The sequence below is a fragment of the Coregonus lavaretus genome, assembly GCF_964263955.1.
Source record: "Coregonus lavaretus genome assembly, chromosome: 39".
NCBI classification, from domain to species: Eukaryota; Metazoa; Chordata; class Actinopteri; order Salmoniformes; family Salmonidae; genus Coregonus; species Coregonus lavaretus.
The window spans coordinates 11758822-11903000 of NC_140026.1; the positions used below are offsets into that span (position 1 = coordinate 11758822).

At 44.4% G+C, this 144179-nt stretch overlaps 4 protein-coding genes and 1 pseudogene across 8 annotated transcripts; 2 read left to right on the forward strand and 3 right to left on the reverse strand.

Moving 5' to 3' along the window:
- Positions 1 to 3346: 3346 nt before the first annotated feature.
- Positions 3347 to 40532, reverse strand: gba2 (glucosidase, beta (bile acid) 2). 2 transcript variants are annotated; one of them, XR_014610923.1, is made up of 19 exons: positions 40055 to 40532; positions 39168 to 39464; positions 32462 to 32553; positions 32196 to 32311; positions 31568 to 31786; positions 30953 to 31192; positions 30708 to 30810; positions 30036 to 30189; positions 21623 to 21748; positions 19917 to 20101; positions 12429 to 12533; positions 12194 to 12301; positions 10890 to 11041; positions 9650 to 9756; positions 9120 to 9262; positions 8482 to 8597; positions 6198 to 6389; positions 4488 to 5879; positions 3347 to 3479 (listed from the first exon to the last, which is right to left on the reverse strand). XR_014610923.1 is itself a non-coding variant. In XM_084155982.1 (18 exons), exons 2-18 carry the CDS (start codon positions 39365 to 39367, stop codon positions 5382 to 5384), a joined length of 2856 nt encoding a protein of 951 aa, XP_084012108.1. In that variant the 5' UTR covers positions 39368 to 39464; positions 39985 to 40532; the 3' UTR covers positions 4427 to 5381. The 2 variants fall into 2 exon arrangements, 1 of the variants encoding a protein (XP_084012108.1); XM_084155982.1 differs by lacking the exon at positions 3347 to 3479 and having other exon boundaries at positions 4427 to 5879; positions 39985 to 40532.
- Positions 40533 to 40808: 276 nt separating this feature from the next.
- On the forward strand, positions 40809 to 50510 carry rgp1 (GP1 homolog, RAB6A GEF complex partner 1). 3 transcript variants are annotated; one of them, XM_084155864.1, is made up of 10 exons: positions 40809 to 40920; positions 41140 to 41207; positions 41476 to 41591; positions 41760 to 41893; positions 42204 to 42287; positions 42613 to 42762; positions 48124 to 48267; positions 48637 to 48764; positions 48841 to 49018; positions 49934 to 50510. In XM_084155864.1, exons 3-10 carry the CDS (start codon positions 41476 to 41478, stop codon positions 50155 to 50157), a joined length of 1158 nt encoding a protein of 385 aa, XP_084011990.1. In that variant the 5' UTR covers positions 40809 to 40920; positions 41140 to 41207; the 3' UTR covers positions 50158 to 50510. The 3 variants fall into 3 exon arrangements, with proteins under 3 accessions (XP_084011990.1, XP_084011991.1, XP_084011989.1); XM_084155865.1 differs by lacking the exon at positions 40809 to 40920 and adding an exon at positions 41020 to 41056; XM_084155863.1 differs by lacking the exon at positions 40809 to 40920 and having other exon boundaries at positions 41059 to 41207.
- A 391-nt stretch (positions 50511 to 50901) lies between these two features.
- On the reverse strand, positions 50902 to 51980 carry LOC311112784 (prostate-associated microseminoprotein-like; the record flags this gene model as incomplete). The annotated part of the gene is made up of 3 exons (XM_084155924.1): positions 50902 to 51076; positions 51441 to 51549; positions 51866 to 51980. 3 exons carry the CDS (start codon positions 51978 to 51980, stop codon positions 50902 to 50904), a joined length of 399 nt encoding a protein of 132 aa, XP_084012050.1.
- Positions 51981 to 55858: 3878 nt separating this feature from the next.
- On the forward strand, positions 55859 to 67834 carry LOC311112711 (phosphatidylinositol 3-kinase catalytic subunit type 3-like; annotated as a pseudogene). The gene is made up of 20 exons (XR_014615933.1): positions 55859 to 56195; positions 57531 to 57718; positions 58017 to 58160; positions 58361 to 58490; positions 58570 to 58596; positions 61135 to 61221; positions 61424 to 61522; positions 61664 to 61735; positions 61816 to 61908; positions 62002 to 62258; positions 63967 to 64072; positions 64304 to 64420; positions 64537 to 64668; positions 64946 to 65074; positions 65463 to 65472; positions 66341 to 66415; positions 66602 to 66770; positions 66874 to 66961; positions 67127 to 67252; positions 67491 to 67834. The product of XR_014615933.1 is annotated as a phosphatidylinositol 3-kinase catalytic subunit type 3-like (transcript).
- An 11009-nt stretch (positions 67835 to 78843) lies between these two features.
- On the reverse strand, positions 78844 to 101505 carry LOC311113152 (dual specificity testis-specific protein kinase 2-like). Its single transcript, XM_084156322.1, has 9 exons — positions 100904 to 101505; positions 87620 to 87741; positions 87388 to 87436; positions 86913 to 87059; positions 86379 to 86461; positions 84304 to 84478; positions 83923 to 84009; positions 83613 to 83709; positions 78844 to 80901 (listed from the first exon to the last, which is right to left on the reverse strand). The coding sequence occupies exons 1-9, from the start codon at positions 101087 to 101089 to the stop codon at positions 79790 to 79792; spliced, it is 2058 nt and encodes a 685-aa protein (XP_084012448.1). The 5' UTR covers positions 101090 to 101505; the 3' UTR covers positions 78844 to 79789.
- Between the last annotated feature and the right edge of the window lie 42674 nt (positions 101506 to 144179).

The window sequence follows — 144179 nt, forward strand, 5'->3', positions numbered from 1 at the left end:
AGTCTCTGTGGCGCAATTGGTTAGCGCGTTAGACTGTTAATCTAAAGGTTGGTGGTTCAAGCCCACCCAGGGACGAGTATTTTTCCGTTTGTTGAGCTCTGGTGTAACAAGACCCTTCTGGACTGTAAATTAGCTTCTTTGTTACTTTGACCTGTCGTGTATTCTGTTGTTAGACGTGATTGGTGAGTTGTTGAACATAAAAGACAAGGAGTATGATATTTTACATCCTAGTAAAATGGGTGTCAGTGGCCTGTGATCATCAGTTGCTGAATAGCTTCACCATATATCTATACTTCATATAGAATGAGATCACAGACAGCCTGAGGTCAAAGGTCAGCTTCATATCAAGTCTGTCTCCTACCAACTCCATTTGAACATACAGCATGAGGACAGTCGCATTTAAACCACTGGTAAAATGGGTGGCGGTGGCCTGATTGTGTATATAAAGCAAAGGTCTGTGGTTTTATTACTCTAGATCTTGACCGTTCTGTTAGGAAAATATACATCTGTCTCAAAGGACCTTATCATTGTATATAGATAAGCATCCGGCTCAAAGGACCATATCATCAATATATATTAATCTGGCTCGGCGGACTATATCATTTAGTTATATATATATATATACACACTGCTCAAAAAAATAAAGGGAACACTAAAATAACACATCCTAGATCTGAATGAATGAAATAATCTTATTAAATACTTTTTTCTTTATATACCGTAGTTGAATGTGCTGACAACAAAATCACACAAAAATAACTCCCCCCTCCTTCAACTAGTGTGATCTACAGAGCAGTGAAACCCATCTGGGCCTCGTAAGGAGTGTAATCTTTAGCATTATTTGTGTATATATCATTCAGCGGTGTGTGTGTGTGTGTGTGTGTGTGTGTGTGGCTTTTCCACCTTCCATTCTGCCCTACTTTGGCCTCATGGCCTAGGCCGCGTGGGAGTTGCTCTTCCCCTTTCCAGACACATCCTCCTTGGTGTGTCTGTAACAAATCACTCCATTTCGCTGTGGCGGTGGTTGTTGTTATGCACTGTGTGGCCATTGCCATTGTGCACAAATCCATTTTTCATTTTCTCATGGTCTTCGTCCTCCTCGTCTGACTCAGTCTCTTCCCTGTCGCTCCTCTCATCCTCAACGATATCCTGATGGGAGAGAGAGTACATTTACATTTAGGTCATTTAGCAGACGCTCTTATCTATGTTCAAAGTGGGCGCAGGACTTGTTTGTAGGTAAATGTTGGTATTGTGTTTGTGTGTGTGTGTTTGTTAGGGATGGGCATTTTAAAATATTATACTTTTCCGACAGGAATTTTTTCTGATATCTGCATAGTCGACATTCAAAAAACGTATAAAAAAAACTAACTTGACCAATCAGAATGTCACAAATGCCAAAGGCAGAGGTAGGCTACCACAATGGACAGGCTGTAATTCTCCGGTAGTTTTTGGCTAACAGCAAAGGTGAAAGAGAAGTCTGATTTTCGCCATGATTGATGGATTCGGTTTCAAAATACTTTTCTCGTGAGTGTTCTGCATTACTCTGTGTCAGGTCTTCTGGAACCTCTGTTATGTGCGCGATTGTAATTGCTATTTGAAGTGGAGAAAATAGGTTGTCAGGTCTGACTGGTGGGCTAAATGCGCTAGCTCAATGTACTGTCATAAAAACTTCATTTAATAGTTTGTTATTTTATTAAATGAAGAATTTCAATTGTCATGGTATATCCCTGTATGTAATAATGTCTCAATGATAACTTAATTTAGAAAAAAACGTTTTAATTGTTAAAATAGGCCCACCCCCCAATAAAATTAACAAAAATGAACACGCACACAAGTAATGGAATACTAAGGTCCGTTCGGATATTTAAATATTGAAATAACCGTGTTCTATGTTTGTAAGCGTGTTCTATACGTGTACTAAAATGGACGAACATTGAACGTGGGTTGCGTTTGTGTTAAGTGATATTTGAACGTGGGTTGCTGTTGGGGGAGCTGATGTGTATATGCTGAATTCCTGTACACATTCAGTCCTCGTTAGTATAGTGGTCAGTATCCCCGCCTGTCACGCGGGAGACCGGGGTTCAATTCCCCGACGGGGAGGTGAACATTTTAATGTTATTTTTTTTTACTTCCGTCTTTGAGATAAGCTATGTATTATACGCTGTTCAGATGTTGACGTTACCCCTCTCTGTTTTGCCATACAATTTGACTGGAAGCTGAATATTTTTATCTCTGGATAAGGTAGTAGAATGTTTGCAACCAGGTAATTGTGGAGTGATTTCCACAAAATGAACGTGGTCCTGATTCCACCGATGTCCTTCGTTAACAGCTCAGTCTCTGTGGCGCAATTGGTTAGCGCGTTAGACTGTTAATCTAAAGGTTGGTGGTTCAAGCCCACCCAGGGACGAGTATTTTTCCGTTTGTTGAGCTCTGGTGTAACAAGACCCTTCTGGACTGTAAATTAGCTTCTTTGTTACTTTGACCTGTCGTGTATTCTGTTGTTAGACGTGATTGGTGAGTTGTTGAACATAAAAGACAAGGAGTATGATATTTTACATCCTAGTAAAATGGGTGTCAGTGGCCTGTGATCATCAGTTGCTGAATAGCTTCACCATATATCTATACTTCATATAGAATGAGATCACAGACAGCCTGAGGTCAAAGGTCAGCTTCATATCAAGTCTGTCTCCTACCAACTCCATTTGAACATACAGCATGAGGACAGTCGCATTTAAACCACTGGTAAAATGGGTGGCGGTGGCCTGATTGTGTATATAAAGCAAAGGTCTGTGGTTTTATTACTCTAGATCTTGACCGTTCTGTTAGGAAAATATACATCTGTCTCAAAGGACCTTATCATTGTATATAGATAAGCATCCGGCTCAAAGGACCATATCATCAATATATATTAATCTGGCTCGGCGGACTATATCATTTAGTTATATATATATATATACACACTGCTCAAAAAAATAAAGGGAACACTAAAATAACACATCCTAGATCTGAATGAATGAAATAATCTTATTAAATACTTTTTTCTTTATATACCGTAGTTGAATGTGCTGACAACAAAATCACACAAAAATAACTCCCCCCTCCTTCAACTAGTGTGATCTACAGAGCAGTGAAACCCATCTGGTTCTCGTAAGGAGTGTAATCTTTAGCATTATTTGTGTATATATCATTCAGCGGTGTGTGTGTGTGTGTGTGTGTGTGTGTGGCTTTTCCACCTTCCATTCTGCCCTACTTTGGCCTCATGGCCTAGGCCGCGTGGGAGTTGCTCTTCCCCTTTCCAGACACATCCTCCTTGGTGTGTCTGTAACAAATCACTCCATTTCGCTGTGGCGGTGGTTGTTGTTATGCACTGTGTGGCCATTGCCATTGTGCACAAATCCATTTTTCATTTTCTCATGGTCTTCGTCCTCCTCGTCTGACTCAGTCTCTTCCCTGTCGCTCCTCTCATCCTCAACGATATCCTGATGGGAGAGAGAGTACATTTACATTTAGGTCATTTAGCAGACGCTCTTATCTATGTTCAAAGTGGGCGCAGGACTTGTTTGTAGGTAAATGTTGGTATTGTGTTTGTGTGTGTGTGTTTGTTAGGGATGGGCATTTTAAAATATTATACTTTTCCGACAGGAATTTTTTCTGATATCTGCATAGTCGACATTCAAAAAACGTATAAAAAAAACTAACTTGACCAATCAGAATGTCACAAATGCCAAAGGCAGAGGTAGGCTACCACAATGGACAGGCTGTAATTCTCCGGTAGTTTTTGGCTAACAGCAAAGGTGAAAGAGAAGTCTGATTTTCGCCATGATTGATGGATTCGGTTTCAAAATACTTTTCTCGTGAGTGTTCTGCATTACTCTGTGTCAGGTCTTCTGGAACCTCTGTTATGTGCGCGATTGTAATTGCTATTTGAAGTGGAGAAAATAGGTTGTCAGGTCTGACTGGTGGGCTAAATGCGCTAGCTCAATGTACTGTCATAAAAACTTCATTTAATAGTTTGTTATTTTATTAAATGAAGAATTTCAATTGTCATGGTATATCCCTGTATGTAATAATGTCTCAATGATAACTTAATTTAGAAAAAAACGTTTTAATTGTTAAAATAGGCCCACCCCCCAATAAAATTAACAAAAATGAACACGCACACAAGTAATGGAATACTAAGGTCCGTTCGGATATTTGAATATTCAAATAATTGTAATCGTCTCTAGTGTGTGTATGTGTACTTGTATGGACAACCAGTGGGACAGGATGCTGTTGTGTTATTAACTGATGCGCATAGGTAGAATTCTAGCTCACACTTAGTCCTAGTTAGTATAGTGGGCAGTATCCCCCCCCCCATCACTTCCAAATACTCAGTAAAAAGAAGAAACAAATATTCAGACTTTTTTTTCCTTTTTTCTACACTTCATGGTACAGCACTTTATACAGCATTCAAACGTATAGAGAAATAAATAATAATCTTCAAATACCGTTTTGTATTCAAGTCTTTATTCTAAGTCCTTCTAGACTCAGTCAGTCTACCCTTGGTTAAACCTGCATGTAGAAGTCTGAAATAATAAACATATTCTCATTCAAATTAAGACTGTAATTTCATTATAGCTGCTACAGTGATATACAGATAGTCATTGTCACACTTTGCATATGAGATTGTGTTGTTCTGTATATGCAAGCTTGACTATTTATGATTGTGTGTGCAGGATGTGTGTGTGTGTGTGTGTGTCTACAGAGGCAACCAGTGGAACATGATGTTGTTGCGTTGTAAACTCCATGTAGAATGAGATCACAGACAGCCAGAGGTCAAGGGTCAGTCATTAGATTCTGGAACTTGGAATCTTTAGAGAATCAAAATGTTGTAGTTCTTCAGTTCGACTTCCTCCGTTTTCTGGGACAACACCTTTTTTCAGTTTCGCCTCATCCACACCAGTCTGGTCCAGGGGTGTGTTCAGCAGGGCACAACATTGTGGCACTTTCAGATATAAATATGTTAGGTAGAACTAACACATCTCTCTGACGTAGAAGAATGAATCATATTGGGTCTATTCATAACAGTTCTATATGCATCTTTCAACAACATTTAGGCTTCTGAACGTGGCCTTGGTCCTGACTCCCCTCCTCTCATAGGGAAGATCTCAATTGCATACTCCTCACGTCCGCTCTCCTCGTCTCATTCTCAAAACCCATTGGAGGAGAAGGTCAGAGGTGAGGGACGTCTGGCTTTCTCATCCAATGGGTTTTGGGAACGAGACGAGGCGAGAGAGGACGTGAGGAGTATGCAATTGAGATCTTCCCCTGGTATCCCCTCTGTCCTTGTCCGAGCAACTCAGTCTCTGTGGTGCAATCGGCTACTTTCGATAACGTTTAGCCTACTGAATGTGAACCTGGTCCTGACTCTCCTTCTGTCCTGGTTCTCCCTCCGTCTTAGTAGGTATTGTGGTGGTCTGGGGGCCCTGGTCAGTAGGTATGGTAGTGGTGGTGGTCTGAGGGGCCTGGTCAGCAGGTGTGGTGGTGGTAGTGGTGGTGGTCTGGGGGGCCTGGTCAGTAGGTATGGTAGTGGTCTGGGGGGCCTGGTCAGCAGGTGTGGTGGTGGTGGTCTGGGGGGCCTGGTCAGCAGGTGTGGTGGTGGTCTTGGGGGCCTGTATGGTGCTAATGTTGGTGGTGGTGGTCTGGGGAGCCTGGTCACGTGGTGGTGAGGTGTCCAGGGCCAGCTGCATGGCCCAGATGCTGAGAGGCCTCATGTAGGCCAGGGAGCGGTAGATGCCCTTCTCACAGTAGGCCTCCGGGGTCTGAAAGGCCATGCCCAGACGCTCCCACACCGTCCGGTAGCAGCCCTCCGCTGTACGTAGACCCTCCTCCAACATACCCTGACATAGACACAGACAGGTTTTGCATGATGATTGGTAAATTGATAAATCGATTGGATTGACATAGTACATAGAGGTGGGTTTAGAGGTACGATATTTTGGTTTGAAATGTGGAAGATGGGAGAGGATTGTAGGTCATATCTGAAATTTTACATTTTGTATCATTTGTTGAATTTACTGAAATGATCTACTGAGCAAAAAAAAAGTTTGTAGTACTTAAAAAAAGGTTTGCTCAAAAGGTCAGATGAACAATCTCAGACTACAGACAAGGAAAGGAGGCTTCTTCCCCCCCATACTGACTTTCTCTCTCACTCTCACCTCATGGATCATAGTAGCGGCCAGTCCGTACACCACGCCGATCCACACCTCGTCTGACTGGACACTGGAGTGGTCAGGCACTCCCTCCGGCCTCATACCGTTGACCGCACCCATCTGACCCCCAGCGAAACTCATCACGTTCAGGTCAAACACAGACTTCAGTGCACTGCAAATCTTCTCCTTAGGAAAGGCCTGGGGGGAGGGGTAGTGCTTTGTTTTGGTTTGTTTGTTTGTTTGTATAGTTTGATTTAATCAGTGTGATCAGAATGCTATGTTGAGTCTGGAAGTCATTAACAGTAATAATATTACAAATTGTTTTAAGTGCTTTTTAAAGACACTGTCACTTTACATAGACTGCAAGATAAAAAAAATAAGTCATTAATAGTAATAATGTAAAGTTATTTTAAGTGCTTTTCAAGACACTTTACTTAGTCAAATCAAATGTTATTTGTCACATGCGCCGAATACAACGGGTGTAGACCTTACCGTGAAATGCTTACTTACAAGCCCTTAACTCTTTCTTGAACCGCATTGTTGGTTAAGAAAATATATACTAAATAAACTAAAGTAACAATTTTAATAAAAAGTAACAATAAAATAACAGAAATGAGGCTATATACAGGGGGTACCGAGTCAATGTGCAGGGGTACAGGTTAGTCGAGGTAATTTGTACATGTAGGTGGGGGTAAAGTGACTATGCATAGATAATAAACAGCGAGTAGCAGCAGTGTAAAAACAAAGGGAGGAGGGAGGTCAATGTAAATAGTCCGGGTGGCCATTTTATTAATTGTTCAGCAGTCTTATTGCTTGGGGGTAGAAACTGTTAAGGAGCCTTTTGGTTCTAGACTTGGCGCTCCGGTACTGCTTGCCGTGCAGTAGCAGAGAGAACAGTCTATGACTTGGGTGACTGGAGTGATGTACTCTCTGTAGCACCTTATGGTCAGATGCCGAGCAGTTGCCATACCAGGCGGTGATGCAACCGGTCAGAATGCTCTCAATGGTGCAGCTGTATAACTTTTTGAGGATCTGGGGACCCATGCCAAATCTTTTCAGTCTCCTGAGGGGAAAAAGGGGTTGTCGTGCCCTCTTCACGACTGTCTTGATGTGTTTGGACCATGATAGTTTGTTGGTGATGTGGACACCAAGGAACTTGAAACTCTCGACCCGCCCCACTACAGCCCCGTCGATGTGAATGGGGGCCTGTTCGAGCCGCCTTTTCCTGTAGTCCACGATCAGCTCCTTTGTCTTGCTCACATTGAGGGAGAGGTTGTTGTCCTGGCACCACACTGCCAGGTCTCTGACCTCCTCCCTATAGGCTGTCTCATCGTTGTCGGTGATGAGGCCTACCACTTTTGTGTCGTCAGCAAACTTAATGATGGTGTTTGGCCACGCAGTCGTGGGTGAACAGGGAGTACAGGAGGGGACTAAGCATGCACCCCTGAGGGCAGATGTGTTGTTGCCGACCCTTACCACCTGGGGTTGGCCTGTCAGGAAGTCCAGGATCCAGAGGGAGGTGTTTAGTCCCAGGGTCCTTAGCTTAGTGATGAGCTTTGTGGGCACTATGGTGTTGAGCGCTGAGATGTAGTCAATAAACAGCATTCTCACATAGGTGTTCCTCTTGTCCCGGTGGTAAAGGGCAGTGTGGAGTGCGATTGAGATTGCATCATCTGTGGATCTGTTGGGGCGGTATGCAAATTGGAGTGGGTCTAGGGTTTCCAGGATGAGGGTGTTGATGTGAGCCATGACCAGCCTTTCAAAGCACTTCATGGCTACCGACGTGAGTGCTACGGGGCTGTAATCATTTAGGCAGGTTACCTTCGCTTCGTTGGGCACAGGGACTATGGTGGTCTGCTTGAAACATCTAGGTATTACAGACTCGGTCAGGGAGAGGTTGAAAATGTCAGTGAAGACACTTGCCAGTTGGTCCACGCATGCTTTGAGTACTTGTCCTGGTAATCCGTCTGGCCCCGCGGCTTTGTGAACGTTGACCTGTTTAAAAGGGTCTTGCTTACATCGGCTACCGAGAGAGTGATCACACAGTCGTCCGGAACAGGAATAAGCGATAATATAAGCAATAAAGTCACATTACAATCAGTAAGAAAATTCTGATAGAAATCCTAGTACAATCATTACTAGACCAGTGGAGGTTAAAACATCAGTCTGATCAGGAGCTAAATGTTCCTCTGTTTTCCCAGTGTGTGGCACTGTTTAGTCAATACTTTTCTATTAGGGTTTTAATAGTCAACAATAGTATTACTCTTTATGTCTTGGCTTTGTGTCTGACCTGAAACTGGCCATCTCCCAATCCAGATGCCCGTAGGAACCACTGGCCGGCACACTGGTCTGACATCACACTGTTGGAGAGATCCCGTCCACTACTGTCGTAGTTGTAGTACTGGCCTGAAGATACAGAGATATATATTCAGCTTTTAGTCTTAATTGTACAGCAAAATTAAAGTCAAGCTCTGAATGGCGTTTTACTATGAGGCTTATCTCAAAGACAGAAATAAAAAATAAAATAAAAGTTTTTCCTCCCCGTCGGGGAATTGAACCCCGGTCTCCCGCGTGACAGGCGGGGATACTGACCACTATACTAACGAGGACTGAAGCCCAAGAAGAATACTAATCATTACATACTTCACACAGGCCCCAGCATCACATAAATGTATGCTTGTCTATGATTCATGTACAATATAATTAATTACTAATTTGTACTCCAGAAGTGTAGTTGCTAGTTGTTTACTATAGAATTGTGCCTTAAATTCAAACTTTATGCTCTATAAACACATAAAATCACAATAATATATTTCTTAGCAGTGTGACATTGTTGAAGAATGTGTAACACCCCAAAAAAAAAATTCGGCATTACTCCCTATTCATTACTGAACGTGCACCCTCTACTGGCAGAAATAAGGAACTGACCATTCCACAGCAGTTTGTCGAAGGCAGCGCTCCCCCGGTCTAGTATGTCTCTGAAGCGCTGGAAGGCAGTCTCATTGTTCACCAGCCTGGCCATTTTACACATCACACACACAGAGGCTAGCCACAGACCCCCACAGTACGCACTGAGAGAAAGCGGGAGAGAGAGGTAGGGGGAGAGAGAGAGGGAGAGCGCAGATTATAATTCCTATAAACTAACACTGAAAAAGTAACACATAGAAATCTTTAAAATTACAACTGGAACTCAGGTTTGACCTTGCCTCATACATTACAACATGCATGCAGTATAATTCCTGGTCGAAAACAGGAAGTTGAATTATTTGATGTGACCTTAAAAACACAGTCTCACCTCCCTGGGGTGGGTGAGGGAAGCAGATAAAAATACAACTGTCAACTGACTTCCTCTTTTCCTGTTTGCCATCACAGTGGGAACTTCTACTACAATGAGTCTTGTTACAAGTTATGTCACGCTATTTACCAGTTCTCTCCCTCTCGCTCTTCTCAACTCTCACCTAGGTCCTGTTACAGTCCATCCGTCGTAGGTCTGGTCGGCGTAGCCAGAGTTCTCTATCAGACCATCGCCGTCCGTATCAAACTTCATCTCTGACTCCATCACGGCCTGAAGGGGATATAATAACATTTGAAATACATGTATTAAATAATACAATCATTATTTTAATGAATTATAATGATTAGGTACATTCGCCAAAAAGTTAACTATTTTGTCTTGTCTGTACATAAATAAATAAAATAATTCAAATTACTACACCAGAGAGCACAATTTAGCCACAGAGGATATATATTTTTATTTTTGTATTTTTTTTGCGTTCCATTTCATAATTGCATGCCATAACTGCTCTACTGCATAACTTGACTGCTTTAGATACTGTATATGAAAATAGTTATTATTGTCAAGTGTTGCTCAGCGGGAGAGAAAAAACTCAACTGTTTCCGCCGGTGTCAAACTGGGGACCTTCCAACGTGTTAGGTGAACGTGATAACCACTACACCTTCCAACGTGTTAGGTGAACGTGATAACCACTACACCTTCCAACGTGTTAGGTGAACGTGATAACCACTACACCTTCCAACGTGTTAGGTGAACGTGATAACCACTACACCTTCCAACGTGTTAGGTGAACGTGATAACCACTACACCTTCCAACGTGTTAGGTGAACGTGATAACCACTACACCTTCCAACGTGTTAGGTGAACGTGATAACCACTACACCTTCCAACGTGTTAGGTGAACGTGATAACCACTACACCTTCCAACGTGTTAGGTGAACGTGATAACCACTACACCTTCCAACGTGTTAGGTGAACGTGATAACCACTACACCTTCCAACGTGTTAGGTGAACGTGATAACCACTACACCTTCCAACGTGTTAGGTGAACGTGATAACCACTACACCTTCCAACGTGTTAGGTGAACGTGATAACCACTACACCTTCCAACGTGTTAGGTGAACGTGATAACCACTACACCTTCCAACGTGTTAGGTGAACGTGATAACCACTACACCTTCCAACGTGTTAGGTGAACGTGATAACCACTACACCTTCCAACGTGTTAGGTGAACGTGATAACCACTACACCTTCCAACGTGTTAGGTGAACGTGATAACCACTACACCTTCCAACGTGTTAGGTGAACGTGATAACCACTACACTACCTAAACTAACTGCAGATCTCCTTGACGTTATAATCGTATTATAGTAACTGATCCTATCAGCACTCCTCCCTACCTGGCAGATGGGCCACATGTCCTGGAGGTACTGTGGGTCTTGGGTCAGGTGGAAGTCTCTGTAGACCTGCAGGACAAACTTCAGGTTCAGGTCCTTCCAGTCGGCCGTGTCGTGGATCAGGTAGGCGTTGACACGCTGCCACGGCTCGTCATCTAGATTTTTTTACATTTTAGTCATTTAGCAGACGCTCTTATCCAGAGCGACTTACAGTTGTGAGTGCATACATTTTTATACTGGCCCACGTGGGAATCGAACCCACAACCCTGGCGTTGCAAGCGCCATGCTCTACCAACTGAGCTACACATTTTATTTATTTATATAGCACATTTCTTACAAAATAAATGCAGTTCAAAGTGCTTCACATATATATAAAATAAGTGAGAAAGAAAAACAATATTTTAGATAAATATAAAATTATGATTCATAAATGTCCCTAGAGAACACAGATGCGGTCATTGTTATATGACGGCTACATCTGTACAGAAGACAGACCTGTTATTTAAAGTAAGACAATGCAGATTCACTAAGACACAAATTACAAAAGCTAAAAGAGTCCAATTCTTATATAACATGAAATCTGAGCTCATAACTCACAATGCATGTCCCGAAAGTCCAAGTTACATGCACATATCTGAATTCAGTGCCAGTATTCAACCCAATGTCTAATTTAATAAATATAAACTCAACATGTAAAGTGTTGGTCCCATGTTTCATGAGCTGAAATAGAAGATCACAGAAATGTTCCATATGCACAAAAACACATATGTGTTTACATCCCTGTTAGTGAGCATTTCTCCTTTGCCAAGATAATCCATCCACCTGACAGGTGTGGCATATCAAGAAGCTGATTAAACAGCATGATCATTACACGGGTGCACCTTGTGCTGGGGACAATAAAAGGCCACTCTACAATGTGCAGTTGTCACACAACACAATGCCACAGATCAACGCTATGCGAAGGAGATTTGTCGCGCTGCATGAGGCAAATGGTGGTCACCAGATACTGACTGGTTTTCTGATCCATGCCCCTATTATTATATTTTTTACGGTATCTTTGACCAACAGATGTACATCTGTATTCCCAGTCATGTGAAATCCATAGATTAGGGCCTAATGAATTTCTTTCAATTGACGGATTTCCTTATATGAACTGTAACTCAGTAAAAATTTAGAAATGGTTGCGTTTATATTTTCCTTCAGTATATATATATGGGACAATATCATTTATATGAATCCGGCTCGAAGGACCATCATTATGAATTGTTGGTAAATGTTGGTACAGTATGTTTGTGTTTCCCCTATACCTGGGTCTCCTATGTCGTGAGGGACTACATTCTTAGTCTTCACGGGAGAATTTCTGCCACTCATCAGATGGAGTCTTTCAGTCGGGTCACACGAAACCACACTGCCAGCTGAAAAACAATACATAAATAGTGAACGCACACAAACACATATTTGCTCCAGGATGGGAGAGGGCCACCACACACATGTGCGAGCACACAGACACACACAATAACATTCAGACCCTGCTTTACTCACCAATGTCATATTGCAGGCTGAGGGCTAGTTTGGGCCATAGCATGATAAGTGCAAAGGAAGCGTAGAAGTGCACGTCGTACGTGTTATACATCCTGTACTCCTGACCTATGAGGAGAAGAAAAGAGAACATTTAAAAATTATTGAACTCCCATTCACTCACACACACACTTCAGAGAGGAGTAAAGACAAGGTTACTTTACAATGAGCCTTATCTAACAGACAAAAGTGTTTCCTCCCCGTCTGGCAATTGAACCCCGGTCTCCTGGCCCCCGCGTGACAGGCGGGGATACTGACCACAATGCTAAAGAGGACAGTGTCTTTTCGGGGGTCTACCTATTTTTAAAGATCCCCCTCCAGCCACCAGACCACCTCGTTGATTACATGATTTCCCTAACAAAAAAAGGTACATTTCAATAGGCGGTGCAGGCATCTACATTAGATGGCACAAGTGTGTGTGTGTGTGTGTGTATGTGTGTGTGTGCGTGTTGGGCTGTCCTCTGTAGTCTATCACAGTACGAGTCATAATACCCATAAAACCTAGCAGTCAAACACGGAAATGGTTCCAATAGTTGTTGTTTTTTAAGGCTGTTTCGTGTAGGCGTACCCTGGCGTGACGTTTTTATAACTGTAAATCTCTCTTGGACAAGGTGACAATTCAATATATTTGCCTGTATTTACCCCCCCCCCAAAGCAAATAAAATATGAAAAGCTAATTTGCAATAATACAGAACTACAAATGGCGGTCTCTTAAGCTTTACGTCACTCAAAAGGGCCATGATTATCTGGACGAGACTGCCGAATCGAGGCAAAGGTAAGAATCTCTGGATTAACTATCTAATGTTGGCTAAATTGAGTTTAGCTTTCTTTGGCTTTTATAAACCAAACAGTCTAGCTTGCTAGTTAACTAGCTAGCTAACTTATATGGTGAAGTCAGGGCTAGGCATTCTTGATAAAGTTTGTTTGCGTCTGTGGGTGAGGGGGTGGGTAACCTACTTCAAGTACTACTTAACTTATAGTTACCCTAATTTTCTGTATTATTTCAGTCTGTCTTTTTGAGAGGTTTCAGAGATTGACTGATTAGCATCCTCTCGACTCAACACTGTGCTTACTTTACTGCGGGAAAACATTGATATGTTTGCTTTTTCCCCTCTGGCCAGCAGATCATGTGTATAGCTAGTAGGCAAGGTGTATATAACCTTATTTAGTCCTACCTGCTATGGTGGGTTTTAAATGAATTGGTATACACACAGATTGTGTATACCAGTGACACAAGCCTACCAGATGAGCTAAATCACTTCTATGCTCGCTTCGAGGCAAGCAACACTGAGGCATGCAAGAGAGCATCAGCTGTTCTGGATGACTGTGATCACGCTCTCCGTAGCCAATGTGAGTAAGACTTTTAAGCAGGTCAACATTCACAAGGTCGCAGGGCCAGACGGATTACCAGGAAGTGTACTCCGAGCATGCGCTGACCAACTGGCAAGTGTCTTCACTGACATTTTCAACATGTCCCTGACTGAGTCTGTAATACCAACATGTTTCAAGCAGACCACCATAGTCCCTGTGCCCAAGGACACTAAGAACCTGCCTAAATGACTACCGACCTGTCGCACTCACGTCTGTAGCCATGAAGTGCTTTGAAAGACTGGTCATGGCTCACATCAACACCATTATCCCAGAAACTCTAGACCCACTCCAATTTGCATACTGCCCCAACAGATCCACAGATGATGCAATCTCTATTGCACTCCACACTGCCCTTTCCCACCTGGACAAGAGGAACACCTACGTGAGAATGCTATTCATTGACTACAGCTCAGCGTTCAACACCATAGTGCCCTCAAAGCTCATCACTAAGCTAAGGATCCAGGGACTAAACACCTCCCTCTGCAACTGGATCCTGGACTTCCTGACAGGCCGCCCCCAGGTGGAAGGGTAGGTAACAACACATCTGCCACGCTGATCCTCAACACGGGGGCCCCTCAGGGGTGCGTGCTCAGTCCCCTCCTGTACTCCCTGTTCACCCATGACTGCATGGCCAGGCACGACTCCAACACCATCATTAAGTTTGCCGGAGACACAACAGTGGTAGGCCTGATCACAGACAACGATGACAGCATATAGGGAGGAGGTCAGAGACCTGGCCATGTGGTGCCAGGATAACAACCTCTCCCTCAACGTGATCAAGACAAAAAGTTATACAGCTGCACCATCAAGAGCATCCTGACTGGTCGCATCACCGCCTGGTATGGCAACTGCTCGGTCTCCGACCGCAACGCACTACAGAGGGTAGTGCGTACGGCCCAGTACATCACTGGGGCCAAGCTTCCTGCCATCCAGGACCTCTACACCAGGCGGTGTCAGAGGAAAGCCCTAAAAATTGTCAAAGACTCCAGCCACCCTAGTCATAGACTGTTCTCTCTGCTACTGCACAGCTTGCGGTACCGGAGCGCCAAGTCTAGGTCCAAAAGGCTTCTCAACAGCTTTTACCCCCAAGACATAAGACTCCTGAACAGCTAATCATGGCTACCCAGACTATTTGCACTGCCCCCCACCCCACTCTTTTACGCTGCTGCTACTCTATTATTTATGCATAGTCACTTTAACTCTACCCACATGTACATATTACCTCAACTACCTCGACTAGCCGGTGCCCCCGCACCTTGACTCTGCACCAGTACCCCCCTGTATATAGCCTCCCTACTGTTATTTTATTTTACTGCTGCTCTTTAGTTATTTGCTTTTATTTTTTTTACTTAACACTTTTTATTTTACTTTTTTCAAAAAAAACAAAAAACTGCATTGTTGGTTAAGGGCTTGTAAGTAAGCATTTCACTGTAATGTCTACACCTGTTGTATTCAGCGCATGTGGCAAATACAATTTGATTTGATTTTGTTTTTGAGGTAGAATTACTGTCATGTTATTGATGCCAAATTCCAAACCTTATTTGCACCTTCTCCATTCCAGAACCAATGGGCGTGCCGAAGTCTTTTCACCTCTCAGCTAGGTAAGCCGTTTCAAACTGGAACACGACTCTCCAGCTTTGGTCTGTTACAGACATTGTAGGAAGTCCTGAAGAGCAGGAGTGTGTGAAGGGTTTTGTCCCAGCCCAGCTCTAACACCTGACTTAAATAATCAACATACCGAATCACGGCGATAGGCTATGATTTGTAATCAGGTATGGGCTGGGTAGGAACAAAAGCTTATACACACTCCTGCCATTCAGATCTGGAGCTGTCCACCTATTTAAGTAATTATTAATGGGGGGGGGGGTATTGATATACTGTATAACACATGCTCTACTTTCAAGTTGAAGTTGAACTTGTTGACTGATGCCATTGCAGCGGATGCTAAGGAGGGAGCAGCTGCGAACCAAAAGACTGCAGCCAAGGCAGCACTGGTCCACACCCGCCCATCGGGTGAGTAGTATTGGTTGGTACTGTATGTGTCATTAGGTTTCTCTCCATATGTAGGCTATTGTACTGGCCTGTGTGGTACAGTCTTTCATATGTGTAGTAGTGTGTTGCATCGTATTGCTTCGTTTATCATGTGTGTCAACATTGAATTCAATCTAAGCCACAGATTGATAACTTCCTCCATTTTGCAGACTCAAAGACATTCAAGCAGCACTTTGAGAGCAAGCATCCCAAGTCTCCAATGGTCCCAGTACTGGTTGATGTGAAGGCCTAAGTGACCACACACTCAAATGGACCTACAGTTGAGGTAAGATTATTCCATCATTCGCATACAGTAGACATGGTGGTGTAAACCACCATGTTGTCAACCAAATGCTGTCCTCAATGCTTAAGTTATATTGCGAATGGTCAATTTGTGGAAATGCTGTGATCACTTAGTCTTTAAATATTGACCACGATTTGAATGCTGTAACGAAATGATGTCGGGGGACACGCCGAGACCCCGGGTATGACTGGATACGGGCCGGATATTTGTGACAATTAACATTTTTTTAAAGGGGTGCAGAAGCACACCAGCACCCCATTTGATGTTTATTCCATGGCCAACCATCCCTCTAGCTACTGCCTAATCCACACTGTCTTTTATGCCCCATGGTCCCTCAACTTCGGACACTTTGGACCTCTCCATCTCGTCTATAAACCCACCCTACCTTCAGCCACTTTCCCTATGCTGCTTCCTTCACTTGTTCTTCTCCTGATTTCATAGCATCTAGACTCAGAAACACATTCATGTGTTGTGGTCTACTGTTTTTTCCTCCTGTGTAATACTGTCCTCCTCCTGCTTGCTCAGGGGTTCAGACTAAACGCTGTGGTAAATGTGCTGCTCACAATTGACAGCAGCAACATGGACCTGTTAAATTGACACGAAGGGTGTTGGTATAGCTGTGTTTAGGCATGGCTTCCTTGTTTTGAGTCTGTTAAAGTGGGTTTCTCATTCTGCTGGAGTTGACCTAGTATTTTATATAAAACCTACCTTACACACCCAGTTTTTCCATTGTTATCTCACCCACCAAAATTACAATATGCTGTTTTATATTTTGTTTAATTTCTGCTGGGCTAATTCCTAAAATGGAAAAGCAGAAGATTCTGTGCGCTTTCGTGTATAGTAACAATAGTTCATATGGTGCTATTTGATATTCCAGATTTGTGGCATTGATGAATAAATCATTTAAATCTTTACTGCAAAGTCAGATGTTATATGTATGCATTGTTTCCTATTTTGATTTATTTAAAACAATGTAATTGTTGGAGTTCTGGTGTTTTACGTGATTGATGTGTGACTAGGTGCATTCTTGTCAAATAAATATGCTTATTCATTAATGATAATGAATACATTCTGCAATGAGTTAATCTGGCTTTGAATCTGCAACAGAACAGGTCAACAAGTTAGTTCTGAATTGCTTTAATACAGCAGTGCTTTCGGACATTATGAATTGAAATACATTTCACCTTGTTCATATACAGTGGGGGAAAAAAGCATTTAGTCAGCCACCAATTGTGCAAGTTCTCCCACTTAAAAAGATGAGAGAGGCCTGTAATTTTCATCATAGGTACACGTCAACTATGACAGACAAAATGAGAATTCTTTTTCCAGAAAATCACATTGTAGGATTTTTAATGAATTTATTTGCAAATTATGGTGGAAAATAAGTATTTGGTCAATAACAAAAGTTTCTCAATACTTTGTTATATACCCTTTGTTGGCAATGACACAGGTCAAACGTTTTCTGTAAGTCTTCACAAGGTTTTCACACTGTTGCAGGTATTTTGGGCCATTCCTCCATGCAGATCTCCTCTAGAGCAGTGATGTTTTGGGGCTGTCGCTGGGCAACACGGACTTTCAACTCCCTCCAAAGATTTTCTATGGGGTTGAGATCTGGAGACTGGCTAGGCCACTCCAGGACCTTGAAATGCTTCTTACGAAGCCACTCCTTCGTTGCCCGGGCGGTGTGTTTGGGATCATTGTCATGCTGAAAGACCCAGCCACGTTTCATCTTCAATGCCCTTGCTGATGGAAGGAGGTTTTCACTCAAAATCTTACGATACATGGCCCCATTCATTCTTTCCTTTACACGGATCAGTCGTCCTGGTCCCTTTGCAGAAAAACAGCCCCAAAGCATGATGTTTCCACCCCCATGCTTCACAGTAGGTATGGTGTTCTTTGGATGCAACTCAGCATTCTTTGTCCTCCAAACACGACGAGTTGAGTTTTTACCAAAAAGTTATATTTTGGTTTCATCTGACCATATGACATTCTCCCAATCCTCTTCTGGATCATCCAAATGCACTCTAGCAAACTTCAGACGGGCCTGGACATGTACTGGCTTAAGCAGGGGGACACGTCTCGCACTGCAGGATTTGAGTCCCTGGCGGCGTAGTGTGTTACTGATGGTAGGCTTTGTTACTTTGGTCCCAGCTCTCTGCAGGTCATTCACTAGGTCCCCCCGTGTGGTTCTGGGATTTTTGCTCACCATTCTTGTGATCATTTTGACCCCACGGGGTGAGATCTTGCGTGGAGCCTCAGATCGAGGGAGATTATCAGTGGTCTTGTATGTCTTCCATTTCCTAATAATTGCTCCCACAGTTGATTTCTTCAAACCAAGCTGCTTACCTATTGTAGATTCAGTCTTCCCAGCCTGGTGCAGGTCTACAATTTTGTTTCTGGTGTCCTTTGACAGCTCTTTGGTCTTGGCCATAGTGGAGTTTGGAGTGTGACTGTTTGAGGTTGTGGACAGGTGTCTTTTATACTGATAACAAGTTCAAACAGCTGCCATTAATACAGGTAACGAGTGGAGGACAGAGGAGCCTCTTAAAGAAGAAGTTACAGGTCTGTGAGAGCCAGAAATCTTGCTTGTTTGTAGGTGACCAAATACTTATTTTCCACCATAATTTGCAAATAAATTCATAAAAAAATCCTACAATGTGATTTTCTGGATTTTTTTTCCTCATTTTGTCTGTCATAGTTGACGTGTACCTATGATGAAAATTACAGGCCTCATCTTTTTAAGTGGGAAAACTTGCACAATTGGTGGCTGACTTAATACTTTTTTCCCCCACTGTATACTGAACAAAAATATAAAATGCAACATGTAAAGTGTTGGTCCCATGTTTCATGAGCTGAAATAAAAAGATACCATAAATGTTATATACGCACAAAAAGATGATTTCTCAAAAATGTGCAAAAAAATGCTTTCACCGGTTGAAGGCGAAGAGGATCTGGTAAAATAAGGGTATGTTGCTAATATCGTCTAGGTAGGTAGCTAGCTAGCTTCTTTGCAAAATACTAGCCTAATATTCATGGCACATTATAAATATCTGACTGCTACTAGGATAGTATTCTGTACATAAATAAGACAAATATTAGTTAAATAAAATATGGAACAGTAAATTAAAATGTTCAATATATCTTTCGTTCTGGATCAAGGTAGCTAGCTGACGGCAAAAGTGTCAGCTTTAGATGACATGCAGGGATATGTAATCTTTCATGATGTCTACTTTGATGCTAATTAGCATTTTAGAATCTGAGAGTAAATAGAGCAGAATATATTGCTAAAAGTCACCTCGTCCAAGAGAGATTTACACGGTTATCAAAATGTCACGCCAGGTTAAGCCTACACGAAACACAGCCTCTATTTGAAGCGTTTCTAAATTCCACAATTGATAAAATGAATGGTGAAAAAACTATTAGAACCATTTCCGTGTTCGACAGCTAGGTTTTATGGGTATTATGACACGTCCACTGTGGGGCTCAATTATTCTCGCAAGCATGCAGGGGGATGCAGACTGTCAACTGCTTGTTCACAGTAGTGTCTAAAAAAACACTTTCGCTCAAACGCCTTAAGTGTGTGTACAATACTGTATTTATACTTTGTATATAATTTCTCAACAGGAAAAGTTAACACAAAAGCTGGAGGGGCTCTTTAAATTGTCCCAAAACCCACAACTTCACCAGCAGTAATACACACACTATGGTAGATACACACACTATTACCGTCAAGTATTACCCCTTACCCTCTAAGTAGGCGAAGCGACCATACTCCTTGATGATGGCAGGCTGGGCGGGTAGCCCCCCGTCCTCGCTCCGCAGCCCCCCACTGACATCACTGTCCTCGGGCAGCTCCGTCCACACCGTCCCCCCGTCCACCACGAAGTATAGCTCGTTGAACAGAGCCGATTTGTACCAGGACGGGAGAGAGCTACCACATACAGAAAGCTGACTATCATTGCGGATGTTGCAACTTTTCACATGTAAAAAACACACATTCATTGTTGAATTGAACATATGTCAAGAGAGCCATATGTTCGTTATTGAACATGTATTACAAGATCATGCATTTAATATTGCTCGTTTGTTCGAGGAACACACATTCATTGTTGACCATGTACAGTGCCTTCAGAAAGTATTCATACACCCTTGACTTATTCCACATTTTGTTGCGTTACAGACTGAATTCAAAATGGATTAGAAAATATAAACAAATCTCACCCAGACACACAATACCTCATAATGACAAAGTGAAAACATATTTTTAGAAAAGGTATTGCAAATGAAATACCTCATTTACAGAAGTACTCACACCCCTGAGTCAATACATGTTAGAGTCACCTTTGGCAGTGATTAAAGCTGAGTCTGTGTAAATCTCTAAAAGCTTTCCACACCTGGATTATACAATATTTGCACATTATTCTTTTTAAGATTCATCAAGCTCTGTCAAGTTGGTTGCTGATCATTGCTAGACAGCCATTTTCAATCAGATGTAAGTCCAAACTGTAACTAGGCCACTCAGGAACATTCAATGTCGTCTTGGTAGGCAACTCCAGTGTATATTTGGCCTTGTGTTTTAGATTATTGTCCTGCTGAAAGGTGAATGTCTCCCAGTGTCTGTTGAAAAGCAGACTGAACAAGGTTTTCTAGGATTTTGCCTGTGCTTAGCTCTACCTAGTCCTTGCCGATGACAAGCATACCCATAACATGACGCAGCCACCAACATGCTTGAAAATATGAAGAGTGGTACTCAGTGACGTGTTGTGTTGGATTTGCCCCAAACATAATGCTTTCTATTCAGGACATAAAGTTAATTTCTTTGCCACATTTTTAGCAGTTTTCATTTAGTGCCTTAGTGCAAACAGGATGCATGTTTTGGAATATTTTTTATTATGTACAGGCTTCCTTCTTTTCATTTAGGTTAGTAATGTGGAGTAACTACAATATTGTTGATCCATCCTCAGTTTTCTCCTATCACAGCCATTAAACTATGTAACTGTTTTAAAGTCACCATTGGCCGGCCTCAGGTTGAAATCCCTGAGCGGTTTCCTCCCTCTCCAGCAACTGAGTTTGAAAGGACGCCTGTATCTCCGTAGTGACTGGGTGCATTGATACACCAACCAAAGTGTAATTAATAACTGCACCTTGCTCAAGGGGATATTCTATGTCTGCTTTTTTTATTTTTAACCATCTACCAATAGGTGCCCTTCTTTGCGAGGCACTGGAAAACCTCTATGGTCTTTGTGGTTGAATCTGTGTTTGAAATTCACTACTAGAACATTTTCTAAAAACATCATTCCACTTTGACATGATGGGGTATTGTATATAAGCAGGTGACAAAAACATCTAAATGTAATACATTTTAAATTCAGGCTGTAACAACAAAATGTGGAAACAGTCAAGGGGTGTGAATACTTTCTGTACAGTATAAAGAGGGCAGGTTGGTAGGTACCTGTCCTGCAGTATGGGTCTCTGCCACTCCTCAATACTCCTCTCCCACAGTCTGTAGTGTGTCAGCGCGTAGTGGCTGAGAGAGGGAGCCGCGTCTGCCTTGGTACCAAAGAAACGCGTGTACCTCCTAGAACACAGACACAAAGACATTGTCAGCGTCTGAAATGGTAACCTATTCTCTCTATTTACTGCACTACGTTTGACCTGGGCCCATGGGCAGCCATCGAATATATTACATTACATTTCTTATCCAGAGCAGACTTACAATAACTGCATTCAACTAAGGAATGTGAGACAACATTCCATGATCACTCATTCAAAAATAGCTGTTACCAAGTAGCAGGCGAATACAGTAGTCTACAAGGCCCATGATAATACAGTGATGTCATATTTTCAACAAACTGTGGTTCATGTTTAAGTGCACACAGAAGTAGTCTTCGTAGCGAGTAACAGTAAGAGGTAGTGAACATAAGATATGCATGTATCCTGATGATGTTCTCTTATTCCTTAAAGACCCCAGGTTCAAGTGTACCTAGACTGATGGATGTTTTACAAACATCTGGAAGATATTCAGGGTAGGTGCTTAACGTACACAAGACCCAAGCCCTAGTACAGGGGTGTCAAACGTACGGCCCACGGGCCGGATCAGGCCCGCAAACGGGTTTAATCCGGCCCGCGAGATGATTTTGAAAAAAATAAAATATTTTAAAAAATTTACAAAAATTGTAAAGTATAAAAATGCGCTGCAATTTTTCAATAAAATAAACTGCTGTTCCAATTGCGTCCACTGGATGGCGCAATAGCAATTGTGTTAAGCAAGCAAACTGTTTATACCGGGGCAGAGCAAGTAGGTCAAGCACGTGCAGCCAATGAGCTACTTTGTTTTGCCCGCGATATTTATTATGGCTTCTACTTTTAACATTATGTGCTTTGGCACCCTCATTGCCCCAATATGTCTCTGTCAAAAAAGAGAAAAGTGGACGCAGAGTGCAGAGTGTTCCAAGAAAAATGGTCATCCTATTTAATCACGGAATTGAATGGGAAAGCTGTATGTTTGGTGTGTTCAGAGCATGTTGCAGTGCTGAAAGAATATAACCTTCGTCGCCACTATGTGAGTCTTCATGCCGACAAATATGACAACTTTCAAGGACAGCGGAGATGAGAGAAGGTGAATGAACTGTTGGCGGGTCTGAAGAAACAGCAGTCTGTGTTTACTCACAGCCGAGACATCAGTGAAGCTGCAGTGAAAGCTAGCTACCTCATTGCTAATGAAATCGCAGTGGCTTCAAAACCATTTAGTGAGGGTGAATTTGTAAAAACATGCATGATGAAGGCAGCGGAGATTGTGTGCCCTGAAAAGCGGCAGGCTTTTGCAAATATCAGCCTGACAAGAAACACAGTTGCAGACAGGATTTCCGATCTTTCAGTGGATTTGGACAGCCAGTTGAAGCAAAAAGTAAAGTCATTTATTGCGTTTTCGGTTACAATTGATGAAAGCACGGACATTACAGATGTTGCACAACTGGCCATTTTTTCATCCGCGGAGTTGATGACACATTGACCGTCACCGAGGAGTTCGTGGAGTTGGTGCCGATGACAGATACAACGACAGCAGCTGATATTTTTACCGCACTCGTCGGCGCGCTGGACAGGGTCGGAGTGGACTGGTCCCGCGCTGTCAGCCTGGCTACAGATGGTGCGCCCTCAATGATCGGGAAAAAAGCAGGCGTTGTGACAAAGTTCAGAGAGAAAGTGCAATCTGCAAATGGAGGACGTGATTTTTTGACTTTTCACTGTATTTTGCACCAGGAGGCTTTGTGTTGCAAGTCATTAAAGATGGATAACGTCATGAAGGTGGTCATCCAAACTGTTAATTTCATCCGATCCAGAAGCCTGAATCACCGTCAGTTTGACAGCCTTCTCAGAGAGAAAGAACACATCTATGGCCTGCCATACCACACTGAGGTAAGATGGTTAAGCCGAGGTGCTGTGCTGAGGCGTTTCTTTGATTTACGAGAAGAAATTGAACAGTTCATGGAAGAAAAGGGCAAACCAGTGTTAGAATTTCATTCCGCAGAATGGATGCCGGACCTTGCATCCAGAGCACCTGAATAACTTGAACAAACAGCTGCAAGGGCGCAACAAAGTTGTCACGCAGTATTATGACAGCATACGTTCTTTCAAGTTGAAGCTGTCATTGTGGGAGACGCAACTTGCCGGTGGTGATGCAGCTCACTTCCCCTGTCTGAAAAATGTGTGCGTGACCCAACATGTGGCAGACATGAAGTGGTTCAAAGATAAAATAACGGGACTGTTACGGGAGTTTGAGCAACGCTTTCAGATTTATGTTTATATGTTTTTATGTTGATGTGCTATTGTTTTTAATTGATTTTATTTTATTTGTATATTTAACCTATTCTTGACTCTGTGGTTCTTGCACTTGTTTGGGGAACAGGATTTCATTATTTTTATCTACATTTCTGCCTGAGAAATGACACCCTGATATAGTTCTGTGATCTGTGATATACTTCTGTGAATCACTGAGGCATTGTGTGTTTGTGTGTTCTTTGTCCTCAGAACTTTCAAATAACTTGAGGTGTTTTATGATTAATAGCGATGTTGTGCTTTTGGACACTGTCCTCAGGCTCCAGCTTTATGTTTATATGTTTTTATGTTGATGTGCTATTGTTTTTAATTGATTTTATTTTATTTGTATATTTAACCTATTCTTGACTCTGTGGTTCTTGCACTTGTTTGGGGAACAGGATTTCATTATTTTTATCTACATTTCTGCCTGAGAAATGACACCCTGATATAGTTCTGTGATCTGTGAAACAGTTTTGTTAATCACTGAGGCATTGTGTGTTTGTGTGTTCTTTTTCTTTAGAATTTTCAAATAAACTTGACGTGTTTTATGATTAATAGTGATGTTGTGCTTGTACTATTTTGGACACACTGTCCTCAGGCTCCAGCTTTATGTTGTATGTTGATCGTATTAAAACAAAGAAAACAATCTGAAGTTGTTGTTTTTAAGTTATATATACACCATGATTTTTCCAGTCCGGCCCACTTGGGAATAGATTTTCCTCCATGTGGCCCCTGAGCTAAAATGAGTTTGACACCCCTGCCCTAGTATATATATATTTATACCCCACAGCAAGAGCTGAAGACCAGGTAGAACAACTTCCAGTGGACCTCTTCATCCATTAAATATCTTGGAGTAAATCTACCGAAAGACACACCCAAACTTTATGACATGAATTACGTTCCTATCAACAAGAAAATATATGATGACCTGGCCAGGTGGAATTTACTTCCTTTGAATCTTAGTAGTAGAATTGAAACAATCAAAATGAATATCCTGCCGAGGTTAATGTAAACTCAGCAAAAAAAGAAACGTCCCTTTTTCAGGACCCTGTCTTGCAAAGATATTTCATAAAAATCCAAATAACTTCACAGATCTTCATTGTAAAGGGTTTAAACACTGTTTCCCATGCTTGTTCAATGAACCATAAACAATTAATGAACATGCACCTGTGGAATGGTCGTTAAGACACTAACAGCTTACAGACGGTAGGCAATTAAGGTCACAGTTACGAAAACTTAGGACACTAAAGAGGCCGTTCTACGGACTCTGAAAAACACCAAAAGAAAGATGCCCAGGGTCCCTGCTCATCTGCGTGAACGTGCCTTAGACATGCTGCAAGGAGGCATGAGGACTGCAGATGTGGCCAGGGCAATAAATTGCAATGTCCGTACTGTGAGACGCGTAAGACAGCGCTACAGGGAGACAGGACGGACAGCTGATCGTCCTCGCAGTGGCAGACCACGTGTAACAACACCTGCACAGGATCGGTACATCACACCTGCAGGACAGGTACAGGATGGCAACAACAACTGCCCGAGTTACACCAGGAATGCACAATCCCTCCATCAGTGCTCAGACTGTCCGCAATAGGCTGAGAGAGGTTGGACTGAGGGCTTGTAGGCCTGTTGTAAGGCAGGACCTCACCAGACATCACCGGCAACAATGTCGCCTATGGGCACAAACCCACCGTCGCTGGACCAGACAGGACTGGCAAAAAGTGCTCTTCACTGACGAGTCGCGGTTTTGTCTCACAATGGGTGATGGTCGGATTTGCGTTTATCGTCGAAGGAATGTGCGTTACACCAAGGCCTGTACTCTGGATCGTGAGCGATTTGGAGGTGGAGGGTCCGTCATGGTCTGGGGCGGTGTGTCACAGCATCATTGGACTGAGCTTGCTGTGCGTTACAGGGAAGACATCCTCCTCCCTCATGTGGTACCCTTCCTGCAGGCTCATCCTGACATGACCCTCCAGCATGACAATGCCACCAGCCATACTGCTCGTTCTGTGCATGATTTCCTGCAAGACAGGAAAGTCAGTGTTCTGCAATGGCAAGCGAAGAGCCCGATTCTCAATCCCATTGAGCACGTCTGGGACCTGTTGGATCGGAGGGTGAGGGCTAGGGCCATTCCCCCCAGAAATGTTCGGGAACTTGCAGGTGCCTTTGTGGAAGAGAGGGGTACCATCTCACAGCAAGAACTGGCAACTCTGGTGCAGTCCATGAGGAGGAAATGCACTGCAGTACTTAATGCAGCTGGTGGCCACACCAGATACTGACTGTTACTTTTGATTTTGACCCCCCCTTTGTTCAGGGTCACATTATTCAATTTCTGTTAGTCACATGTCTGTGGAACTTGTTCAGTTTATGTCTCAGTTGTTGAATCTTGTTATCTTCATACAAATATTTACACATGTTAAGTTTGCTGAAAATAAACGCAGTTGACAGTGAGAGGACGTTTATTATTTTGCTGAGTTTATTTGTTCCAATCACTGGCTGTAGAAATCCCACCTAAACAGTTTAGGGAATGGGATAAACGGATATCAAGGTTTATCTGGAATAGTAAGAGGCCAAGAATTAGATGTACAACATTACCAAGAAATACCTATACAGTCAGTTTTGGGTAACAGAAATATACAATAGACAAAATCAGTGGATTCATTTATCTTTTTAGATATGGTTTAGGGTAGTTAAGCAACTTAATTTTAGACAGAGGTCAAACTGCTGAGTTGGCCCGCATACGACCCCCAACTTCATCCCTGCAACTCAGGATAGCAGATTTAAACAGCGGACGCAGAGAGGCGTCACATCATTTTGGCCAATTATAAGGAAAGGGGATCTAGAGAGCTTCCATGACCTAAGTAAAAAAACATGGCTTGGATAAACAAGATACCTGCAGGTTTGACACTACTTTGTTTTTTGGGGGGTATTTTTACCCCCAATTTTGTGAGATCCAATTGCGATCTTGTCTCATCAGTGCAACTCCCCGACAAGCTCGGAAGAGGCGAAGGTCGAGTCATGAGTCCTCTTAACACCCGCTCGCTTAACCTGGAAGCCAGCAGCACCAATGTATCGGAGGAAACACCATTCAACTGACGATCGAAGTCAGCTTGCAGGCACCCGGCCCGCCACAAGGAGTCTCTAGAGCGCGATGAGCCAAGTAAAACCTTCCCCCGGCCAAACCCTCCCCTAACCCGGACGACGCTGGGCCAATTGTGCGCCGCCTTATGTGACTCCCGGTCACGGCCGGTTATGACACAACCTGGGATCGAACCCCAGGCTGTAGTGACGCCGCAACACTGTGATGCATTGCCTTAGACCGCTGCGCCAATCGGGAGGCACCTTTTTAATATAGAAAAAGTGATTGCCCCTTGGGCACCTCAGAAATTGATGCAAGTATTCACTAACACATACAACTTGGAGTATCAAAACAACTATTTAAAATCTTTACCTGGGTATTCTATCCTCAAAGAAACACTCTACAAACTATATTAAACAGAAATGGGAGGAGGAACTTAACACTGAAATAACTGATGAAACATGGTTGAACATATTTAGGACTTAATTAAGCTCTACCAACTAAAGGTCTTGGAGAGAATTCTGTTGGAAAAACGTTATGTTTCTTCATAACACCTAAACTGAAATCAAAACAGACTGGCTCCCAACACCCTTGTTGGAGAGAATGTGGGCTATCAAGGGCAGATCACTCTCATATCTTTTGGTCCTGCCCCGCAATTGAAACTTACTATAATAAATGGGTTTTAACATTCATTTCTTTGTATTTGGGCGAAATATCCCTATCCGCGTCCTCAGAGCATGCGCAGACCAGGTGGCTGGTGTGTTTACGGACATATTCAATCTCTCCCTTTCCCAGTCTGCTGTTTCCTCATGCTTCAAGATGGCCACCATTGTTCCTGTACCCAAGAAAGCAAAGGTAACTGAACTAAATGACTATCGCCCCCATAGCACTCACCTCTGTCATCATGAAGTGCTTTGAGAGACTAGTCAAGGATCATATCACCTCTACCTTACCTTACCTGTCACCCTAGACCCACTTCAATTTGCTTACCGCCCCAATAGATCCACAGACGATGCAATTGCATCACACTGCCCCATCCCATCTGGACAAGAGGAATACCTATGTAAGAATGCTTTTCATTGACTATAGCTCAGCATTCAACACCATAGTACCCTCCAAGCTCATCATTAAGCTCGAGGTCCTGGGTCTGAACCCCGCCCTGTGCAACTGGGTCCTGGACTTCCTGACGGGCCACCCCCAGGTGGTGAAGGTAGGAAACAACATCTCCACTTCTGATCCTCAACACTGGGGCCCCACAAGGGTGCGTGCTCAGCCCCTCCTGTACTCCCTATTCACCCATGACTGCGTGGCCAAGCACGCCTCCAACTCAATCATCAAGTTTGCAGACGACACAACAGTAGTAGGATTGATTACCAACAATGATGAGACCGCCTACAGGGAGGTGGTGAGGGCTCTGGGAGTGTGGTGCCAGGAAAATAACCTCTCACTCAATGTCAACAAAACAAAGGAGATGATCGTGGACTTCAGGAAACAGCAGAGGGTGCACCCCCCTATCCACATCGACGGGACCGCAGTGGAGAAGGTGGAAAGCTTCAAGTTCCTTGGCGTACACATCACTGACAAACTGAAATGGTCCACCCGCGCAGACAGTGTGGTGAAGAAGGCGCAACAGAGCCTCTTCAACCTCAGGAGGCTGAAGAAATTCGGCTTAGCACCTAAAACCCTCAAACTTTTACAGATGCACAATTGAGAGCATCCTGTCGGGCTGTATCACCGCCTGGTACGGCAACTGCACCGCCCGCAACCGCAGGGATCTCCAGAGGGTGGTGCGGTCTGCCGAACGCATTACCAGCGGCAAACTACCCGCCCTCCAAGACACATACAGCACCCGATGTCACAGGAAGGCCAAAAAGATAATCAAGGACATCAACCACCCGAGCCACTGCCTGTTCACCCCGCTATCATCCAGAAGGCGAGGTCAGTACAGGTGCATCAAAGCTGGGACCGAGAGAATGAAAAACAGCTTCTATCTCAAGGACATCAGACTGTTAAATAGCCATCACTAGCACATTAGAGGCTGCTGCTGCCTATTGAAATCACTGGCCACTTTAAGAAATGGAACACTAGTCACTTTAATAATGTTTACATATCTTGCACTACTCATCTCATATGTATATACTGCATTCTATTCTATAATATTCTACTGTATCTTAGTCCATGCCGCTCTGTCATTGCTTGTCCATATATGTATATATTCTTAAATCCCATTCCTTACTAGTTTTGTGTGTATTGGGTATTTGTTGCGAAATTGTTAGATATTACTGCACTGTCAAAGCTAGAAGCACAAGCATTTCGCTACACCCACTATAACATCTGCTAAACACGTGTATGTGACAAATAACATTTGATTTGAACTGCTGGGACTGCCCCAGCAGAGCTTCTGACATTAGGTTGGTTGGAACCTCTCCAGCACGCTGACAATAAACAATGATTCATTTAAGATTGACCTTGAGTGTCCCGGTGTAAGAATTTCCACAACACTCTCTAGGATAAAGCATATTTTAGCATCAAGTAGTGTACAGCAACCTTTCCTCACATGTTAGACCTAACTGACTGTAACTTGAAGTGTAGCATGCAGTATACGTTGTTGAAAACTGAGCTGGGACACAGAGGAAAGTAGAACAGATAGAGGAGTGGGGAAAGCAAAGGATGAGGAAATACATTCAGAGTCTATTAGTCCAATTTACAATAAGGCTTATCTCACAGACACTAGTAATAAAACAAAATGTGAATTGAACCCCGGTCTCTGTCGTAACAGCTTTTAGTCATATTGCATAGCAAAATAGAAAGGGGTAAATTCAAGATCAGGATGTCCTTTTAATTTCAAGCTTATCTCAGACACAAGTTGAAAAAAACTTAAGTTGTTCCTCCCCGTCTGGAGATACTGACCACTGTACTAAACGACGTCGGAGTGTGAACTGGAATTCTACCTATATTTTTAAAAGGTTACCTGACGTGTTCCCTCTCCCTGGAGCCAAAGGTGATGTTAGGCATGTCCCATGCCAAGCTGAACTCCAGAGCGTTGTGGCCCTGAGACGGCACTGAACAGCCCACTGCCAGGGCTGCTGCCACCTTCTCTCCCTTCTGGGTGGGAGGGCTGGAACCTGGAGGGCAAGGAGGAGGGGTGGGGAAGAGGGGAGAAGGGTGAGAGGAGAGTGAATGTCAAGGGGTTTTGGGTGGATCAAAGAAAAGGAAAATCCTTTACTATCCCACTTCACTCTTTCACCAAGTACTAATTACATGGCGTTCATAAAAGACTTGGCTATGACCTGGAAAAGGAATCCTGTGGGCGCTGTGTCATTAAAACCCTACGACCCTTACAGAGGGTTGTCCAACAATTACTAATAATATATACCTTCCTTTCCTGTACCCGAGGATGTTACATTATATGACAATCTATAAGAATATTTGAACTGCATACGTTTAGTAAAAAGTGCCTAATTTCTAGATTTTGCTGACTACAGATAGTCACTGGTTGAAATCAGACTCGAAGGACCACGCTCAGTCGGCTCCAGCTAGCCATTTTAACAACAGAGCTGGGGGGATCCAGTAAAAATATTTGTGTGGGCGGCGGGAGAAGAAATAGTGACGTTGTCAGTGATCGCCGGTTGAGAACACTGACCAGTGGGGGAGTCCAGCCGTCCATCAGTGATGAGGTCACACCACAGCGCCCCACAGGTTCCCTTTGGACTGAACGCTGTCTGGTGGCTGATCTCCCTGTCAGACTTAACACACATTCACACAGTTAACAAGGTGATAATGGTTAGGAAAGTGTCAAGAGCAATGAAAACATAAATGTTAGATCGTAAACAGAACATATTGCCAGTGAACAACTGTAAAAGCATATTGTGAATTTGTGACGTCTACCTGTTCTCGCGCTGCCATGCACAGAGTGTAGGGGTTCACTGTGGTGCAGTGATGAAGCAACACTCCAGACACTGACTCCCCCTCCTTCTCCAGGTGGAATGGTTCGTTCCAGTGGCCCCCGCTCTTGTCGTCCTTGTGGCCTGACCCGTTGACCATGGTGAGCATGATGGAGACGTCCAGCGGGTAGTCATTCTTGTTCTCTATGTCCCACACAAACACTGCCACGGGGAGACTGGAGTCCTGGGGGATGGAGGGATGACGGAGAGAGAGAGAGAGAGAGAGAGAGAGAGAGAGGGAGAGAGAGGAGAGTCAGAGACCCAGAAACATGAAACTCTTAGGTTAGGGTTAAAGGTACGTGTATGACAAGGCTGGATGACTGTCTGGCATAGGCATCATGCACCCTATTACATTTGTAGTGCACTACTTCGGGCCAGAGCCCTAGTCAAAAGTAGTGCACTACATGGGAAATAGGGTGCAATTTGGGCCATATTGGCTGAAGTAGAAACAATATGACTGAAACCCAATGCTAAGTCATGTCCTTAGGGGACATTTAGTAAAAACAATATGACTGACACCCAATGCTAAGTCATGTCACTGGGGGACATACCCAGTTACCTGGTAGTCGTGGGGGATGACGGGTGACACCTGTCTGCAGGTGAGGGTGACGTTCTGCCCAGGGAGGTGGTAGACTGTCCAGGCCCGGGGGTACAAGGCGTGGTAGAAGGCGTACTCTCCACAGTAGCCCCAGTTCCAGCCCTGCAGCGTGGGGGGGCGCTCCACTGACAACACTTGCTGGTACACCGTCTGACCGCCCCGACGCAGGCACACCGTGAACTAGGAGAGAGACAGAGGAGGGATATGGGAGGAACAAATGACTAGAATAGATCTGAATAAATAGCATAATAGATGTGCCACGAAGTGAACTTCATACACACCGTACTCCTACTAGACTAAATAGAGTTGACTTTAAATATGAACTAGGAGCGATAGAGGTGGAGTTCTCAACAGGTCCTGACGACACAGTGGATTGTTAATGAGGTCTGTTATTGACCAACAGTTAAGAACTGGAGCTAAGAGGCTTTAAGCCTATTTGAAAATACTATTAGTTGAAGGCAAACCAATTTTAGAAAACAAAGATAATTAGTTGTCCATGTGTACAGGACTTATAAACAGGACTTTTCTCAGTTAATTTGTTATTACATACCATGTTACTAGTTGCTAGGCAGTCTTTTCCCAAGCATACCTGGTTAGCGATGACAGTTTTGTAGTGGTACATCCCAGGGTTGAGTTGCCACCTGCAGAACTCCCCCCGCCAGCCTCGCGTGATGGTACCTCCTCCAATACCTCCAAGAGGAGCACCTGCAAAGAAAGGTATTTCAATACAGCAAATGTGTTTTCAAATGTTTCAATACTCATGAGTAGGCCCATTTGAGTGTGTTTTACCGATATGCATTAATATAGGTATTGATAATAGTTAATTGGAGGCTTTGTTGGTGTGTGTCCACCTACCATAGATCTGTCTCAGGGGAAGGGCTCGGAACATATCAATGAAAGGAGCCTTCTTCTCTATTTGAGTCTTCTTATACCACCACTTGAGATACCTGCACGCACGCGAGACCAAGTTAATAATAAGCTGACATTGTTTGAGAATCTACATGAAAATGGGAACATTAACATGCACAAGCAGGTAGAGTACACCTAACCAGTGAACCCAAACATAAAAAAAAAAATACCTCATAGCAAAGAATCTGTCACAATCACTGAATTACATCTTGGGTTGGAGTGGGAGGGGGGTGCATAGCAGAAAGAGGACATTCCATGAATCATTCCATCAAACACAAGTTCAAACCGTAAATCAATGAATAGTGAGCAGCTGGCTGTATTGTGTTGTTTCGAGGAACTGTTCAGGAAAAGGAAGTCCTACAGTATGTAGCCTTGTAGAATGATTAAGAATGGTTCTCTGATTCTTACCGGTTAGGCCGTGACAAAGCGAGTCACTGTGCAGAGCGAGTGGCACTTCATTAACAAATACACAGCAACAGCAGACTGAGGAAAACAGCATTTCTCATCTCGATTTCTCTCTCGCTCTTACTCCCTCTCACTGTCTATTTTTCTTGATTCATGCCCAGCTGTTTACAAGCATTCCGCACTCTAAACAAAGGCTGGGTCAAACAGAACACAACACTGTCTGTCCTGGGCTCAGAGAATGGCAGGTCTGAGAGTAGTGGTGTGTCAGATATTGTTGATGTTGGGGGGAGGCCGGAGGGAGATGTCATTTCGGAAGTGGGTTGCTCTTTTGACTCATACATGGAGCAGGCCTTTGCTCACAAGTTGCTGAAATACCAGCCCTTCGTGTCACGCCTGAACAGCCTTGGTTATCAGTGCAAACTTGTAATGCTGACATTTGGGAGTCTCGGCCATGTACATAGGCTGACAGTACATGGCCTTCAGATTGCAGGCCTGCATAGGACAAAGTCAAAGCAGCTAGCGAGGTACTGCTCTGTGTAAGCTGTCATAGTCAGGCAGCCTTGCTGTATGGAGAAGGTGCTTTCTGTGTCCATATATCCATGACCTATGAAATGTTTGAATCATTCTTGACGGTAATGTGATTTGTGGATTCAAATAAAGTATTTAAAATATGTGTGTGTTGGTGTGTGGTCACACAGAGGCACAGTGTTTCTAATTGATTAGACTATAGACATAAGGCCCATAAAAACATGGTAAAGACAACAGGGTGCGGCATGCTTTAGAACACAAACAGACTGCCACATAGGATATTCTGTATTAGATTAGCCTATTAGCGCAACACTGTCTTAGTCAGGTATCAAAGAATTTAAGTTGCCACCATAACAGCCCGTTCAGAAATACTGACAGGAGGGCTGCAACTCTACTGTAGACATTAGACAATGGCATTTGGCCTGCTGAATTTAGTCACAAAATGAAATGTTAAATGTTGGCCACAGGTAAACAAAGAGGAGGCCCTCTTCAATAGATCCTTGTGAAAAATGACAGTGAGTCCTGCTTTAACTCTATTGAGCGACAGACAGACCTCTGAATCAGGGCTGGGGTCGAATTGAAGGCAGTCAACTCAGGAAGTGATTCTAAATTGAAAAACTTTTGAAATAGCTTCCACTCCTCCGTTTATTGAGAAGTCATTGAAAATAGTTGCAGTTTTTTCAAATTTGGAATAATTACTTAAGTTTACATCCTGAATTGAAAGCCTTCAATTCGAATTGACCCAAGCTCTGCTCTGAATATAGGGAAGGTCTCTAGACTATGTCATAGTAGCCTATTCTTCTTACCCCTGAACCGTTCAACAAAAAACTGGGCAAAATGGTCAACGATTAACTGACGTCGCCATGGTGACTGACTGCGGGGGGGAGGGACAATGTAAAATAGACTGGTGGGCCACACCTTTAAGGATAATGCCCTCATTCTACTGTTATTAGCTTAGCCTATAGGCCTATCAAGGAAGAGGCAAAGTCCATGAATGTGAGGTTGAGTAGAGTTTGTGTATTGTTTCTTCGCTGTTTGCCTAGCTCCTTCTCTTTGGGCACCAGCAGACTGTTTCATGTGAAAGAACTCAACAGCATTCGAACACACACACACAAACTGTAGTGGCAAACTAACATGTCAAAGCTACCACACACACACACCAATCAATAGCCGTTTTACCCACTTCATATGTATATACTGTATTCTAGTCGAGGCTCATCCTATATAACTACTGCTGTACACACCTTTTCTATTCACACACTGTCCATACCGTTTATACACACGGACATTTCTTAATTTCTTTCTTTAGATTTGTGTGTATTGTTAGGTACTGTAAACACAAGCATTTCACTGCACCTGCAATAACATCTGCAAATATGTGTACGCGACCAATAAAATGATTGAATTTGACAAACACACAAATAACTACTAGGTCATAGTGTGTAGTGTCAGGCTGGTGGGTTGAATGATCAGCAGGCAAGACGTATGGAGGTGGTCACATTTATTTAAAGCATTATTTTATTACTTTGTTATTTAAAGCAAGGTTCATTTTCCTCTTAATCTATTTGATTCCAAACTCCAATAGCACAGCTGACATGCTGTTTTTATCTTCTGGTGGTAATCCTTACTTTCATTGTGTTGTTACCAGCTGCACTGCAGGCCTACAGTAGATCAATATCAGCTTTTGTATCAAGCAAGCCACCCACACCTGATTCGCTTACTCTCAGGAATGCAGGATTCTGGGCTGGCAGCAGTACAAGGTCTAAGCTGGCATGTCCTGAATGTAATATGGTGTGGTCCTCTGTAGCTCAGCTGGTAGAGCACGGCGCTTGTAACGCCAAGGTAGTGGGTTCGATCCCCGGGACCACCCATACACAAAAAGCAATGTATGCACGCATGACTGTAAGTCGCTTTGGATAAAAGCGTCTGCTAAATGGCATATTATATTATATTATTAACATTATGAGTCTCAAATGGTTTCAGAGGGGGAGCAACAACAACCATCAAGCAGTCCACAGATGTTAGAGAACCTGGATAGAATTAGGCCAAACACAGACTGAGGCAATCCATTGCAACAACAAAGCTAGCTTTTGTGTTTCTATGTCACGTTAGTGAGGGATTGAGGCGTGGGAGACCAGTGGAGGAGAAGCTGGGTTGTGTGTTTTTTTACCCACTACCAGTCACAGCACCTGCATATGTACATGTCTCACACACACACCTGTCCTTTTGGACAAGCAGAGAAACATCAGACTACACCTGGCACCCTGGCGGTTAGGCTGCTCTGCTGCACCACAGGGACCCATGCCAGAGAAAAGTAATAGGCTTAAAAAATGCCTCTCCTTGCCACTATGTAGAATAAAGACAGGTTGTGCCCTTAACCATAGATTTGTTTTCTATCTCCTTTAAGTATAAATACTATGAATAAACACAGTTTGGATATACAGTACCAGTCAAAGGTTTGGACACACCTACTCATTCAAGGGTGTTTCTCTCTATTTACTATTTACTACATTGTAGAATAATAGTGAAGACATCAAAACTATGAAACAACACATATGGAATCATGTAGTAACCAACAAAAAAAAAGTGTTAAACAAATCTAAATATATTGTATATTTGAGATTCTTCAAATAGCCACCCTTTGCCTTGATGACAGCTTTGCACACTCTTGGCATTCTCTCAACCAGCTTCATGAGGTAGTCTCTCAACCAGCTTCACCTGTAATGCTTTTCCAACAGTCTTGAAGGAGGTCCCACATATGCTGACCACTTGTTGGCTGCTTTTCCTTCACTCTGCGGTCCAACTCATCCCAAACCATCTCAATTGGGTTGAGGTCAAGGGATTGTGGAGGCCAGGTCATCTGATGCAGCACTCCATCACTCTCCTTCTTGGTAAAATAGCCCTTACACAGCCTGGAGGTGTGTTCGGCCATTGTCCTGTTGAAAAACAAATGATAGTCCCACTAAGCCTAAACCAGATGGGATGGCGTATCGCTGCAGAATGCTGTGGTAGCCATGCTGGTTAAGTGTGCCTTGAATTCTAAATAAATCACAGACAGTGTCACCAGCAAAGCACCCCCACACCATAACACCTCCTCCTCCATGCTTCACGGTGGGAACTACACATGCGGAGATCATCCGTTCACCCACACCGCGTCTCACAAAGACATGGCGGTTGGAACCAAAAATCTCCAATTTGGACTCCAGACCAAAGGCCAAATTTCCACTGGTCTAATGTCCATTGCTCGTGTTTCTTGGCCCAAGCAGGTCTCTTCTTCTTATTGGTGTCCTTTAGTAGTGGTTTCTTTGCAGCAATTCAACCATGAAGGCCTGATTTACACAGTCCACTCTGAACAGTTGATGTTGAGATGTGTCTGACTTGAACTCTGTGAAGCATTTATTTGGGCTGCAATTTCTGAGGCTGGTAACTCTAACAAACTTATCCTCTGCAGAGGTACACTACCGTTCAAAAGTTTGGGGTCCTTGTTTTCCATGAAAACATTCATGAAATGAGTTTGAATAGGAAATATAGCAAAATGCATAGGAAATGTAGTCATTGACAAGGTTAGAAATAATGACTTTTAATAGAAATAATAATTGTGTCCTTCAAACTTTGCTTTCGTCAAAGAATCCTCAATTTGCAGCAATTACAGCCTTGCAGACCTTTGGCATTCTAGTTGTCAATTTGTTGAGGTAATCTGAAGAGATTTCACCCCATGCTTCCTGAAGTACCTCCCTCAAGTTGGATTGGCTTGATGGGCACTTCTTACGTACCATACGGTCAAGTTGCTCCCACAACAGCTCAATCGGGTTGAGATCAGGTGACTGTGCTGGCCACTCCATTATAGACAGAATACCAGCTGACTGCTTCTTCCCTAAATAGTTATTGCATAGTTTGGAGCTGTGCTTTGGGTCATTGTCCTGTTGTAGGAGGAAATTGGCTCCAATCAAGCGCCATCCACAGGGTATGGCATGTCATTGCAAAATGGAGTGATAGCCTTCCTTCAAGATCACATTTACCCTGTACAAATCTCCCACTTTACCACCACCAAAGCACCCCCAGACCATCACACTGCCTCCACCATGCTTGACAGATGGCATCAAGCACTCCTCCTGCATCTTTTCATTTGGTCTGCGTCTCACAAATGTTCTTCTTTGTGATCCAAACACCTTAAACTTCGATTTGTCTGTCCATAACACTTTTTTTCCAATCTTCCTCTGTCCAGTGTCTGTGTTCTTTTGCCCATCTTAATCTTTTCTTTTTATTGGCCAGTCTGAGATATGGCTTTTTCTTTGCAGCTCTGCCTATAAGGTCAGCATTCCGGATTCGCCTCTTCACTGTTGACATTGAGACTGGTGTTTTGCGGATACTATTTAATGAAGCTGCCAGTTGAGGACCTGAGGCGCGACTGTTTCTCAAACTAGACACTAATGTATTTGTCCTCTTGCGCAGTTGTGCACCGGGGCCTCCCACTCCTCTTTCTATTTTGGCTAGAGCCAGTTTGCGCTGTTCTGTGAAGGGAGTAGTACACAGCGTTGTACGAGATCTTCAGTTCCTTGGCAATTTCTCGCATGGAATAGCCTTCATTTCTCAGAACAAGAATAGATTGACGAGTTTCAGAAGAAAGTTATTTGTTTCTGGCCATTTTGATTCTGTAATCGAACCCACAATTGCTGATGCTTCAGATACACAACTAGTCTCAAGAAGGCCAGTTTTATTGCTTCTTTAAATCAGCACAACAGTTTTCAGCTGTGCTAATATAATTGCAAAAGGGTTTTCTAATGATCAATTAGCCTTTTAAAAAGGATAAACTTGGATTAGCAAACACAACGTGCCATTGGAACACAGGACTGATGGTTGCTGATAATGGGCCTCAGTACGCCTATATAGATATTCCTTTTTTTTTTTTTTTTTTTTTTTTAGCTGTTCCAGCTACAATAACCATTTACAACATTAACCATGTCTACACTGTATTTCTGATCAATTTTATGTTATTTTAATGGACAATTTATTTTGCTTTTCTTTCAAAAACAAGGACATTTCTAAGTGACCCCAAACCTTTGAACGGTAGTGTAACTATGTCTTCCACTCCTGTGGCGATCCTCATGAGAGTCAGTTTCATCATAGCACTTGATGGTTTTTGCGACTGCACTTGAAGAAACTTTCAAAGTTCTTGAAATGTTCCGGATTGACTGACCTCCATGTCTTAAAGTAATGATGGACTGTCGTTTCTCTTTGCTTATTTGAGCTGTTCTTGCCATAATATGGACTTCTGTATACACATACCGACTCTACCTTGTCACAACACAACTGATTGGCTCAAACGCATTAAGAAGGAAATAAATTCCACAAATTAACTTTTAAGAAGGCACACCTGTTAATTGAAATGCATTCCAGGTGACTAACTCATGAAGCTGGTTGAGAGAATGCCAAGAGTGTGCAAAGCTGTCATCAAGGCAAAGGGTGGCTATTTTAAGAATCTCACATATAAAATATATTTTGATTTGTTTAACACTTGTTTTGTTTACTACATGATTCCATATGTGTTATTTATTATTATTTCATAGTTTGAGGTCTTCACTATTATTCTACAATGTAAAAAATAGTAAAAATAAAGAAAAACACTTGAGCTGTATCCAAACTTTTGACTGGTAGTGTAGTAACAGTGGGCTAGAAGTGGATTGGCTTGACACGATGAGGTGTTGTTAAGGGGGCTCACCTGACTCCAAGGCCAATGTGTTCAACGATGTTGGAGAGGGACACATCTTTGGCTTGGAACGGCTTCCTTTTCTCCTTGAACTCATGCGCCAAGCAGATCCGCCAGCCGTCCTTCGGTACCCCGTAGCCAAGTTCCGAAGACACATACCGACTCATGAGCTCGGCTGTTGAGCTGTTGTCACTTGACTCCATGGTCGTCATGTTCAGCCGGTAGTCGGATAGAAATTAAAGGGAGCTCTTCTTGCAAACAGGAACCTGCCTGGTGTCTATTCCTTTGAGTTGGAACAACCCGTTACACCTGTTGGAAAGGTGATAATTTTTCTGGGTTGTGCAAGAAGAATCAATTTGTCAAGTGCCCTAGAGCCATTTGAGTGACAGTAAAACAAATAGATTTCTCAACTGAAGTTATTTTCATTCACAAGTGTGAGGATTCCTAAATGACTACTTTAGATACCTGGGCAACAGGTCCATCAGGTGAGGACAGGTATGTAGTGCTCAGATAATTATCCTCAGTCTTCATCAAGTGGGAGGACAACTTGCAATAATAATAATAATAATAATAATAATAATAATAATAATAATAATAATAATAATAATAATAGCAGCGATATGAATTTACCACATAAACCTCAAGCTATGAACTGTTGCCTACTCTACAGATTGTAAAGTTATATGCCTTCAAGCGCGATAATTTATCAACTTATCAGAGATGGCACAAGGTCTCAAGCCAGCTCTCTAACTAACAGTGATGTTTGGAAATGTCAAAGATAGAAGTGGCAATCTTACAGCAAGGCAGGTAAACTTCAACTTGCTCTCACCGTTGTTGACCCACGTATCTATCCAAGGCCCTTGATAGTCCAGTGTGGTAGAACGGACAGTGGCACCTACCGAGGGTTGTGTGCGCAGGTGGTTTAGCCAGTGGTGTCTGCTGTGCTGTCGCCAGTTGATGTGTCCAAGTAAACAACAACGAGCTATTGAAATACCTGCATTATCCAGAGCATGCACAGGTAGCTAGCTACGTATGCAATGAATGAGAATGGATACCTGTCGTCTGGTTAGCTAGCTAGATGTTTTCAACGAATATTGAAGATAGCTAACGTTAGCATCTGCACAGACGTGGGTTTTGTCGTCAGACAGAAAGCTGCTGCAGATCCGTAGACACCCGGTTTTGATTGCGGAGTCAGATTCTTGGTCACGTAGGCTGTATCATTCTGTTCAAAATACAGCAACAATGTCAGATTAACGCTTTCGCACGGCTACTCTAACCGGTAGATGTCCAAATGTAATTCTAAACGGGCAGCCGACCTGAGTGACAAGTTGATATAGTGCTAGGAGGGCGCCCAATATGCAAAGTATTACAGTATGCTTCCACTTTGCACCAGTGAAGTTCACTTTGTGAGACTGGGCCAACTCACGGAGGAAAAGAGAGGTTTTTTATATGCCTGTTCCTCCAATTTGTGCAAAACGAACTATGTTTTCCCTCTATATGCAGTAAGGTTGATCATATAAGATCGCATAAAGTATGTAAGTGTCATATTATGGCTGTTATTAAGTATATTAGCACTATGTTATGTCCAATAAATGTTCCCGAACACACTACAAACCCACACTAGCTACTTACAATATAAATAGCTCCTCCCATATGCCACGAAGCTGTTTTAGATGGCCAACAAAATAACAAAATGTTATTCCTGAAAGATGCACATTTGGGACATTGCTTGTAAAATTTGAATAGAAATTGGAACTGATCATTTGTAAGTATAACACACATTCATTTATTAATTGGGTTCAATAATTGTTTCCAATACCGGAAAAATAGTACGTTGAATGCCTTTTAATTTTAACCCCGCGATACGGTATGGTCGTGCAGCTGCGAGATGGACTGTTTTGGTAATGCTATGTTCGTGTGTTGCAGAATTTGTCTCAAATAATGTACAATTACTTACAGTAGTTATTTCATATCGATTTGACAGTTTGATTCGGCTGACCTGGGGCTTGAGTCGTAACTAACTGGCTAGCCGCTGCCACAGCTGAGGCCAAGGTATGGTTTTCGAGACATTATTCCACTTCAACTGTTAGCCTAGCTTGATAGCTAGCTAACTAACCCGATTTTACTAATTTGGAGACAGCAGTCAGCAGATAACCCTAACTAGTTAAGATATTCTAAACTAGCTGCAATTTAATTTAGCACGGTCTCGCTCAAAATAACCAAACTACCGAGCTAACAACACTTTAAAAAACAACAACATAGCTAGCAGGCGTTCCAAATAACGTGTGTTATACTGTTTACATTTGTTCCTCGAGTACAGATGATCGAGGTGGTAGCCTCAATGGCCCGAGGCCCGGTGTTCCTGGCCGGGGAGGTGATGGAGTGTCTCATCACCTTCACCAACCCCATGTCCCATCTCTCCACCTCTGCCAGCAGGTCTGTTCTCTTTCTTTCTCTCACTCACACATCACCCATTCTTCAGTAGCGCTCAATTGTGATTATTTGCATCTAAGTATTAGTTAGTTATGCTGTATGGAAGGTTACATGGGGTAAAACGTCTCAAAACATGACTTAAACCTCTCCCTGTGTATGTGTGTGTGTCAGTGAGATGCTGGCGTGGGCCAGTGCCCAGATCCACTGCCAGTTCCATGCCAGTGAGAGCAGAGTGGCGCTGCCAGCCCAGGGCACCAAGCAGGATGTCCAGGCAGAGAGCGACACGGTCCTCATCCCCAGCAGAGGTGAGTGGATGGACAGAATAAAGAAAGAAAGAATGAATGCACACACACGCATGTTGAGGGAGGTGGGAGAGAAAATGTCATGGATGGACAAGTGTCAGAATGCAACTATAATATTTTCATTTTAGATATGTACTTACTGACTCTTCTACCTGTCTGTACAGGATGCACTGTACAGACAGGTAGAAGATGACTACATTTAGCTTACTTTTCACATGAAGTGCATGGAGTAGATTAGTTGTTTATTTTGGGGGGGAAAGTCTGTGATAGAAAATGACCTCTATTCTTCCCCTCTCCCCCTTGTCTTCACCAGGAGAGGGAGGGCAGTGCATGTTGGACACGCCTCCCAAGATACTATTCTGTGACCTGCGTCTGGACCCCGGAGAGAGCAGAACCTGTAAGATCACCACAACCGGACTCAGAGCATAGACATAATCCCAGTTCAGAGGGGATTCACTCAATCATTGCTCTTCTTTCTCTCTCTTTCTCCATTCCCCCCCCCCTCTCTCTCTCTCTCTTTTTTTTATTTTTTTTTATTTTTTTAATGTGCCATTTAGCAGGCGCATTTATCCAATGCGACTTACAGTCAAGCGTGCATACATTTTTTAAAAGTATGTGTGGTCCCAGGAATGGAACCCACTTTCCTGGCATTGCAAGAGTCATGCTTTACCATTTGAGCTACAGTCTCTCTTGCTCTCTCTCACTTCTTTCTCCTCCCTCAGACTCGTACAGTGAGGTGGTTCCCAATGACGGCCCTCCTAGTTTTCGAGGCCAGTCAGTGAAGTATGTTTATAAGCTGACCATCGGCTGCCAGAGGGTCAACTCCCCAATCAAACTACTGAGGGTCCCCTTCAGAGTCCTCGTCCTGCATGGTGAGCCGTCCTCCTGACCCTTTCACTCAGTTTAATCTAACAGAAGTACACCTCACATCAGAGTTGTGTTCAGAAATGTTTTTTGTTTTTTTTACATCAGCTACTACCTGAATTTGTGCAATAACAACACTTCCGTTGCAAAATGTTTTGGCACTATATGCCCTACTGAACACAACCTATAGTGCTTTCAGCAAGTGTTCATACCCTTTGACTTATTCCACATTTTGTGTTAAAGCCTGAATAAAAAATGGATAAAAAAGTATTATTATCACCCGTCTACGCACAATACCCGATAATTACAAAGTGAAAACATGTTTTTAGACATTTTCGCAAATGTATTGAAGATGAAATACAGAAACATCTAATTTACATAAATATTCACACCCCTGAGTCAATACTTTGTAGAAGCACCTTTGGTGGTGATTTCAGCTGTGACTCTTTTTGGGTAAGTCTCTAAGAGCTTTGCACACCTGGATTGTACAATATTTGCCCATTTTATTCTTAAAAAATTATTAAAGCTCTGTCAAGTTGATCATTCCTAGACAGCCATTTTCAAGTCTTGCCATAGATTTTCAAGCTGATTTAAGTCCAAACTCTAACTAGTTCACTCAGCAACATTCAATATCTTCTTGGTAAGCAACTCCATTCGGAAAGTATTCAGACCCCTTGACCTTTTACACATTTTGTTACGTTACATCCTTCTTCTAAAATGTATTCAATCAATTTCTTCCCTCATAAATTGTTATGATGAGTTTCTGGTATCAAGTACTTCAGGATGCAAGAGAATATGGGACACAGATGGAGATTTGATTCAGTTATTATTTAATGGTAACAGTACTGGATTCAATGACAGGCGGTACGGACGTAGCCTCTTGCCACATTAATGACTTCCATAGAAAATCTCTCACTTTATATAATGCTCTCTGAGCTGCTTCTTCCAACATCTGCCAACCATCATTGAGTGTCACTCATCTACCACAATAGCATCCACATACTTGGTATTGTGTGTCACCCTAGCCAGGCCATTCCATCACATACGAGATTAGCCCAAGTGGCCCCCAATCTACGCAGACCTTCTGTCCCTCACCAGTGACCTCTATTATACATGGTGTGTCCTTGTCCTCTCTCCCACATGCAGCTTAGGAGTTTACAAACATTAAGAATCTTGTATCAAAAGTCATTATAACATACATCTACACACAATACCCCATAATGAGAAAGCGAAAACTGGTCTTTAGAAATTTTTGCAAAACAGAAATACCTTATTTGCGTAAGTATTCAGACCCTTTGCTATGAAACTCAAAATTGAGCTCAGGTCCATCCTGTTTCCATTTATCATCCTTGAGATGTTTCTACAACTTGATTGGAGTCCAACTGTGGTATATTCAGTTGATTGGACATTATTTGGAAAGGCACACACTTGTCTATATAAGGTCCCACAGTTGACAGTGCATGTCAGAGCAAAAACCAAGACATGAGGTCGAAGGAATTGTTCGTAGAGCTCCGAGACAGGATTGTGTCGATGCACAGATCTGGGGAAGGGTACCAAAACATTTCAGCAGCATTAAAGGTCCCCAAGAACACAGTGGCCTCCATCATTCTTAAATGGAAGAAGTTTGGAACCATCAAGACTCTTCCTAGAGCTGGCCGCCCAGCCAAACTGAGCCTTCGGGGGAGAAGGGCCTTGGTCAGGGAGGTGAACAAGGCCCTTCTCGATGGTCACTCTGACAGAGCTCCAGAGTTCCTGTGTGGAGATGGGAGAACCTTCCAGAAGGACAACCATCTCTGCAGCACTCCACCAATCAGGCCTTTATGGTAGAGTGGCCAGACGGAAGCCACTCCTCAGTAAAAGGCACATGACAGCCCGCTTGGAGTTTGCCAAAAGGCACTTAAAGGACTCTCAGACCATGAGAAACAAGATTCAACACTTTGGCCTGAATGCCAAGCATCACGTCTGGAGGAAACCTGGCACCATCCCTACGGTGAAGCATGGTGGTGGCAGCATCATGCTGTGGGGATGTTTTTCAGCGGCAGGGACTGGGAGACTAGTCAGGATCAAAGGAAAGATGAACGGAGCAAAGTACCGAGAGATCCTTGGTGAAAACCTGCTCAGGACCTCAGACTGGGGCGAAGGTTCACCTTCCAACAGGACAACGACCCTAAGCACACAGCCAAGACAACGCAGGAGTGGCATCGGGACAAGTCTCTGAATGTCCTTGAGTGGCCCAGCCAGAGCTCAGACTTGAACCTCTCTTGAACATCTCTGGAGAGACCTGAAAATAGCTGTGCAGCAGCGCTCCCCATCCAACCTGACAGAGCTTGAGAGGATCTGCAGAGAAGAATGGGAGAAATTCCCCAAATACAGGTGTGCCAAGCTTGTAGTGTCATACCCAATAAGACTCGAGGCTGTAATCGCTGCCAAAGGTGCTTCAACAAAGTACTGAGTGAAGGGTCTGAATACTTATGTAAATGTCATTTTTCCGTTTTTTTATTTTTAAAACATTTGCAAACATTTCTAAAAACCTGTTTATTTTCTTTGTCATTATGGGGTATTGTGTGTAGATTGAGGGGAAACTAATGTAACAAAATGTGTCAAAAGTCAAGGGGTCTGAATACTTTCCAAATGCACTGTAGATGATAAAGACCTGTCCTGCTGAATGGTGAATTAGTCTCCCAGTGTCTGTTGGAAAGCAGACTGAACCAGGTTTTCCTCTAGGATTTTGGCTTTGTTTATAGCTGTATTCCGTTTCTTTTTATATAAACTTCCTAGTCCTTGCCGATGACAAACATACCCATAACATGATGCAGCCACCACCATGCTTGAAAATATGAAGAGTGGTACTCAGTGATGTATTGTTTGGTTTGCCCCAAACATAACGCTTTGTATTCAGGTCAAAAAGTTCATTTCTTTCTAACATTTTTTGCAGTATTACTTAAGTGCCTTGTTACAAACAGGATGCATGTTTTGTAATATTTTTATTCTGTACAGTCTTCCTCCTTTTCACTGTCATTTAGGTTAATATTGTGGAGTAACAACAATGTTGTTGATCCATCCTCAGTTTTCTCATATCGCAACCATTAAACTTTGTAACTGTTTTAAAATCACCATTGGCCGGGTCTCCCGAGTGGCGCAGCGGTCTAAGGCACTGCATCGCAGTGCTAGAGGCGTCACTATAGACCCGGGTTCGATCCCGGGCTGTGTTTCAGCCGGCCGTGACCGGGAGACCCATGAGGCGGCGCACAATTGGCCCAGTGTCGTCCGGGTTAGGGGAGGGTTTGGCCGGCCGGGATGTCCTTGTCCCATCGCGCTCTAGCGACTCCTTGTGGTGGGCCAGGTGCATGCACACTGACTCGTGTTGCCAGTTGTACGGTGTTTCCTCCGACACATTGGTGCAGCTGGCTTCCGGGTTAAGCGAGCAGTGTGTCAAGAAGCTGTGCGGCTTGACAGGGTCGTGTTTCGGAGGACGCATGGCTCTCGACCTTCGCCGCTCCCGAGTCCGTACAGGAGTTGCAGCGATGGGAAAAGACTATAACTACCAATTGGGGAGAAAAAGGGCACAAAAAAATTATAATCAAATTCACCATTGGCCTCATGATGAAATCCCTTAGCAGTTTCCTTACTCTCCAGCAACTATGTTAGGAAGGGCTCCTCTATCTTTGTAGTGACTGGGGATATTGTTACACCATACAAAGTGTAATTAATAACTTCACCATGCTCAAAGGCAATGTTCCCTCTAATTTTTTTCGGCACTGAGCAAATTTCAGGTCTGCTGAGCGCAAGCTTGAACGTTGTGAAAATTCGGTGCAACTTCCAGTGTGTGTGTGAACACTGAGGCTGTACCCGCTTTAAGTTACAGTTTCAGAAAGTGGTCAAGTAGGTTACTGTGGCCTACCATCAAAAACAATGGAGAAAATGCATCCCAGAACATGGAAATGGCTGTTCTATCGTTTGTGTGGCGTTCAATGTAGGCCTACATTGCATGAGACTTTTGAAAAAAACATGCCGGGCTTGACATTAACCTGTTTATCCACTTGGACTTCAGACAAGGAAGTGACTGAAAATGATTTTACATGGTAAATGCATTATTATTCCCATGCCATTATTACAGAGAATGAGACAAATGATGATACCCTCTGCCTATTGGCTACTTAGCTTATTCAAGCCTGTCTCAAAATACAACATTGGCCCTTTTAAGACAAAAAAAAGCTCTTTACCCGACTTGCTTTTCAAAGATGTCTGGAACACGTTTTGTGCTCTTGTAAGAAGCCATCACTCCCCCATTGCTGACACTACAAATTATCTATAACTGGGCTAATAACTCACTAACTAGCGAAGGATATGAACAAATGTGCACACGTGGCTACATGCAGCTCTCGCTTTGATCTCAAAACAAGCTCATCTACTCACGACCGCTCATGCTGTAAACACAGTCCAGTTCAAAGTGAATGGCACGGATGCATTTATGGCAATGGTCTATTTGCATATAGGCCTACTACATAGCTGATTGGTTATGGTGCACCAGTCTGTGTAGAGTACGGGCCTGAGTCCTGCCTGTCAATGCAATAGAATCCTACTCCGATGCGTTCTGCCTATAACAGAATCTCTTGCATAGTTAGTAAGTTTTGCATACTAAGTCTTGCATAGTTCGTTTTGTATGTTGCATTGATAGTGGCTAATATTGCATTTATTCGATCACAATTCCCACAGTAAAGGGAAACGTTGATAGTGTTAACTCAACATGGGGGAAACTCTAGAAAGTTGAGTGAAGTTCAATCTAGTGCTTCTCTACACCAACTTAGAAGGAGCATTGCTTACAGGGATATTCAGCATAGTTTTTTTTTTTTTTTTTTTTTTTTTTAAACCCATCTACCAATAGGTGCCTTCTTTGCGAGGGATTGAAAAACTTCCCTGGTCTTTGTGGTTGAATCTATGCTTGAAATTCACTACTCTATTGCGGGACCTTACAGATAATTGTATGTGTGGGGTACAGAGATGAGGTAGTCATTCAAAAATCATGTTAACCACTATTACTGAACACAGTCCATGCAACTGATTGTGACTTGTTAGTTCTGAACTTATTTAGGCATGCCATAACAAAGGCGGTAAATACTTATTGACTCAAGACATTTCAGGTTTATATATTTTTTATTCTACAAACAATTCCACTTTGACATTATGGGGTATTGTGTGTAGATCAGTGACACACAATCTAAATGTAATCCATTTAAAATTCAGGCTGTAACACAACATGTAGAACAAGTAAAGGGGTGTACTTTATGTATGAAATACCTGTTGCGGAGATGTTTTTCTCCTATAAAATGACAATGGTCAAAATGAGTGACACTATGTCCCCGCCGTAGGCATGCCGGAGCCCCCGTTTCCCCAGGACGAGGAGGTGGCCCCCTCTAACCCCTTCCTGGAGGAGGAGGAGGGGGGCCGGAGAGACGATCGCCCCCTGGAGAGAGCCCTGGACATGCTGATGATCACCTCACGCCGCTGTCCCCGTGAGTGGTTCTCCTAGGCTAATTCTGAAATGACACCCTATTCCCTTTATAGTGCACAACTTTTGACAAGTGCTATGTGGCAGCTCTTATGAGCCTTCTTCTGTAATGTTGTTTGTGTTGCACATCATCTAGATGATGTACTGAGGGTTTTTTGCAGACTCAGATCCATTGATCTCTAATCTCACTGTTTGTGTGTTTCTGATTTTTTATTATAATCCCCATGGCGACTGCTAGTCTTACTGGGGTCCGACACATAACAAAAAATAGACAAAATACTTTACTATTTACAAACATTTAAAAACATGAATGTGTGTGTTTAGCAGCAGTGTGGAATGCATATGACCATTCATTCACCAATGTCTCCGACAGATCTGTTCAACATCACCAACACGCGGGGGAAGGTGGCCAAGTTCTGCATCTTCAAGACCGTCTACAGACTAGGGGAGGACATCATCGGCACCTTCAACTTCTCAGAGGGGGATATTCCCTGTATACAGGTATGTGTGCATGTCTGTGTGTCAGGGCCTGTCAAATGTTTTACATGAATGAGGATATTAAAAGTGTGTGTGTCAGTACTCGGTCAGCCTGCAGAGTGAAGAGGAGATCCAGCAGGGGTACCAGCGGCGTCCCGGTCAGTCGATCAGTGTGATGGGTCACGGTCGTCACCTAGAGTCCTGCCTCCACACAGCCTCCACCCACTTCTCCCTCCCCGTCCCCCTCAATGTCACCCCCGGCTTCAGCACAGACATCAGTACGTAGCCAAATCAATCACATTTATTTCATTAAGCCCTTTTTACATCACAAGTGGCACAAAGTGCTATACAGATACCCAGCCTAAAATCCCAAAGAGCTAGCAATGCAGGCAGAAGCACAGTGACGCTACCACTGTATCATCAAAGGTATTATCTAAGTGAGTTTCAGAGATGGTCAGAATATGAATGTCATCTGTTACTAGCAAATTATTGATTTCATGAACCTTGTTTCTTAAGCTACGTATGTTAACGTGGGCTATTTTGAGCACTTTTCTTCTGGGATGCTTACTTGTTTTTATTGCTTTACTGGGAAGCTTAGCAGATGTAGATGTGCTCATGTTCTTTATGTTAGTGCAGGGTGAGCTGCACACAGTGGACTTCCTCCTCGGGCTCACCGGCTCGGTGCTAACAGTATAAATCTGGTTCTTAGGCACATGATTGCTGCATACAATAGCTGTAGGATCAGAGGCATTCAGGGCAGTTAGAGGGACATAAATTAGGTTACTTATATTGTGTCTACCGACACCCCTGGTGTAATGTACATTTGCTGAAGCATTTTGACAACTCTGTGTCACAATGGTAGGAATGAGCTGAGCTGGGCTTGGGTCATTGCTAAGTCATTGTCTCAACGCAGCCTTAATGCTGTGAAAGGATCCAGGAACCCAAATGATTTGGGTGGATCCCATCCTCCTTATAAAACGTGTTTTGTTTCCAAAAGGTATCGAAATTGTCAACAAAAGTTACACCCATTGAGCTGCAATAATCACATAGCCAGTTGTGAAGAGCAAGAATCCTGCTAAAGCTTTCAATGCCACGATTCAGAGAGGGCACAGGGCCAGATATGATGAGTTGTATTTAACCCTCTGTCTACTCCTAGACAGCTTCATGACATTCTCAACTCTGTCATTCTTCAGTGACCCTGCGATGGCGCCTGCACTTTGAGTTCGTCACATCCCGAGAGCCCATGGAATCGCACAACGTGATGCATAACCAATCAGAGGTCACCGTGTGGATGGGGGCAGAGCATGTTGATGTGGATACCTTCAGTTGGGACCTGCCAATCAAAGTGCTCCCCACCAATCCCGCCCTGACGTCTTACGTCTCCCAGTTTACAGGGACCAACAGCATCAACATTTAAGCGTGTGTGTGTGTGGTGTGTGTGTGTGTGAGGAAGGAAGGAGATATGAACAATGTATTCCAGATATAAAGCAGGCAACTTTTTTTGCCATTTTATTTTAATATTTTAACATTTTGCAGTGCATCCTATAATTTTTCCTTGAACCCTCACCTTCCTGTTTTTCTAGCTGAAACATGATGATGATCAATGTAGAATGCTACTATCTGTGGGGTCATTCACATTTGTTTTTATTTCATTTTATTTCAAAGAGTCCATTGCTTTGTTACATGAAAAAAGTATTTTATTGACCAGAGCTATGTGCTCTACAACTGTTCAATGTGAATCAGGAATTAAAAAGTGGGATTTGAATTTGACGTGAACCTGAAAGGAGGGTTATTTTATCCACACATAAATCAAAAGACTTCCAAGTTTCACGCAATAAGAATTTTATTTAGAGGATAACTGAATAACTGCAATACAGGACAGAAGAAATACAACAATAAGTGTTATATATATATATTACTATAAAAGCTTTACAGTAGTGCATTACAGGGTGGTAAATGAAGGATTACATTATGTGGGCTCACCTCTGCTTTCTGAGTATCATTTACTGCTTATGGTATTGTAATATTAATGCGGTTTAAATGTCAACTGATCACTGGTCTGCACTTTAAATTGGAGGACGGGCTCATTGTAATGGCAACTTTCATTCCGTTCCAGCCATTCCAATGAGGCTCTCCCTCCACTGTCCGACGGGGTCCCAGTCTACTCCACTATCTGCAGGTAGTTATCCAGTGAGCCGTGGCTGGGGTCCAGGTTGTGTCCATTCCCAGGGAGGCAGGGCAGTCGGGGGTCAGCACTCTGCACCATGGTCACTTTACAGGTCAGAGTGTCCACCCGAACCTCACACCAAGCTGGGAAGTCTACCGGGCGATGCACCCTGTGCAGAGAGAGAGAGAGAGGGGTGTAGGTTTTTCAAAGTCTATATGAATGTATGCGGTCTGAAAGAGCATGATGCTCCCTGTACGGAGAGGGGAACATAATTGACAGCTGAGCATGAGCACTGTCGTATGTGTTCTGAAAGGACATAATGAAATGATCCTGATAGAACAGTGCTATGTTGAAGCTGCATGTCCCAATTCTACATATCACAATCAGACCTAGACCCAACCCTGATTCCCTTACAACCGTTACTTGACTCTGGGCACAATTTACATGCCTGTGTTGAATGGAAATCACATTCCTATTACCACCAATGCTACCAACAACCCAGAAAGGCACATTGATTACAGGTGTGTACTCACGTCTCACAGCAGCCGACGCCCACGGGGTGCAGACAAGTGCACTGCAGACAGCCGTTCTCCATCCATGACTCCCCCAGGGAGTAGTGTCTCCCCTCGTAGACACACAGGGCTGGGACAGAGACCACCAGGGGTGTTAACCCAAATCACACACATATTATACAAATCAACCTTCATTCATCCGCAGGACATCCACATTAACTTTGTTTTCAACTTCAAATGGATTCATCCATCCAAGATATTTAGCATAAAAAACAGTCTACTCAGGCTTAAAGGTACAATGCATGATTGGAGTTTCGACAGGTCCACAAAATGTTTCTGCTTTACCAAATATTCAAATGACAAAATACAATAACTGAACAGAATCTGAATCTTAAACCTAAAGAACTTTGATGAATGAAAAACACCCTTCAGTATGATATTCTCACCTTTGGAGTTGAAGTGGCACTGCATGGGAGCAGCGAGGCAGGTGGTCCAGAGCAGAGTCCCAGCCAGGAAGGTCATCGCCCAGTTTCTCCCAACAATGGAGTCCATCATCTTCATGTTCTAGATCTGGTTCTCTTGAGTTTTCTGATTCCTCCCCTCTACCTCGCACCTCCATTTATACCCCACAATCTTTACGACCGCAGCGGACCGGGTGGAGGTGGGGTTAGTTATCCCCATCAGGAGGACTGACCAGGGCCGGGGCAGGGGTGTGAGGCACAGGGGGGGCCTGTGGGGAGTCGTTGGGGGGCAAGGGGAAAAAGGCTGTGTCTTGGCACCGCCTTGGCACTCCGGAGATCAGCTCCTCTTCGCTCCAGCGGGCATGACCTCTAAAATGATAGAAACACTGACACATCCTAAGATGACTAAGACTGGGAGGCTAAGAGAGAGGTGAGAGGAAGGAGAGAGGGAGAAGGGGAGAGAGGTGAAAGGAAGGCGAGAGAGGAAGAAGGGGAGAGAGGTGAGAGGGAGGGAGGGAGGGGGAGAGGAGGGAGAGGAGATGAGAGAGAGGGAGAAGGGGAGAGAGGTGAGAGGGAGGAAAGAGAGAGCGGTTTAGAGGAAGGAGAGAGGGAGAGGAGATGGGAGAGAGGGAGAAGGGGAGAGAGGTGAAAGGAAGGAGAGAGAGAGAGGTAAGAGGGAGCAGAGAGAAAAAGGAGAGAGGGAAGCTCGTGGAGAACCAGTAACTGAGAGAGAGGAATGAATGGCTAACATTATTTAAATGCTGGTCGATCTATTGATTGAAATTTGAACTCTTTCTGTATTCATTCACATATAGTTTCCCTATTGGGGATGAGGTACATATCTTAAATCTTCATTACGGTCTCACTTAGGATTCCACCTGAGGAACAAAGTGACAGTGGCTGTGTCTCCTTTGATATTTTACTACCAGATGTGTTACTATGTGGTTACTAAGACGTTCTGACATGCAAACACAGATGCATATTGTATATGAAGTCAGCGGCCTACTGCCTCCACTGACCCCTGTCTGCCTTATTGGGATGAGCTCATGGTGATGTCATGGCGTGCCTGCCGTGTCTCCAGTCTGTGACCTCATGCAGGCCCTGTCCAGTAGCAGCAGTCAGTCGCCCCCCAGAGGAGACAGAGACGGAGATGGAGAGAGAGGCGCTGGATTTTGGGGAGGAGGAAGCTCATAAAGGACAAGATTAGACTTTTGACTTTTATAGTGGCCGCTGCTATGGCTGCTGCAGGCAGGTGGCAGGTGTGTGTGTGTTTGTGTGTGTGGACCATAGAGATGAAAAAAGGTCTCAACTTTGTATCTGTGCAATTATAGAATATTTGATAGCATGGGCAGCGCCATTGAAGCTATCTCCATAAAATTGATGTTTGAAAAAAGTGTAAAGCTAATAGTGGTATTTTACCGCCACCTGCAGTGCTGGAGATATAGCTCAAAGCCATTTACAAACTAGGCAAACCAATTTCAAGAAGAAGACAATGCTCCCAACCCATAGGAATCCCCACCCAGTTGACTACTCTAAAATGGTGGAAGCCCTCAATGGCAATGTCCATGCAAAACCGTTTATTTCCAAGTATAGATCGCTATACATCTCTATGGTGTGGACCAACAACCTGTTGTGAGAGGTATGGATACAGCGTCCCTTCGCTGACCCACTAACAGAATAGACGTCTCAGATTTACGTAATATCTACAACGAACAAGATTGAAACATGGTTATCATTCTCATTCACTTGCTCTGAGGGCCCCAAAAAACTGTTGCCTACTGTATCAAAATGTATCTTAACAAGTATCGCTTTCAGAGTTCGATGTTTTGTGATATTCAGAATTTCGGAGTGTATCCTGATAAGGTAGAATTATAAAAATGTCTCACATATGCATTTGTAGGCTTTTGTACACCCAATATTCCATTTAGGACTAAATGTGCCATGAATTTATGGTGACAGCCTGGTCTCTGAAAGACATTCTCACTGCTCGTCCATGAAGGTAACAATGGGTGCGACACTAATTCCTTTTTTAAAAGCGAGCTATCCTACTCAACACCTCGTCAATCAAAGAGTGTGAATCAGTCATAATCCATCATCATCTTATTGTATAGGACCCATAGGTTCTAGGAGGGGAGAATATTAGTGCCAATGACATGGACGTCGGTTAAGGCAGCCCCCCGCACCTCTCTGATTCAGAGGGGTTGGGTTAAATGCGGAAGACACATTTCGGTTGAATGCATTTAGTTGTACAACTGACTAGGTATCCCCTTTCCCCTTTGCTACTTTTGAGCAGGGCCCATATTGCTCTGGTACAAAAGTAGTGCACTATAAAGGGAATGGGGTGAAATAGTGACACAGTGTACTAAGGCGACAAGGTCCCAGAGTCAGGACATGTTCGTCCTCAGACTGTGACAAGTTGAGCTGTGGAGCTGTAGAGACAGGGGCAACTCTGAGTCACACACACATACACACCCACCCACACACACGCACAAACACAGGATGAGGGCACGCCAATGCCCTGTGGTCAGTGGCACCCCTGGCTGGCGAGGGAGAACCTATCAACACCCTCCAGACTTCTGTGGGGGGTATGAGGGAACACAGGCGTAAAACACAAATTGTGAGGCCCCCGTGGTGCATCGTGAAAAACTTGTTCCCTCATCGCAGGTTTTTCCTATGATCTCTGTCTGTCTGCAGACTTGATAGAGAAAGTGGAAGGAGATGAGCTAATGTTTTGTTCTGGCTCAGGGAGCGTTACCGCGCTACCTTGAACAAACCCTCCTTTTTTAGGATTGACACTTTGCGGACACAGAAGGAGTGGTTGAGTTGGGTATGAACTCTCTCTCTCTCTCTGACTCAAACACATACACATACACACAAACACTGCACCGGGGAGGCAATGGGCCTTGCCTTCTTAAACACCTCTTTAATTATGAGTGGAGCGTGTCGCTGCAGAGCAGAGGACAGAGCTACCTCTACTCTGTGTATTAAAAGGCACCCTATTCCCTATAAAGTGCACTACTTTTGACCAGACCCCTATGGAACCTGGTCAAAAGTAGTGCACTATAAAGGGAATAGGGTGCCATTTGGGATGCGGCCCTGCTGTTGTGGAGACTGACTCATCAGCTTGGAGACTGACTCATCAGCTTGGGTTATGTAACCAGGGGTGTATTCATTAGGCAGTGTTGGGGAAGATAATGTGAAAATATAGTTTACCAAGTTACCAATTACTTCACACTGGAAGAAGTTAAGCTAAAGCTACCCTTAACTACCGAAAACACTACCAAGATTTGAATTTAGTTCAACTACCACCAAGCTACAGCAAAATGTAATTAAATTACTAGTTTAACTACATGTAGTTCACTAGTCCCCATCACTGTCATTAGGAACCAAATGGAAGCAAACAGGACTAAACAAGGAGGGACCTACCCGAATGTGTTCAATAGAAACTCTTGTTTTCATTGCAAAATGTTTTCTGTTGTGAAACATTTTGCTACGGTGTACATAATGAATACACCTCTGGTAAGGTGGTTGGAGTTCCTGGACTTCAGTAAAGCAGAGAGAACATCACACTGAGGAAGCCTGGCCAGTACAATATAATCTGGTTTCTTGATGCCCATTCCCACCAAAACAACAACCATAGTCAAGACAACCCTACAAAGATGTGCTAGTTCATAACCTATGAACTGTGGCCACTTTGAATTGAAAACACAATTTAAAGTAAAACATTTAATTTGCACATAGCTAGATAAAAAAAAGATGCTTGTTGCTAAAAAAAATATTGAAATCAAATGCCATACATTTACTTCTGTTGGCTATGCCTTTAAGATTATATCCAGTAAACCGGCCCCCAAATTCCCTTTCATCCAGGAAGTAAGTGAACCATCAGACCAGCTAAATCAACCTTAAAAAACAACGAGTGACAACACGCCATCATTGACAGAGGAATAGAGATCGATTACTTTTCCCTGACGTCAGCTTAATAGGCTTTTGCGGTGCTTACAAAAAACATCTGTCGCTATAATGTCGAGACGATTAAAGTTCACATTTCGATTGGACTGCTCGTTTATAACTGACTGTATTTCAGTATTTGTTTTTGCCAAGTGGAGAGACTATTGCTTGAATGCTAACGTCACCCATGGTCTTTTTGCACTTAGGGCTTGCAAGCGAGCCCACAGTCTGGGAAGGCTAATGTTAGTAGCTACAATGCAATTTGCCGCTGCGATTTATGAATAACAAAGTCGACGAAAGATGGACACAGACAAGTTTAACTATGTCTACAGTTGTGACACTTGGACATTAATGTTCAACTGAAAATGTAAGTGTTTTATTACTTGGGTTACTATCTGGCCACATTAAAGTAGCAAGTTAACGTATAGCGCAACGAAACTGTTTTGGATAATGCTGTCAAGTGTCAACAACAAACAATAGTAGTCATCTTAGTTACTACTAGCCTTCTAACTGCGTACGGTTGATTGATAACATGTTGACAGCAATGACATCGTGGACCTTGAGTCTCCAATGTTAACTAGCTAATGCCACTTGCCCAAAAGTCACGTCATTCCTACCTAGTTGTTTGTTTTCTATTTAACCAAGGGAGCATGGCAACATCATGACTCAACCGGTATCTCGGCACCATAACGTGCCCGGTGAGGGATCTTATTTGGGAGCACAATCCTCTTTTTGTCTCATCGGCCTTTTGTTCCTCTCGTGACGTCTATTAACCAGCTGGGCTCCGCTGTGGTGGCACGTAAATAACGTCCATAATTCTCAACAAACCGTTCGTTATGCACTGGAATAATATTGTGATGCATTTAGTCACAATTTGTCAGGGGATTGTTAACCGTTGTCTCAACACAGCCGCATGCACAAATATATAATCCCGAGTGGCAATGGAAGTAATTAAGGCAAATGTGAATATTCTTGCAGATGATAATTCATAGATATATCGTATATGGACCCCCACAGTGTTAGATCTAACATTGATCTACTACTTTTGTCTAGATTCTAGAAGCTGAGCAGGGCAAGAATTCTGCTTCTGACAGGGAACGAAGACAAGGGACAACTGTGGTGGTGGTGTCAAACTACTCCCCTCCCTCATCTGTCTCTAATCTCACATGATTCCCCCTCATGTCCTCTTGTCCCCCTTGTCCCCTTCTCTCCCTCCTGTCCCCTTCTCTCCCCCTCCCTCCTGTCCCCTTCTCTCCCCCTCCTTCCTGTCCCCTTCTCTCCCCCTCCTTCCTGTCCCCTTCTCTCCCCCTCCCTCCTGTCCCCTTCTCTCCCCCTCCCTCCTGTCCCCTTCTCTCCCCCTCCTTCCTGTCCCCTTCTCTCCCCCTCCTTCCTGTCCCCTTCTCTCCCTCCCTCCCCCCTGTCCCCTTCTCTCCCCCTCCCTCCTGTCCCCTTCTCTCCCCCTCCCTCCTGTCCCCTTCTCTCCCCCTCCCTCCTGTCCCCTTCTCTCCCCCTCCCTCCTGTCCCCTTCTCTCCCCCTCCCTCCTGTCCCCTTCTCTCCCCCTCCCTCCTGTCCCCTTCTCTCCCCCTCCCTCCTGTCCCCTTCTCTCCCCCTCCTTCCTGTCTCCTTCTCTCCCTCCCTTCCCCCTCTCTCCCCCTCTCTCCCCCTCCCTCCCCCCTCTCTCCCCCACCCTCCCCTCTATAGAGGCAGCTTGGATGGCAAGAGGGAGCAGAAGAACTACAGGCCCTGCTGCAGGATCCCATGCTCCGGTTCTCTGGCCTCTACCAGGAGAACTTCTCAGACCTCTCTGTTACCTGTCATGTGTTTGCAGAGGGCAAGCTTCAGGTGCTGCCTGTACGCACGTCCTACAATGCCTTCAGCACCCGCTGGAAGTGAGTGACACCTTTTATTAGGATATAGTGTACCAAATTGACGATCTCTTAAAGGAGATAGTTGAATGATGCTCTGAGCCACTCTTTGACCTGGTCGGGCTTTGTATTTCACATTGTACTCCAAACTCACTATAATAGATACAAAATCATATAGTCCTTGTGAACTGTTCTGTAAATTTCTTTCTTTCTTTCTTTCTTTCTTTCTTTCTTTCTTTCTTTCTTTCTTTCTTTCTTTCTTTCTTTCTTTCTTTCTTTCTTTCTTTCTTTCTTTCTTTCTTTCTTTCTTCCCCTCCCCCAGCTGGAATGAGTGGCTGAGGCTGCCGGTGAAGTACCCAGACCTGCCCCAGAGTGCCCAGGTGGCCCTGACCGTGTGGGATGTGTACGGGCCGGGCTGAGCCACCCCTGTGGGGGGAACCACCGTCACCCTCTTCGGCAAATATGGGTGAGTCCAAATCAAAATGAACGATTTGTGTTGTCTGTGTATAATTGATCTATTCTATTCTACATAAGACCCTTTGCGTATGAATAGGAAGTTACGGAAAAAACAGACTGAATACTGCTGATAGTAGTATGTGGCTAGTATTGAAACTGATAGCATCTGACGATACTATCTCCCGTCCCCTCTCAATCTCCCCTTACCAGGATGTTCCGGCAGGGGATGCATGACCTAAAGGTGTGGCCGGGGGTGGATTGGGACGGATGGGAGCCCACCAGCACCCCAGGGAGGACCAGCAGCCGTCTAGCAGAAGACCAGATGGGAAGACTGGCCAAGGTAGTCACAGGGTCAGGGGTCCCCTGGACAGGGGGGGTACTCCTGTGAAAGGACCTGCCTAAATCACTGTCTATTCCAGCCCCCTGACCTGGAGTTTCTCAGTGATGTGAGTACTAGGTGTTGGAAGGAGAGGAGAGGGGGTCGGAATGCTGGATGTGTGTTTGTTAAGGTCTTTGTTAGTACACATATTAGTTCCTATAGCTCCTTGCTGACCTTTGTGTGTGTGTGCATGGCTTGTGTGTGTGAGGAAGATGGTACATCAACCCCCCCATTCCATTATTCAAGAGAAAAAACTAAGAAGCACCACCTTTGTCTAATCAATGCATATAATCCCAATTGTTACAGTAATGTGTCTTTAGCCTTTGGTGTGTTTGTTTTCATTTTGTAGTTATTTACAGTGTCTTCAGAAAGTATTCATACCCCTTGACTTATTCCACATTTTGTTGTGTTACAGCCTGAATTCAAAATGGAATACATTGATATTTTTTTCTCACCTATCTACACACAATACTCCATATTATGACAAAGTGAAAACATGTTTTTCAAATGTAGTGTAAATTAAATATCTAATTTACATCAGTATTCACACCCACGTGTTAGAATCACCTTTGGCAGCAATTACAGCTGTGAGTCTTTCTGGGTAAATCTCTAAGACCTTTGCACACCTGGATTGTACAATATTTGCACATTGTTATTAAAACAATTCTTCAAGCTCTATCAAGTTGGTTGTTAATCATTGCTAGACAGCTGAGTGGCGCAGTGGTCTAAGGCACTGCTTTGCAGTGCTAACTGTGCCACTAGAGATCCTGGTTCGAATCCAGGCTCTGTCGCAGCCGGCCGCGACCGGGAGACTCATGGGCGGCGCACAATTGGCCCAGCGTCGTCCAGGGTAGGGGAGGGAATGGCCGGCAGGGATGTAGCTCAGTTGATAGAGCATGGCGTTTGCAACGCCAGGGTTGTGGGTTTGATTCCCACGGGGGGCCAGTATAAAAAAAATATATATACATGTATTCACTAACTGTAAGTCGCTCTGGATAAGAGCGTCTGCTAAATGACTAAAATGTAAATGTAAAGCTGAATTTGTCTCCCAGTGTCTGTTGGAAAGCAGACTGAACCAGGTTTTCCTCTAGGATTTTGCCTGTGCTTAGCTCTATTCCATTTGTTTTTATCCAAAAAGCTCCCTAGACCTTGCCGATGACAAGCATACCCATAACATGATGCAGCCACCACCATGCTTGAAAATATGAAGAGTGGTACTCGGTGGTGTGTTGTGTTGAATTTGCCCCAAACATAATGCTTTGTATTCAGGACATAAGGTTAATTTCTTAGCCAAATTCTTTCCAGTTTTACTTTAGTGCCTTATTGCAAACAGGAATATTTTTATTCTGTACAGGCTTCCTTCTTTTCACTCTGTTGTTTAGGTTAGTATTGTGAAGTAGCTACAATGTTGTTGATCCATCCTCAGTTTTCTCCTGTCACAGCCATTAAACTCTGTCACCATTGGCCTCATGGTGAAATCCCTGAGCGGTTTCCTTCCTCTCCGGCAACTGAGGAAGGACGCCTGTATCTTTGTAGTGACTGGGTGTATTGATATACCATCCAAAGTGTAATTAATAACTTCACCATGCTCAAAGGGATATTCAATGTCTGCTTTTATTTTTTTATTTTTACCCATCTAACAATAGGTGCCCTACTTTGCGAGGCATTGTAAAACCTCCCGGGTCTTTGTGGTTGAATTTGTGTTTGAAATTCACTGCTCGACTGAGGGACCTTACAAATTATTTGTATGTGTGAGGTACAGAAATCATGTTAAACACTATTATTGCACACAGAGTGAATCCATGCAGCTTATTATGTGACTTGTTAAGCACATTTTTACTCCTGAACTTATTTCGGCTTGCCATAACAAAGGGGTTGAATACTTATTGACTCCATACATTTCAGCTTAAATTTTTTTATGAATTTGTAAAATCTTCAAATAATTACACTTATGGGGTATTGTGTGTAGACCAGTGACACAATCTCAATTGAATCCATTAAAAATGTAGGCTGTAACCCAACAAAAAAAGTCAAGGTGTGTGAATACTTTATGAAGACACTGTAGACCAGGGTTCTTCAATTCCGGTCCTGGAGGGCTGAAACACTTCTGTTTTTTATTTCTACCTGGTAGTTAATTGCACTCACCTGGTGTCCCAGGTCTGAATTAGCCACTGATTAGAAGGAGAGGATGAAAAACAGAGGTGTTTCGGCCCTCCAGGACCGGAATTGAAGAACCCTGCTGTAGACCCACTGACCATTTTTAAAAGTGATTCATAGTGCCCCGTGAGTGTGTAGACTGATTGTAAATAGTGAAAATTAACTGTACAAAGTTCCGGGTGAGCTCTAACAGCCCTGGTGAATGGTGTTCTTGTGTGCCCCTGACACCCACACTGACGCTGACCGGCTTGGCTGCTGAGTTTCTGTTCCGTATTTCCGTTGCGCTGAATTGGCCGCTGGCACCCAAACTGCGCTCTGATTGGCTGAGTTAGCGCTCTGCACATCTCTGCTACACCTCTGTTGCATCCTCTCTTCCTAACCTCACTACATCTTCCCTCCACTGCTCAGTATTTCTGTTCCTCCCTCTCTCTTTATTCTCTCCTTCTAGCTGACCAAGGCCCACCGGCAGGGTCACATGGTGAAGGTAGACTGGTTGGACCGCCTCACCTTCAGAGAAATAGAGATGATCAATGAGGTGAGTAAGAGGATCTGTGGTCAGTTATTTCACTCAATATAAATCCTGTATTGCGTCATACACTTACAATCAGTTGGGTCAGACCCCATCCATCACAAATGCTTTTGCGTGTGAATATGTAAAGATATTCGTCTCTCCTTTCTCTACACTGCTGCGTTATCTTCACCTATCAAAAGTCAGTCGTATGTTTGTGTTCCCACAGAGTGAGAAACGCTGTTCCAACTTCATGTACCTAATGGTGGAGTTTCCTCGTGTCAAAACTGGTGAAAAGCCAGAGTACAGTATTGTCTATTATGAGAAGGTAGGTACTGTAACACACACACACGGTTGGTATTACGTTTTTGTGGCTTTAAACTATTGTGGTAGTTCTGAAAGGGAGTGTTGATTGGTTGATGGACATGGTGATGTGGTAGCTGATTGACTGTAACTCCTTCCCTTCCAGGATGAAGATGACGCCTCACCTGTGCTCACCAGCGCTGACATCGTCAAAGTCCCCGACCCTCAGATGTGCATGGTGAGAAACACACAAACACAATATTGATAATGTATTGATAATGTATTGAGTTTAATGTATTGATTCAGTCCCTGCTATAGGAGAACCTTGTGGAGAGCAAGCACCATAAGCTAGCCCACAGCCTATCAGACCACGACCTGAAGCCTAATGCTGCCACACGAGACCAGCTCAACGTCAGTACCATTACTCGCAACAACGTGTGTGCGACGTGAATGTGTCTGATATTAGCAGTAGACTCAATCTTATGTCTGTCTGTCTGTCTACAGGTCATAGTGAATTACCCCCCAACGGAGCAGCTGAGCTCTGAGGAACAGGACCTGGTGTGAAAGTTCCATTACTACCTCACCACTCAGGAGAAGGTGTGTATCCTCCTGGACACTGTTTGTGTGTTTACAGCAGAATATATTTCCCTATATTTTCTGAAGTACGAGATATTCACTGACATCCAGGGAGGGCTGGATCCAGGCAGCAAGAGGGACAGCCAAGGCCGGGGAGAGAGCTCCACCCTGGGGGACCTGGACAGGTGAGAGGGGGGTCTGTAAGGGTGGACAACTGGCTTTGTGGAGTAGACCAGTAGGCACGAAAACACTAAATGTTTTGAAACAGAAATGTGTGTTCTTTCAAAAAAGGTCAGGTAAACGTTCCAGTTCAGAATTTGTTGCCCTTCTGCAATTAGCTCGTTTTTTTATATGTAGAATTGTTTTTCATTACTGTGTTCTAACAGTGTATTATGAACTGGTTGTGTGTCTCCAGTCCCCAGATCTTGACTGCTCCAGCGGTGCCCTCACCTGTCCAGAAATGAAAAGAAGGGCCGGCCAGCGAGAACCTCCAGGTAGGAGATGAAAATAATAGAAGTTGGGCTGAAAATTATTTTCTGTTATGTTTAGTACGGTATGTAACTAATATGTTTAGTATGGTATATAACAAATATGTTTAGTACGGTGTATATAACAAGTATGTTTAGTACGGTATGTATATAACAAGTATGTTTAGTACGGTATATAACTAATATGTTTAGTACGGTATATAACTAATATGTTTAGTACGGTATATAACTAATATGTTTAGTACGGTATGTAACTAATATGTTTAGTGCGGTGTATATAACTAATATGTTTAGTACGGTGTATATAACTAATATGTTTAGTACGGTGTATATAACTAATATGTTTAGTACGGTGTATATAACTAATATGTTTAGTACGGTATGTAACTAATATGTTTAGTACGGTGTATATAACTAATATGTTTAGTACGGTGTATAACTAATATGTTTAGTACGGTGTGTAACTAATATGTTTAGTACGGTGTGTAACTAATATGTTTAGTACGGTGTATATAACTAATATGTTTAGTACGGTATGTAACTAATATGTTTAGTACGGTGTGTAACTAATATGTTTAGTACGGTATGTAACTAATATGTTTAGTACGGTGTGTAACTAATATGTTTAGTACGGTGTATATAACTAATATGTTTAGTACGGTGTATATAACTAATATGTTTAGTACGGTATGTAACTAATATGTTTAGTACGGTGTATATAACTAATATGTTTAGTACGGTGTATAACTAATATGTTTAGTACGGTGTGTAACTAATATGTTTAGTACGGTGTGTAACTAATATGTTTAGTACGGTGTGTAACTAATATGTTTAGTACGGTGTATATAACTAATATGTTTAGTACGGTATGTAACTAATATGTTTAGTACGGTGTGTAACTAATATGTTTAGTACGGTGTGTAACTAATATGTTTAGTACGGTGTGTAACTAATATGTTTAGTACGGTATATAACTAATATGTTTAGTACGGTGTATATAACTAATATGTTTAGTACGGTGTATATAACTAGTATGTTTAGTACGGTGTATATAACTAATATGTTTAGTACGGTGTATATAACTAATATGTTTAGTACGGTGTATATAACTAATATGTTTAGTACGGTGTATATAACTAGTATGTTTAGTACGGTGTATATAACTAATATGTTTAGTACGGTGTATATAACTAATATGTTTAGTATGGTGTATATAACTAGTATGTTTAGTATGGTGTATATAACTAATATGTTATTTGTCTTCTACAGCAGGACCTGGTGTACCTTCCTCATCTCCTGTGCTTGTAAGAACTCAACACTGGCAAACTACCTGTACTGGTGAAGATCACATACTTTGCGTGTGTGTGTGTGTGTGTGTGTGCTAAATCTGTGTGTACCCTCTCAGGTACATAATAGTGGAGTGTGAAGGCCAGGACACCCAGCAGAGAGACCTGAAAACCCACAATGTGTACCTCAACGTCATCGGGAGGTTCAGCCTAGCACTGCTCAAGGTCTGTCTTTCAACACAACTCCAATCTTACTTCATCCTTCAGTTTGTAATGTGAACGTTCAGCGCTATGAATTTGCATATGCAGTGAGTGATACAGCACAATATGTTGAAGAAACACTAGAGTATTTCTGATTGTTTACCATGAGTATAACTCATCTCCTCTTTCATTTGACCTCTTTCCTTTCTCTCCTCCATACTCCATCTCTCTCTCTGCGTCTTTCTCTCTCTGCAGGGTGATAAGAGTGTGAGGGTGATGCGGTCTCTCCTGGCGTCCCAGCAGACGTTTGTGGTCAGACTGGTACAGCTGATGAAGGCTGTGCAGAGAGAGAGTGACAACCGCAAGAAGAAGGTATGGGAGATTTATCTCACTCACACACACACACACACACACACACAGTCTTTCTTCCTTGTGACTAGATGGTGTAATGATTGTGACGGTTGACAGTGGCGCCCCCTAGGTTTCAGACGGAGCGACTGCAGGCTCTGCTGGCGGACAATGACAAGGTGAACCTATGTGAGATTGACCCCATCCCTGTACCTCTGGAACCCACTGTGAGAATCAGAGGCATCGTACCAGACACCACCTCACTATTCAAGGTACAACACCTTCCATCCTTCCATCCCTCCATCCTCCCATCTCTCTCTTTCTTCTTCTTCCTCTCTTGCCCTTCTGCTTTTCTCCTCTCTCTCAACCTCTTCTTTCTCCTCCCTCATCTTTTAATCCTGCTCCTCCTCTGCCTCTCCCCCGGATTTGTGTGTAGTCGTTTTTCGGCCGTACATAGACAATGCTTGCTGTGTGATAGTGTAATGGGTACGTGATAATGTACCTTTATGTGTTTCTATAATCTCATCACTATATCTCTGTGTATTATAGAGTTCTCTGATGCCAGCCAAGCTGATCTTCAAGGCGGAGGAAGGAAAGCTGTATCCTGTCAGCTTTAAACATGGAGACGACCTGAGACAAGACCAGCTCATCCTACAGAGCATCTCTCTCATGGACAAGGTCAGAACCTAACATATTATTACCATATAAAACCTATTATTACCATATTAGCAACATATTATTATCATATCATATACACATAATACCTTATTATTATGGACAAGGTCAGAAGCTAACATATTATTACCATGTAAACCTATTATAAACATATTATTATCATATATACATAATACTGTATTATTAAGGTCAGAAACAAACATTACTGCAACACAGACCCCTGTTTATTTTATCCTTACTTAGAAGGTTAAGTGGCTGTGTATTGTTAATGTACAAAGTGCTGGCCACAAGCACCAAGCATAGTGAGCACCACTGATGTAGTGATCGAATACTGTCTCAGGAAGTGACTTCTGACCTTTAACCTCTGATCTGTGTGCTGTTGATCCTTTAGGGTTCATGCAGTTTGTCCAGTCGGTGCCTGTGGCTGAGGTCCTGGCCACTGAAGGAAACATCCAGGTAGGAGCTCATGATATTTCTGTCTAAGAGCCTATTACCATTGTAACGAATACAAGAAGTTTGTCTACCATCTTCACTCTGTGCACGTCTGTGTCTGTAGACCTGTCTTGTGATATCACGTCTGTGTCTGTAGACCTGTCTTGTGATATCACGTCTGTGTCTGTAGACCTGTCTTGTGATATCACGTCTGTGTCTGTAGACCTGTCTTGTGATATCACGTCTGTGTCGGTAGACCTGTCTTGTGATATCACGTCTGTGTCGGTAGACCTGTCTTGTGATATCACGTCTGTGTCGGTAGACCTGTCTTGTGATATCACGTCTGTGTCGGTAGACCTGTCTTGTGATATCACGTCTGTGTCTGTAGACCTGTCTTGTGATATCACATCTGTGTCTGTAGACCTGTCTTGTGATATCACGTCTGTGTCTGTAGACCTGTCTTGTGATATCACGTCTGTGTCGGTAGACCTGTCTTGTGATATCACGTCTGTGTCGGTAGACCTGTCTTGTGATATCACGTCTGTGTCGGTAGACCTGTCTTGTGATATCACGTCTGTGTCGGTAGACCTGTCTTGTGATATCACGTCTGTGTCGGTAGACCTGTCTTGTGATATCACGTCTGTGTCGGTAGACCTGTCTTGTGACATCACGTCTGTGTCGGTAGACCTGTCTTGTGACATCACGTCTGTGTCGGTAGACATGCAAACTTCAAGAAGTAGGCCATTCAACGAGTTGGCCTGGTGCCCTCTGATGTCATCATCCTAATGTGTGTTTTTGGATGACTACTGAGATGTCATTTTGTCATTCTTTTTCCAGCTGGTTACTGTGTCATCACATACATCCTGGGAGTGGGAGACAGACACTTGGACAACCTGCTCCTCACAAAGACTGGTAGGTCTATAGGAATTATGTGTCAAGGACCTCCAACATGCTGTGGTTGGATTTGTACCATATATTGTCTGATCACTAGTTATTTCCTTCAAAAGCTACTCTACTCTGTTCTGTATGACAACTGCTGTTGTAGGGCTTTATGAATACATTTCATTGATTGAATACCTTTCCATCTTCCTATTTCAGGAAAGTTATTCCACATAGACTTTGGCTACATCCTGGGTCGTGACCCAAAGCCCCTGCCTCCCCCCATGAAGCTGAGTAAGGAGATGGTGGAGGGGATGGGTGGCATGCAGAGTGAACAGTACCAGGAGTTCAGGAAACAGTGTTACACAGCCTTCCTTCACCTCATGAGGTAGGACACACACAGTACACACACTGTATACACACACAATTATATCAGCTGTGATGAACCTTTTTCATTTCGCTCTCTCTTTCTTATCTCTCTCTCTCTCCAGGTACTCTAACCTCATCCTGAATTTGTTGTCTCTTATGGTGGATGGCAACATTCCTGACATCGCCCTGGAGCCTGACAAGACTGTTAAGGTGTGTGGGAAAGGCTCTGTGTATTTTTTACTCTACAGACATACTGTAATGTACATTTGTGTGTGGATTTTTCATGTCTCCACATGAAAGAACAAACCCAATTAATGTATTTAACCAGGATCAGTCTTTTCTCTCCCCTGAACATTCTGTCTCCTCCCCCTCCAGGTGCAGGTCAAGTTCCGATTGGACCTGTCAGACAAGGAGGCCGTTCACCACATGCAGAGTCTGATTGATGAGAGCGTGGGGGCTCTGTTTTCTGCCATGGTAGAGCAGATACACAAGTTTGCCCAGGTGTGTGTGTGTGTGTGTGTGTGTGTGTGTGTGTAGCAGTGTTAATGTATGTGTCCTTAATAGCCTTAAAAGCACAAGTCATTAAAATCATTTTTACAACGTCTACCTGGTTTGAGGTACTTTTACTAGTTTATGTGGTATTTGTTGGTAAATGTATTTGTGTTTCCATGTGTTAAGTGTCTACATGACTGGTGTGAGGGTCAGCTAACGGTGTTGTCTGTCTCCCATCTCTCCTCAGTACTGGCACAGATGAGAAGGACAGACAGATCATCTGGCTGAGACGCGACTGAACTGACTGACTGGACAGTGGATGGATGGATGGATAGACGGGGAGTTTTTGCCATAGTAACACCGGGTCACACGATGCTCCCCTGCAGGTGGTGTGTGTGTGTGTGTGTGTGAGAGAGCGAGAGAGATTGAGAGGATCCATCCATGACACTGCTGAACAGAGGCCAATGATGCACTGCCAACTGTGACATCTTTGTTAGCATTTTGTGTATATTCTGTATATTATTGATTAATCATATGAAATGTATGGCCAAATAAAACCATGTTGATACAGTATAACACTGGTGTTGCCTTGTCTCTGTGTATAATACCAGGCTGTGTGTGAGGCTTGTGTGTTCCAGGGCGTGTTTACACCTGGCATTCACAAGTATCCTGTGATTGGTTCGTGTTCATATATTGATTCTGCAGACATGTGTAGATGGTCAAAAGACGCACCACTGTGATCTAATGGTGATCAGATCCACCGACACAGTTGATGGTAAGCGACTCATTTTAATACCATGTAGATGCAATGAGCCATGAAGTTTGTTCTGTAAGCATTTTGGTGCTTACAGATTCACATAAGAATCCATTGGGCAACAACCGTTGGGACAACTCTGTGATTCAAATGCAGGAGCTTCAGTGTAAACGGAGCCTTGCGAGTCTCACTGTAGAGTATCAAGCAATAGAGGACTGGAGTGTCTTAGTCAGCTTTGTCTCCAGGGATGCCATACAAATACATACAATTTTTATGACCCTGTCGTGGAAATTCACCACTAAGGACTCAAAGTTGATGAACAGATCTTTATTATCACGGCCGGAGAGGTCACAACAAACTTGATACTCAAAGTACAAGTCTGTCAGAAGTTCTGAAGGGGTGCACTCACTTCAGCACTCTTTATACTCATACACAAACTAGTCTCTGCTCTGAGCGCAATAGGCTGATCAGGACCTTGCACACACAGTTTCTAGACGTTGGGCCAAAGTAACAATATGTTCCCTTTGTTCTTCTATCAGCCTTCCCTGAAAGCAGTCACAGAACATCCTAACACAATAACAAGAAACAATACGCTACATGTAGTCACGCATTTGCAGAGACACAGAGGATTTCCACCACAACCTTTGTCTGCCATGATGAACATTTATATGACTGGCTGTGATCATTGAGCATCAACACACATCGGGGATGGTTATTATGACTTTTATGCTGGGATTGAAGGGTTAACCCTGTGACTCAGGGTTTCCTGTATGAGAGAGAGTGTGATGAACCACAACTTCCTCTCCTTCATATAGGCACATGTATCTCTGAATATGGACTTTATCTTGGTCTAAAGGGACAATATGCATTTTCTGAAATTATATAAGTATTTTTAATTTATCAATTATTTCTACTGAGGACCATAAAGTGGTTACTTCTAAAACTCCACCATTAAAAGCAATGTTTTATCTTTATAAATGTAAGGTAAATGTATTTTTGAAAGTTTTTCTATCATGTATTTTAATAAATGTATCATATAGACATGTATTGTCGACATAAGATCACGTTTTAAGAAGAGCATGCATCTTGCTTTATGAATTAAAGGGTGTTTGATTTCATCCTAACTTTAACCACTTGTCATCTGAATCAGTCAGTGTGGTGTGGTCATGCCTGTGTGGTTCTGTCACTTGGGCTATGTCTCAAATGGTACCTTGTTCCCTTTATAGGGATTACTTTCTGGTCAAAAGTAGTGCACTATAAAGGAAAAACACTGCCATTTGGGATGTAAACTGGGTCCGTGTGTCAGCTCAAACACGAGCAACACAACATCAACTGGTTTGAAGGAAATAGTCAAGCCTATCACAGGTGCTATTGTAACATTTGTAAGTAGCTTTTTATTTTAGATAATTTTCTGATATTTTTTGTATGAGGTATAAGAAAGGACACTACTATACATTGTCAGAGCACCTTACTCTCACTGCACCTGTACACAGCCCGTCTGAAATTAGCCCACCCAACTACCTCATCCCCATATTGTTATTTATTTTGCTCATTTGCACCCCAGTATCTCTATTTGCACATCATCTCTTGCACATCTATCATTCCAGTGTTAATACTAATTGTAATTTTTTGCACTATAGCCTATTTATTGCCTTACCTCCATAACTTGCTACATTTGCACACACTGTATATATATTTTTTGTTGTATTTTTGACTTTATGTTTTGTTTTACCCCATATGTAACTCTGTGTTGTTGTTTTTATCGCACTGCTTTGCTTTATCTTGGCCAGGTCGCAGTTGTAAATGAGAACTTGTTCTCAACTGGCTTACCTGGTTAAGGTTAAAGGTTAAATAAAAAATTAAAAAATTGTATTTACACTGTATTTTTGAAGGAACCAGGACTTTGACTTGACCATCACAGGTGCAATTGTAACCTTTAAGTTGCTTTTTATTTATACACAAATGAACAGCAGTACTCACTTCTTTCATCACTCAACAAGTTAGGAAAACAGAAACAGAAAGCAAGATACAGTATTTTACCAAACTTGTTACTTCTTTATCACACATAAAAGCACTTCAAATTACTCTGACATTTCTTGTTCACTCATTTTACACTGACTCATTGTGTTAGAAAGTGAATTATACAGAAAAAAAATCCAGCAATTATACTTATCTAACATTGTGCAACCAAGTCTTATAAGCTGAACTGAAATACATGCCCTCATTTTAGAGGCCGTACCTCATTTCAAGCTGTTTTTATTAGGCTTGTGAGTTGTGGTTTTTTTCATGCTCCGCTGTACTCTCGCATATGCATCTTTTTTCCCCTCCTCTTTGGTCAATTTACATTTACATATGAGCAAACTTGACATTCAAAGAGCGGTATGCACTGAATGGAAAGCAAATGTATAATTTATTCACTTTCAAATACTCTAGCAGAGACGGTTTCAGCTGACACATGAATTAGACCTTTTCTAAAAGGTCACCCTGTTGAACACCACATAAATCCCCCATCCAACTTCACCACCTCAGTTGCAGAGCCAGCCAGCACACACCAGTGGAGAGCCGAGCTACAAGGCGTCCATCTTGGATCAGGTTTCCACTAAATTGACTGCAAATACAGCAGAACCCATATAAAGCTTATCCAAAAACCTCAGTTCAAGGTTAGATGTGAATTCTCTGTTGGACGCCTGTGGAATAACGTTACAGCTATGTGATTGGCAGGCAGACACACACTGCTTAGTTTGGATTCACTGACGATCCAACATTAGCCTAACATCAATCAAAATCCCTCTGACACAGTTATATTATTATGAATATGAGTGTTCCAGAACTGAGGAGGATTTGAATGGGTCCACTGTTTTCACTACACCATCTTCCATGCCTCTCCTCCGTCTCTCTCCGCTCACTCTTTCTCCCACCCCCCTGGGTTTCCTAATGTTCCAGAAAAAGTGCACCACCAGCAAAAGAGATGTGTAACCCCCCCCCCCCCCTCTGAGGTGTCAGACATGGGTAAAAGACAGCGGGACAGGCCAGAGATGGGATGGGGCAACAGTGAGTCAGAAGCAAGGCAGAGAGAGAGCCAGAGAGGGGGAAAACAACCTCCTGTTATCACATAGAGAAAAACAGAAGTAGAGACTTCACACAGTACAGTAGGTAGAGGAAATAAAGGGGGGTCAGAATAATACATCCCCCCTTGGTGTATGTCTATTATAGAACAGTCCAGTTTTGTCCATACCACAGTCCAGTTAAGGGTGGGGGGGATCTCCTGAAACAAATATTGCTCTCTATAGACCTCTGAAAGAACAAACACCCCCCCTGGCTGTAACTGAAAATGTATGCCCGTAAGCCAAAGATAAATTCCCATTTTAAACAAACATGGACAATAAAGTTTTTGAACTTGAAACACTACTGTCAGCACCCCTCAAACAAACACTCCCAAAGACCCAGCTGTACCTGTGATTCAGAGGCTCTGCTCGCACCAACATGGGCCCTATTGATTTGTCCATCAATTTGTCATCACCTTTTGTCCATCAATTTGTCATCACCTCGGCTCTGTGGATGACAGAAGTGATCCATATTGTGAACCCTACTAAACAAACGGTGTAAAACAAAGCTGTGGTTGTCAGTGTTGTTGTTCAAACTGAGCTTGGCGCTTCAGTTTCCAGCAATGTCTTCTTCGACTGCTATAGTACGGCAGAACCAGGTTACCAATGCCACTCAGCAGACGTTCAGCTTGTATCCATAGCGACCTACATTACAGTGAGTGCATTCATTTTTAGTATGTGATTCTGGCGAGAATCTAATCCACAACCCTGGCGTTTGATAGTACCATTGCTCTTAACAACTGAGCTACATAGGACCACCATTACCCTTCAGTGGGTCCAGTTCTGTCCCATCTCATCTCCTCCAAAACCAATGCCCTGTCTTCCAAAACCTTGGACTCAGAATATGTTGTACAGAGCATTATGGGTACTGCAGTTCAACATGCTACTGGTTACACCACTGTAGTCCCTCCAGGTTCTCACCCCCTTCACTCGCCCCCCCAAACCTCACTGAGCACAGCGGGACCCCCTGGCCCTCCACAGCCTCTGACAGAGTTAGAGAACCAGGGTAGGGTAGTGTTGGCACCGTGGGCCCTGGATGTGGTCGTAGTGGTGAATCGAAGTTGCACTGGGTCATATGTAGCCCTGTAGGCACAGTGGAGCATGGCAGGGATAGGGTGCTGTCAGAGTTCAGGCCCAGCTCCACTCTCCCAGTGTCCCAGTCCACATTGCCCGACCTGTAGTCACCAGGGAAGGGTTTGCTGCTGTACCCATCCCCCAAGCTTGGGGCCTGGGCGTCGGTGAAGACACAGTCGGAGAAGGAAGACATGATGGAGAGGTGGTCATCCACAACCTCCACATGGATGTCACTGAGGTCAACAGGGTCTGAAGAGGACTCCGGGGGGTCCTGGAGGGATGCCTGGAGAGATGCCTGTGTGAAAACACAGAAACACTGCATTACATTCCCAATTACATACCCACGGACTATGGACTACATGTACTGTAATATATACTATACACTTGGATTAAATGAAATACGCACAATGCATACTGTGTGTGTGTGTGTGTGTGTGTGTGTGTGTGTGTGTGTGTGTGTGTGTGTGTGTGTGTGTGTGTGTGTGTGTGTGTGTGTGTGTGTGTGTGTGTGTGTGTGTGTGTGTGTGTGTGTGTGTGTGTGTGTGTGTGAGAGAGAGTGTGAGTGTCAAGAGAACAAGAACAGTTTACTAGAGTCTTGGGGAGTCTGTTAATGTGAGGTGCATCTGGTTTTTGTTTCAGCCGGTACAGAGCCAGAGCAAGGAGAGGAGAGAAGAGCACAGCACACACTCCTATTCCAAACAACACTGGCTGTAACCCTGGGGAACACAGACACACACATTTCATTGTGAAATCAGGGTCGTATTCATTAGCTCTAACTTCATGCCCACACCCCGGCTCAACCCTAACCCTAGCTTAATGTCCACACACTGGATCAACCCTAACCATAACCCTAACCTCTGACCTCTCACCTGGTCCTGGGGCAGCCTGGTGGACACAGCGTGGGTGGGAGGTGGGAGAGGAGGCCAGGGGGAAGGTGGGGGGTCCGAAGGAGAAGTTAGCCAAGGCACAGTAGTCCTGTCCTGGGACCAGGTCTGAGAACTCAGCTCTGTACACCACCTCCTGGGCCCAACCAGTACGCCTCTGAAACAGGATCAGGGAAAAGGGAGGGAACATGTGAACATGAGAGAGAGAGAGAGAAGCGATTCTCAGGGAGAGCCAATCATGGAGCTTGTACTAACCAAATGCACACAAACAAAACACAGCAGACCATAGACTGGACAACATGAGAGTTTCTGGTTTGAGCATTTTAAGTAGTGTACTCCACAGATACACTTACATAGCAGCAGGGGAAAGGGAGGGAACATGAGTTTGAGAGAAAGAGAGAGAGAGAGAGAGAGAGAGAGAGAGAGAGAGAGAGAGAGAGAGAGAGAGAGAGAGAGAGAGAGAGAGAGAGAGTGAGGGAGAGGGTGAGGGAGAGGGTGAGAGAGAGAGAGGGGGGGAGAGAGAGAGGGGAGAGAGAGAGAGAGAGAGAGAGAGAGAGAGAGAGAGAGAGAGAGAAAGAGAAGATGGAGGGTGAGCAAAAAGTGGTATTGCAGATGGCACAACCGGGGGTACCTTGTAGTCAGAGTGGTTCTGTTGGTTATATACTGTCACTGTGACCCAGGGGTCAATGAGTTCTGACAGTGGACAGCAGCTCTGCAGAGGAAGGCACCCCCTGTTGGTAGAACAAGGGAAGTGCACCTCCACTACCAGCCTCTCTCTAGACAGAGACACAGAGACGGAGGGGCGGCTGAAGGCTGAGGAGAGGAGAGGAGAGGAGAGGAGAGGAGAGGAGAGGAGAGGAGAGGAGAGGAGAGGAGAGGAGAGGAGAGGAGAGGAGAGGAGAGGAGAGGAGAGGAGAGGAGAGGAGAGACAAAGAAGCCACTTTGTAATTTCAATCACACCAGCCTATTCATGTCAGCATCTTTAGCGGTTTTAGCCATCTCCATTTGAATTCTGCAGTGTATTAAGATGTTTAAATGCTCTCTATGTGACATTTTATTTGAACAACAAACCAGCATTTTAGATATGTGATAGGACTGAGAGCAGAAAGGTAGGCTACTAACTGAAATCACTTGGGTCAAACTTGCGTGGTTCTGTCCAGACATGGCTCCCAGAGTCCTGGTGGAGGCCCAGGCGGATCATGTTGTAGAGTTCAAAGTCAGAGAAGGACTGGGACACGTCACAGTGCTGGGAGGAGACCTGCACACACCCCTCCACGTCCTGCCACGGATCTCTGTAACCCCCCCCCCCACACACACACACACATACACACACACACACACACACACACACGTAATAAATAATAGAAAACCATTCCAATCTATTCATGGGTTTCACTTATGTCACTCGCTTGAAATGTATGTGGAAATGTCCCATACAAGACACACACACTGGTTGAATGACTACTTGGGTGGTGGTGGTCATGACTAAACCAGTGGAGAGGAGAGGAGCAGCCAGAGAGTGTGATGGGCTTGGTTTCACAGCTATGGTAGAAAACAGTATTGTCTATCTATCATTTCCTATCTACTTATAAGCCCAATCAACCATAGAGTGGAGTGACTGATTCATCTCTCTGATTAAAACCCTTCTGAGGTTTCTCTGCCAAAACCACACATTTTTTATTCTCTCACACTACCTCCCTCTCTACCTCTCTCCTGCTCTTCTCCCCTTCATCAGAGCCGTTTGTTCTATCACCCAATCATTTGCTTTCCCTTTCCATTCTAGGATAGCTTTCCCTTACACTCTCAACAGTTGCGCAATTCATATTAACTTTCATTGTTCAGTAAATGAGTATCAGGATCCCATTGCTTGTTAGAATCCTCAACCAAGCAATGACTTGATTTAAAATATTCAATTTAAATGACTAGATACTAATTACACACAGAACAAACATTACAGTGGAAAATAAAATGTCATACATCAATGTTGTTTTTTTCTTCAGTAAAACAATTAGTTACTAATTCTAGTAAATAGGGGTACAGTAATATAACACTCCACAGAGCTAGATACTGGTCGATTAGATCAGTCAGTAAGTATCGATTAGATCAGTCAGTAAGTATAGTGAGCACTGAGCACAGACAGACAGACATACCCACCCCTGAGTCTTAGTTTGGACGGTGTAGGTGGTGGTGTTAGTGTTGGCCTGAGGACAATCCCACTGCAGGAGGCATCCTAAGTCCAGGGAAGCCACACTGGTGTTACAGAAGGTCCCAGATGATCCTGAGAGTTCACACGAAACAGTTCACAGTCAACACATAGATCACACACACTTCTGACATAGGCTACACTTTCATATTCACGATCTCACAGTAACAAGGATGACTATACCTAAAGACACAACTCATACATACTTAACATAATTGACTTAACAGTTCCTTAATCACCCAAATGAATGGATTACTACAGTACAACACAATACACTTTATACTATTTGAACCTTTAGTTGGCCATTTAAGCCATTGAGATCAAACCCTATATATAGACAACCCCTGTGGTGAGCCCCCCACAGACAGTGTGAGAGGACAGTGAATTGGATCAGTTACTGCACCTAAAATGGAGGGATAGAGAGCAACAGTCAGACTCACCTATGATGAGAAGAGTGACACACAATCCTGTTAACACAAGGGTCGTCGGTACACCTGGCACCGTCACCATGGTGACACAGGTAAGCTGGTAAACTGGACCACCGTGTGAGAAGGACAAAGGACATAGACTGAGGAGGACTCAGACAAAATCTTTTTCCAAAACAAAATCCCTTTTAGGGAGGGATACCACATTCATGTAAGTACCCTGATGCGCACAATGTAGCTGTTTATAAAATGCATGACAAATCATTTCTACAAGTTGAAAAGGACAGAGGTAGAGTAAGCTGTCACTTACCTACATCCACAGCCAGAAGTGAGAGAGAGAGAAAGAGAGAGAGAGCGAGAGAGCAGGGGTGGAGGGATCAGGACGTGATACAGTAGTTGTAGGTTCAAGAGGAAATTGCATAATCTGAAGCTTAAAGGTGCGATGCAGCAGCTTTTATCTCAATATCAAATAATTTCTGGATAACATTTAAGTACCTTACTGTGATTGTTTTCAATTAAAATTGTAAAAAATAAGCAAAAATAGCTTTTTAGCAAAGAGCAATTTCTCAAGCAAGAATTTTGCTAGGACTGTCTGGGAGTGGTCTGAGTGGGGACGGGAAAACTGAAAACTAGCTGTTATTGGCAGAGGGGTTTGGAACTCTCTTTCTTATTTGTATATTAAAGACATGCTGTGGAACTTTGGCAACTACTAAGTATTTTTTAAACCTCCCACTTTGGGCTGGATGTGTCAATGTGCAGTTCATACATGCATAATCTATGAGCAGAATTACTATCTTACCTCAATTAGCCACGAAATCCCCTAGTTTGAAAGTGACTGTTTTTCTGGAAGCTGTGCTGCGCCATTTTCCCTTCATTTTCCCTCATGTGTGCCAGCCCCCTAGCAATTCCAGTTCAACCAATTAGCTTCAGCCCCTCGCCATATGAGTGACAGTTAACAAGAGGCACATCATGCATTCACAGCAGAGAGAGAGAAAGAGAGAGAGAGAGAGAGAGAGAGAGAGAGAGAGAGAGCGCGCAATGACAATGACGTGGTGCACATATCTGCACGTGACGTAATACGCAATCTTCGGGGACCACTTTCAGCTCGTGAACGCTACTAAAAAGTATACAAAAGTATGGGAGAATCTCTTTAACTAATTTACTGCCTGGTGATGTCACCAGGCAGATCAAAACGGAAATTTCAGGCGGTCTTTTCAAACAGCTCTTACGCTAAAAAGGCATCATTATTTGAACAATTTTCACAGTATTATTCCAACCTCAGTGTGGAAATATTCTGTATACAATTCCTTCAGAAAGAATTCACACCCCTCGACTTTTTCCAGATTTTGTTGTGTTACAAAGTGGGATTAAAATCAATGTCATATTTTTTTTTTCAACGATTTTCACAAAATACTCTGTAATGTCAAAGTGGAAGAAAAATTCAATTTTTTTTATTTATTAATGTAGGCCACTCAGGAACATTCAATGTCGTCTTGGTATGTAACTCCAGTGTATAATTGACCTTGCGTTTTAGGTTATTGTCCTGCTGAAAGGTGGATTTGTCTCCCAGTGTCTGTTTGGAAAGCAGACTGAACAGGTTTTCCTCTAGGACTTTGCCTGTACTTAGCTCTATTCCTTTCATCCTTAAAGAATCCTTAGTCCTTGCATATGACAAACATACCCATAACATGATGCAGCCACCACCATGCTTGAACATATGGAGTGGTACTCAGTGATCTGTTGTGTTGGACTTGCCCCAAACATAATACTTTGTATTCAGGACAAAAAGTTAATTTCTTTGCCACATTGCTTTTGTGCCTTTTTGCAAACAGAACAGTTTTGGAATATTTTTATTCTGTTGAGGCTACCTTCTTTTCACTGTCAATTAGGTTAGTATTGTGGAGTAACTACAATGTTATAGTTCTCTCATATCACAGCCATTTAACTCGAACTGGTTTAAAGTCACCATTGACCTCATGGTGAAATCCCTGAGCAGTTTCCTTCATCTCCGGCAACTGAGTTAGGAAGAACGCCTGTATGTTTGTAGTGACTGAGTGTATTGATACCACCATCCAAAGTGTAATTTATAACTTTGCCATGCTCAAAGGGATATTCAATGTCTTCTTTATTTTACCCATCTACCAATAGGCGCCCTTCTTTGCGAGGCATTGGAAAACCTCCCTGGTGTTTGCCATTGAATCTGTGTTTGAAGTTCATTGCTTGGCTGAGGGACCTTACAGATAATTGTGTGGTAAAATGATGAGGTAGTCATTCAAAAATCATGTTAAACACCATTATTGCACACAGTGAGTCCATGCAACATAGTATGACTTAATAAGCAACATTTTACTCCTGAAGTTATTTAGGCTTGCCATAACAAAGGGGTTGAATACTTATTTACAAGACATTTCAGCTTTAACATTTTATTAATTTGTACAAATGTCTTAAAAACATTGACATTATGGGGTATTGTCTGTAGATCAGTGACAAAATCTAAATGTAATCCATTTTAAATTCAGGCTCTAACAAAATGTGGAAAAAGTCAAGGGTTGCAAAACATTTCTGAAGGCACTGTACAAAAACACAGGAAAACCTATTTTGAATGCACTGGGCCAGCAAGCCGTGAGACCGGAGAGAGAAACAGAAGGTATAGAGAGAGTGAGCAGGAAACAGACGGAAAGACAACCACCTTGCAAGCTTTGTGTAAGTATAAGTGTCTTGTTTTGAGTCACTCATTGTATCAGTAATGTTGGTACAGTACAATGTTGGATCTTAATTTTAACCACTTTGCTACAGCAGGGAAATAATCATGCAGCAACAGGAAATGTGAATTATAATTAAGACATTTCTGTTGGGGTTGATACATTTTTCATTAGAGAAAATAAAGTCTGAAATTTCAAAAAGGGGAAATTTCAAACTTCAGAAGCCTTTTTAAACCTCACATACACCATTTTTAAATGTCCTGCATTGCAGGAAAATTCCCCTGCAACAGGGTGATCAAATTAAGATCCTACATCTGTACATTGTACAATGACCCACTACTACTTATTATAGTGTATGTTATGCTTCTTAGATATTCATGACCGGTGTGTACCGGCAGTTGGCAAGAAATCCTACAATCTAGCAAGAGAAAAAATAACTCACACGGACAGTCTGTCCATTCTATAGTTTTATTCAATGCCATTTTTAAATAATATTAATCTATACATCGCTTTGTTGAAGTGGGTCTTTGACCATTCATTCTCAAAAATAATAATAACAAGTCATAATATAATACAGGAAGTGCTGTTAGAGGACCATAAAATACATCATACAGCGACAGTCGCATACTGTATCAGTCAACAGAACAGTATGGCTCACACTGGTACACACCGCCCTGCTCATGGCCTCTCCAGGGTGCATCATACAGCTGTCTGAACACAAAGGCAAACTGCTGAGCCTAAGCCCATTGAGACAGACAGTATCAAACATCCAAATCATAACATTAATCATTCATAACACTTTTCATAATATTCCTCATGGTAGTAACATCACCACCGCCAGTAAATCAAAAAGAGTGTTTACAACTGACTGTCAGGGAAGGAGCCATAGACCCCCATGATAGGAGGATATCAGAAGATACATAACCCAGGGTATTGGTCCAATACCATAGCCATGTAATTGACTTGATTTAAAATCATTTAAATATGGCTCTGACCAATACAAGTGTTGCCATGCTGAGGGAAAGTATTGTCATTGCTTCTTTATGAATCAGTCAGTCTACCAGCCTGCATCCTATGTAGGAATCAGTGGGATCTCTGCTCACTCCCCTTTACAGTCAGTACAGCATTATACTAGGTTATACTCGTTGGTTAGATTAGTACAGCGTTATTACAATTATTACCGCCTCAGTCCAGCAGAGGGCGCTACACCATCACTCATAGGCCACCAGCACAGCAGTGCCTCCACACCAGCAGCTATACCTCTCCCATGTCCGTTTGTGTACTGGAATGAAGTAGCCCCTAGGCACTGATCCAAGGTCAGTTGAGTCTCTCCCTCCTAAGAAACATGGTTAGGATTTGGGTAATCTGATCCTAGATCTGTGGTTAGGGGCATTCTGTATCTATGTTTGCGCCCCAGGCAGGGCTAGGCCAGGGACAGGCTCTGGGTTGGTAGGGGAGGACGGTAGCCCCTTAGGCCCTTTATATAGCAGCCTTCGGTTGGCTTCAGTACTGTCTCCGTTCAGGTTCTTATAGGGGTTCCTGCGAGAGGGTGCGCGGAAACACAGCGAGGGGAACCGGAACCCCGCCAGGCAACAACCGGAACATGAGATAACCTCCTCCTGCTCCAGAGAGGGACCAGAACCGTTTTCGGTGCCGTTACCAGAGCCGAACGGCGAGCCCCCTACGGGCCCCCCAGGAGTGGAGTGGTACCCGTTGGTGCCCCCCAATCCCAGGTAGGGCAAGGGGAGGGTGGGCAGGCAGGGAGGGTCATTGGATATGGGAGGAACATTACCCCAGCCATTGGTGAATGTAGTAGAGGTGGGTGGGGAGGGTTTGGAATAAGGCAGGTATGTAGGGAGAGTGCCATCTAGAGTGTCAGGGGAGCTGGTGCAGTCCATGGGTTCTTCCTCCAGGCTGCTTGTGTCCACTTCCTCTTCTTCACATAGCTGGTCTAATGACAGCACCTCTGGGTCGAGAGGAAGCCCGGAGTCATCGGCAGTGAGGCCCTCGCTGCTCTTCCTCCTCTCCACATCCTCCTCGACTACGAACTCCGATTCAAAGGTAAACCTCTCTTCCACGATTCCCCTCTCCTCCTCCACCTCGTTCTCTCCATTCCTCTCAGCGTCCGGTGGCGATACACCCGTTTTCTCTGTGGTATTGTCTTTCGTGGGGGTCAGGAGATCTGGAGGAGGGGTGCAGGGCAGGGACAGACAGCGTCTATGGAGCCTTCCTCGGGGCATACCCCCACCCTCCTCTCTGTCTGAGGGTGAGGGGGTGGTACAGGGGTCCAGAGGTTGGGGTAAGGTGAACGTTAAAGAGATGACTGACTTGCTGGGCGTGTCAAACAGTTTGATCTTGCCTCCATTCAGGTCCTCTCGCAGGGAGAAGGGGTTGACACGGGTGGGAGGGGCCAGAGTGGGGGGCGTGGCCGGAGGGAGCATGTCTGATTTGCTGCGGCAGAGGCGAGGGTCGCCGGGGAGACAGAGGGAGTGTCTCCGTAGTGGGCTGAGATCTGGAGAAAGAGATGCTGAATGAGAGAGCGATTTATTCAATAAAAAAAAAATACATGGCTAGCAATGAGCCTTACATGGCATATATAAAATCTAATAAATGTGTTAAAATACTTGCCATATACGTATACCCATCTATTGCAGTAATTGTAAAAGTCTATCTATACTGAACAAAAATATAAATGCAACAATGTCTAGATTTTACAGTTCATATAAGGAAATCAGTCAATTGAAATAACTAAATTAGGCCCTAATCTATGGATTTAATATTACTGGGCAGGGGTGCAGCCATAGGTGGGCCTCTGAGGGCATAGGCCCACCCACTGGGGAGCCAGGCCCAGCCAATCAGAATGAGTTTTTCCCCCACAAATAGGCTTTATTACACTGCTCAAAAAAATAAAGGGAACACTTAAACAACACATCCTAGATCTGAATGAATGAAATAATCTTAAATACTTGAATGTGCTGACAACAAAATCACACAGAAAATATCAATGGAAATCAAATGTATCAACCCATGGAGGTCTGGATTTGGAGTCACCCTCAAAATTAAAGTGGAAAACCACACTACAGGCTGATCCAACTTTGATGTAATGTCCTTAAAAACAAGTCAAAATGAGGCTTAGTAGTGTGTGTGGCCTCCACGTGCCTGCATGACCTCCCTACAATGCCTGGGCATGCTCATGATGAGGTGGCGGATGGTCTCCTGAGGGATCTCCTCCCAGACCTGGACTAAAGCATCCGCCAACTCCTGGACAGTCTGTGGTGCAACGTGGCGTTGGTGGATGGAGCGAGACATGATGTCCCAGATGTGCTCAATTGGATTCAGGTCTGGGGAACGGGCGGGCCAGTCCATAGCATCAATGCCTTCCGCTTGCAGGAACTGCTGACACACTCCAGCCACATGAGGTCTAGCATTGCCTTGCATTAGGAGGAACCCAGGGCCAACCGCACCAGCATATGGTCTCACAAGGGGTCTGAGGATCTCATCTCGGTACCTAATGGCAGTCAGGCTACCTCTGGCGAGCACATGGAGGGCTGTGCGGCCCCCCAAAGAAATGCCACCCCACACCATGACTGACCCACCACCAAACTGGTCATGCTGGAGGATGTTGCAGGCAGCAGAACGTTCTCCACGGCGTCTCCAGACTCTGTCACGTCTGTCACGTGCTCAGTGTGAACCTGCTTTCATCAGTGAAGAGCACAGGGCGCCAGTGGCGAATTTGCCAATCTTGGTGTTTTCTGGCAAATGCCAAACGTCCTGCACGGTGTTGAGCTGTAAGCACAACCCCCACCTGTGGACGTCGGGCCCTCATACCACCCTCATGGAGTCTGTTTCTGACCGTTTGAGCAGACACATGCACATTTGTGGCCTACTGGAGGTCATTTTGCAGGGCTCTGGCAGTGCTCCTCCTGCTCCTCCTTGCACAAAGGCGGAGGTAGCGGTCCTGCTGCTGAGTTGTTACCCTCCTACGGCCTCCTCCACGTCTCCTGATGTACTGGCCTGTCTCCTGGTAGCGCCTCCATGCTCTGGACACTATGCTGACAGACACAGCAAACCTTCTTGCCACAGCTCGCATTGATGTGCCATCCTGGATGAGCTGCACTACCAGAGCCACTTGTGTGGGTTGTAGACTCCGTCTCATGCTACCACTAGAGTGAAAGCACCGCCAGCATTCAAAAGTGACCAAAACATCAGCCAGGAAGCATAGGAACTGAGATGTGGTCTGTGGTCACCACCTGCAGAACCACTTCTTTATTGGGGGTGTCTTGCTAATTGCCTATAATTTCCACCTGTTGTCTATTCCATTTGCACAACAGCATGTGAAATGTATTGTCAATAAGTGTTGCTTCCTAAGTGGACAGTTTGATTTCACAGAAGTGTGATTGACTTGGAGTTACATGGTGTTGTTTAAGTGTTCCCTTAATTTTTTTGAGCAGTGTACATACATAAATACTCCTCAGTTTCATCAGCTCACTGGGTGGCTGGTCTCATACAATCCCGCAGGTAAAGAAGCCGGATGTGGAATGTTTATGTGTGGTATGCAGATTTTAGTCCGGTTGGACGTACTGCCAAATTCTCTAAAACAACGTTGGAGGCGGCTTATGGTAGATAAATTAACATTCCATTTTCTGGCAACAGCTCTGGTGGACATTCCTGCAGTCAGCATGCCATTTGCACACTCCCTCAAAACTTGACTCTTAAATTTCACATTTTAGAGTGGCCTATTGTCTCCAGCACAAGGTGCACCTGTGTAATGATCATGCTGTTTCATCAGCTTCTTGATATGCCACACCTGTCAGGTGGATGGATTATCTTGGCAAAGGAGAAATGCTCACTAACAGGGATGTAAACAAATGTGCGCAAAATTGAGAAATAAGCTTTAAAAAAAAATAGCAGTATATATAATTCCTAGACATGTCCCTATGCTAGGCCCCATCCCACAGAGCTCAACTGAAAAAACTACCACTTTATTATTAATTTATCATCAAACGGATAATAAATATTTAAGTCCGGTAAGTCTTGGACCTACAGAGCAGCATTTCTTCTTAGCCCCTAGAAGAACAGATGACCACAAAACCCTAACCCCTCCCCCAGCTCATAATCAACAGCTGGGTCTTAATGACTCCGGTCTGAACACAGTTGTGTTTTGGAGAACCCCTTCAGGCTGACCTCCCTGTGCTCCATACCCTCCAGGACAGCCACACACACCCTTTAGTGCCGCTTCATCTTTCTGCGTCCTCTCCGTCTCTCTCCTCTCCAGCTCATTTACGATCGCTGAGAACGATGGGCGACGCTTTGGATCCATCTGAGTGAGAGAGTGGAGAAAAAGATAAACATTTGTTAAAAATACTAAATAAAAGAGTCAGTTACTCAAGTCACGAAGGAGAAGGAATGAGGGGGAACAGAATGAGAAGGGGAACAACAGAAGGGGAACAACAGAAGGAGAATGAATAAGGGGGAACAACAGGAGGGAAAAGGTATAAGAGGATTTGTGTGTGTGTAAGAGAGTGTGTCTTACGTTACAGCAGGTGACCGCCAGGCTCAGGAAGGCAGGGGGACAGTCTCCCACCATGTGCTGAAACGTCTCTATGTCCAGACCAAAGTCCTACAGAGAGGGAAAGAGCATCACTCAGTGAAACAGAGCCCTAGGGAGATGCCAACATGAGCTCTGATTTGCTGTACTCACTGCAGTCACTAACGGTCAGCGACTTCAATGAAAGTACTGTGACTTACTGCCGGAGGGGAGATATTACACTGCAGTTTCATACAATGGCCAGAAGGGGGAGACATGTTCAGTCTATGCCACATCATACAATATTGTGAACCCTGATTGTGTGCTAGTGTGTGTGTTAGTGTGTGTGTGCGCTAGTGTGTGTGTGTGTGCGCGTTGCGTTCATACCTCTGTGCGGGGGAGGACATCAGGGTCAGCCTGTATCCTAGCGATGACCTCACACAGAATGATACCATACGCAAAGATGTCCACTTTCTCGTTGTAGATCTCGCCTCGCAGTACCTCTGGAGCCATCCAGTAGGGAGAGCCCACCACAGCCAGAGGCTCCTGGTCTGACTCATCACTGTGGAGGGAGACAGAGGAAGACAGGCCTGGACATTATTACAGGCGGTGAAGTTCCCTTTAGATGCTGGTCTAGGGTCAGCTTTGCATTTTCCCCACTAATAGGATTGGGGAGGGGAATCTGATCCTAGACCTGAACCTAGGGGAAACCCCGGAGCCATTATTACAGCACACAGACAGACTGCAGCTAGCTTCATCACGCTCTAGTTCATTAACAACCTTCCCAAAAGGAAGGTTTATATGGGGTAAATCTAGTGCGTGTGTAAAGGCATAAAGGGGCAGACATAAACACACGTCACTGCAAGGCGCATGCTCTGAACACCCCCCCCCCCCCCCCCGCTGGCAGTCACTTCCTCTCTGTGCTATTTCCATCTCACTGTGAGCCATGATATTGCATAAACAGTGAGGAAAGTGATGGGAGCTGAGAAAGAAAGGAAGAGCGAAAAGGGGAGAGATGGAAGAGGAGAGAGAAGAAGTGGAACACAGACTAACAGTCAGAGCTCCCAGTGTAAACACCATCTGGGAAAGTGGAGGGAGAGAGTTGCCGTTCAGCCGGGGAGAGAGGGTTGCCGTTCAGCCGGGGAGAGAGGGAGAGAGAGTCGCCGTTCAGCCGGGGAGAGAGGGTTGCCATTCAGCCGGGGAGAGAAAGAGGGTTGAGAGAAAGAGACCAAGTGTGCTTGAATAGTTTGACCATATTTGGAAAGCTTTCCTGAACTCTCCATCTCCGTCTCTCTCCCTCTCTGACAAACAGGGTTAGTGCAAACACACTGACAAGTGTACTCATGTTGACAAACGCAGAATTAGAGGAAGGTCATCAACATACAGCAGACTTTGCATTCATTGGTTCCTAATACTAATGTTTCGTCAAATCAGTTCAATTCGTCCTTACAGCACCATAAATAAACAAAAACAAGTTGTGGTGCATCAACACAACATGGCTGTACATAAACAAACACAAGGTAAACACTGGGGTGACCGTAGACAAACGAGAGGAAACGGTGCACACCAAGACACACACACACACCAACACGGGTTAACGCGACAGCTGCTTCCTCTCAGACACAGTGTGTTTACAAAAAGGATACAGACCCATTTACCACGTTAAAGAGGCCGGGGGGGGGGGGGGGTGTATGTGTGTCCATCTGTTCCTGGATCTGTGCACAATATGGCCTATGGGCAACTTCTAAACAATTAGCAGGACACCAACTCCCGTCAAAAGGAAGAAGCTGAGCGGATTAAAACAGGCTGGAGCGATGAATACAACATATGAGGTGTTAATGTTAGCATTATAAATGAATGATATCTGGAGTCCGAGTGTGTGTGTCAAAATCCGTCCGGATTAAATATTGACACCGTCGCAGTAAGTCAACGAACGATGCACCCCTTCCCCCCTGAAACAGGGGCTTACTCACACATAGTTCCACATAGCGGGCAAACCACAACTTCTTCAGGGGAAACAGTGTCTCGCATTCTTTGGAAAATGGGACTCTGCTTTAGTGTGATTAATATTCATTTTTTAGACCCAAGACACTGATACAAGGTCAGTTTTTGGTGTTTCTGTACGCATTATAGTGAGGATTGGGAAAGGGAAGCTGATCCTAGAGCTGTGTCTACAGGCAACTTCTACCTGGGGTTTCAGTAACCGTCTCGTCTGAGAGCGCGAAAGCAAGTGCGAGAGCTAGCAAGATGGAGCGAAGGAATGAGGTGAGAGGGATAGAGGAGAGAGAGTGCAAGAGTGCAAAAGATTAATGGCGATAGCAAAAGAGAGTGACTGCAGATATAATAGCGTGAGCTATCAAGATAGAAAGCGTGAGAAAGAAAGAGAAAGGTCGAGCAGCCATTCAGGTGTGTTATCTAATCAGTTTGTGTTGATAGATGGATGATGAATAAACTCTACTGACCTGTACTCTGGTATTTTCTCTGCCAGGCCAAAGTCCCCCACCACGGCCGTACACTGGTCGCTGTCCCAACGCACCAGGCAGTTCTACAGGACAGAACCAGCAAGACAGAGGTCAGGACCTGTATTCACAATGTAGGAGTGCTGATCTAGGATCAGGTTGCTGCTTTCCATGTCATCTTATTCATTATGATCCAGAAGGCAAAAACGATCCTAGATCAGCACTCCCACTCTGAGAAGCTTTATGAATTTGGGCCCTGGTAAATCCATTTACAGTTAGCTGTGTGTACTTGAGTATGCACTATTTAGTGTTCAGGAGTGTGTGTACGTGTAGCGTGCCACGCGTGTGCATGCCAAAGTATGTACAATTACCCGACATTATGTGTATCCATATAAGTGAGTGTACCTGTGTGTGTGTGTGTGTGTGTGTGTGTGTGTGTGTGTGTGTGTGTGTGTGTGTGTGTGTGTGTGTGTGTGTGTGTGTGTGTGTGTGTGTGTGTGTGTGTGTGTGTGTGTGTGTGTGTGCGTGCGTGCGTGCCTTGGATGTGAGGTCTCTATGGAAGATGCCTCTGCTGTGGAGGTACTGTAGGCCCCTAGCGATGTCTAGAGACAGGCCCATCCTGACTGACCATGACAGGTACCGGTCACTGTCCAGCAGCTGCTCCAGGTTACCCCCGTTGATGTACTGGAAGTAACCATGACAACCACAGACAAGTGTCAATCAAAACAGGTGACTGCTGTAACCATGACAACACCACACACACACATGTCAAACGACAGGTTTCCTTAACCTTTATTTACAGGTTATTCTCCATTGAGATACATTTTTTTTTGCAAGAGCGGTAACCATGACACGCATCAAATCAAATAACTGTCTCTACTTCAAATATTCCCCCAGCGTAACCATGACGACCATTAAGGAAGGAAGCATCAGGTATTAAAAGTAGTTCAATCTGTCCAATAGTTTCTACATCCTAGTCAGTCAGTCTACCCTAGTTTAGAGGGGATCTTACCTCTGTTAATGCATGGAGCTGTCCCTCATTAACACACACCCCTACAAACCTGGGACAGGAGAGAGGAAGATTATCAGAAAACATAACTGGAGGTCACCCTACATGCCTTATGACAAGTCTTACAATGCGTTATAAGTGCATGGTTTAAATGTGTAAACTGAGGATTTCCCATTTAGACCAAAGCTTTCATATGGATATGCACAGAGTGTGTTTTAATAAAAGTCGAAGAGACCTGAGTATGTTGGGGTGAGACAGGCGGTTCATCAGTTGGACCTCCCTCAGCATGTTAGCCCTGTTACTGGCCATGGTGTTCATCTTCAGAGCCATCACCCGCCCACTGATACGGTGCTGCACCTGCAGAGAGACAGGAGGTGAGAGAACCATCACTAGGGTCAGAGACCATCCGTATGATACAGACATGACAACCAGCATTAGAGAAAGGACACCATTGGACAAGCAGTGAACATCAACTATACTGTGAGAAAGAATGGGAAGTGAGGTGAGATCTTATTGGTCCAAAACGTTGTTCTCCGGACTGTCTGTATCAAGTTGTAGAATGTGTGTTTGCGCCTGAGTGCCTAGCCCAGAGTGTCCTAGCCCAGAGTGTCCTAGCCCAGAGTGTCCTAGCCCAGAGTGTCCTAGCCCAGAGTATCCTAGACTGGACTATAAGGCTCTATTCTGGCCAAGCTGGGTGTTTTGTTGGAGAGTCTGTCTGGTGGTCACCATGGTGATCTGGTGTCTCATCCCCTATATGTCTGAGTGTGTTTTGAGGGGCTTGGACTCCTGCCCTTCTAACTAATAAACCATAAACAGCAGATATATAACCACTAAGGACTCCAACAGTCCACTTAGTACTGTGAGTGGGAGGGTGTACATGTCATGTTTGTCAGTATGTGAGAGTGTGTGTGTGAATGTGTGATTCATTTTGTGACTGTGTGAGAGAAAGAGTGTGTGTGTCACATCTAGCAGACAGAGAGATAAACACATTCTGGCTTCTAACTCCTAATTCAAGGCTACAGCATGCAGTCAACCAGTCACTATTAGGGCCATCCTCCTCTGAACTGCAGTCAGAGATAGGGTAAGGAAGGGTAGAGAGGCAAACACCACTTACTCACTCCCACACACTCTGTGGAGTGGCCACTGCTGATGTATGGAGGCAATCTGTGCCTTTACACATTTATGACCCCACTTCCAGTAAGAGCTAGTACCGTCTGAGGATTAGCTCCATGGTTTCTTCCTCCATCTAATGTATTACATCTGTCTATAGGATTTAACTACATTAGTAGAGATGTACTCCTGGCCAGTAGGATCATACAGAATAGTCTCGCTCTCACACACACTTTTGCGCACTCGCACATAAACACCATAACGCAGACATGAGCCAACTGCTGAAATAGCAGAACTGAACGGTCTCTGGTAGGGCTGTGCCATCACTATACCAGGTAGGGCTGTGCCATCACTATACCAGGTAGGGCTGTGCTGTCTGTCTCTGTCTAGGCCATCTGCTTTGTCCCGTCCACATGCAGAATTTCAGCTCAAATAAACAAGTGCTCAGTAATCATGGATACAGGCTGTTGCCCAGTGACCACAAGCAAAAATAGTTCTGCCACGGCAATGTGGTGTGAGAGTCTACCTCAGGTGTGTGTGTGTGTGTGTGTGTGTGTGTCAGTGCTCCAGTCACAGCTAAACAGGGAGTAGGTGTGATATCAGCATTCTAGTGACAGGAACATGGAGACGCCTAATAAATCTTACTCTCACAGATCTATTTGGCTAAAAGCTTCATTTTCTTGGTGTGAGACCAGGGGATTCATGTGAGGCTGGTAGCTGAACATGGTCCATAATAACAAGCAGGGAGGACCTGACTGTCTTCCTGGGGAGCCTTTAAATAGAACATGATCCAGTGTCTAAACTCTAGACCAGGACCTGATACACTAAATGGTAAGGAGTGTGTTGCACAACATCAGTACTGAGCTCCTCACACACACGACAACTTCAGTATCGAATGCTATGACAGCCCTTCCCCGCTCTTGCGGTGTGTGTGTGTGTGTGTGTGTGTGTGTGTGTGTGTGTGGTAAGCCTTGCAGGAACAAGTAAGAGCATGCAGCTTCTGGACATCAAAAGAAGTCTCTCTCTACTGCTCCACAGTAGAAACATTGTCCACTACATCTTTTTCCTCTCTCTCTCTCTGGGCTGACTCACAGTCCTCCTTCAGTCACACCTCCACAACCACCTGGATCATGTTCATTAGGGCACACCGTAGCAAAATGTTTTGCAACAGAAAATGTGTCCAGGCAGTCACTCACTCCCTGTTTAAGTCAGTTTTTTCCCCCAGTGCGGTGCCAAATGAACACATCCCATATGGGGGTAGCAGGGACAACAAGCTCCTTATACACTACAGAACATGTGGGGACACGGGGCGTGTAAACACACAGCGCAGGGAAAAATGTAAATAAGTCAAGTATGCGCACATGTATTTAAATACCAAGTATGTGCGCACATGTGTGTATAGTCTACATGTGAAACAATAACAAACACCTCTTGATTGACAGGAGCACAAGCCCTGCCTGGAGGGGAGAAATAATAGAAGCAGGGAAAGTGCTGTGCTAGCGAAGTCCCGCCTCCTCCTCCTAATCCCAGATCCACAGCCAATGAACACAGCCTGACTGACTCATAATGTCACTCTTTGTAACAGATCACAAACATGGGTGACATTCGATGATGGATAGGTGTGTGTGTGTGTGTGTGTGATGCTAGGTTTGTCTAGGTAAAATAAAATCACTGCTGAGTCTGCACAGAGGAGATTACTGACTCAGACAGAGGTAGGTGTGTGTGTGTGTATGTGAACATGTGCAAGTATGTAAGTGCATGTGAGTGTGTGTGTGTGTTTACCAACATTGTTGATTACCAACAATGACGAGACCGCCTACAGCAGGGGTGTCAAACTCATTTTAGCTCAGGGGCCACATGGAGGAAAATCTATTCCCAAGTGGGCCGGACCGGAAAAATCATGGTATATATAACATAAAAACAACAACTTCAGATTGTTTTCTTTGTTTTAATACGATCAACATACAACATAAAGCTGGAGCCTGAGGACAGTGTGTCCAAAATAGTACAAGCACAACATCACTATTAATCATAAAACACGTCAAGTTTATTTGAAAATTCTAAAGAAAAAGAACACAAACACACAATGCCTCAGTGATTAACAGAACTGTTTCACAGATCACAGAACTATATCAGGGTGTCATTTCTCAGGCAGAAATGTAGATAAAAAGAATGAAATCCTGTTCCCCAAACAAGTGCAAGAACCACAGAGTCAAGAATAGGTTAAATATACAAATAAAATCAATTAAAAACAATAGCACAGCAACATAAAAACATAAACATAAATCTGAAAGCGTTGTTCAAACTCCCGTAACAGTCCCGTTATTTCATCTTTGAACCGCTTCATGTCTGCCACATGTTGGGTCGCGCACACATTTTTCAGACAGGGGAAGTGAGCTGCATCACCACCGGCAAGTTGCGTCTCCCACAATGACAGCTTCAACTTGAAAGAACGTATGCTGTCATAATACTGCGTGACAACTTTGTTGCGCCCTTGCAGCTGTTTGTTCAAGTTATTCAGGTGCTCTGTAACATCCACCATAAATGCAAGGTCCTGCATCCATTCTGCGGAATGAAATTCTAACACTGGTTTGCCCTTTTCTTCCATGAACTGTTCAATTTCTTCTCGTAAATCAAAGAAACGCCTCAGCACAGCACCTCGGCTTAACCATCTTACCTCAGTGTGGTATGGCAGGCCATAGATGTGATCTTTCTCTCTGAGAAGGCTGTCAAACTGACGGTGATTCAGGCTTCTGGATCGGATGAAATTAACAGTTTGGATGACCACCTTCATGACGTTATCCATCTTTAATGACTTGCAACACAAAGCCTCCTGGTGCAAAATACAGTGAAAAGTCAAAAAATCACATCCTCCATTTGCAGATTGCACTTTCTCTCTGAACTTTGTCACAACGCCTGCTTTTTTCCCGATCATTGAGGGCGCACCATCTGTAGCCAGGCTGAAAGCGCGGGACCAGTCCACTCCGACCCTGTCCAGCGCGCCGACGAGTGCGGTAAAAATATCAGCTGCTGTCGTTGTATCTGTCATCGGCACCAACTCCACGAACTCCTCGGTGACGGTCAATGTGTCATCAACTCCGCGGATGAAAATGGCCAGTTGTGCAACATCTGTAATGTCCGTGCTTTCATCAATTGCAACCGAAAACGCAATAAATGACTTTACTTTTTGCTTCAACTGGCTGTCCAAATCCACTGAAAGATCGGAAATCCTGTCTGCAACTGTGTTTCTTGTCAGGCTGATATTTGCAAAAGCCTGCCGCTTTTCAGGGCACACAATCTCCGCTGCCTTCATCATGCATGTTTTTACAAATTCACCCTCACTAAATGGTTTTGAAGCCACTGCGATTTCATTAGCAATGAGGTAGCTAGCTTTCACTGCAGCGTCACTGATGTCTCAGCTGTGAGTAAACACAGACTGCTGTTTCTTCAGACCCGCCAACAGTTCATTCACCTTCTCTCATCTCCGCTGTCCTTGAAAGTTGTCATATTTGTCGGCATGAAGACTCACATAGTGGCGACGAAGGTTATATTCTTTCAGCACTGCAACATGCTCTGAACACACCAAACATACAGCTTTCCCATTCAATTCCGTGAATAAATAGGATGACCATTTTTCTTGGAACACTCTGCACTCTGCGTCCACTTTTCTCTTTTTTGACAGAGACATATTGGGGCAATGAGGGTGCCAAAGCACATAATGTTAAAAGTAGAAGCCGTAATAAATATCGCGGGCAAAACAAAGTAGCTCATTGGCTGCACGTGCTTGACCTACTTGCTCTCCCCCGGTATAAACAGTTTGCTTGCTTAACACAATTGCTATTGCGTCATCCAGTGGACGCAATTGGAACAGCAGTTTATTTTATAGAAAAATTGCAGCGCATTTTTATACTTTACAACAAAAAAAATTATTATTATTTTTTTTTTTTTCAAAATCATCTCACGGGCTGGATTAAACCCCTTTGCGGGCCTGATCCGGCCCGCGGGCCGTACGTTTGACACCCCTGGCCTACAGGGAGGAGGTGAGGGCTCTGGGAGTGTGGTGCCAGGAAAATAACCTCTCACTCAACATCAACAAAACAAAATGAGCTGATCATGGACTTCAGGAAACAGCAGAGGGTGCACCCACCTATCCACATTGACGGGACCGCAATGGAGAAGGTGGAAAGCTTCAAGTTCCTACCCGCCCTCCAAGACACATACAACACCCGATGTCACAGGAAGGCCAAAAAGACATCAACCCCCCGAGCCACTGCCTGTTCACCCCGCTATCATCCAGAAGGCGAGGTCAGTACAGGTGCATCAAAGCTGGGACCGAGAGATAGAAGCTGTTTTTCAATCTCAAGGCCATCAGACTGTTAAATAGCCATCACTAGCACATTAGAGGCTGCTGCTGCCTATTGAAATCACTGGCCACTTTAAGAAATGGAACACTAGTCACTTTAATAATGTTTACATATCTTGCACTACTCATCTCATATGTATATACTGTATTCTATTCTATCTTAGTCCATGCCGCTCTGTCACTGCTTGTCCATATACAGTGGGGAGAACAAGTATTTGATACTTTTTTTAAAAAATTTATTTAACCTTTATTTAACCAGGTAAGCCAGTTGAGAACAGGTTCTCATTTACAACTGCCGATTTTCCTACTTACAAAGCATGTAGAGGTCTGTCATTTTTATCATAGGTACACTTCAACTGTGAGAGACGGATTCTAAAACAAAAATCCAGAAAATCACATTGTATGATTTTTAAGTAATTAATTTGCATGACATAAGTATTTGATCACCTACCAACCAGTAAGAATTCCGGCTCTCACAGACCTGTTAGTTTTTCTTTAAGAAGCCCTCCTGTTCTCCACTCAATACCTGTATTAACTGCACCTGTTTGAACTCGTTACCTGTATAAAAGACACCTGTCCACACACTCAAACAGACTCCAACCTCTCCACAATGGCCAAGACCAGAGAGCTGTGTAAGGACATCAGGGATAAAATTGTAGACCTGCACAAGGCTGGGATGGGCTACAAGACAATAGGCAAGCAGCTTGGTGAGAAGGCAACAATTGTTGGCGCAATTATTAGAAAATGGAAGAAGTTCAAGATGACGGTCAATCATCCTCGGTCTGGGGCTCCATGCAAGATCTCACCTCGTGGGCATCAATGATCATGAGGAAGGTGAGGGATCAGCCCAGAACTACACGGCAGGACCTGGTCAATGACCTGAAGAGAGCTGGGACCACAGTCTCAAAGAAAACCATTAGTAACACACTACGCCGTCATGGATTAAAATCCTGCAGCGCACGCAAGGTCCCCTTGCTCAAGCCAGCGCATGTCCAGGCCCGTCTGAAGTTTGCCAATGACCATCTGGATGATCCAGAGGAGGAATTGGAGAAGGTCATGTGGTCTGATGAGACAAAAATAGAGCTTTTTGGTCTAAACTCCACTCGCCATGTTTGGAGGAAGAAGAAGGATGAGTACAACCCCAAGAACACCATCCCAACCATGAAGCATGGAGGTGGAAACATTCTTTGGGGATGCTTTTCTGAAAAAGGGACAGGACGACTGCACCGTATTGAGGGGAGGATGGATGGGGCCATGTATCGCGAGATCTTGGCCAACAACCGCCTTCCCTCAGTAAGAGCATTGAAGATGGGTTGTGGCTGGGTTTTCCAGCATGACAACGACCCGATACACCAGGGTAACTAAGGAGTGGCTCCGTAAGAAGCATCTCAAGGTCCTGGAGTGGCCTAGCCCGTCTCCAGACCTGAACCCAATAGAACATCTTTGGAGGGAGCTGAAAGTCTGTATTGCCCAGCGACAGCCCCGAAACCTGAAGGATCTGGAGAAGGTCTGTATGGAGGAGTGGGCCAAAATCCCTGCTGCAGTGTTTGCAAACCTGGTCAAGACCTACAGGAAACGTATGATCTCTGTAATTGCAAACAAAGGTTTCTGTACCAAATATGAAGTTCTGCTTTTCTGATGTATCAAATACTTATGTCATGCAATAAAATGCTAATTAATTACTTAACATTTTTTGTTTTAGATTCCGTCTCTCACAGTTGAAGTGTACCTATGATAAAAATTACAGACCTCTACATGCTTTGTAAGTAGGAAAACCTGCAAAAATCGGCAGTGTATGAAATACTTGTTCTCCCCACTGTATGTATATAGTCTTAAATCCCACTCCTTACTAGTTTTGTGTGTATTGGGTATATGTTGTGAAATTTTTAAATATTACTTGTTAGATATTACTGCACTGTCGGACCTAGAAGCACAAGCATTTCGCTACACCTGCTATAACATCTGCTAAACACGTGTATGTGACAAATAACATTTGAAGTGCGTGTAAGTGCGTGTGTGTGTGTAAGTGCGTGTGAGTGTGTAACAGTCTGTTTAAGGAGTAGTTTCTCAGGACGGCTGTTTTTCCTTTCTCTGCTCTTTCCAACGGGCAGACATTCCACAACCAGACTCTCCTCTGATAGAACTCTGTTCAGCTCTGACAACAGGATCCTAGAGGAGAGCCCTCAACACTTAATCCAGCCTGTCAATCAAACACACGCATACACAGACTTCCACGGTCACTCAAACTGTGAAACGCTGTCTGAGTCAGTAATCTCCCCTGTGCAAATGCAGTAGTGATTTTACCCTGACAGGCCTAGCATCATCAGTCTCCTCCTATGTATGTCTGACAGACATATCAGTGTGGATGTCGGATCACCACCTCAAGCTGAACCTCGGCAAGACGGAGCTGCGCTTCCTCCTGGGGAAGGACTGCCCGCTCCATGATCTCGCCATCACGGTTGACAACTCCATTGTGTCCTCCTCCCAGAGTGCAAAGAACCTTGGCGTGACCCTGGACAACACCCTGTCGTTCTCCACTAACATCAAAGCGGTGACCCGATCCTGCAGGTTCATGCTCTACAACATTCGTAGAGTACGACCCTACCTTACACAGAAAGCGGCACAGGTCCTAATCCAGGCACTTGTCATCTCCTGTCTGGATTACTGCAACTCACTGTTGGCTGGGCTCCCTGCCTGTGCCATTAAACCCCTACAACTTATCCAGAACGCTGCAGCCCATCTGGTGTTCAACCTTCCCAAGTTCTCTCATGTCACCCGCTCCTCCGCACACTCCACTGGCTTCCAGTTGAGGCTCGCATCTACTACAAGACCATGGTGCTTGCCTACGGAGCTGTGAGGGGAACTGCACCTCCTTACCTTCAGGCTCTGATCAGACCCTACACCCAAACGAGGGCACTACGTTCATCCACCTCTGGCCTGCTAGCCCCCCTACCTCTACAGAAGCACAGTTCCCGCTCAGCCCAGTCAAAGCTATTCGCTGCTCATGGCACCCCAATGGTGGAACAAGCTCCCCCATGATAGCGGAGTCACTGACCACCTTCCGGAGACACTTGAAACCCTACCTCTTTAAGGAATACCTGGAATAGTATAAAAGTAATCCTTTAATGAGAGAAATAAGTATTTGACCCCTCTGCAAAACATGACTTAGTACTCGGTGGCAAAACCCTTGTTGGCAATCACAGAGGTCAGACATTTCTTGTAGTTGGCCACCAGGTTTGCACACATCTCAGGAGGGATTTTGTCCCACTCCTCTTTGCAGATCTTTTCCAAGTCATTAAGGTTGAGGCTGACGTTTGGCAACTCGAACCTTCAGCTCCCTCCACAGATTTTCTATGGGATTAAGGTCTGGAGACTGGCTAGGCCACTCCATGACCTTAATGTGCTTCTTCTTGAGCCACTCCTTTGTTGCTTGGCCGTGTGTTTTGGGTCATTGTCATGCTGGAATACCCATCCACAACCCATTTTTCAATGCCCTGGCTGAGGGAAGGAGGTTCTCACCCAAGATTTGACAGTACATGGCCCCATCCATCGTCCCTTTGATGCGGTGAAGTTGTCCTGTCCCCTTAGCAGAAAAACACCCCCAAAGCATAATGTTTCCACCTCCATGTTTGACGGTGGGGATGGTGTTCTTGGGGTCATAGGCAGCATTCCTCCTCCTCCAAACACAGCGAGTTGAGTTCATGCCAAAGACCTCGATTTTGGTCTCATCTGACCACAACACTTTCACCCAGTTCTCCTCTAAATCATTCAGATGTTCATTGGCAAACTTCAGACGGGCCTGTATATGTGCTTTCTTGAGCAGGGGGACCTTGTGGGCGCTGCAGGATTTCAGTCCTTCACGGCGTAGTGTGTTACCAATTGTTTTCTTGGTGACTATGGTCCCAGCTGCCTTGAGATCATTGACAAGATCCTCCCGTGTAGTTCTGGGCTGATTCCTCACCGTTCTCATGATCATGGTCCTCTGTAGCTCAGCTGGTAGAGCACGGCGCTTGTAACGCCAAGGTAGTGGGTTCGATCCCCGGGACCACCCATACACAAAAAATTTATGCACGCATGACTGTAAGTCGCTTTGGATAAAAGCGTCTGCTAAATGGCATATTATTATTATTATTATCATCATTGCAACTCCACGAGGTGAGACCTTGCATGGAGCCCCAGGCAGAGGGAGATTGACAGTTCTTTTGTGTTTCTTCCATTTGCGAATAATCGCACCAACTGTTGTCACCTTCTCACCATCCTGCTTGGCGATGGTCTTGTAGCCCATTCCAGCCTTGTGTAGGTCTACAATCTTGTCCCTGACATCCTTGGAGAGCTCTTTGGTCTTGGCCATGGTGGAGAGTTTGGAATCTGATTGATTGATTGCTTCTGTGGACAGGTGTCTTTTATACAGGTAACAAACTGAGTTTGAGCACTCCTTTTAAGGGTGTGCTCCTAATCTCAGCTCGTTACCTATATAAAAAGACACCTGGGAGCCAGAAATCTTTCTGATTGAGAGGGGGTCAAATACTTATTTCCCTCTTTAAAATGCAAATCAATTTATAAAATTTTTGACATGCATTTTTCTGGATTTTTTAGTTGTTATTCTGTCTCTCACTGTTCAAATAAACCTACCATTAAAATTATAGACTGATCATTTCTTTGTCAGTGGGCAAACGTACAAAATCAGCAGGGGATCAAATACTTTTTTCCCCCTCACTGTATATACATTTTACCAATATGATAATGTTGACATTTGAAGCATTTAGCTAGGAAAACATCTGCATGTTGTTTTGGCAATGAAAATCAGGTGAGTGTGAATGGGGCGGCAGGTAGCCTAGTGGTTAAGAGGGTTGGGCCAGTAACCGAAAGGTCGCTAGTTCGAATCCCAAGCTGACTACTGTAGGTGAAAAATCTGTCCATGTGCCCTAATTGCTCCTGTAAGTCCCTCTGGATAAGTCTGCTAAATGACTTAAAACATAAAAAATGCGAACACACACAGGGTCTCCCACAAACACAGAGACTCTCACTCACGCTGTTTGTGAATGTTGTTGACAGTGTGGCACACTCTTGCCGTCACTGTTTCCACACGGTTTCAAAAGCAGCTGGCAGTAGCGTGGTACCGACATGCTAATGGATACTGTTCACCTACTGGACTTATGACACAGAGCTTTGCCATTTGTCGTACGCATATTTTGAATAATTGAGGTCCCCTACTACTAGAAAATCATTAACCAGTATTGAACAGTATTACAAAATACAGTGGTGCACCTTGGTTGGTTTGTCTGTTGGACTGGTCTTTGAGTTACTCTTATTTTAGATTAGATTTTTCTTTCAGTTTACGTATAGTTGTTAACTAGCAGATACCGTAGACTATGTCATTATGCTAACACTAATTAGTAATTGCACTAGCGCTAGTTAACAACTCCCTTCAAACCGCAGGCAGAGACATAAAAATAGTATCCACAGGTTAATCTGACTCATTGTCAAAATCCCAAAGAATAACACTTGACACCTGAGGAAGGTCTGTGTTCCTTCCCATAGAATTATACAAAAATAAACATAACATGCAACAATTTCAACGACTTTACTGAGTTACAGTTCATATAAGGAATTTAGTCAATTGAAATAAATTCATTAGGACCTAATCTAGGGATTTCACATGACTGGGTAGGGGCGCAGCCATGGGTGGGCCTGGGAGGGCATCGGCCCAACCACTGGGGAGCCAGACCTGCAAATCAGAATTAGTTTTATTACAGACCGAAATAGTCCCCAGTTTAATTAGCTGTCCGGGTGGCTGGTCACAGACAATCCTGCAGGTGAAAAATACTGATGTGGAGGTCCTGGGCTGGCGTGGTTACATGAGGTCTGCGGTTGTGAGGCTGGTTGGACGTACTGCCAAATTCTCTAAAAACTAAGTTGGAGGCGGCTTATGGTAAAGAAATTAACATTCAATTCTCTGGCAACAGCTCTGGTGGACATTCCTGCAGTCAGCATGCCAATTGCACACTCCCTCAACTTGAGACATCTGTGGCATTGTGGTGACAAAACTGCACATTTTAGAGTGGCCTTTTATTGTCCCCAGCACAAGGTGCACCTGTGTAATGATCATACTGTTTAATCAGCTCCTTGATATGCCACACCTGTCAGGTGGATGGATTATCTTGGCAAAGGAGAAATGTTCACTAACAGGGATGTAAACAAATTTGTGCAAAACATTTCAGAGAAATAAGCTTTTTGTGCGTATGGAACATTTCTGGGATCTTTTATTTCAGCTCATGAAACATGTGACCAACACTTTACACGTTGCGTTTATATTTTTGTTCAGTATAGAATGACTAGAATGGAACATTCTAATTCTAAGTGTGTTCACCTCACTTCGTTAGAACAGTAATAGAATTACTATTAATTATATTATATTTCTGTGGCCAAAACAATGATCATTTGTGATTCAGTCAGATGATCTGAATAAGGAAGTACCAGGACTCCTGCCTGTACAGGAAGTAACACTTACAGTACGGCAGGCAGGTCGGTCTACGGAGCGCTCGCTCTCACAAAAAGATGAAACGCAGCACCTGAAGGATTAGTCTTGACACGCGCACCCCTCCTCATATTGCACAATGGCAGCGTGGAGGTATGAATACCTGCCTGCGACTGACTGCTGTGAGGAAAGCATCCATTGATCCAGAGTGTGTGTGAGAAAGAAGGCACTGAATAACACTAGATGGCAGGATGACAAGAGTATTGTGCCGCTCCGTTTATAATCCAGCATCAAGATGCAACGCTTCAGAGGGTGTGTGTGTGAACACAGAGTTGCGAGGATCATTTATGGCTCTATTACCACAGTCTGTCATGTCATCTGAACATTATAACAGTTAGATTGGGACTCGATGTAATCGCTGCAGTAACAAATTTGCATTTATATGCAGTTATCAAAGGGCAGGTTGCTCAATCAAGAGAGGCATCTTTACAGCTGGCACTTGCAAACCCCAAGTCATTTGAATGCTCACTGCCCAGCCAAAGGGCAACATGGCTGGGAGGAGGAGTGATCGGGAGTGTGATAGAGTAGGAGGTTAAGTTATGCTCCTACTGTAATGACAGGTCTAAGATACAATTTCCATAACTTAACCATAGTTAACTGTGCTAACATGGTCCCAGAACAGTTGTTTTAAAGGGGCCTGAGAGTGAGATTCTTAACATGGTTACGGTCATGGTTAACTGGACTCAGGTCAGTTGTTGAAGGTATATCTAGGGCCCAGAGTTTTTCCTGATCATGTGACTGACCAGGAAATACTACAGGACCCTAGTTTATATGCTATAACTTGCGCCTGGAGTTTTTCCAGGTCAGGACACATTAAAGAAAAACTCCTGGCCCAACGTTATGAATATTACAATGCTCTGTGAAACAGGAGCAGGACTAGGACTATATGAAGTCCATGACTGTGGCACAAATTGACACTATTCCTTATGTAGCCCATAGAGCTCTGGTCAAAATAGTGCACTATGTAGGGAATAGGGCAGTGGTTCCAAAACTTGGGGTTGTGTCCCCATGTGAGATCCCCCCAAATTGAAATGGGGTTACCTGAGAAAATCTGTAATCTTATCAAACAAATGAATATATTTTTTCTCTTCAAATGGGTATAGAACACAAGCTTTAAGGGTCAACTAAAGACCTCTTACACTATTCGAGCTATTGTTACCCGATGCATAAGGTAACAATGCATGGTCATCATGTTTCATGCTTGGTACCAATGATGACCTTAACAGGGACACTCAGATGCCCAAACTGAGTTAGGTAGGCCATCTTATCCCACACAGTTTAGCACAAAAAAACAAGTCAGTAGGCCAAGCTAGTCTGGACCCATATTCACAAAGCATCTCAGAGTAGGAGTGCTGATCTAGGATCAGGACCTTTTTGTCCATATTAATTATGATCAAGAAGTAAAAACTGATCCTAAATCAGCACTCTTACTCTGAGACACTTTGTGAATAGGCTACAGGACAGGCCCTGATCTCCAAACTCTTACATGTAATTTATAGGCAACTTACCTTGAAGACTTCTGAGAAGAAGCCTGAGCCAATCTTCTCGCATATGAAGTCATCAATCCGGGCCAGGCTGGACACAGCGCTGCGCAGTGCCCGGTAGGACGAGGGCCTGATCCGGTTCGGCCCGTGGACCGCGTGGATGGGTGGTTCCGCCGCCTCCTGGCACCGGTCCGGGTCGACCCGCTCCATCTCGGCTATCCCGGGACTTGGAGGGGGACTAAGACGTGCACGCAGTTTAAAATCCAACGTTTCTGTTTACATTTCTCATGTCCTCCGCAGCAGCGCGAGGGTCCGGTGAAACCGATGAGCTTCACACTAGATGCTGAATTTCAGAACGAGGGTGAAAGAGCGATTAATATCGCTGTCGAAATCCCCTCGAACTCTAACAAAAAACTGCAGTCTGTGTCCTCAAGTTCGGGTATTTCTTCTTTAGAAACTAAAGTCTACACAGCTTCCTTCCATCATGCCGCATCCGGCAGCGGTTGTGCGCGGTGTTTGATTCCGTGACTGAAAAGATTTAGGCAGGCTCTCTCCTCTAGTTCTCCCTCTACCCCCTGCTGTAACTGCGCACTCTCAGGCTGCAGCAGTCAAAATCAGCCTCCTCTGGTCTGCATACGTATGCAGCGAAAAGGGCTCCTATTCTGTACCAATTGAAACCGGGTTTCCAGTGCGTATTTGTTGACAGAACGCTTAGCAGACAGGCTCGCTGTTCGTTCGATGAGGAAATGAGAACAGAACTCCCTGTAAAATAGAAAATGGGGTGTTTACTGTGGCTCGCCGGTTATTTATTTGTGTAGCCTAGGCCTACTTATCTGTGTCTAGTCTGTCCTGATACAGGTCATGGAAGTAGTTGAGTTGAGCCCTTGATCATGACTCAGTTCCATTCCATTACATTACACATAAGGGTCGTTGAACAAAGCCCCGACCCTTGGTCTGAACATTAACACGCATCGCTTGCGGTAAGGTAGGTTTTGGAAACATAAGGACCATATCTTTCATATTAGTGAGAAATATTTTTCTAAAAACTAAAGTTTCAATTGGTATACACCTTTATAGGGTAAGGGTTCCCACACGGCCATATTTCCATGTTACAGCGCTTGTTTACGGAAAACTGACAGAAGACAGAGTGGACAACCTGTGCCAATTAGCCATCTGCGTCGCTGAACACCTGTGTGTAAAGGGAAGACAGATGCCAAACTGTTGTCAGTGAAAAATACTGTCAGCTGCAACTGTTAAAACCGGTTAACACAGTGTACAGTAAAAGTGGGTATTTTGCATTTGTTAAATTATTTTGGTGTGAAATGAGAGGGCTTTGTGTTTCTAGAACCATACCGCAATTGAGAATCGATTCACGTTGTGATGGAATATTTGGCTGTTTTGGCTTCCAGAGCCAATTTGCCTTTAAAACAGAACATGTAAGGTCCTTGGACTATAGGAAGTAACGTTAGGCTACTTTAGTCCATTATTGGGCTAGGAAGCAGTGCGATATCGCCATTATTGTTTTAGACAAACTTTAAAATAGACTACAGAGCTGCTATAAACCTGAGCCAATCGCATAGGCTATTAAAGGCTAGGAGCCTATTCAAATGTACAGTATTTTGATTGATCACTCAATAGAAACGAGACTGCCAGGCTGTACAAACACAGGCAAATATTCAGGTTGAAAACAAACAACCGGTGGACAGGCGGCGAGAGCTTGATGCTGTCGGTAAACAGTGCGCGAGAATATTCGTGAGAGACCTTCCGCCACCGTCAGCTTGACTGCGGGTCGTAAATTATAAATGACGAACTGGGCTGTGTTTTGGGGGTTTGTCAGTCTAGTCTCCCACACAATTGGTTATGCACTAAATATAAGCCTACACTATTTCAAAATGGAAAATAATGACAAAAACACCGACTGTCTTTACCTCGGTTATATAGGGGAGGAATCATGCGTAACTGCGCGAAAGCATGGATGCGACTTACCTGCAATTGATCAAGTCTACAGGTAGTCTAGACTACGGTGTCCTCAGCCTCATGAGCCCTGACCCGACCGAGGTGTTGGGTTACCGGTCCTTTTATTTCACTAATTAATCAGCCTTGTCTACCGTCCCGCTGCAGCACGGTTCTCGTTTTACGTCCCCTTGCCTCCATTTGTCGTGGCTCAGCAGTACACCGAGAAAACAGTGCGACTTTTAGTGTGGCTTCTTATTGGAGGAGAAGCCGCTGGGCGGGGCCATACGTCATCACTTTCAGAAACTTCACCTGCGGGGGCGCTTTCAAATTAAAAACAATTTTCAGCAAGGCAAGGCAAGGTGAACACACTTCGCCTGGCATAGTGCGCAGTATATCCTACAGTAGGCTATGCAATCAAATTAAATCAATCACATTTATTTTATTAAGGCCATTTTACATCAGCAGTTTTCAAAAAGTGGTTTACAGATAGCCTACCCAGCCTAAAACCCCAAAGAACAAGCAATGCAGAAGCACAGTGGCCAGGAAAAAACTCGATAGAAGACAAGAATTTAGGAAGATACCTAGAGAGGAACCAGGCTCAAAGGGGTGGCTAGTCCTCTGTAGGCCTACCGGGTAGAGTAGCTCTATGTGCGACACTCCACATAGCCTAACCAGACACCTATTTATAATTTTTCTTGCAGTTGACTGTGAACATGGAGGAACACACCTCAGCATTCGACCTCAGTGCCACCCTGTGATAAATTGCTTCTTACTGTAGCCCCATCTCACACCACATACCGACATAGTTCACATTATAACATGCTGTGGCCACATTCGGCCCTTGGCAACACTTTGTGCCATTCAGTACCCACTGCAACATTTGAATAGGCTTTAGGCTCCACCATGCATAATTTATCAATTCGTTTATTGGCTCTTTTAATCTACACAGACTCCAGACAGTGGCTATAGCTGAAACATAATACTAAAGTCACACCATTGTTGTGGATAATGATATATCCCATGTATTATTCATCACTGCTGTTCACTTATTTATTGAACCTAAAATGTTATTTATTTTGACAACAGGACAGTCTCAGAATAGAATTGACTGTGCTTTCCTCCCAAATGGCACTATATTCCCTACATCATGGTTTTCCAAACTCGGTCCTGGAGATCTACTGTCCTGTAGGTTTTCACTCCAACCCTGTTCCTGGAGAGCTACCGTCCTGTAGGTTTTCACTCCAACCCTGTTCCTGGAGGGCTACTGTCCAGTAGGTTTTCACTCCAACCCTAATCTAGCGCACCTGATTCTAATAATTAGCTGGTTGATAAGCTGACTCATTTTAGTTACAACTGGGGTTGGAGTGAAAACCTACAGGAGGGTAGCTCTTCAGGAACAAGGTCGGAGAGCCCTGGTCTATATGCTTCTGACACATAGGCTATTCTTGTTCTCATAGACCAGGGGTATTCAACTCTTACCCTATGAGGTCTGGAGCCTGGTGGTTTTCTGTTCTACCTGATAATTAACTGCACCCACCTGGTGTCCCAGGTCTAAATCAGTTCCTGATTAGAGGTGAACAATGAAAAAACACAGTGACACTGGCATCGAGGTCCAGAGTTGAGTTTGAGGGTCATAGACTATGGCTTGTTGACCTTTTAGACTACGTATTCATAACTAAATGTGAATATGCATGTAGGTTTATAGGCCTATATGTAGGTGTATGGGCCTATACTGGTAGGGCTACATATAGGTGGATAGACCTACTACATAAACTGCACATTGGAGTATAGCCTGCATCTCACGTCTCATTTCCTCGACCAGTGCAGCAGCATACCGTGTACACACACACACACACACACACACACACACACACACCTCATTACGGGCCTCCTGCAGGTACTAATGATCACACTTACCTCCCCCTCGTTTGTCTTTGGCTGTCTGGGTCCATGAGGTAGGGGGCACCAATTGGTTTTTGGAACTCACCAGCTGTTTCACTCACCCCCACACGCCCCCCAGGGGTAGAGGGTTGGGAGGGGAGACCGAGGAGGGGGATGCCACATGCTCCATGATGACCCCCCTTCCTCACCGCCAGCAAACCGACTGCTGCTGATACCCCACTAGAGGGGACATGGTGGTTAGTGCTACCCGCTGGGGGAGAGATAGGGCACCAGGGCCAGTCACTATGGTACAGTGTAGTGGCAGGAAAGTGGATCATAAGGAAGTGTGTGTGTGCTCTCATCCTCTCACCCAATGGGAATAGAAAATAATGACTAAAATTACTAAATTGCTGTGAACATTATGCAGAAAGTATAGGGTTGCATTACTGTAATAATACCTTATAAGGCAGTCTATTCAGTGGGGTATATTTAGAAGTGGACATGTGTTTTATACTGAAATACAGTGAAAGACTTCTCAATATAATGAGATGGGATGAGTTGCCCTGGCTTCCATCCATTATAGTCTAAATGGTTCAAAGATAAAAAAGAGAACTCAATAGAATGGGCCCCTTGACGCTTATTATTCTACTGTGTGTGTGTGTGCATGTGTCGGGGTGTGTATGTGAGTGTGTGTGCATGTGTCGGGGTGTGTATGTGAGTGTGTGTGCATGTGTCGGGGTGTGTATGTGAGTGTGTGCGTCAAGCGAGCGAGAGAGAGAGACCAATATCATATTACCCTGAGTGCTCATGTCAGTAAAGACATATAAAACACACATCAAACATGACACTGTGGTATAGCCCAACTGCACTTTATGGATCTCAAACTCAAGGTTTGTAATGGGAAGACTACAGTGTTCTATTCACAGAACTAGAATGAGTAGAACATGCATCCCCTTCTACAGATTATATTTATATTGTTCTATCCTGGATGTGGGCTGTGATAATAAGGGACAGTGGGCCATAGAGACTGGAGAGACACGAACAATCAATTCGTTTTAAGACGTCTCACCCACTGCTCTCACTCTTTCTGTCTCTACATGCCCCAAAATGTTACTTCTCTACCTACCCTACAAGAGAGAGTGTGTGTGGGGGTGGTGGGCCTCACTTTACGGGAGAGGTAGAGACCCATTCTCTCCTCAGGCTTCTATGATTGTGTATGTTTGGATTAAGTCCTATTGATGTTGCAAATATTGGGTAGATCATTTGCTCCATAAATCCTCATAAGCCTGTGTGTGGGGGCTTGTTGTGATGCTAAATTGTTGCATAAATTAAACAGGTCTAAGAATTGCTTTGGTTATTGTTGATGTTGAATTTAATTTGTATTTTTATGATGTTGCATGGCAGTAGGTTTTACAGGGGTGACTGATTGTCCATAAATAATATAGGCATAGGACTACAATAAAAACAATCTTCATTATTGAAAATGCAGAAACATTTCATTTAAATGTAATTAAAAACAGGAAAGAGGCTAAACATTCAATAAATGTATGTTACTTGCATTGCCCCTTTAAACAGGCTGGATGAGATATTGATTTGGCCTTGTTTCACAGGAATTAAAACATTGTTTTTCATGCCCTAAAATATTTGGGGCCTATGCAATTTAGCCAAATGTAGCCTATAAGAAAATGTCCAGCAATACAGGCAGAAAAATCAACAGATTGCAGACAGACGCATAAAAATGTATACTACATGGTTTATCCTGCATGGTCCTGACACCCCCCCCCACAACTACACAACTGATTCAAATAACCCACTCATCATCAAGCTTTTTGGCATAGCACTACTGCCACCCTGTGGCGTAACGTAGGGACAACGTCGTGGATTGCATTCAGGAGAGGATTATAGAAAATACAGTGATTTGTGTGGATTTGTGAGCGTGCGACGTGTCACTATAAGGATTGGTTGTCTACTACGTTGTACATGTATTTGCTTTTTGTGGTTTACTTGATAGACATATGTACATTACATATTTTTGTTATGTATTCAACACAGCCGGGGGAAATACGGGTGCTGAAGGTGCTCCAGCACACCCTGCTGGTGAGATGGTAAAATTGAAATAATTTGTGTTGCAATAAAAAACTATTAAACTATTTTCTGTTGCATTATTGATATACATGAACATTGGATATTTATACATGGGCACATTATGCATGGAGAGCTCTCAGCTCTGTTTTACTCATAATATGCTCTTATCTATTCAGTTGTGGGGGTTTGGAGTCGGACATGCTCTGCTGTATACAGTTTAGCTTGAGTTAAATCGGGTCTCTCTCTCTCCCTCTCTGTCCCTCTCCCCTCTTCTCTTCTTGCCCCTTGTGGTGGATGTCAAGTGATTTGGAGCAGTGCTCGCAATAGTTTTCCACTATTTTCTCTTTGTTTGCAATTCTAAACTTGTCGAAAAGGGAATGGGAGCTATATCAAATAATGAACATGACATTCTCTCGCCCTCGTCTCGCAGGCCTGTCCCTGCCCATGTCAAACACGTAGGTGTAGGCCCATTGGCCTTGCAACATTATATCAACTAGCCTATTCAGGGCCCTCAGAGTTTCCCGCGCCAGTGAGCTCCAGACAGACACATCTATTTTTGCAAAGGGAAATGTCTTCAGGTGTTTTATGACATTTCCACTGAATGTATGGGATCCTCAGAGCATGACATTTTGGCCTGGTGATTATCGAACGGGGGAGTGTTGGAAAGATTTGTCAAATACTATGAGGAACTATTATCATTCACAATGGATTTTAAAAAATGACTTAGTTGACTTACTGTGTGAGGCAAGAAAAAAATGACTGAGAAGCTCATCTTATTAGTGGTGGTGAATTAAGACAATCAGAAATCAGACATACATCCCCAAATGGGCACTTTCCTACATTTGCGCGCAGAAGGCAGTTAGCCTACTTGTATACGTGCTCAGGCGCCCGTTCTCCGTCAACATTAAGAGGCCAACAGTAACCAGACATGTTCATTGCACATTGTTCACATGGAGCGCTCCAAACAAAATACAATGAAAAAATTGACAAAACTCGTAAATGGTGGTATGAAATAAACCCAAACTTGTTTCTCACAAGTGTATCAGGTTGTGAACCCTGCAAACAATGTTTCCACTCCTAGAATGAGAACGGTAAATGACTGTAGGCCTAACACATGCATTAAAATAAATTAACGTAACCAAATGATGGGGATTAACGGTAAATGTACTACTATTGACATATGTAGTGGGGAATTTATAAAAATAAACAATCAAAGGGCAAACAATTAACACAATAAAACAATGAATGCACAATAATTGGAGGGAGACAGCTCAGCGCATTCTAGAGAGCTGAGTGCATTCTGGAGACAGACAGCCAATAGCCTATCTTCGCCACACACCCCTCCCCTTCTTCTTGTCTCAACATCGCAAAATACTCAAGAAACATTATCTTCACACATATTTAAGATGCATTTCTATTCACTGACAGCCGCTTCTCAATAATCAGTTAGGCCTATTGCCAAGTGTGCTGCCCAAATTGCGGGCTTCCCACCTAGAAATATAGGCCTACATGATTGTTATTTGAAACAATCCACAGCTTGAAAAGAAGGCAATGATCCTCTGTGGCTAACTAAGTAATGCTCTCTGGTGATGTATTTTGAATGATTTTATTTATTTCTGTATAGACAGGAGTAGGCTAATAATATAATTTTGGCAAATGTATTTATATTTACCTTAGACTGCAGTGACTAGGCTACTGTTACAGAATAAAATAAAATAAAATCACATTTAATTTGTCACATGCACAGAATACAACAGGTGTAGACCGTGAAATGCTTGGGAAGACTACAGTGTTCTATTCACATAACTAGAATGAGTAGAACATGCATCCCCTTCTACAGATTCTATTTATATTGTTCTATCCTGGATGTGGGCTGTTGATAATAAGGGACAGTGGGCCATAGAGACTGGAGAGACACGAACAGTCAATTCGTTTTAAGACGTCTCACCCACTGCTCTCACTCTTTCTGTCTCTACATGCCCCAAAATGTTACTTCTCTACCTACCCTACAAGAGAGAGTGTGTGTGGGGGTGGTGGGCCTCACTTTACGGGAGAGGTAGAGACCCATTCTCTCCTCAGGCTTCTATGATTGTGTATGTTTGGATTAAGTCCTATTGATGTTGCAAATATTGGGTAGATCATTTGCTCCATAAATCCCCATAAGCCTGTGTGTGGGGGCTTGTTGTGATGCTAAATTGTTGCATAAATTAAACAGGTCTAAGAATTGCTTTGGTTATTGTTGATGTTGAATTTCATTTTCCTTTTTGCCCAAAATGTCATTTAAGGTGCTCCAAAGCTTTTTACTATCATTCTTTATGTCATTTATCTTTGTTTCATAGTGTAGTTTCTTCTCCTTTTTATTCCGTTTAGTCACATGATTTCTCAACTTGCAGTACGTTTGCCAATCGGTTGTGCAGCCAGACTTATTTGCCATTCCTTTTGCCTCATCCCTTTGTCATTATGGAGTATTGTGTGTAGATTGATGAGGAAAGATAACAATTTAATCCATTTTAGAATAAGGCTGTAACGTAACAAAATGTGGAAAAAGTAAAGGGGTCTGAATCCTTCCCGAATGCACGGTATATTGATCACATAACCATTACACGTTCACGTTGCATGCCTGGAGTTAGATCAGAGATGGAAGAGGAAGCGAGACATCTCACTGGCTCAGAGAGGAAGAGGAAGGGCCCAACTCTGCGGAAAATCTGTCTCCCTCCAGCAGGAGGCGATTTTTCATTGTTTCACCCACCAAGAAATGAGTTTTTGTATGGAGGTCAATGAGAATGTCGAATTTGGTCAACAAAAAAACGAATGGCTTATTTTTTTATTTGCAATGTGAGGTTTATTTAATCGAATGTAAGTTTCTCAATGCTTAAGTTGTTACGAGTGTACTGATATAAGCACTTTGAGAAAAAACACTTTATATCAGTTGTCTCGAGATGGCTATGCATGTTCATGTTATGAGGCTAGTAGCATAGCCTCGTTCTCCATTGAATATAGGCGGTTGATGTCAACAACCCTCATCGAATATTCAAAAAAGCATTACAATAATGAGATGTATCCACCAATCCAAAGAAAGGATAGGTGGAAGCTAGACAACCCACCGTATTGCTTTGTGGACAGTGACTCCCATTGTTAGGGTGGAGAGACATGTATCTTGTCAGTATATCCATAATCTTTGTTCATATACAGTCAATGAACTAAGTAAACCAGATCCAGCTTCTATCACATTTGTGTATTTTTGTTCAATTGTAAACAGCCTGAGTAATCTTTATTGACCCACCATCTTTGGCTAGATGGCGACGGTGTCCTGCTGTCAAAGCAAGTAGCTTGTGCAGTGGTGGAGACAGCTGTGTCTGTGATCATGGTCCTGACCCGCCTAGAATGGGCCAAGGCATGGATTCAGAGTGCGTGCATGGGGGTGGTCTTTGCACTCTTTCAGCTCCTCGCTCCCTAGGCGGTCCGGTGGATCCGCCAAACTTCCACCGGTCACCAACTCTCTTCTGATGTTGTCTGCGATGCAGCTTGCGCAAAGGATTCGTCAGAGAGGTCCATAGGCTACCTCATACCTAGTTTTACGGAATGTCTATTTGTGAGTCCACTCTTGTAACGGCACCGGTGTGGCACAGCCATGGTTCTGCGAGGGCTTGGTAGTCGGTTGTCGGAAAAGAGTGTGAAGATCTCAATTCCATACTCCTCCCTCCTCATCTCATTCTCAAAACCCATTGGATGAGAAAGCCAGGGGTCCCTCCCCTCTGATCTTCTCCTCTAATGGGTTTTGAGAAGGAGACGAGGAGAGAGGACGCGAGGACAGTGCATTGCTGCATGATAGGTTACTGCGTTGCTCTCTGGGAGCAGTAGTTTAGACCAGCGTTTCCCAAAAGTAGTCCTGGGGCCCCCCCTGGGTGCACGTTGAGATTTTTGTCCTGACTCAAATAACCAACTCATCATCAAGCTTTGATTATTTGAGTCCACTGTGTAGTGCTAGGGAAAAAAACCAAAACGGGCACCCAGGACCCAGTTTGGGAAACCCTGGTTTAGACCGGCTGCACCTGTCCATTATATACAGAGCCTGTGCTGTGCTCTCATTGTGAAACTGCCTGCTTGACTTTTTGCAGTGAGTAAAACATCCATAGTCTGCCAGTCTAGGCCTAATAGCCTACTGAGCACCATAGCAGTTATTAGATAGATACCAACATTTGTTTCAGTAGCCTACAGCACACAGGAGGTGGGCGGCACCTTCATTGGAGAGGACGGGCTTGTGGTAATGGCTGGAGCGGAATTATTATTACTATTGTTATGACTGAGTAGGATCAGAGTTACTACTATTTTTATGACTGAGTGGAATCAGAGTTACTACTATTGTTATGACTTAGTGGGATCAGAGGTTCTACTATTGTTATGACTGAGTGGGATCAGAGTTACTTCTATTTTTATGACTGAGTGGGATCAGAGTTACTTCTATTTTTATGACTGAGTGGGATCAGAGTTACTTCTATTTTTATGACTGAGTGGGATCAGAGGTTCTACTATTGTTATGACTGAGTGGGATCAGAGTTACTTCTATTATTATGACTGATGGAGGAACCAGGGAGTCCGGTGTGGCCAATATGTCCGGTCAGGCCACTTCCTTCCTTCCCTCTATCCCTCCCTCCCTCCATCCCAATGGGTAATCAACATCCTAGTACTGCCTGTGACCCAGTGCCCTCTGGGGCTGAGTGTAGAGTGTCTACCCCTGGGGGTGCAGGTGGTGTCTGGGAAGCTCCAGCACCGCCTGTCCCTGGCCACAGGCCTCTACCTGGAGAAGACCTTCGGAGGGTGGAGAGACCCTGGAGTCGCCTGACCCGGGCCCATATTCATTAAGCAACATTCAGAGTAGCAGTGCTGATTTAGGATCAGGTCCCCCCTGACCATTACCTATTATTGATCATGGTCTAAAAGGTAAAACTGATCCTAGTTCAGCTCAACTCTGAGACACTACGAGGCCTGACCTGAAGAAGCCGCTGGCTCTGAGGGAAGGAGGAGGTAGAGGTTGCCCGTAGCCATTTTTAATGGGGTAGGATAATCTGATCCTAGATCTGTGGTTAAGGGCAGGGAGTAGGAAGAATTTGTCCCTAACCGTTGATACAGGGATGTGTGTTAAGGGCAAATTCTACCTCAAGCCATGCACTCGAAATCTCACTCTCTCACACACACACAATTCAGCACGTATCCTAATGGAAATGTATGGTTGAAACACCTTTCACTGAATGGAAATGTATGGTTGAAACACCTTTCACTGAGTGGAAATGGATGGTTCAAACACCTTTCACTGAGTGGAAATGTATGGTTCAAACACCTTTCACTGAATGGAAATCTATGGTTCAAACACCTTTCACTGAATGGAAATGTCTGTTTAAACACCTTTCACAGAATAGAAATGTATGGTTCAACACCTTTCACTGAATGGAAATGTATGGTTCAAACACCTTTCACTGAATGGAAATCTATGGTTCAAACACCTTTAACTGAATGGAAATGTATTGTTTAAACACCTTTCACTGAATAGAAATGTATGGTTCAAACACCTTTCACTGAATGGAAATCTATGGTTCAAACACCTTTCACTGAATGGAAATGTATTGTTTAAACACCTTTCACTGAATAGAAATGTATGGTTCAACACCTTTCACTGAATGGAAATGTATTGTTTAAACACCTTTCACTGAATAGAAATGTATGGTTCAACACCTTCACTGAATGGAAATATATGGTTCAAACACCTTTCACTGAATGGAAATGTATTGTTTAAACACCTTTCACTGAATAGAAATGTATGGTTCAAACATTTTAGCTTGACTTGGACTCCAGCAAATCCTTATTTTATAATATCCACCACAATTTGGCACCCCGGACGGGACTGACGTATCGTTGATCTGCGGCTCCGAGGCTAAACTGCCCGCAGAGGCTCACTGCGCTGTGAGTCTAGGGTAAATTCCTCCTCGTCAAATGAGGGAACGGAGAGACCCGCATGACGTCCACGGGAGTTGAGGGTCAGCGATCACTCAGTCGATATTTTACTAAGCTGGTGAGTAATCCTTCGAAGATTCTTTATGAATGAAATCACTTTACGCTAAGTGATAGAGAAAATTATCATTGAAATAAGAGGAATTGTGCATTCCTAAATCGCTTTGCGCTAAGTGATCGAGAGCATGCTCTACCACATAGTGCGATGCGGGTGGACCGGTTAGGACGTCATGTTGGACTATAATATCAGGTTAGGGATAGACTTCTTAACCAGTGGACAGGTTAAACTAGAATATCAGGTTATTGTGACAATGGCGCCGGAGGAGATGGCTGCCCCCTAACCAATTGTGCTATTATGTGTGTTTTTTCACGTTATTTTGTAACTTATTCTGTACATAATGTTTCTGCCACCGTCTCTTATGACTGAAAAGAGCTTCTGAACATCAGGACAGCGATTAATCACCTCGTACTGGGAGAATATTTTGTCTTTAACTAGTTGGGGTCAAGCTTCCTGCCATCCAGGACCTCTATACCAGGCGGTGTCAGAGGAAGGCCCTAAAAGTGGTCAAAGACTCCAGCCACCCTAGTCATAGACCGTTCTCTCTGCTACCGCATGGCAAGCAGTACCGGAGCGCCAAGTCTAGGTCCAAAAGGCTTCTTAACAGCTTCTACCCCCAAGTGATAAGACTCCTGAACAGCTAATCAAATGGCTACCCGGACTATTTGCATTGTCCCACCCCCTGTATATAGCCTCGCCACTGTTATTTTACTGCTGCTCTTTAATTATTTGTTATTTTTATTCATCTATTTTTTACTTAACACTTATTTTTCTTAAAACTGCATTGTTGGTTAAGAGCTTGTAAGTAAGCATTTCACTGTAAGGTCTTCACCTGTTGTATTCGGTGCATGTGACAAATACAATTTGATTTGATCTGATTTGATAGACTTATTAACCAGTTTCTCATACAGTTGAAACTAAGTATCATAGCAAAACTGTATGTATGTTACCAAGTTGGAGTAGCTCTCCATCGTTACAACAACAAATGAGGCAATAGTTTAGCAGCCATGCAATTACATGGTTTAGGTTGTAGGAACTGATCACTCCTCTATTTTATGTGTGTGAGTGTGAGTGAGATAGGAACTCAAGATGGGATCATCCTCGAGCAAAAAGTGTTCTTCAGCCACCACATGCTACACAGGGCCGTTGAAGGTGATGGCAGAGGACGTGTCACAATGGCACAACTTAACGAATGGAGATTTTCCCGAAGAAGGTACCCTCAGTGTCGTTAAGTTGAAATTAGCCAGAGAACAGTTGGAGAAAGTAGGGAAAGGCAAGAAAAATTATATAGGCTGGGATAATTTTTGAAAGTGGGAAGTTGAAACAGAGACAAGGACAGAGAGAGAGAATGGTACAGAGGAAATGATGAAAGCTGAAGAAAAGAAAGTCAAAGCAAGTAGGAACAGACATAAAGATGAACTGTATCCACATTATCCACCTCCCTACACTCCCCCACCTCAACAACAGCTACCACTTCCACAACAAGGACCCCCAGCAGCAGGGGGGGCTGTGGGGGCAGACAGCGGATAATCTGAAGAAGACGAAGAAGAAAAAGACAAGCCTCTGACCACCAGAGTAGAATACCAACACCTCTGACCACCACACACACTGAGTTCCAGAGTAGAATACCAACACCTCTGACCACCACACACACTGAGTTCCAGAGTAGAATACCAACACCTCTGACCACCACACACACTGAGTTCCAGAGTAGAATACCAACACCTCTGACCACCACACACACTGAGTTCCAGAGTAGGATACCGACACCTTTGACCACCACACACACTGAGTTCCAGAGTAAAATACCAACACCTCTGACCACCACACACACTGAGTTCCAGAGTAGAATACCAACACCTCTGACCACCACACACACTGAGTTCCAGAGTAGAATACCAACACCTCTGACCACCACACACACTGAGTTCCAGAGTAGAATACCAACACCTCTGACCACCACACACACTGAGTTCCAGAGTAGACTACCAACACCTCTGACCACCACACACACTGAGTTCCAGAGTAGAATACCAACACCTCTGACCACCACACACACTGAGTTCCAGAGTAGAATACCAACACCTCTGACTACCACACACACTGAGTTCCAGAGTAGAATACCGACACCTCAGAGCTACCCCCGCCAAGACCCTAAACCTCCCAAACGACTGGTCACCGAAATGACCTGTGGACTTTATCCAGACTTACCACCCCCTCCCACTCCTGTTTCCACACCACCCTTACCAAACCTCTTTCAGTCCAACTTGGTGATAAAATGTTAAATCATTGTTTATTTTATTCTCCTAACTGCCCTGTACAGTGGGGGAAAAAGTATTTAGTCAGCCACCAATTGTGCAAGTTCTCCCACTTAAAAAGATGAGAGAGGCCTGTAATTTTCATCATAGGTACACGTCAACTATGACAGACAAAATGAGATTTTTTTTCTCCAGAAAATCACATTTGTAATGAATTTATTTGCAAATTATGGTGGAAAATAAGTATTTGGTCAATAACAAAAGTTTCTCAATACTTTGTTATATACCCTTTGTTGGCAATGACACAGGTCAAACGTTTTCTGTAAGTCTTCACAAGGTTTTCACACACTGTATTTTGGCCCATTCCTCCATGCAGATCTCCTCTAGAGCAGTGATGTTTTGGGGCTGTCGCTGGGCAACACGGACTTTCAACTCCCTCCAAAGATTTTCTATGGGGTTGAGATCTGGAGACTGGCTAGGCCACTCCAGGACCTTGAAATGCTTCTTACGAAGCCACTCCTTCGTTGCCCGGGCGGTGTGTTTGGGATCATTGTCATGCTGAAAGACCCAGCCACGTTTCATCTTCAATGCCCTTGCTGATGGAAGGAGGTTTTCACTCAAAATCTCACGATACATGGCCCCATTCATTCTTTCCTTTACACGGATCAGTCGTCCTGGTCCCTTTGCAGAAAAACAGCCCCAAAGCATGATGTTTCCACCCCCATGCTTCACAGTAGGTATGGTGTTCTTTGGATGCAACTCAGCATTCTTTGTCCTCCAAACACGACGAGTTGAGTTTTTACCAAAAAGTTCTATTTTGGTTTCATCTGACATTCTCCCAATCCTCTTCTGGATCATCCAAATGCACTCTAGCAAACTTCAGACGGGCCTGGACATGTACTGGCTTAAGCAGGGGGACACGTCTGGCACTGCAGGATTTGAGTCCCTGGCGGCGTAGTGTGTTACTGATGGTAGGCTTTGTTACTTTGGTCCCAGCTCTCTGCAGGTCATTCACTAGGTCCCCCCGTGTGGTTCTGGGATTTTGGCTCACCGTTCTTGTGATCATTTTGACCCCACGGGGTGAGATCTTGCGTGGAGCCCCAGATCGAGGGAGATTATCAGTGGTCTTGTATGTCTTCCATTTCCTAATAATTGCTCCCACAGTTGATTTCTTCAAACCAAGCTGCTTACCTATTGCAGATTCAGTCTTCCCAGCCTGGTGCAGGTCTACAATTTTGTTTCTGGTGTCCTTTGACAGCTCTCTTTGGTCTTGGCCATAGTGGAGTTTGGAGTGTGACTGTTTGAGGTTGTGGACAGGTGTCTTTTATACTGATAACAAGTTCAAACAGGTGCCATTAATACAGGTAATGAGTGGAGGACAGAGGAGCCTCTTAAATAAGAAGTTACAGGTCTGTGAGAGCCAGAAATCTTGCTTGTTTGTAGGTGACCAAATACTTATTTTCCACCATAATTTGCAAATAAATTCATTAAAAATCCTACAATGTGATTTTCTGGATTTTTTTTTCCTCATTTTGTCTGTCATAGTTGACGTGTACCTATGATGAATATTACAGGCCTCTCTCATCTTTTTAAGTGGGAGAACTTGCACAATTGGTGGATGACTAAATACTTTTTTTCCCCACTGTAAATTTAATGGGAAGAGACTTATTGTGTAAATTGGGAATTCAAATCTCTTGCATTGAGGAAGGCCTAATAGTAACTGCTCCAAGCATCGGTATTTATACCACGCTGGACGTACCAGGCCACGATTGGTATTATTCATGGGGTCTTTCTGACCACTTTGACCCACTGAATGCATTATTTTTTGTAAACCAAATTTAGTCATGGTCGAAGGGACCATTTGTTTGTATCACTGTGGCATTGTGAGACAGAGCAGGAGGAGTTGACAATTGATTATGTGCATGAAGGAAGCACACGCTTCCTGGGTGTGGTAGCTGATGTGAACTTCACTGAACAGCAACAGTTTTTCTCTGTGCCCAAAGCAGTTCCCCATATCTCTAAGGTACATGGGTGAGGAGCGTGAGGTTGGCAACAGACTGGGAGGCTCAGCCAGATGGGAGAGAATTCTCCTCTGTGGTTGGTGTTCTCAGAACATTTGTATTATTTTTATTTAACTAGGCAAGTCAGTTAAGAACAAATTCTTATTTACAATGACGGCCTACACCGGCCAAACTCGGACGACGCTGGGCCAATTGTGCGCCGCCCTATGGGACTCCCAATCACGGCCGGTTGTGATACAGCCTGGAATCGAACCAGGGTGTCTGTAGTGACACCTATAGCACTGAGATGCAGTGCCTTAGACCACTGCGCCACTTGGGAGCCCCACAGATGTGAACAGCACGCACGTCGTGCACAGAGGGGACAATGAAGTCCCTGTTCCTGTTTCCCTTATACCTAACCAGCCCGCCTCTGACAGTGCACTGTTGTCTCAGGTTCCAGACTGTTTATGGGCAAAGGATAAATATGACATATGGAAAATGAGAGGAGCAACGCCTGTGACTGTCTCTCCTAAAGGCACATATCAGCCCCACATAGCACAGTACCCCTTGCGTAAGGAGGCGGAGGCAGGCATTGGCAAAATCCTGACCTCTCTGCTGAGCAGGGGGGCTGTTGTCACCTGTCATCACCTTGCAACACGCCAATTTGACCTGTTAGAAAAGCATCTGGTGAATGGAGAATGGTACAAGATCTTAGAGCTGTTAACGATGTAGTGTACAGTCGTGGTCCAAAGTTTTGAGAATGACACAAGTATTTGTCTTCACAAAGTTTGCTGCTTCAGTGTTTTTAGATATTTTTCTCAGATGTTACTATGGTATACTGAAGTATAATTACAAGCATTCCATAAGTGTCAAAGGCTTTTATTGACAATTACATTAAGTTTATGCAGAGTCAATATTTGCAGTGTTAACCCTTCTTTTTCAAGACCTCTGCAATCAGCCCTGGCATGCTGTCAATTAACTTCTGGGCCACATCCTGACTGATGGCAGCCCATTCTTGCATAATCAATACTTGGAGTTTGTCAGAATTTGCGGGTTTTTGTTTGTCCACCCGCCTCTTGAGGATTGACCACAAGTTCTCAATGGGATTAAGGTCTGGGGAGTTTCCTGGCCATGGACCCAAAATGTCGATGTTTTTTTCCCCGAGCCACTTAGTTATCACTTTTGCCTTATGGTAAGGTGCTCCATCATGCTGGAAAAGGCATTGTTTGTCACCAAACTGTTCTTGGATGGTTGGGAGAAGTTGCTCTCGGAGGACGTGTTGGTACCATTCTTTATTCATGGCTGTGTTCTTAGGCAAAATTGTGAGTGAGCCCACTCCCTTGGCTGAGAAGCAACCCCACACATGAATGGTCTCAGGATGCTTTACTGTTGGCATGACACAGGACTTATGGTAGCGCTCACCTTGTCTTCTCCATACAAGCTTTTTTCCGGATACCCCAAACAATCGGAAAGGGGATTCATCAGAGAAAATGACTTTACCCCAGTCCTCAGCAGTCCAATCCCTGTACCTTTTGCAGAATATCAGTCTGTCCCTGATGTTTTTCCTGGAGAAAAGTGGCTTCCTCGCTGCCCTTCTTGACACCAGGCCATCCTCCAAAAGTATTTGCCTCGCTGTGCGTGCAGATGCACTCACACCTGCCTGCTGCCATTCCTGAGCAAACTCTGCACTGGTGGTGCCCCGATCCCGCAGCTGGATCAACTTTAGGAGACGGTCCTGGCGCTTGCAGGACTTTCTTGGGCGCCCTAAAGCCTTCTTGAAGTTCATGATGATCCGATAAATGGTTGATTTAGGTGCAATCTTACTAGCAGCAATATCCTTGCCTGTGAAGCCCTTTTGTGCAAAGCAATGATGACGGCACGTGTTTCCTTGCAGGTAACCATGGTTAACAGAGGAAGAACAATGATTTCAAGGACCACCCTCCTTTTAAAGCTTCCAGTCTGTTATTCTAACTCAATCAGCATGACAGAGTGATCTCCAGCCTTGTCCTCGACAACACTCTTACCTGTGTTAACAAGAGAATCACTGACATGATGTCAGCTGGTCCTTTTGTGGCAGGGCTGAAATGCAGTGGAAATGTTTTTTTGGGGATTAAGTTCATTTTCATGGCAAAGAGGGACTTTGCAATTAATTGCAATTCATCTGATCACTCTTCATAACATTCTGGAGTATATGCAAATTGCCATCATAAAAACTGAGGCAGCAGACTTTGTGAAAATGAATATTTGTGTCATTCTCAAAACTTTTGACCACGACTGTATGCCAGGGCCCCAGTTGTACCAAACCCAGTCATTATCCTTTCTTCTGTCCCGCCAGATTCAAATTGGTTTACAGTTGTTGATTTGGCTAATGCATTTTTTAGCATTCCTGTGCACCCAGATTCTCAGTATAAGTGGGCACCCCACAATTGTTGCGGATGTATTGAGTGCCAACTTGCTGTCATTTATGCCCCCTAAAGGAAACACTCTTGTTTAGTATGTTGACGACCTCCTTCTTTGCTCTCCTGACAAAGAATCATGTGAAATTGATACTGTTGCACTGCTAAAATTCATAGCTGATTATGGCCACAAGGCCTCAAAAAACAAATGACAATGTGTCAAACAATGGGCCATGTGATTACACCAGGGGGCAGGAGTTTGGCTACAGACAGGGTTAAAGCTATTTTACAAGTCCCTAAACCATGCACCAAGAAACAGATGTTGTCACTGCTGGGAATGGCTGGCTATTGTAGAGTTTGGTTAATTGATTACGCTGAAATTGTCCAACCTCTCGCTGATCTCATTCATTTGAAACCCATGGCCATGGGGGATCAGATTGAGTGGACTAAAGATGGTGAAGAATAACTAATTTGGCTTAAACATGCACTCTCGTCGTCGGTTACCTAATCACTCCAAACCTTTCCATTTGTTCGTTTCGGAAAATAATGGGTTTATGTCAGCAGTACTGACACAAACTGTGGGTGGTAAGATGAGACCTGTTGGTTTCTACTCGAAACGTCTCAATACTGTTGTGCGTGCACTGCTCCATTGCTTCCGCACTGTGGCAGCAGCAACGGAGGCAGTGTTGTCCTGTGCTGACATTGTAGCTATGCGGCCCTTGACTGTTCATGTGCCTCATTCTGTCTTCTCCCTCATCTCACAGGCAAGAACAGCACATCTCACCCCCGCAAGGTTGCTACATTGGCAGAATGTGTTACTTACAATGTCTCATGTTACTCTGAAACAATGTACTGTTTTAAACCCTGCAACCTTACTCCCCACACAGTCTGACGGTGATGCACATGACTGCCGTGAGGTGGTTGACCTCTTGTGTAAACCACGCCCTGATCTCCAAGCTGTGCCAATTCCTAACAGCGATCTAATCTATTTTATTGATGGTTGTGCTAAACGTTCTTCACCAGGTGATCCAGTTGCATCATATTCTGTGTGTACACCCCACAGTACTGAGGAGGTAGCCATACTGCCCTCCCACTTCACTGCACAGGTAGCAGTGCTGTTTGCTCTAACACGTGCCTGTGTGTTGGGAAAGGAAAAGTCCCTCACAGTGTACACTGACTCTCAGTACGCTTTTGGTGTCTGCCACATTTTTGGAACCCTCTGGCAACATCGTGGTTTCCTCACCTCAACTGGTAAACCAATCGCACACTATAACATGGTTAAATAACTGCTTGAGGCAGTACTCCTGCCCTCCACTCTTGCAATTTGCAAGTGTGCAGCCCACACTAAACACACTAATCCTGTTTCCCTAGGAAATGCTGCTGCAGACTGTGCAGCGAAAGCTGCTGCCGATTTCCCTACCTCCCCTGTCCTTGTGATGGCATGCATTGACCCCGTCACCCCTCTTTCCTTTAATGATGTCTTTCTGCTGCAACAGGTGGTTGATGTGGTGGAAAATAAACTTTGGCAGCGTACGTGTACGCGTGACCCCTCTCACCCCACACCAGTCACTTGATGATGGATTTTATCGAACTCTCTCCCTGTCAGGGGTACAAGATATGTTGGTAATGGTTGACAGTTGCTCCAAATGCATTGGCGTTTTCCCCACATCGAGTGAAATACCCCATGAAATACTTACAGGAAGGCCCATGAAGATGGACAACGCACCGGTGAAGCAGGCCCAGCTTACCTTGATGGGTGTGGATGACCAGATGGTAAAGTATATGATTGAACGTAACAAAACTCTGAAGTCTATCTATACACAGGTGCGAGCTGCCCTGCCCGAGCCAAAGGGAGGACAGCTCCATAAAATCTCCCCTGGCGACTGGATCGGGGTAAAGGATCTGAGACAACAGCACTGGCACATACCTCGGTTGAGGGGACCATACCAGGTGCTGACCACCCCAACTGCGGTCAGGATCGCTGAGAGAGATACCTGGATTCATGTGTCCCACTGTTGGAGAGTTCCAACCCCAGAAGAGGAAGATGGCCCCGCCACCGCATAGCACCATTTTCTTTTCTGTCTGTCTGTGTGTCTTTGCAGCAATGACTCTCAGCTTCCCAATTCGTATGCTGCCAGAAGGACACACTCCACAGCCCGATGTTGATGAATTGAGAAAGACTCTGACTGGGCCAGAGACCCTAGTGACGGAAGAAGGTCCCGAGCCAAAGGGACCAACGCCGGCCCGGAGAAGTGGACCAGAAGTAGATGTTCATCGTAGAGGGAGTCCTGAGCGAAAGGGACCGACGCCGGCCCAGAGTAGAGGCCCAGAAGTAGATGGTCATCAATCGAAAGACAGTCCTACTGGGCCCTCACAACAATGACGACAATTTGTTCTTATCTAGAGCAGAAATGGTTTCTAATCTTACATATGGACAAAAAGAGTGTTGGGTGTGTGGGTTGGGGCCAGTTAAGGTAGGAGCAGGTTTACCGCTTGTGGGAGTTCCCATAGGGGTAAATCTGACTATGCAAATGGCCTTACCATACTTAGTGGAGATACCATGTAACCCTGACCCCATGACGTTCTCTGTATTACACAACCACACAGGCCCACCTTCATTTGCTATGCCAGATAATACCGTGTTTAGAGGGTGAATCATGCATCTGTGTCTGACCATTGTTTAAGTCATTGATTTTGCTGCTCATCCTCATGTTGAAGTTTTGCTGAAATATGTGTTTAAAACTGGTAACAAATTCAAGGCCAAATGTAATGTTAAATGTTACCATGACCAAGGGGCAGAATGCAAGTTGTGAAGGATTAGCAGAGCTACCCTTTACTGCTGAAGACAGTGATGTCTGGCCTGACCTTTACCCAGTGCCCAGTTGGGCTCCAGCCTCTCACCCTTCAGCTTTTGAAGAAGAATCCTTTCTATAAATGATTGTATTAAAATGGTATCTTATCATTAGCAGAAACTGGCAAGTTAGAACTGTATATGATGTGTGAAGGGTTGAAGGTTTTATGCTCAGTCTCACAACGGATGACACAAGGATGAATTGGTGGACTACAGAATATTATGCCTTTAAAAGCTTGCTACATTTAAAATGGATGAAATCATTGTTAAGGGATTAACAAAAGGGAGGAGTGTAATGGGACATTTTATTTGTATGTGTCCACATAACTGAGTATGTGACTAACCTTGTGAAACTGTCCTATTATAATCTCCTGTTCTTGGCAGTATCATCCTGTGTTGCAAACCATCTTGCACCTGCATCCTTGTATAGATAAAGTCCCGCCCTAGAACAGGAAACTATAAAGATATGTGCTTCGTCGAGGTATACCAAACCTTTCTTGATATACTCAAAGGTCCGTTATTAGCATGTTTTAACCACTCCTATGTAAATGGTAGATTATCAGACACTCAAGAAGAAGGTCTGATTTCATTATTACTGAAACAGGATACAAGTGGAAAATATAAAGATCCAGTCCATTTAAAAAAGTGGAGGCCCCTTACACTTCAGTGTTGTGATGCATAAATTTTAGCAAAATGTATAGCGCATAGAATTAAAAAGGTATTGTCAGACATTATTCATTCAAATCAGACAGGTTTTTTACATGGGCGATACATTGGAGATAATATAAGGCAAGTACTGGAAACAATAGAACACTATGAAAAATCTGGGAAACCAGGCCTGCTATTCATAGCAGACTTCGAAAAGGCATTTGATAAAGTACGACTGGGGTTTATATATAAATGCCGGGAGCATTTCAATTTTGGACAATCTCTTATAAACTGGGTTAAAATCATGTATAGCATCCCTAAATGTAAAATAGTAAATAATGGCTATTTCTCAGAAAGTTTTAAACTGTCAAGAGGAGTGAAACAAGGTTGTCCACTATCGGCATATCTATTTATTATGGCCATCGAGATGTAAGCTATTAAAATCAGATCCAACAATAATATCAAGGGATTAGAAATCGAGGGCTTAAAAACAAAGGTGTCATTGTACGCTGATGATTCATGTTTTCTTTTAAACCCACAATTTGAAACCCTCCACAGCCTCATAGAGGATCTAGATACATTTTCTAACCTCTCTGGATTACAACCAAATTATGATAAATGTACTATATTACGAATTGGATCAGTAAAAAATATAATTTTAACATTACCATGTAGTTTACCAATAAAATGGTCTGATGGTGATGTGGATATACTAGGAATAAATATCCCAAATGAAATAAATGATCTCACTCCAATAAATTTGGAACGGCAAGCCAGACAAAATTAAACGGGACTATTTATATAATGAATATGAATTCGGAGGACAGAAATTATTAAATATAAATAAGTCATTTAGCAGACGCTCTTATCCAGAGCGACTTACAGGAGCAATTAGGGTTAAGTACCTTGCTCAAGTGCAGGGATTAGAACCATATTTACATTTACATTTACGTCATTTAGCAGACGCTCTTATCCAGAGCGACTTACAAATTGGTGCATTCACCATATAGCCAGTGGGATAACCACTTCACCATTTTTATTTTTTATTTTATTTTTTTTCAACCTTTTTTTGTGTGTTTTTTAATCTTTTTTATCTTTTTTTTCTTTTTTTTAGGGGGGGGGGGGGGGGGGTAGAAGGATTACTTTATCCTATCCCAGGTATTCCTTAAAGAGGTGGGGTTTCAAATGTCTCCGGAAGGTGGTGAGTGACTCCGCTGTCCTGGCGTCGTGAGGGAGCTTGTTCCACCATTGGGGTGCCAGAGCAGCGAACAGTTTTGACTGGGCTGAGCGGGAACTATGCTTCCGCAGAGGAAGGGGAGCCAGCAGGCCAGAGGTGGATGAACGCAATGCCCTCGTTTGGGTGTAGGGACTGATCAGAGCCTGAAGGTACGGAGGTGCCGTTCCCCTCACAGCTCCATAGGCAAGCACCATGGTCTTGTAACAGATGCGAGCTTCAACTGGAAGCCAGTGGAGTGTGCGGAGGAGCGGGGTGACGTGAGAGAACTTGGGAAGGTTGAACACCAGACGGGCTGCGGCATTCTGGATGAGTTGTAGGGGTTTAATGGCACAGGCAGGGAGCCCAGCCAACAGCGAGTTGCAGTAATCCAGACGGGAGATGACAAGTGCCTGGATTAGGACCTGTGCCGCTTCCTGTGTAAGGCAGGGTCGTACTCTCCGAATGTTGTAGAGCATGAACCTGCAGGATCGGGTCACCGCCTTGATGTTAGCGGAGAACGACAGGGTGTTGTCCAGGGTCACGCCAAGGCTCTTCGCACTCTGGGAGGAGGACACAACGGAGTTGTCAACCGTGATGGCGAGATCATGGAACGGGCAGTCCTTCCCCGGGAGGAAGAGCAGCTCCGTCTTGCCAAGGTTCAGCTTGAGGTGGTGATCCGTCATCCATACTGATATGTCTGCCAGACATGCAGAGATGCGATTCGCCACCTGGTTATCAGAAGGGGGAAAGGAGAAGATTAGTTGTGTATCGTCAGCGTAGCAATGATAGGAGAGGCCATGTGAGGATATGACAGAGCCAAGTGACTTGGTGTATAGGGAGAATAGGAGAGGGCCTAGAACTGAGCCCTGGGGGACACCAGTGGTGAGAGCACGTGGTGCGGAGACAGCTTCTCGCCACGCCACTTGGTAGGAGCGACCGGTCAGGTAGGACGCAATCCAGGAGTGAGCCGCGCCGGAGATGCCCAGCTCAGAGAGGGTGGAGAGGAGGATCTGATGGTTCACAGTATCAAAGGCAGCAGACAGGTCTAGAAGGACAAGAGCAGAGGAGAGAGAGTTAGCTTTAGCAGTGCGGAGAGCCTCCGTGACACAGAGAAGAGCAGTCTCAGTTGAATGAGCAGTCCTGAAACCTGACTGGTTTGGATCAAGAAGGTCATTCTGAGAGAGATAGCAAGAGAGTTGGCTAAAGACGGCACGCTCAATAGTTTTGGAAAGAAAAGAAAGAAGGGATACTGGTCTGTAGTTGTTGACATCAGTGGGATCGAGTGTTGGTTTTTTGAGAAGGGGTGCAACTCTCGCTCTCTTGAAGACGGAAGGGACATGGCCAGCGGTCAAGGATGAGTTGATCAGCGAGGTGAGGTAGGGGAGAAGGTCACCGGAGATGGTCTGGAGAAGAGAGGAGGGGATGGGGTCAAGCGGGCAGGTTGTTGGGCGGCCTGCAGTCACAAGTCGCAAGATTTTATCTGGAGAGAGAGGGGAGAAAGAAGTCAAAGCATAGGGTAGGGCAGTGTGAGCAGGACCAGCAGTGTCATTAGACTTAACAAACGAGGATCGGATGTCGTCAACCTTCTTTTCAAAATGGTTGACGAAGTCATCCACAGAGAGGGAGGAGGGGGGGGGGGGGGGGGGGGGGAGGATTCAGCAGGGAGGAGAATGTGGCAAAGAGCTTCCTAGGGTTAGAGGCAGATGCTTGGAATTTAGAGTGGTAGAAAGTGGCCTTAGCAGCAGAAACAGATGAAGAAAATGTAGAGAGGAGGGAGTGAAAAGATGCCAGGTCGGCAGGGAGTTTAGTTTTCTTCCATTTCCGCTCCGCTGCCCGGAGCTCTGTTCTGTGAGCTCGCAATGAGTCATCAAGCCACGGAGCTGGAGGGGAGGACCGATCCGGCCGGGAGGATAGGGGACACAGAGAGTCAAAGGATGCAGAAAGGGAGGAGAGGAGGGTTGAGGAGGCAGAATCAGGAGATTGGAGGGAGAAGGATTGAGCAGAGGGAAGAGATGATAGGATGGAAGAGGAGAGAGTAGTGGGAGAGAGAGAGCGAAGGTTGCGGCAGCGCATTACCATCTGTGTAGGGGCAGAGTGAGTAGTGTTGGAGGAGAGCGAGAGAGAAAAGGATACAAAGTAGTGGTCGGAGACATGGAGGGGAGTTGCAGTGAGATTAGTAGAGGAGCAGCATCTAGTAAAGATGAGGTCAAGCGTATTGCCTGCCTTGTGAGTAGGGGGGGACGGTGAGAGGGTGAGGTCGAAAGAGGAGAGGAGTGGAAAGAAGGAGGCAGAGAGAAATGAGTCAAATGTAGACGTAGGGAGGTTGAAATCCCCCAAAACTGTGAGGGGTGAGCCATCCTCAGGAAAGGAGCTTATCAAGGCGTCAAGCTCATTGATGAACTCTCCAAGGGAACCTGGAGGGCGATAGATGACAAGGATATTAAGCTTAAATGGGCTAGTGACTGTGACAGCATGGAATTCAAATGAGGAGATAGACAGATGGGTTAGGGGAAAAATTGAGAATGTCCACTTGGGAGATATGAGGATTCCTGTGCCACCACCCCGCTGACCAGATGCTCTCGGGGTATGCGAGAACACATGGTCAGACGAGGAGAGAGCAGTAGGAGTAGCAGTGTTTTCAGTGGTAATCCATGTTTCCGTCAGCGCCAAGAAGTCGAGGGATTGGAGGGTAGCATAGGCTGGGATGAAGTCTGCCTTGTTGGCAGCAGAACGGCAGTTCCAGAGGCTGCCTGAGACCTGGAACTCCAGGTGAGTGGTGCATGCAGGGACCACCAGGTTAGAGAGGCAGCAGCCACGCGGTGTGAGGCGTTTGTGTAGCCTGTGCGGAGAGGAGAGAACAGGGATAGGCAGAGGCATAGTTGACAGGCTGCAGCAAATGGCTACAATAATGCAGAGGAGATCGGAATGAAATGAACTAAACATCTGGGAAAGGAGAGAGCGGGCCTCCCTCACCACAACTCCCAAATATAACTCTCCCAACTTCCACCTCAGAAACTATAATTGTTGTAAACTACAGCGGTTCAATGTTTTCTATGAATAGACTAACTCAGCTAGCTAACTAGGCGCAGCACGAACGGCACGAACACACAGAGAGAGCCAAACTAACGTTAACTAGTCACCCATGTCCCGAATTCCCTGAACGACTCGGGCTATCAATATGTAAAAAACAAAACACAAATGTAGGTTATGACTTACCCCTAGCAGCTACTGTTAGCTAGCCAAGTGCAAAGCTAGCCACTGAATTGACTCAGCCAGTTCGCGTCTGTTCGCTAGGTCGTTCCAGCTATTGTTTACTAGTAGCTATCCAGGTAGCAACAAGCTAGCTAAATGTCAAGCACAGTAGCCACTTGCTACCTAACGTTAATGGTTCAGACATGAGGTTAGAATACAGCTGAATGGTAGGCAATTATTGTATGTAATGTGACGTCACGAGAGGCTACACAGCTTTCAGCGGGGTTGCTCAAGTAGTGCAAGGAGACAAGGTTCAAACAAAACAAGGATTTTATTATAGGTCTTGGGAAATTAACGAAAATATAACAAAATTCTGTTCTCTTGTGGCTCTTTAAGGGTTAACAGTTCAGGGATGTCTCTTCCACATCCAAAATCATAATTCTCACTCGCTCAGATAACTTTTCCCCAGCCTTACTGTAGTCCACGTTGCAGCTAGTGGCCAACCCAGCAAAAAGTCCTTCCAAATGTCTCTCACGTATTTCCACAGGTGCATATATCCAAAGGTGAGTATTTCCCAAAGGTAAGTATCTCCAAATCCTTATATTCCTCCTGGAAGTGGACGTGCAGCCCTCTTGTCCTCCAGAGAGCCCAGGTTGGAGACTGTGTTTCTTCACCACCCACACACTCCCTCTCAGTGTGTCTCTTCCCTTCACAAACCTTCAGCTCATCAGCTCCTGATTTGTTTCAGCTGCGTGGGAAGATTGGCCATAGAGGGGTGGAGTTCCCGACCATACCAGCAGATGGAGCCATAGCTGTCTGGGTTTGCAGCCATCTCAGGGGGATGTAACGTCCCTCCAGGACACAGCCTCTCGTGACATCACACATCCCCCTCCTCGGGACCGACGTCCTCGTCGGGGTAAAGGCAGCGAAGAAGGCATCACGCCGGGAGAGGGCGTCCGCATTGCCGTGGTGCTTGCCAGCCCATACTGGCCTGTAAGAGGGGGAAGCTCTTGGGTGCCTGGGACGTCTTCTTCCCTGGAGAACGGAGCACTTTCCTGGGCTGCGTTCTCTTCTCCCGTATCCGGACCAGTCTCTGTGTCGGTCTGGACACCTGCCATCCCTATCAGAGCCTCTCCGTTTCCGAGGTACTCGGGTTATCCTCTCCTGAGACTCTCTCCAGAGTGGGTAAAAGGCTGGGCAGTCTCGTCCAATTAGGACAGGGACGGGGAGGGAATCAACCACCCCCGCCGTCGTGTGTATGGTTCCCCGTGTGCTGGTCATTGTAAGTTCAGTAATGGGGTATTCTCTGGTGTCTCCATGGACACAGGAAACTGGGAGGACTTTCCCCGGGGTCAGACACGTTGGGCCCACCAAATCCTTACGCACCAGGGTGGCCCGGCTACCAGAATCCAGTAAGGCCTCCACATCATGGTGATTCACAGTTACCGGGCAGGTGGGGGGTCGATCTGGGCCGCCATCTACGACTCCCAAGAGCGAGGCAAAACGGTGTGTGGGTGCTGAGCTGGAGGACTCCGCAGTGGGCATAGGTTCATCGGCTGGTTTCCCACACTGCCAGGAGATATGTCCCATCTCCCCACACCGGTAACACTGTCGAGTTTCCCCCTCCTGGTGTACTCTTCTTGGACCCGCCTGGTTTCTGGCTCCCCCTGGAGCCGGGATAAGTCCTGACGTGGCTGGGTTCGAGACCTTGGGGTCCTTTGGACGGGTTCTTCCCAATTGTGGTGGGGCCGCACTCCTGGGGTCTTTTCGGGAAGCATTCAGCATCTCCGCTGTGGCCTGGTACTTTTCCACAGCTTCCACGGTCAGATCAGCCGTGGTCAAGGCCTGTTGACTGATGAACCGTTTTGCCTCATAAGGCAGGGCGCGTAGGTAACGATCCACCACAACGGCCTCCACCACCGCCGCTGCTGTATTCCTCTGCGGATCCAGCCATTTCCTTGCGATTCGGACAAGTTCATGCATCTGCGCCCGAGGAGGTTGGTCTGGTTGGAAGGTCCAGCTGTGAAAGCGCTGGGCCATACCAAACTTTGTGAGTCCATATCTGCTGAGGATCTCAGACTTCAGGGCATCATAGTCAGTAACCTGGTCAGGGCCCAGGTCCCGGACAGCATTCAGCGATTCCCCGGTTAGGAAGGGGGCTAACAGACCAACCCACTGTTGCTTGGGCCAGGCTTCCCTAGTGGCCGTGGCCTCAAATGCATGCAGGTATGCCTCAATGTCGTCGGTAGCTCCCATCTTAGATATAAAGTCACTTGCCTTTATTGGGCGGGTATTTTGGACAACCATCTGTCTCTGCAACTGCAATTCCTCTGCCTTCAGAAGGTTGGCTTTCTTTTGCTCCTCCAAGAGAGCCACGTTTGCTTGCATCTGGGCTTGCTGGCCAGCAACAAGGGCTTTCAATATGTCCTCCATTTCAGTCGGCGGGGAGCCTACGGCCAACTTGGAAAACTGGGTGATCAAACCTTCGGTATCCTCCTCTGACATGCACTATTAACGCTTGAGCTTGCCCGTATTCTCCACCATCTGTGACGTCACGAGAGGCTACACAGCTTTCAGCGGGGTTGCTCAAGTAGTGCAAGGAGACAAGGTTCAAACAAAACAAGGATTTTATTATAGGTCTTGGGAAATTAACGAAAATATAACAAAATTCTGTTCTCTTGTGGCTCTTTAAGGGTTAACAGTTCAGGGATGTCTCTTCCACATCCAAAATCATAATTCTCACTCGCTCAGATAACTTTTCCCCAGCCTTACTGTAGTCCACGTTGCAGCTAGTGGCCAACCCAGCAAAAAGTCCTTCCAAATGTCTCTCACGTATTTCCACAGGTGCATATATCCAAAGGTGAGTATTTCCCAAAGGTAAGTATCTCCAAATCCTTATATTCCTCCTGGAAGTGGACGTGCAGCCCTCTTGTCCTCCAGAGAGCCCAGGTTGGAGACTGTGTTTCTTCACCACCCACACACTCCCTCTCAGTGTGTCTCTTCCCTTCACAAACCTTCAGCTCATCAGCTCCTGATTTGTTTCAGCTGCGTGGGAAGATTGGCCATAGAGGGGTGGAGTTCCCGACCATACCAGCAGATGGAGCCATAGCTGTCTGGGTTTGCAGCCATCTCAGGGGGATGTAACGTCCCTCCAGGACACAGCCTCTCGTGACATCACAGTAATCATTGTAGGCAGCCAGCTGGCGTAACCACAGGCACTCCCAGGCGTGAAATAACTATACCGTTGCTAATTGCTACTCGCCAGCTAGTCCAGGTGGAGGGTTAGCCAGCTAGCTTCGTGCTACGCCTGGCGCCGCCGAATACAATACTAACCTACAATAATTACATACAACAACCCACGATAACTACCAACAATACCTAACTACAATCTAAATACATATGTAGGTTATGACTTACCCCTAGCAGCTACTGTTAGCTAGCCAAGTGCAAAGCTAGTCACTGAATTGACTCAGCCAGTTCGCGTCTGCTCGCTCGGTCGTTCCAGCTATTGTTTACCAGTTAGCGTTAACGGTTCAGACAATGAGGTTAGATAACAGCTGAATGGTAGAAAACAGCTGAATGGTAGGCAATTATTGTATGTAACTATTGTAGGCAGCCAGCTGGCGTAATTACAGGCACTCTCAGGCGTGAAACAACTATACAGTTGCTAATAGTTGCCAGTAGCTATCCGCCAGCTAGTCCAGGTGGTGGGTTAGCCAGCTAGCTTCTAGCTTCAGCCGAATACAGCTAGCTTCGTGCTCAGCCGAATACAATACTAACCTACAATAATTACATACAACAACCCACGATAACTTCCTACAATACCTAACTACAATCTAAATACATAGTTTTAGCCTTACTCGACAAAGCCCAAACTATGTATAAAGCCAAGCTTACCCGACGACCTCACCCGACCTCACCCGACCTTTCGGTTACTGGCACAACGCTCTTAACCACTAAGCTACCTGCCGCCCCTAAAGCATTAGACCTATCACTAAAAGCTTCAGTCATACAAAAGTTATACTTAAATCCGAACTGGTTCTCTAGCAAATTAGTAAAGTTGTCTCACCCAATGTTCAAGGCCTTGCATTAAAGAACATCATTGGTTAAAGAAAATTGTGATAAATAAAAAAGTTTACCAGTTTCATTTAAGGACCAAAAGATTGACAGCCGTCCCATATAGATTGCAAAATAGTTTTGACGTACCGATTCCATGGCATAGTGTTTATGAACTGATACGCAAAACTACGCCGGATTCAAAACTTATAATTTTTCAATTTAAATTATTATATAAAATTATTGCTACCAATAGAATGTTATTTATATGGGGGATACAATCTTCCCAGCTCTGCAGATTTGGCTGTGAAGAGACAGAATCATTAGATCATTTGTTTTGGTACTGTCCATTTGTAGCTAGTTTCTGGACACAGGTCCAGGAATGGCTGAATTATTGCAATATTTGCATGGAGCTGACCCTGCAGATAGCACTACTGGGTGATCTGAAAAGTCATAGTCAATCGATCAATAATATAATAATACTTTTAGCAAAAATGTTTATTTTCAATTTACAATCTGTAGAAACAATGGGAATAGAAAGGTTCAGAACTTTTGTAAAACATCACAGTACAGTTGAAAAATATATGGCATATAGAAATCCAATATGGATGGTGTTAAGAGATAGATGGGAGGTGTTGAATGGAGCTGAGGGATGGGACTAATAACAACAACTAATAACAACAAGATAACTAGTGTAAGGCATGCTGTGTCCATAATAAGTACAGTGAGGGAAAAAAGTATTTGATCCCCTGCTGATTTTGTACGTTTGCCCACTGACAAAGAAATGATCAGTCTATAATTTTAATGGTAGGTTTATTTGAACAGTGAGAGACAGAATAACAGCAAAACAATCCAGAAAAACGCATGTCAAAAATGTTATAAATTGATTTACATTTTAATGAGGGAAATAAGTATTTGACCCCCTCTCAATCAGAAAGATTTCTGGCTCCCAGGTGTCTTTTATACAGCTAACGAGCTGAGATTAGGAGCACACTATTAAAGGGAGTGCTCCTAATCTCAGTTTGTTACCTGTATTTGACCCCTTGCAAAACATGACTTAGTACTTGGTGGCAAAACCAGACGCTTCTTGTAGTTGGCCATCAGGTTTTCACACATCTCAGGAGGGATTTTGTTCCACTCTTTGCAGATCTTCTCCAAGTCATTAAGGTTTCGAGGCTGACGTTTGGCAACTCGAACCTTCAGCTCCCTCCACAGATTTTCTATGGGATTAAGGTCTGGAGACTGGCTAGGCCACTCCAGGACCTTAATGTGCTTCTTCTTGAGCCACTCCTTTGTTGCCTTGGCCATGTGTTTTGGGTCATTGTCATGCTGGAATACCCATCCACGACCCATTTTCAATGCCCTGGCTGAGGGAAGGAGGTTCTCACCCAAGATTTGACGGTACATGGCCCCGTCCATCGTCCCTTTGATGCGGTGAAGTTGTCCTGTCCCCTTAGCAGAAAAACACCCCCAAAGCATAATGTTTCCACCTCCATGTTTGACGGTGGGGATGGTGTTCTTGGGGTCATAGGCAGCATTCCTCCTCCTCCAAACACGGCGAGTTGAGTTGATGCCAAAGAGCTCGATTTTGGTCTCATCTGACCACAACACTTTCACCCAGTTCTCCTCTGAATCAGATGTTCATTGGCAAACTTCAGACGGGCCTGTATATGTGCTTTCTTGAGCAGGGGGACCTTGCGGGCGCTGCAGGATTTCAGTCCTTCACGGCGTAGTGTGTTACCAATTGTATTCTTGGTGACTATGGTCCCAGCTGCCTTGAGATCATTGACAAGATCCTCCCGTGTAGTTCTGGGCTGATTCCTCACCGTTCTCATGATCATTGCAACTCCACGAGGTGAGATCTTGCATGGAGTCCCAGGCCGAGGGAGATTGACAGTTATTTTGTGTTTCTTCCATTTGCGAATAATCGCACCAACTGTTGTCACCTTCTCACCAAGCTGCTTGGCGATGGTCTTGTAGCCCATTCCAGCCTTGTGTAGGTCTACAATCTTGTCCCTGACATCCTTGGAGAGCTCTTTGGTCTTGGCCATGGTGGAGAATTTGGAATCTGATTGATTGATTGCTTCTGTGGACAGGCGTCTTTTATACAGGTAACAAGCTGAGATTAGGAGCACTCCCTTTAAGAGTGTGCTCCTAATCTCAGCTCGCTAGCTGTATAAAAGACACCTGGGAGCCAGAAATCTTTCTGATTGAGAGGGGATCAAATACTTATTTCCCTCATTAAAATGCAAATCAATTTATAACATTTTTGACATGCGTTTTTCTGGATTGTTTTGTTGTTATTCTGTCTCTCACTGTTCAAATAAACCTACCATTAAAAGTATAGACTGATCATTTCTTTGTCAGTGGGCAAACATACAAAATCAGCAGGGGATCAAATACTTTTTTCCCTCATATATATATTATATATTGTGAGCTTTTGTGAAAGAGCACAGTTAGAAAGGTATGGCATATAGAAGCATACCAGATGGACATCATGAAAATGATCGGAGGAAGTTCAGGTATATATATATATATATATATATATATATATATGCGAGGAAAAAAAACATATGGGGGATTGGAAGTGATGCAGACAATTACATTGATGGAAGTTACAATCTATCTGCAATATTAAAGCTGATCTACCCCCTAAAAAAATAAATAATAATATATATATATATATATATATATATATATATATATATATATATATATATATGTGTGCTTCGTAATGCAGACTGTCTACAATGTGCTGTGTAACTCTGTTATTCTCTCTGAGCTCAGAAAAATAAAGAATCTTACTTTGACTTGGACTCCAGCAAATCCTTATTTTATCATATCTACTACACGGTTTACACAATAATGATTGGAAATAATATCCTGAATTGACTGAATTGAAATGGAATATACCCTAACCCTGGTCTTAACCATAAAATAACACCTTTACCCTAGTCATCTTTGTGTTGTGTGGTGAAAAGATGAGGCAGGACTACCCACTAGTTCACAGTCGATTTTTCAGCCACTTCTTAATCAGTACTCCTCTCCTTCACGTATTTTCTCTCTTCATCATTGATCAAATCAAATCAAATCAAATTGTATTGGTCACATGCGCCGAATACAACAGGTGCAGACATTACAGTGAAATGCTTACTTACAGCCCTTAACCAACAGTGCATTTATTTTAAACAAAAAAAAGTAAAAATAAAACAACAACAAAAAAAGTGTTGAGAAAAAAAAAATAGCAGAAGTAAAATAAAGTGACAGTAGGGAGGCTATATATACAGGGGGTACCGTTGCAGAGTCAATGTGCGGGGGCACCGGCTAGTTGAGGTAGTTGAGGTAATATGTACATGTGGGTAGAGTTAAAGTGACTATGCATAAATACTTAACAGAGTAGCAGCAGCGTAAAAAGGATGGGGTGGGGGGGGGGGCAGTGCAAATAGTCCGGGTAGCCATGATTAGCTGTTCAGGAGTCTTATGGCTTGGGGGTAGAAGCTGTTGAGAAGTCTTTTGGACCTAGACTTGGCACTCCGGTACCGCTTGCCGTGCGGTAGCAGAGAGAACAGTCTATGACTAGGGTGGCTGGAGTCTTTGACAATTTTGAGGGCCTTCCTCTGACACCGCCTGGTATAGAGGTCCTGGATGGCAGGAAGCTTTGCCCCAGTGATGTACTGGGCCGTACGCACTACCCTCTGTAGTGCCTTGCGGTCGGAGGCCAAGCAGTTGCCATACCAGGCGGTGATGCAACCAGTCAGGATGCTCTCGATGGTGCAGCTGTATAATTTTTTGAGGATCTGAGGACCCATGCCAAATCTTTTTAGTCTCCTGAGGGGGAATAGGCTTTGTCGTGCCCTCTTCACGACTGTCTTGGTGTGTTTGGACCATGATAGTTTGTTGGTGATGTGGACACCAAGGAACTTGAAGCTCTCAACCTGTTCCACTACAGCCCCGTCGATGAGAATGGGGGCGTGCTCAGTCCTCTTTTTTTTCCTGTAGTCCACAATCATCTCCTTTGTCTTGGTCACGTTGAGGGAGAGGTTGTTGTCCTGGCACCACACTCCTCCCTATAGGCTGTCTCATCATTGTCGGTGATCAGGCCTACCACTGTTGTGTCGTCGGCAAACTTAATGATGGTGTTGGAGTCGTGCCTGGCCATGCAGTCATGGGTGAACAGAGAGTACAGGAGGGGACTGAGCACGCACCCCTGAGGGGCCCCCGTGTTGAGGATCAGTGTGGCAGATGTGTTGTTACCTACCCTTACCACCTGGGGGCGGCCCGTCAGGAAGTCCAGGATCCAGTTGCAGAGGGAGGTGTTTAGTCCCAGGATCCTTAGCTTAGTGATGAGCTTAGAGGGCACTATGGTGTTGAATGCTGAGCTGTAGTCAATGAATAGCATTCTCACGTAGGTGTTCCTCTTGTCCAGGTGGGAAAGGGCAGTGTGGAGTGCAATAGAGATTGCATCATCTGTGGATCTGTTGGGGCGGTATGCAAATTGGAGTGGGTCTAGGGTTTCTGGGATAATGCTGTTGATGTGAGCCATGACCAGCCTTTCAAAGCACTTCATGGCTACAGACGTCAGTGCTACGGGTCGGTAGTCATTTAGGCAGGTTATCTTAGAGTCCTTGGGCACGGGGACTATGGTGGTCTGCTTGAAACATGTTGGTATTACAGACTCAGTCAGGGACATGTTGAAAATGTCAGTGAAGACACTTGCCAGTTGGTCAGCACATGCTCGGAGTACACGTCCTGGTAATCCGTCTGGCCCTGCGGCCTTGTGAATGTTGACCTGCTTAAAAGTCTTACTCACATCGGCTACGGAGAGCGTGATCACATAGTCATCCGGAACAGCTGGTGCTCTCATGCATGTTTCAGTGTTGCTTGCCTCGAAGCGAGCATAGAAGTGGTTTAGCTCGTCTGGTAGGCTTGTGTCACTGGGCAGCTCGCGGCTGTGCTTCCCTTTGTAGTCTGTAATAGTTTTCAAGCCCTGCCACATCCGACGAGCGTCAGAGCCAGTGTAGTACGATTCAATCTTAGTCCTGTATTGACTCTTTGCCTGTTTGATGGTTCGTCGGAGGTCAAAGCGGGATTTCTTATAAGCGTCCGGGTTAGAGTCCCGTTCCTTGAAAGCGGCAGCTCTACCCTTTAGCTCTCAGTGCGGATGTTTCCTGTAATCCATGGCTTCTGGTTGGGGTATGTACGTACGGTCACTGTGGGGACGACATCATCGATGCACTTATTGATGAAGCCAGTGACTGATGTGGTGTACTCCTCAATGCTGTCTGAAGAATCCCGGAACATGTTCCAGTCTGTGCTAGCAAAACAGTCCTGTAGCTTAGCATCTGCGTCATCTGACCACTTTTTTATTAACCGAGTCACTGGTGCTTCCTGCTTTAGTTTTTGCTTATAAGCAGGAATCAGGAGGATAGAGTTATGGTCAGATTTGCCAAATGGAGGGCGAGGGAGGGCGAGGGAGAGCTTTGTATGCGTCTCTGTGTGTGGAGTAAAGGTGGTCTAGAGTTTTTTTCCCTCTGGTTGCACATTTAACATGCTGGTAGAAATGAGGTAGAACGGATTTAAGTTTCCCTGCATTAAAGTCCCCGGCCACTAGGAGCGCTGCATCTGGATGAGCGTTTTCCTGTTGATTAATGGCCTAATGATGGAGTGAGATAGACGCACAGTCTGACAGAATGTATGTGTACAGTATATTATTTCATAATGATAACATCTAAAGTGTTGATAGCTAAGGAAAAAGGAGGGAGGAGGAAATATAACAGAGATTTTGTGTGATGACAAGGTAGAGCGTTGGGCCAGTAACCGAAAGGTCGCTTGTTTGAATCCCCGAGCCGGCAAGGCAGAAAAATCTGCTGTTGCGCAAGGCAGTCAACCCCCAACAACAACTGCACTGTGGACGTCGATTAAGGCAGCACCCCGCACCTCTCTGATTCAGTGGGGTTGGTTTAAATGCAGAAGACACATTTCGGTTGAATGCATTTAGTTGCACAACTGACTAGAATTACAACAGAGATATTGTGTGGTGATAAGGTAGAAGGGTTCTCTGGAAGAGGGAGGAGGAGGAGGAGGAGGAGGAGGAGGAGGAGGAGGAGGAGGGGAGGAAGAATTACAACAGAGATATTGTGTGGTGTTAAGGTAGAAGGGTTCTCTGGAAGAGGGAGGAGGAGGAGATACAACAGTTAGAGATGTTGTGCGTCTGTTAATCAATCAATCAATCAATTTTATTTTATATAGCCCTTCTTACATCAGCTAATATCTCGAAGTGCTGTACAGAAACCCAGCCTAAAACCCCAAACAGCTGGTAATGCAGGTGTAGAAGCACGGTGGCTAGGAAAAACTCCCTAGAAAGGCGAAAACCTAGGAAGAAACCTAGAGAGGAACCAGGCTATGAGGGGTGGCCAGTCCTCTTCTGGCTGTGCCGGGTGAAGATTATAACAGAACCATGCCAAGATGTTCAAAAATGTTCATAAGTGACAAGCATGGTCAAATAATAATCAGGAATAAATCTCAGTTGGCTTTTCATAGCCGATCATTAAGAGTTGAAAACAGCAGGTCTGGGACAGGTAGGGGTTCCATAACCGCAGGCAGAACAGTTGAAACTGGAATAGCAGCAAGGCCAGGCGGACTGGGGACAGCAAGGAGTCACCACGGCCGGTAGTCCCGACGTATGGTCCTAGGGCTCAGGTCTCTCAGTTGGCTTTTCATAGCCGATCATTAAGAGTTGAAAACAGCAGGTCTGGGACAGGTAGGGGTTTCGTTTGGTACACATCCGGTGGATAGAGAGCTGTTTATTATGTTCAACATAGGAGGGCCAAGCACAGGAAGCAGCTCCTTCAGCAGTTTAGTAGGAATAGGATCCAGTATGCAGCTTGAAGGTTTAGAGGCCATGATTATTTTCATCATTGTGTCAAGAGATATAGTACTAAAACACTTAAGTGTCTCTCCCGATCCCAGGCCCTCGCAGAGCTGTGCAGATCCAGGACAGCTAAGCCCTGGAGGAATACGCAGATTCAAAGAGGAGTCCGTAATTTGCTTTCTAATGGTCATGATCTTTTCCTCAAAGAAGTTCATGAATTTATTACTGCTGAAGTGAAAGCCATCCTCTCTTGGGGAATGCTGCTTTTTAGTTAGCTTTGCAACAGTATCAAAAAGAAATTTTGGATTATTCTTATTTTCCTCGATTAAGTTGGAAAAGTAGGATGATCGAGCAGCAGTGAGGGCTCTTCGGTACTGCACGGTACTGTCTTTCCAAGCTAGTCGGAAGACTTCCAGTTTGGTGTGGCGCCATTTCCGTTCCAATTTCCTGGAAGCTTGCTTCAAAGCTCGGGTATTTTCTGTATACCAGGGAGCTAGTTTCTTATGACAAATGTTTTTCGTTTTTAGGGGTGCAACTGCATCTAGGGTATTGCGCAAGGTTAAATTGAGTTCCTCAGTTAAGTGGTTAACTGATTTTTGTCCTCTGACGTCCTTGGGTAGGCAGAAGGAGTCTGGAAGGGCATCAAGGAATTTTTGTGTTGTCTGAGAATTTATAGCACGACTTTTGATGCTCCTTGGTTGGGGTCTGAGCAGATTATTTGTTGCGATTGCAAACGTAATAAAATGGTGGTCCGATAGTCCAGGATTTTGTGGAAAAACATTAAGATCTACAACATTTATTCCATGGGACAAAACTAGGTCCAGAGTATGACTGTGGCAGTGAGTAGGTCCAGAGACATGTTGGACAAAACCCACTGAGTCGATGATGGCTCCGAAAGACTTTTGGAGTGGGTCTGTGGACTTCTCCATGTGAATATTAAAATCACCAAAAATTAGAATATGATCTGCTATGACTACAAGGTCTGATAGGAATTCAGGAAACTCAGAGAGGAACGCTGTATATGGCCCAGGAGGCCTGTAAACAGTAGCTATAAAAAGTGATTGAGTAGGCTGCATAGATTTCATGACTAGAAGCTCAAAAGATGAAAACGCCATTTTTTTTTTTGTAAATTGAAATTTGCTATCGTAAATGTTAGCAACACCTCCGCCTTTGCGGGATGCACGGGGAATATGGTCACTAGTGTAACCAGGAGGTGAGGCCTCATTTAACACAGCAAATTCATCAGGCTTAAGCCATGTTTCAGTCAGGCCAATCACATCAAGATTATGATCAGTGATTAGTTCATTGACTATGACTGCCTTTGAAGTGAGGGATCTAACATTAAGTAACCCTATTTTGAGATGTGAGGTATCACGATCTCTTTCAATAATGGCAGGAATGGAGGAGGTCTTTATCCTAATAAGATTGCTAGGGTGAACACCGCCATGTTTAGTTTTGCCCAACCTAGGTCGAGGCACAGACACAGTCTCAATGGGTATGGCTGAGCTGACTACACTGACTATGCTATTGGCAGACTCCACTAAGCTGGCAGGTTGGCTAACAGCCTGCTGCCTGGCCTGCACCCTATTTCACTGTGGGGCTAGAGGAGTTAGAGCCCTATCTATGTTGGTAGATAAGAGGAGAGCACCCCTCCAGCTAGGATGGAGTCCGTCACTCCTCAGCAGGTCAGGCTTGGTCCTGTTTGTGGGTGAGTCCCAGAAAGAGGGCCAATTATCCACAAATGTTATCTTTTGGGAGGGGCAGAAAACAGTTTTCAACCAGCGATTGAGTGCTGAGACTCTGCTGTAGAGCTCGTCACTTCCCCTAACTGGGAGGGGGCCAGAGACAATTACTCGATGCCGACACATCTTTCTAGCTGATTTACACGCTGAAGCTATGTTGCACTTGGTGACCTCTGACTGTTTCATCCTAACATCGTTGGTGCCGACGTGGATAACAATATCTCTATACTCTCTACACTCGCCAGTTTTAGCTTTAGCCAGCACCATCTTTAGATTAGCCTTAACGTCGGTAGCCCTGCCCCCTGGTAAACAGTGTATGATCGCTGGGTGATTCGTTTTAAGTCTAATACTGCGGGTAATGGAGTCGCCAATGACTAGGGTTTTCAATTTGTCAGAGCTAATGGTGGGAGCCTTCGGCGTCTCAGACCCCGTAACGGGAGGAGTAGAGACAAGAGAAGACTCAGACTCAGACTCCGACTCGCTACATAATGGGGAAAACCGGTTGAAGGTTTCTGTCGGCTGAATGAGCGACACCGGTTGAGCATTCCAACAGTATTTCCCTCCAGAAGCCATGAGAAAGTTGTCCGGCTGCGGGGACTGTGCGGGGGGATTTATACTAACGTTACTGTCTGTACTTACTGGTGGCACAGACGCTGTTTCTTCCTTTCCTACACTGAAATTACCCTTGCCTAACGATTGCGTCTGAAGCTGGGCTTGTAGCACAGCTATTCTCGCCGTAAGGCGATCGTTCTCCTGTATATTATGAGTACAGCGACTGCAATTAGAAGACATCATGTTAATGTTACTACTTAGCTTCGGCTGTTGAAGATGTTGACGAACCATGTCCAGATAAAGCGTCCGGAGTGAAAAAGTTGAATAAGGGAAAAAAGTTGCGATGGAAAAAAGGAAAATAAAGTAAAGTTGGCAGCTAAAACGCACAGGAAGATGACTCTTCTGTCTCGGGATAAAACGTCCGGGGTGAAAAAGTTTAACGAAAAAAGATGAGTGAGGACAAAACTAAAAAGTTGGTAAATTTGTTGAACACAGAGATTGATTAAACGTTTATTAAAAGTAAAACGTGAATAGTTTGGCAGGTAGCCAAGTAGCAACAAACAGCACAGCAGCACGGAGACAATGCGGAAGCGAGACGGAAGTCTAGACACATAGGATTTTTTTTTTTACCTAGAGCCAAAACGCGTATCCCTTTAAGCCAGGTACAGACACAACAGCCAAGACAAGACGCAATGGTTTTTGACAGTTTCAGAATGTCGTGTTATTGATCTGAACTACCCAGTTTTAGAACCTCTCCTGTCGGCTGTTGGCGTCTCCAAGATCCAATGTGTAAAACCTTAGCTTTTAGTCTTAAGCAATTGCTAGTGATTGCTATTTAACAGTCTGATGGCCTTGAGATAGAAGCTGTTTTTCAGTTTCTCGGTCCCAGCTTTGATGCACCTGCAATTACCTTGCCTTCTGGATGACAGCGGGGTGAAAAGGCAGTGGCTCAGGTGGTTGTTGTCCTTGATGATCTATTTGGCCTTCCTGTGACATTGGGTGCTGTAGGTGTCTTGGAGGGCAGGTAGTTTGCCCCCGGTAATGTGTTGGGCAGACTGCACCACCCTCTGGAGAGCCCCGAGGTTGTGGGCGGTGCAGTTGCCGTACCAGGCGGTGATACAGCCCGACAGGATGGTCTCAATTGTGCATCTGTAAAAGTTGAGGGTTTTAGGTGCCAAGCCAAATTTCTTCATTCTCCTGAGGTTGAAGAGGCGCTGTTGCGCCTTCTTCACCACACTGTCTGTGTGGGGGGACCATTTCAGTTTGTCAGTGATGTGTAAGCAGAGGAACTTGAAGCTTTCCACCTTCTCCACTGCGGTCCCATCGATGTGAATAGGGGGGTGCACCCTCAGCTGTTTTCTGAAGTCCACGATCATCTCCTTTGTTTTGTTCACGTTGAGTGAGAGGTTATTTTTCTGGCACCACACTCCCAGAGCCCTCACCTCCTCCCTGTAGGCTGTCTCGTCATTGTTGGTAATCAAGCCTACTACTGTTGTGTCGTCTGCAAACTTGATGATTGAGTTGGAGGTGTGCTTGGCCACGCAGTCATGTGTGAACAGGGAGTACAGGAGGGGGCTGAGCACGCACTCTTGTGGGGCCCCAGTGTTGAGGATAAGCGAAGTGGAGATGTTGTTTCCTACCTTCACCACCTTGGGGCGGCCCGTCAGGAAGTCCAGGACCCAGTTGCACAGGGGCAGCTTGGAGGGTACTATGGTGTTGAATGCTGAGCTATAGTCAATGAACAGCATTCTTACATAGGTATTCTTCTTGTCCAGATTGGATAGGGCAGTGTGCAGTGTGATGGCGATTGTATCGTCTGTGGATCTATTGTGGCAGTAAGCAAATTTAGGTGGGTCTAGGGTGACAGGTAAGGTGGAGGTGATATGATCCTTGAATAGTCTCTCAAAGCACTTCAAGATGACAGAAGTGAGTGCTACGGGTCAATAGTCATTTAGTTCAGTCACCTTTGCTTTCTTGGGTACAGGAACAATGGTGGCCATCTTGAAGCATGTGGGGTCAGCAGATAGGGAAAGATTGAATATGTCCGTAAACACACCAGCCAGCTGGTCTGCTGGTGGCATCTGCGACTAGGGATGCCGTCTGGGCTGGCAGCCTTGCGAGGGTTAACACGCTTGAAATGTCATACTCACGTCAGCCACGGAGAAGGAGAGCCCACAGTCCTTGGTAGCGTCGGTGGCACTGTATTATCCTCAAAGCGGGCGAAGAAGGTGTTTAGCGGGTAACCTCAGAGTCTAGGTATGGTGACTCATTTTATCTCTTTTGGGCTCCCGAGTGGCGCAGCGGTCGAAGGCACTGCATCACAGTGCTAGAGGCGTCACTGCAGACCCTGGTTCAATACCAGGCTGCATCACAACCGGCAGTGGTCAGTGCGCAATTGGCCCAGCATCGTCCGGGTTAGGGGAGGCCGGGGCAGGCTGTCAATGTAAAGGTAAAATAATTCAGGTCAGCTCTTTCAACATAGAGACCTTAATGATAATCTCTCCTGGATGGTTAAACCTCAGATTAAATCCTTTCCCCCCTCCTCCTAATGGAATAGTACAATAGGCTGGGTCTAGGCTACTTTATTCCAGAAACACAGATTCTTATTCAGTTCAGTAGCAGTTTCCTGCAGTCAAATGACCAAAGTGGCCTCATGGGTGGAATGTTATTAATATTTTTAATAATGAATACACTTTTTTTTTTTTTACCAGCCGAAAAATCCGGTGTTTCTATGTCAAATGGTTTTGTTATATTTCAGTCTTCTGTGATGTATACAGTGTAATATTGGGATGCGAACTCAAAATGGAATACATTTTAACTCTATATTTGACATGATACAGGTGTCTTCTTTTTTTTGCCCATAACCATGTCTCTGAGGGATCCTGATTGGCGCAGCGGTCTAAGGCACTGCATCACAGTGCTAGAGGCGTCACTACAGACCTGGGTTCGATCCCGGGCTGTATCACAACCGGCTGTGATCGGGAGTCCCATAGGGCGGCGCACAATTGGCCCAGTGTCTGTCTGGGTTAGGGGAGGGTTTGGCCGGGGTAGACCGTCATTGTAAATAAGAATTTGTTCTTATTAAATAAAGGTAAAATAAAAAATACAACTAAATAAGAATGAGGTGCATACTTTTGTTTCAAATTAGATTTGTTTAAGACTATCAAGAAACCTTGATTTAACCCACTGCAGTAAAAGGCTAACCAGATGCTTTATATCATCAGTCAATTAACCTAATTAAGGACTTTAAGTAAAACAACGCTGATGACAGAGGGTCCCCCCCCCCCCAACCCCCCACCCCTCTATAGGACTACCAATAAACAATTGTTATGTAGTACAATTATATGAGAAGCACAATATATTGTTTCATAAAAGACAGTGTCTAAACAGGAAAACCACTTCAGACACAAATTGTACTTTGCCTTCATAACTTATACTGTATGTAGGCCTACTGGTATTTTTCTGTTGAAGCAATTAAGCCATAAAATAATTACACCACTCCTTTTTCCCAAGGAAGTGTCGCTAACTAGGA

What these genes read in the sequence shown, in the direction of transcription:
- rgp1 (XM_084155864.1), top strand. Translation starts at nt 41,476, where the DNA reads ATGATCGAGGTGGTAGCCTCAATGGCCCGAGGCCCGGTGTTCCTGGCC. An exon ending in CTCTCCACCTCTGCCAGCAG is followed by an intron (nt 41,592 to 41,759) that starts GTCTGTTCTCTT and finishes TGTGTGTGTCAG; the next exon opens with TGAGATGCTGGCGTGGGCCA. An exon ending in GGTCCTCATCCCCAGCAGAG is followed by an intron (nt 41,894 to 42,203) that starts GTGAGTGGATGG and finishes TGTCTTCACCAG; the next exon opens with GAGAGGGAGGGCAGTGCATG.
- gba2 (XM_084155982.1), bottom strand. Translation starts at nt 39,367, where the DNA reads ATGACGACCATGGAGTCAAGTGACAACAGCTCAACAGCCGAGCTCATG. An exon ending in TCCCCTGAGACAGATCTATG is followed by an intron (nt 32,312 to 32,461) that starts GTAGGTGGACAC and finishes CTTTCTTTGCAG; the next exon opens with GTGCTCCTCTTGGAGGTATT. An exon ending in TCACGACATAGGAGACCCAG is followed by an intron (nt 11,042 to 12,193) that starts GTATAGGGGAAA and finishes AAAAAAATCTAG; the next exon opens with ATGACGAGCCGTGGCAGCGT.
- LOC311113152 (XM_084156322.1), bottom strand. Translation starts at nt 101,089, where the DNA reads ATGGAGCGGGTCGACCCGGACCGGTGCCAGGAGGCGGCGGAACCACCC. An exon ending in TCTCACCCCAACATACTCAG is followed by an intron (nt 87,437 to 87,619) that starts GTCTCTTCGACT and finishes CTCCTGTCCCAG; the next exon opens with GTTTGTAGGGGTGTGTGTTA. An exon ending in AGCTCCATGCATTAACAGAG is followed by an intron (nt 87,060 to 87,387) that starts GTAAGATCCCCT and finishes GGTTACTTCCAG; the next exon opens with TACATCAACGGGGGTAACCT.